The sequence below is a fragment of the Amblyomma americanum genome, chromosome 10 (assembly GCF_052857255.1).
Source record: "Amblyomma americanum isolate KBUSLIRL-KWMA chromosome 10, ASM5285725v1, whole genome shotgun sequence".
NCBI lineage: Eukaryota > Metazoa > Arthropoda > Arachnida > Ixodida > Ixodidae > Amblyomma > Amblyomma americanum.
This window is the reverse complement of record NC_135506.1, coordinates 8,563,969-8,704,255: the sequence shown is the minus strand read 5'-3', so window position 1 is coordinate 8,704,255 and position 140,287 is coordinate 8,563,969. Positions and strand designations below refer to the sequence as shown.

Sequence of the window (140,287 nt, the reverse complement as noted above, 5' to 3'; positions counted from 1 at the left end):
TCTGTAACCCGTCATTATGTGTCGTCAGTGACGTGTCCCCTTCGTGTGCCCCTTTGTCAGGATGACCGGATGCAGCAGTGAATGTGCCGGAGAGACAGAAGGTCTCATTCCTAGAGAGAAATATGCAAAAAGAGAGCCGACATTTCAAATGAAAAAGGAAAGCATGACGTCTTGTTCGTGACAACAGAAAAACTTCTGCTATTAGAGCAGTAAATTAAAAAAAATTGATCAGCTCTATTATATTGAGGACTTCATTTCGGCAGGTTTCGCCAGTGGCCCAGATTTCTAGAAAGATTGGTGCCACGGACAGTTTTCTCGGTCACAAAACTGAAATAGATCGGTCCAGGCGATAACGTCTTTCTTTAGTATACGCCAAAACTAAGAAGAAATAGTCCAGTGTATCGGTCAATAAATCAATCAGTCAATTGTTCACTCAATCAACCTATCGTTAAAACTACCCTGCAGAGGCGTCCCGCGGCATACTGATACGTGTGGGTATTTCCAGTGCCTTTTTTCTCACCTCTGTGTTATAACATGGCCCCACGTGGCTGCCAGCCAATCGGGGTCGTCCGAACAGAGTTCAGTAGCAGTCTTCCCTGACGGTCGGTCGTCTCGCATTCTTTGTGTGTGTGTGCGTGTGTGTGTGTGTGTGTGTGTGTGTGTGTGTGTGTGTGTGTGTGTGTGTGTGTGTGTGTGTGTGTGTGTGTGTGTGTGTGTGTGTGTGTGTGTGCGTGCGTGCGTGCGTGCGTGCGTGCGTGCGTGTGTGTGTGTGTGTGTGTGTGTGTGTGTGTGTGTGTGTGTGTGTGTGTGTGTGTGTGTGTGTGTGTGTGTGTGTGTGTGTGTGTGTGTGTGTGTGTGTGTGTGTGTGTGTGTGTGTGTGTGTGTGTGTGTGTGTGTGTGTGTGTGTGTGTGTGTGTGTGTGTGTGTGTGTGTGTGTGTGTGTGTGGAAGGGGCGGAAGGTTCTGCCAAAAACCAGACTAGCAAGCAGGCGTTCAGACGACTACAACGACAACACCATTTGCAGACTCAGTCGTCGAGACTGCCAAGCATGTACGTAACAAATAAAAATACCTGAGGCCAAATGTCGATGACAACCACGGCCTTGCAGATGTCGACCACGGGTTCGTCATTATGGCCACATTACCACGCTACGTCGCAGGAAACGTTATTTACAAAAAGCGCATTATTAGCTGAATACTCCGCGAACAGCGCTGCAGACGTGTTTTCTGGGACAGTTCATTTGGAATTGGAATAACCCATTAAGATAAATGACCGCGGGGCTTCGTTGCTCACGTCATGCTTCTTTTAATAATGCCTTTGGAAAACGCGAAAGTCTAGCCTCGTGGTATGCGTGCTGTTTTCCCCACTGACTCGACTACTGAACTCTCTCGAAAAGTAAGCGAGAGTCGCCGAGTCATTGTGACACTTGCATTCGCTCCCCGTGGGAAAAGAAACAATGTGTGTAATTACGGGCATCCTCCCTTGCGCTGTGGTCACGTAGCGTCCGAGCTTGTGTGCTGTCCTGGAATTGTCCGTGATTACAGCCGTCCCAGCGCTCGACTTCCTGTGCTCTTGCCCGCACCGCGGAGCGCGGCCTTCAAAAGTTCGCGCGAGGTGTCGAGCATGCAGCTCCGCTTAGAGTTAAAGCGTTACAGCGGTCACGTTTGCTGTGACTAGCAAGACACGGTGTAGAACATTAGGGCCGAGACTGCGCTGAGCTGTGAAAAGGGGAGGCGGGGGAACGCGTTTTACAGCGTGAAGTGAACCCAGTGAAGGAAGCGAGGCTATGTTCTGCGCGCGGAATAGACAAGCTTTTCTCTTTTTTTTTTCTGCGATAGCGTTAGTGTTGTCGTCAAACCATAACTCCACAGATGTCCGAGACTAAGTTCGCTTATTAGTCGAGAGAGATCACGTGACAACCTGCCCTGATGTGCCACCCTGGTTGGTCGAGGGAGTTCATGTGACCTTATGACGTCATCACTAACAGCCCACCGTGTCAGGTGGCAACCTGGACACCTGATTGAGAACAACCAGACTACGTGGCCGGTGGCCGTTTGATTAAACGTTGGTCGATAAAGGTCACGTGAACTTGTGATGCAATCGCAACCTGCCCATCGGTTTATTTATTTGTTTATTCAAGATGCTCACAAGCTCCAAATGGGAGTATTGTTTGAGGGGGGCATGTACAAAAAGCGAAGAAAACAAAATGAAAGAATAAGCAAATCATGCATCATAATACAACAGGATACAACAAATAAAGGTGACTAAAAGTTGATTAGCAGAGTATAAGGCAGCGTGTAAAGCAACTAAAAAAACCACATCAGTGCTTGCTCTTTGAAGGCTGCAGGGTCATGAATGGTAGCAATGCCATCAGGAAGATATTATTTCAGTAGCTTACGGCACACGTCAGCACTGATGAATTAAAAGCAGTGGTTGTACCCAATATGCGCCTAAAACTGTGGTGATTATAAAGACGACGGGATGTGCGATGTGGTTCGGAAAGGGGGAGGGTACTAGGATGCTGACTATGGATTATTTTAGGAAAAAGACAAAGCAAAGCGACCTTCCTACGTACCTCTAGTGTCGGGAGTGATAGCGATAATTTGAGGTTAGTGACACTAGTTTGTCGGTCACATTTCCCGGTTATAAAACGTGCCGCTCGGTTCTGAATGCGTTCGAGCGATTGTATGAAATATGCTTGATGCGATGACCAGATGGATGAGGCGAATTCAAGTTGGGGACGAACAAATGTTTGATAACCTAGTTTTCGAACTTGGGGCATCTCGAAGGTTGCGTTTCAGATATCCGAGAGCACGCGATGCTTTGGCAGCGATATTATGTGTGTCGGTATATTAACAAAGACTGAAAGCCAAGTGTACGCCAAGGTACTTATATGAGGGTGCATGCGCAACAGGGTTTAAGTTGAGTGAGCATGTGAAAGCTGAAGGCGCCTAGTCGAGCAACCTAGTTTCTAGACAGCAACCTAGATAGAGAATCGAAATCAAAAATGAGAAAAAAATTATGCAAATGTTGGCACCGTCGCAGCATACCGAATAAGGCTGTAGATTGAACGAGAATTGCAAATAAACTGACGCAAACGCACACACACACACAGGTCGAGACAGAAGCTGCGACAAATGCGAAGTCTTGTGCTATCGCGTGCCACTCATAAAGTGACTTAAGCGTACCCATAGAAATCGGCATCATCATCATCAGCCTTACTACACACACTGCAGTGCAAATTCTTCTCCCATGTCTCTCCAATTAACCCTGTCCTTTGCCAGCTGCGCCCACCCTATGCCTGCAAACTTCATAATCTGATCTGCCCACCTAACCTTCTTCCGACCCTGCTACGCTTGCCTTCTCTTCGAATCCACTCCGTTACCCTTAAGGACCAGCGGTTATCTTCCCTTCTCATTACATGCCCTGCCCAAGCCCATTTCCTCCTCTTTATTTCGACTAAGATGTCATTAACCCTTGTTCCAATGGCTTGTTCCATGATATAGACGTTTAAGCCAACCTTCAACGCATTTCAGCGGAATAGGGTGTAAAGGTATGAGTTATAGATACATTAAAACACCAAAACAGCGTTGTTTTTTTCACGGTTCAATTTCAAGCACTTCAAAGGTTTACTTTATGGACCTTATAAATCATATGCACGACACTTGAAAGTCACAGGATCTAAATGCATGACGTTGGTGGTTACGATAACAAATGATAATTAGTATTATCAACTCCAACAGGAATTAAACTGTGCGCCGAGCTCACTCGTTCCACTCTGTCGCACTGTCGGCGACGGAAGGCAAAAAAAAAAAATTAAGAAAATATACGCCGATGACGTTTAGCGGCAGCCAGCAACGCCTGGCGGATCTCATCTAACGAGGCTGGCCGACTTGGCCACCGAACCAAGCAGAGCCCCACGGCTCGGCCCGTTCATATTCCCGCCGACTCACGGGGTCAAGGGCTGTATAGCGGCGTTGGGCAACGCTTGTACGTGCGGGCGCCGGCCGCGACACGCTTTGATATCAACTCCGCTTGTTAAGAACAACAGGCGTAACAGACAACGCAAAAGCAGCACGTAATGTGATGAGATCCGCGCGATCCCGTTTCAGTAATTTCCCTCTGCGCATGCGCGGGAAAACAACTGGCGCGCTCCTGCTCCCATGCACGCGCAACAGAATACTGCCTAATATGGTATGGTACGCGAGGTTTAACATCCCGAAGCTTCACGTGGACTATGATGAAAACCGTAGTGGAGGGCTCCAGATTAACTTCGATCGCTTGGGGTTCCATCATCATCATCATCATCATCTTCTTCTTCTTCTTCTTCTTCTTCTGCTTCTTCATTTCAGCCTGACTACGCCCCCTGCAGGGCAAATGATTCTTCCATGTCTCTCCAATTAACCCTGTCCTTTGCCAGCTGCATCCACGGCATCCCCAAGAACTCAATTTCATCCGCCCACTTAACTTTCTGCCGCACCCTGCTACGCTTGCCTTCTCTTGAAATCCACTCCTTTAACCTTGAGGACCAGCGGTTATCTTGCCTTCGCATTGCATACCCTGCCCAAGCCCATTTCTTCCTCTTGATTTCTACTAGGATTTCGTTAATTTGCGTTTTTTCTCTCACCCACTCTGACCGCTTCCGGTCTCTTAACGTTACACCTAGCATTTTTCTTTGCATGGCTCACTGCGTTGTCCTTAACTTAAGCTGAACCCTTTTCGTTAGCCTCCACGTTTCTGCCCCGTAGGTTACCACTGGTAAAATACATCGGTTGTATACTTTTCTTTTCAGGGATATTGGTAAACTGCTATTCATGATCTGAGAGAACCTGCCATATGCGCTCCACTCCATTCTTATTCTTCCAGTTATTTCCCTCTTACGATGCGGATCATCGCCCACTACCTGCCCTAAGTAGACGTATTCCGTCACAACTTCCAGGCTCTCGCCGCCAATTGTGAACTACTGTTGCCTTGCGAGACTGTTGAACATTACTTTGGTTTTCTGCATGCCAATTCTTCGACCTACCGTTCTGCTCTAGCTGCCTAACTCATTGATATGATTTGCAGTTCATCTCCTGAGTGACTTAGCAGGACAATATCATCAGGGAATCGCAGATTACGAAAGTATTCTTCAATAACTCTTATTCCTGAAAAAAGCGGCTTTTCCCCATCAATGGACCTCCTTTCAGCCAATGGCGTCGCCCGATTCCCACGAACCTGCTAGCGTGAGCAGCGTGACGCCATTGGCTGGAGTATAGGGTCCTTTGAAGGGGAAAAGCCGCTGCTTTCTTCACTTGTGTGCGACTATATAACGCGCACGTCCAGCTCACGGGCATTATTAGTTTGAAAGCACTGCTCCAGACGTACCAACCACGAGCAAGAATCTTGTCTTGTCTTGAGCTTCGAAAGTAGCCCGAGCTTACCCGAGTTACTCCGGTAAGCTTACCCGAGCTACTCGGCTAAGCTCGGGAAAGTTCGGAGGAGCGTCGCGCACTCTGCAGCCAATGGGAGGAAGCTCTGGGCAAGTTCGGAAAACCGATGCTCCAGCTGTAGCCAATGGGAGACAGGTGGCAGTAAAATTTATGATTGGTCTCGAGAGGTTGCTCGGGAAGTGTAACATGGGTCGCACAGTCCCTACCGGTGGCTGTGATAGGAACAGCCTCCTGTCAGTGCAGTGGCGCATTACTTAAGCGCTGCGCCTCTGCGCTGGTAGGGTTAAGAATACTCAATGCGCCCTATGAATGTTAAGCAGAGAATGGCCACTTCTGCATATATGGGCACTAACCGACTAAAGCTATCGCGTCATACTCTTAAGGCGGAGTTTAAGTGTCCCCTCCATTGAATAATGAACACCTGATTTCACACGTCTACGCGGTTTAACTACGCTAAACCCCTACCAATTTTCCATTTCGCCTCCATCGAAATACGGCCTCTGCGGGGTACTAGCATTGTCTTTCGTTCTTTTACGATTTACCAAAGCCACTGAGCTGAGCCACCATCCATGGCGGGCGCCTCAAGGAGTGAAATATAGCGAAGACAGGGCGACCGATTAAGTAGCACACACATGCGCTGGCAACAGACCGATTTTATTGTCCTTCGACGAAAAAAAAAATTCAGGGGGGAACTTTGTTGACCTAAAGTGCGGTGAGGCGAAAACCTTCAGCGCGGTGTCGCTGCTTGTGTCAATGATGTGTGGTTAAGATGTTGATTAAGTAGGCAATTGTTTGTGAATCTTAAATTCTGGAGACACTGGAGGGCGTTTGGGAGGCATCCGTCTGATTCGACGCTTTTCCGCAAACACTCTGCAGCTTCCTAGACAAGGCGAACTATACTATATGCGTTGGCAAGAAGCAGTGTAGTCGTTAGCACGCTCGGCTGCGGAACAAATGGATGGTGGTTCGAATCCCATCGTGCACAAATATTTCGTTTTCTTATCGAATTGCTGAAGAGCGTGACATCGAACGGACAGGGTCGTGGCCGCGAGTATGAGCCATTAAAGACTTTCGCCTTAATATTCAGGGGATAGGATAGCATAGAGGGGTGGTGCGAATAATGAGTGAAATCACTCTTGCGCGAGCTTGAATGTGACGCCGTCTCAACTTGATTTCTCCAGAGTCTTTCATTCCGATAGCCACACCCAAGCGTTTTAGTGTGCGTGAACTAGGTGAGCTGCTGAAGCACGACCGAGTAGGTGATGACCGCCCCCATGACGGTGAGGACGAAAGGGCGGTCGATGTCGAAGCAGTTCCAGCCGGTGAACGCCATCTGACCGTTGGCAATGTCCTCCTGGAGAAGCATCACCTGCACCAAGGGAAAATGAAATTGTAGATTAGTTTGGAGGAAATGAGAGGCGCAGTAACTGTCTCAGATTGCCGCAACACGGAGAAACGTTACGCATCTGTCATTTAGTTCATCATTCTATGAAGCGCGTGAGGCAGAATACTCAGAGCTCCGTTCGCAGTCGACATTACAAAGACTTATCTCAAGAAGGTGAACCCCTCTGCTTTCGTAACCGACAGAGCCGCCGCGGTGGCTTAGTGGTTATGGCGCTCGGCTGCTGACCCAAAAGACGCGGGTTGGACACCGGCCGCGGCGGTGGAATCTCGATGTAGGCGAAATTCTAGAAACCCGTGTACTGTGCCACGTCGGTGCACGTTAAAAAACTCCAGGTGGTCGAAATTTCCGGAGCCCTTCACTACGACATCCCTCATAGCCTGAGCCTCTTTGGGACGTTAAACCTCCATAAACAAAAAACAGTCTAATGGCTCCGTCTACAGCTCGGTTGCCCTGTCAAAGCCGCATGCTATACGGACTGCCTGCCTGCCCAGAAATCCTGGGCATTTGCTCGCTATGCCGAAACATGACGCAGGAACGGCGATAAGGCTATGCAAATGTATACCTCGAATGCAAGAACTCTGTTTCTGTTCCTTCATGTAAGATGGGAACTGTGAGGCATCTTCGAAACATGCACTGGCCGATTAGGACATGCCAAAGTTAAAGCACTGCAGACCGCATTTCATGCGTTGTTCGCTAAAGCGTCGACCTTGTCCACTGCTCTCCCGACGCCGTGCAACTATCTTGCGAACTGCTGCTCGGATTAAATATCACTAAAGAACTCTGTTTTTCCGCGTCGGGGTATCTGATCAGGCTGATTGAGGCATCCGCGCGACGAGAAGGTATACCTGCTGCGTAAAAGTGAATCCTACGGAATTGCATGCTTTAGAGAAGACCGTGCTATAGCACGGACTATAACCTGCAGTCTTTTCCACGAGGTTGGGAGTGGGAAGAGATGAGTGAAGGGTGCGCTGACAGTGGCACCATTCTCACGGCTGCTGAACATCGGAACTAGTTCCTATATAAGAAGTACGGAAAGCTGAGCAAGTTGGTTACTGCTATCCGTAGTAAAACCGCGGAAAAGCACGAGGACGGAACAAACACGACGACACGAGCGCTGACTTTCAACTGGTGAGTTATTACGCACGTGTGTACATATACTATTCACGCCAAACACTAAGCAGAACAAAAATATTCAAGAAACACTGCGTCATCACTAACATCTTAAATCTACCTTTCTGCAAATGCATGCTACAAACAGGTGATTTCGCGGTAAGCCAGTGATAATGAGGGCTTGCTAATGCATGCTGCATTATTTTCGTCTCGCAGAAAATTAATCAACAGTTGCCGAGCTGTGCAGCGGAAGCGAGAGTCCCTACTAGGAAGGATGATCGGTGGTGGTTGTACCACAGCACACGCAGAGAGGAGGGTTGAGTGCGTCGAAGGTGTAGTATACAAGATCCCCCTTTCATGCGGTGGATGTTATGTTGGCCAGACTGGGCGATGTCTTAACAAACGCCTGAGGGAGCCATTGCTTCATCAGACATCCGTCATCATCAAACATAGGGATCAGATAGCAAGGGAATTAGTAGAGGCATATCACATTGACAAGGGGGGTGCAGCATGCATTAGCAAGCCCTCATTATGACTGGCTAACCGCGAAATCACCTGTTTGAACCATGCATTTGCAGAAAGGTAGATTTAAGATGTTCAGTGATGACGCAGTGTTTCTTGAATATTTTTGTTGTGTTTTTTGTTTGGCTGGAATAGTATAAGTACTCACGTGCGTAATAAATCACCAGATGAAAGTCAGCGCTCGTGCCGTCGTGTTTGTTCCGTCCTCGTGTTTTTCCGCGCTGTTTTACCATGGATCCTATATAAGGCCGCTGCACGTGTCTATGCAGCTCCAGACAGAAGACGGCCTGAACGCAGGCCGTCGTAAAGGATGGGAGGTAGGGGGTCCAATGTCCCAAACTGCCGGTGGCTAATGCTGTCGAAGTTGATCTGCGGAAGCGGGTTCCGTGGAACTCGGCGTGGCGGTGACAGCTGGCATCTCTGTATACGCTCCGTACGCGGAGCGTGGAAGGCGTCAGCTGAGGGTGCCGCGACAGTATATCTGCAGGCGCGGCGGGAGCGTCGTGTTTGTCAGAAATTTTCGCAACACCTCGGGTATGTTCGGTTTCTTGACGTCCAACGCTGTGCCTTTGGGTTGTGGTCCCACTCATCTCTTCCCCCGCCCCCACCCCGAACAAAATTTCTGGCTACGCCACTGCCTTCAATGTACGTAACTGGTCTTTAGTGCCCTCCGTAACTTTTTACTGTTCGTATGATTGACAGTTTGCTTGCTTGTTCTTTTCTTTCATTTCCTCCGCCGAAACCAGGGTGTAAGCATATTTTGTTTAGAGTTCGAGGTTACCTGCGACGCGCTCGCGCGTTCCCTTTCATAAAGACGTCGAGCGCAGTGCATGCCTGGTTGCAGAGGTCGTCGTCCTCGGCGTCGACGGCGCACACGAGCCGGCAGAGGTCGCGCAGCAGGTGCCTCCGCTGCGCCACCAGGCTGGCCGCCGACAGCGACACCAGAAGGAAGGCCAGCACCAGGTAGGCGGCGTGCACGTAGGCGCCAGAGGCCGCGTACGGGTTGAAGTGCGCCAGAGTGTGCTGCACGGCGCGAACGCTGACCACGATGTTCAGCACAGTGTCCACGTACCTGCACCGGTCGGTTGACGGTGCTCTTTCCATATGGTCCGGTCCGGACACCGGAAAGCCGGTGGATTTCCGTGCGTAGTGAGCTGGTTAACTAATTTCTGATTAACTTTTTAACTATCACAGAGTTGCAATTAGAGATTTGTAGCCGGTTGTTAGTAATCGCCATATCAGTTTTTATAATTTCAAAGACGCGATTTTCCTCGCCGCTACATCGTGCCAAAATACATGCGCTTTCGAAAAGCATGCAGGCAAAGCAAGTTTTCCAGTGCACGTATAAAGCCTCCACACCACCTCTCAAGTAGGAGCGATCTCAGCTGTAAAATTAAAGAAATTAAATGTCGTATAAATTACATGAAATTCTCTTTCTTTCCAAAAACAATATCTGAATGGAACACTTTACCAGCGCAGGTGGTCACAGCTGACGGTGTCCACGTCGCTCAACTGATTAATAACTTGTAATTCATGATGTTATCATTGCAATCTGTTCTTGTGGCTTGTAAACATGTTCTGAAATTGCAAATGCCTCGTTTTATATTAATCTCTCCAATTGTTCCTTTCTTTGCTTATTTGTACCGTTTTTTTAAATATTTGTACCCACTCTCCTGCCGTAATGCTTCGACGCTGCAAGATATTTTGTAAATAATAAATAAAAATTCTCTAGATCCGCGCTATATCGATTGGCGGTGGTGACATCTGTATTTAGTTTTTTTTAAGGTAATTTCTATGGCTTACAAAAGCTTCGTTTTCGATAAGAATGGTCTCGCGATTACAGTGCGGTACCCTATAGATACAGGCCAACTTCCATTTGTCTTCAGCTTCCCTTCAGCTGTCTTTGCAGTCTGGACATGAGGATAACATGGTCGACACCTGCCTCTTTCTTTTTAGTCGACAATCAGATGTGTTGCATCATTTCAACTGACTTATTATTGGCTATCTCTGCAGCTTGCAGTGTCGCAAAGGGGACATCGAGTCACGCACCAGAAGAAAATCGCCGAGCGGAGCCGCTTGTCCACATACTGCACGGCGTCCCACAGGGCGACGTAGGACGCGTGCAGTTTGCGCACGTTGCTTGGCTTGAGTCCATCGGAACCGACGGCGCAGGACGCCTGGAGCATGCTGCGGAAACGGTCGCCCTGCCCACGGGGGAACGTCATCGGAAAGCCACATCATTAGACAGTCATTGCGGACAAGCGCGCCCCCTGATTGTGGCCAATACATCTACCTGCGCGCTATCAGGAATTCGGGTCAGCGCCCAGCCAGCACCTCTAAGCCTAGCGGCCTATCACGTTCTGTTCCGCACCCACTTGATCACTCGCTTTCTTCTTTACGCCACGGATGATGCCAACGTGCTATTTTTTTAGCCTTTATAGCCATGCGGCACGTGGTGGCAGCCAAGGGAACTAGAAGCGCTTGTCCCGAGCTGCTGACAATGCAGAGCGTCAACCCCTAAGCGACATTCGTTCACCTCGGTATAGGTGCTCTGAAGTTATTCTCTCGTCATGTTGCGACACAAGACACTTCTTCAACCATGCAGAACTGTCGCTTTGAGGTCGCTGGCGTGTTTTGACTCGTGGTCTTTCTGTTCCAGCGTGTGTTTCGCTTTTATTAAAGCCGGGTCTTCAGAAGGTTCTTTCTTCCTCGGTGGTTCCATGGTGAAAAGCACGCTGCAAGGCAGCTTACAGAATGCCACGACGCTATGTCATAAAACTACCAGCCCTTAAAGGGGCTTTGAAAGGGCAGTTCAATGAAGTAGTGGTAGGCCTGTGACGTTAAAGGACGCTGCTTCACGACTATCTTCCAGCAAGAATTTTTTTACTGCGTTCGGTAGAAGCTGAGTTATCTGTAATCAGCGTCTTTGCGTGTTTCCCTGCCCTCTCGTCACTTTTTGCACGCCCAAAAGTCGATGCGCCTTCGGCGGTCCCACCCACTCAGCCCCATCGCGACCGCCGACGCGCGCCGGAATTCCCCGGGGGCGGAGCTTCCCGACTCGCCGGAGCGACACGGCTGATTGGCTGCGGCCGTGGTAGTCGCGTGACGTCTGATAAAATGTAACCAGCAGCCATCTCCTAACCGACATACGCAAACGCGTGAGAAGGAGGAGGGGGCGAGAATGAAAAAATCGCCGGAAAGGGCTAACCAACTTTCGCGCACAACTGTGGGTTCTCTCCTTTGTGTAGAAGTGTATTATTTGACTCGGGTGTTCATAACAATACAGTGTAGTGATTGAGCGAGTTTATGTACTCGCCTCAGAAGGTGTTTCAGAGCACCTTTAAGCTTAGGAAGGTCGGCTTCATCCTGACCGGTTTCCTTCAGGCCCTTTTGTACTGATCCGCCTATCGGTGCTCTACCATCAGCCTGGTGAATGTACTGCCCCGTGACGCATCATTGGCGTTACGTGGAAAGAAATCTTAAATTTTTAATGGGCACTTATCCTATACGTGCTCTATGCAACTCCTGCGTGTGTGTGTGTGTCCGCGAGCTTTGCGCGCATGCGCCATGCTTCGCATTTTTCACTCCTTGTGGAGTATCTCTCCAGTAATCATTAAAGATGTCCTCCCTCTTCCTCTCAAACATAACAGTGCTCGCAGCGTACCTTGAGGACGATTAGGTCGCAGACGCTGACGAAGTGCACTATACAGACTGCCGGAACAAGCACTGTCACGTTGAACGCCGTGAAGTCCAAGATGGCGGCGAAGGCGATCATGTTCGGGGGTACGCGCAGCCTGATCGGGTCCAGGCCGTACAGCTGGCTGCTGAAGTAGACCAGAGGCCCGTACCGGTACAGCCAGACGACCTCGTGAACAGTCATGGCCGCACCGTAGGCGGCCACTAGTCCAAGGCCCAGCCAGCGCTTGCACTGCATGGCGCGACTGTTCCTCCGCGCCTGGTACAACTCTGTCGCAAGACCAGGAGTCAAAGGGCAGATACATTCGTGTGCGTTTTGGTTTGCGACTGGAGCACTGACCAAGCACCTTCAAGAGCGAGCTGACAGCTAGACCGCCGGCCAGCCAAGAAATTCTTACCTACAAAGACTTAAGATCACCTCCAGAGGCTGCTGTGAGATTTTGTTGGCATTGGTCCATCGGAAGCGTTTAGGGCTGGCGTCTGCAAATCGGGTCTCATGCACTGAAAGGTGCTACTGTGGTAGGACGGTGCGCGATTAATCAGCATGTCTGCTATCACACGACGCGCTATCAAGATCTGCCAGTCGTCAACGGCTCTTATCTGCAATGGGCTTTAGTGATTGACCCCTGATTAGATAATGTGCACTGTAGATTCTACTCCAGTACGCACATATCGCAAGATGAAGTACAGGCGCAGGGTGATTAATAATGTACTGTCTTATGGGTTCTGAATCATTTAATAAGCTCGTCTCTTTTTGGTGATGATGGTGTTAATTATTATGATTTCATTTAAATGACGCAAGGGCGAATTGGCCAAACAGCTCCATGGCTAATGTAACTGGTGCGCATTCTTGCCTGCCTCCTTTTCGGAATCGTTATTTTTGTTCCGCGCTGATTAACAACATCAATAAAGCGCATATGTATGAATTCCTACCACGCATTTCTCTGTAGTCCCCAATACGCCCTGGTGCAAGTCTGCCGCCGTAAATGACGCCACAGAAAGCATAGAGGTGGCGTTCTTCAGCAGCTCGTAATACGTGTTTATAATTACTTTACCGAACACCGTCACAGTAGCGGCCACCGCCACTGGGGTCCCAAACTAGGGGCCTCCACCTGGTGCTTGTAAGGATCGGTCCCTTACGGGCTGATCCAAACATACCTCCTGTCCTTTCCTAATAAATGTTTTCACCGCCGCCACCACCCACAGCAGAATGCAGAAGCTCATGTTGTAAGACTTTGAGTGCCGGCAACATCTCTTTTGGAAGTGACGTCTCTCGCTCGTATACCACTCTCTCAACTTTGCTCTTTCCTTTAACGGCGCAGGCTAGTGTCTGGCACAGAGGTGAACTTCCCTTTCTACTCCAGTACAGACGTATTCGTGTCTAGAGTGTAATAGATGATGGACGAATCAAACCTGGATCCAGCTTCCGGTCTCGATGTAGGAAGCGAGCGATGTCCGGGTAGCTCCTGTAGTACAGGTGTGACGTCAGCGCTGCAAAGAAGACCCGGCAGGCCACGGACACGGCGTCCAGGATGTACATAGGCGACACGGTGGAAGCGCACTTGAAGACGGTGGACACCACGTTGTGCACGGCGACCGCGTACAAGCCGGCGATCCCTGCCTTGAGGAGGAAGCTTTTCTCGCCATACGAGGGGCGCTCCTCGCTATGGCGCGTCTTTCGAAGGCGCATCACCCGGCCGCTGTGGGACGAAGTCGGTGAGGGGCTCTGCGCATGTGCGAGGTATGCCAAGATTTGTTGTTTTAAACGCAACTCCCAGACAGTGCTTAACAATATGAATCAATGTTTACATCTAATATAAATGTGATGCACATGGTTCATGAGGAATGCAAGAAGACTCTCGTACAGCGGAAATATTTCACGAGGAAAAAAATGGTGTTGAGAAAAGGAAAGGCGCAATACCTGCCAAATAACCAGAAGGACGCCTCAACCATGCCACGAGGAAAGAGAGGAAGCAGAGAGGGAGCGAAAGAAGGTTTATGGTCTACGGGGGGGGGGGGGGGGGGGGGGGCTTAACGTCACAAAGCAACTCGGGATACGAGGGATGCCGTAGTGAAGGGCTCCGGAAATTTCGACCACCTGGGGTTCTTTAACGTGCACTGACATCGCACAGTACACGGGCCTCTAAAATTTCACCGAAGACAGGAAGAGGCTCTGTAGTGGAGGGCTTCGTATCAATTTCAACAACCTGAGGCTTTCTTTAAAGGGACTATGCAGTAAATGATTATGGCAGTATGATTATGGCGTTATTTAAGTTTTGTACATAAGTGCCTGTTGTCTGCTACCCATGCCAAGACAGGGGCAGGAACCCTGTCAAGATACTAGGATAGTAGCTTTTTGTTTCTGTCCCAGTGTTTTTTCCTAGCTTATTATGGAAAAAATGCTGAATAAAAGGGTTTCATTTGATAAATTAATTGAGGTTACGTAAAGCAGACGAGAGATAGGCATTCCATCATTCGTCACCCCAGAGCAAGAATTATTGAGCTAGCATCAATAGCAACGAAGATATAGACGATTGAAAATTACGCTCCTCCCCCCCCCCTCCCCCCCCCCCCCCTTCCAACTCGTACAAGTGGGACGAGAGAAGAAAATAACTCTGAGACTAGGCCCTGCCCATGAATTCGTCATCCGCTGACGTTCGGTTTGCGACTTCCGGACCGGTTGTCGCACCCAGCGCCCCAGCAAGGTGCATCAAGTTCCAGCCTGTATTATATATTCCTTGCTTCATTTTTTTTTTTTCAGATTTCTCAGGGACAGAGAAAAAAGTGGCCATTATTTTTTGCTGGTGCCGTACTGGTACGCATTGTGTATTAAATGGTGCATGCATATGCATTTGCTGTTTGTATTCATTTAAATGCAAACAGCACATCTTGTAAACTGAAATATGACATCTGTATTGCGCAGCTATTTCCTGGAGTAAAGTATGGTTACCCGCAGAGCTGCTGGCTGAGGGCTACAGCCTCTTGCGACTAAATATGCCATCCCGGATCTGATTCCTTACCACGGACGTCGAGTTTTATGACGTAACAAATCGAAACTTCTAGTGTGCTGAAATACCAAAGAACGCTGAATGTTGCCGACTGCATGAAACGATTCCGGAGTCGTCTACGTCGCCCTTTGTGCATAGCTCTTGGTGCAGTAATCGTGAGGTGTAACAGCCTTTAAAAAAAAAAACTGAGCCAGAATCAGGTCATTGCTGTTTTGCGATTTATAGGCTGCCCGTCTGATTGCAAGGCAAAATTATCGCATTAACGTGCTGCTATTAATGGCACGCGTGCGTCTCACGAGCCAAAGACTGTGAAAAATACGTAGTCCATGGCGCTGTACGATGAGTTCGATATTTATTATAAATGGCCGAGGGCGCTGTATTATGGCTCCTTGATTTCTTTAGGCGTTGACACCATGTTTTTCGCATAGCATTTCTGAGACGGTAGAGCGATTGGTGTTCCTGCATCACAAGGGAACTCCTGAACAGCTGCTTGCGTGAACAGTGTCACAAAAAAACGAATTGTAAGTCGGTGAATTGGTTAGGCGTGATTTTGGTAGATGTACCTCGGGTTCTGTATACCTCAGAATGTGAGTTCTTAATTTTTACTCCAAAGCGGACAGGAATTTGTACAGTTTTGATAACAACGGAGGTGATTGAGAGAACTGAGAGATTTTCGTCAGAGGTCTCTGCAGCCTTTTGCAAAAAATTCTGCACTTTCTACAACGCTGGCAAACTATGTCTTAACGATCGCCGCATTCTTTTAAAGGATCACTGAAGACAACTATATTCAAATATTGTTCTCAGTAAAAATTAATCATACGTCTTTCTCTGCCTATATATGCTGATGTTTTTCTGGTCGCAAAAGACGCATACACTGTTTAGAAAATCGCACTTAAAAATTTCCCTTTTACTCAGCTCAAACTCGTGGCGCCTACCCCAAAACGGACTCCGTGATCACTGTTGGTACCTTGTAGTAGCAGTAGCAGAAAGCATGCGCAGACAAAAGAAAAACACAACGTTGACAGATAAAGAAGAAGGTACCCGCAAAATTGAAGTAATACCTTATATTCACAGGATTTCCCACGGCTTCAAAAAGATTGGAGAGAAAATTGGTGTAAAAATTTGCATGTCAGCCCCAGAAAAACTGTCCCGCATGTGTAAGAACACATGTCCAGACAAGCAGGATAAGAAGGCCTGCTCTGTAAGGCATCAGAACCCATTTGTAACTTGTGCCGATAACGTTATATACAGGTTGCCACTTTCATGTGACAAGTTGTATATCGGGCAGACAGGCCGGTGCCTGAACAAGCGACTCAGCGAGCACCACAGAAGTGTTAGAGATCAGGGACCAGGTAATCTGGCTCGTCACTGCCGTAGTCACAAGTGCACGCCTAACTTCAAGAAGTGTTCAGTATTAGGAAAAAATAGCAATCAAAAAACGAGGGAAATACTGATTGAAGCGGCAGAGATGGAAAAAGAGGGACTGCGAAATTGTATCAGTGATCCTTCGGTGTTTTTATCAATGAAAGACTTCGCTTTCTTAGGTGCAAGGCAGAGGGCGAAAGTGTGAAACTTGTGCACTGTTTGGTAGGTTTTTATTGTTTCTTCTTTCCTTGACACATCATGACCTTGACAAGATAATCATTTTTAGTTGTTTGTACGTGCGCAATACCTGACCTTTATAAGGCTGTCAGCGCCAAATAAAGACCATTCAGTGGAAGTAAGCGCTTGTGTTGTGTCCTGTGTATTCTGTGCGTTATGAATCCTCATGCTGAATAGTGGAGTAGCCTGGCCTCTGTGATCCGTAAAGACAGGGCAACTTCAATCTTTCCTCGGTGTCCTTATAAGAGGAACCAGGTTATGTGCACAGTTTAAAAGATACTGTATTTGCCAATGAAGCGTCCTTAAGATTCAATCAAGATTTGATCATCACTTTCAAAGCTCATTCCCTTGTACCGTGTTAGGTAAGAAGCCAACAATAAAATTGCGGATACATACTAACGTTGAGGTATAATGGTTTACCGGGCGCCAGCTGGCTTTTAGCATAGCGGTGGTGTAGACGCATACCGGTTTTTCGGACACTGGCTACGCGCATGCAGTGGCCCCGTTCCTGCCACTGCGCGTGCACAGGGGGCGTCCGTCAAACCGGAATACGTCGACGTTAGTTCTTCTGTGCTATGCTAAAAGCCTCTATCACTTTACATTTCGGTAACAGAGAAGAATAGCATCTGGACACGAGATAAAGAAGATTTCGAATGAATTGGAAAGGTGTTTGCCCTGCTGGGAGCGTTGCTGGGTTGATGACATGACCTTGCATCATCATGATATAATAGTATGTGTAGTGCGAATCCGTGCGCATTCGGAGTGCTGTATACTTACAATAACGGAAATGGACGGACTCCACTGCGCATCGTCTCCCACCTTGATGCGTCTCAGCATGGCTTCGCTACAACAGGTCGACCCAAACGCTGCAGACGATCCACACAGAGCAATCCAGAGACTCTCTTCTGAGGTGCTCTGTCTTCTTAATTCCAGGGCACGCATATCAAAACAGCGTGTCAAGTTCACTAAAATTAATCTTTGTCATTTTCTTTTAAAGCACGAAGCGAAGCATTAGATCCAATGGGAAATAGGCGATGCTGAATTTTTAATTAATACCGGCGTTGATTGTGAAAAAAAATACAAAAATGGTTCGATCGTGAAAAGTGTGAATGATCGAGGTAGACTAACTAGACAGCGTGCCAACGATGCGTGACCTTCTTCGTGGCACACGTGCAAGTAGTCGATACATATAATTTATTTAGATGCTGACAGAGAGCCTTCGACATATTCTGACGGCTAATAATCTTGAAATTATTACCTGGCAAATTCGTGCCGCCTGCCGATCCACACGGTCGCTACAGTCCTGTCTCTTTACAAAAATATTCAACGAAGACAGAATTTGATTCGTATGACCATGCGTATATCCCTTACAAAACTTTCTTTAGACAGGCTATAGACTGTCCATGAACATCTGTCTATAAAATCTGTAGACTCTCTATAGACGAACCCTAGAGAACAGTCTATAGGCAATACAAATCCTATAGGCAATCTATAGATTTATGGCCATGCACTTTTACTAGACTTTTGTCTATAGACTATATGAAGAGACAAAAAGAAATATCTATAGGAAGGCACTAGAGTCTATAAGAAGTCTATATACTGTCTTTAGACCATTTTTGTAAGGATGGAGTCATTTGTGACGTCTGTGAGCGTTGTTGTCACTGGGCAAGAGCACTCTGTTTTAACAACTTTTCTGCTATAACTGACGCCGTAGTATGCGCGCCGACCTGTACCAATTCCGTCAAGTGTACGCGCTGCATAGTTCATGCTGTCACGCCCCCAGCGGTACTCAGGTAAGCGTACTCGATAGAAGGTTGTTAGCTGCTTTCACAAAACCTCAGCGAGTGAAACGTGAGCATACCCTCACAGACGGTCAGCTTCATATTTTTATTTCTCAAAACAGGAAAGGTCACATCGGAAAAGGACTATGCCAACTATGATCCAGTCGGGTCGTAGAATTTCTGCGGAATTATTTGCTAATGAATTCAGGTTTGAGCACTGAGGTGTTCTAATATCTGACGACGTGGCTTTACAACCTGTGCTCAGTAACAGCAAACACTTGGTGTTGAACCGAGAAAAATATTGTGCAGTAATCGAATTCCTTTTGCTCCGGTATCTCTTGGCTTCCTGCCAATTCACTGAAAATGACGCCACAATTCTTCCCTCTCTGTTTACCGATGTTGTAACAGTGACAATGACAACGAACATTGACAGCAAGTTGGTACAGAATGTCTCAAACGACTAAGCTGAAGATATATGGTAAAATGCAAAAATGCTGTGAAGGCTAGGTGACTAAGTCAAAAAAGATGAAAAGATCATTGTCAAAGAAGCCTGCAATAAAACACTTAACCAAATTTCAGACTCCTGCACTACCACGACTTGTGGTGGCGTCAAACTTAACCATCTCAATAAACACTGTGTTCAAGTTCCTGCCGGCGTCAGCTGCACAAGCAGGATGGTGTACGTGGCGATGGCCCCGACAGCTCCCAGGATGAACGGTCTGTCGATGAAGCAAAAGTAGCCGCTGGTGAGGACCAGCCTAGATGACTGCAGACCGGTCTCCAGGAGGAGGACCTGGCCGCTTGCCTGCCAGTCGTTTACGCCAACTGTCGTAGGTAGCTGCTTGGCCTCTTGGACGAGTTCCTTGGCCTCGATGTCCACGCTGGAGGCGGTCAGGGACAAGACCAGGAAGATGACTGCGTAGTACGTCGAGTCGAGAGCAGACTGCCGCGAGCTGACGCCTTTGGCAAGGCTCCTCACAGACAGGACAAGATTCATGATGATGTCGAGAAACCAGAGAAAGACGAGCGTGCTGTAGATATGGTCTGTGCGCTTCATGTCTTTCCAGACGTCGTAGGACATGTCCTGGTAGCGCTTCACATCTTGACTCTGCGTGACCCCTTTCTTCAAGTTGTTTTCCACGACCATTTTGAACTGCCTTATGCGTGCTTTGATTTTAAGGCTTGCCGTGACGTAATCTGCCATGAGGAGCCCGGGTACGATGCTGAGGATGTCGAAAAAGGTCAGGTTGAAGAAGGCGGCCGCCGCTACGCTGTTCATAGTCAGATTCGTCGTCGTGATGTTCAAACCGTACAGGAAATCGCTGCAGTACTCGGAGATATCGCCGTTCATCACAAAGTCAGAAGAAAGAGCGACCTCGAGGACAACATAGCCGACCACGAAGAACTTGAGAAATCCTCCCAACGTAAAGAACCGGAATCTACCTCCGCCACTGTCTTCGATGGAGAGACGCTGCAGGAGCCTCTTGGAAGGCGTACTGATGGCAAAGGCCAGGTGAAGATTAAGAGTGGCAAAGAAGGACCTGGTAACGTAACTGGCGATGTCGAGGACCTTCATCATGTTGTGGACGCGCATGAAAGTCAGGCCAACGTTGACGGTCGTGTGAAAGGTGTAGGCGTAGGCGAGGAGCAGCAGAGGCCATTTTAAACAGGATACTTTGCTCAGGAATCCTGTGGGGCCCGATTCCAGTATCCGCATATAAAGGTTCGAAGCGAACACGTGTTGGGAGCCTTCGCCATTCGCGATGCGTGCTTTTGCCTCCATCGTCTTTGTCGTGCCGGCTAGCCAGACCTCCGAAGGTATTACTTCAAGCAAGCGTACTGCAACGCTGTCAAAGACGGTCTGCGCCAGGTCGCCACTCGAAAGGCGGGACGCTTCGAAGCGCGCACTCGCCCAATCGCGAGTCTCCCCTGTAAGCCACGCGATGGGATTGGCGATGGGATCTTTACTGTGACTCCATGTTCATTTACATGTCACTGCTCGGTGTCTTCCTCGATTGACCTTGACTTTGAGACTCTGTCTTCGAATGGGTGTGGCGGGACATAAGCCTTGATTGCCGAGAGCGTATGATCGGTGATGAAATCGTTCAAACATCATTCTGGCTCATTCCTCCGACAGCGGGACTATCGACCCATTCCTACGAACACGGTCTTCTGAGAGATCATCTGCGCAAACGTTAGCGTGTGACCACGCCTTGAGCACGTAGTCACTCAAACCTTAAGGCAAGTGCAAGAGAACTTGACTGCGTCTTGTCCAGTATCTGTCATAGCAATCGCGAATACATTATGTCAAATGGGATGCATGTTACAGTCGGCGTGGTGTATCGACCTGTTTTCCAGTCTGAGGCGTTATGCATACAATGGATATAGGTTAATGGCGGAAAAAGGTTCTGCCACCAAGAGAAAGACCTTTTCCCAGATCTTCCTGCGATCAGCATTTTGACTGTTCCGAACCGGTGTTCACTCCATGCTGAAGACGTTGTCTACGCTTCAACCAGCAGCGACCAGTGCAGGCGAGTAAGAGCCGTAACATCTGAGCAGAATATATCTCATGAAGTTATGATTAATTAGCAATCTTTGGATTGCGTTACTTTGTGTTGCTCCGTCAACATATTTCCTGTAGTAAGATGGAATGTTTGGTTAGTTGGGTTACGTTCATTTTACAGGAAAAATGCAGCGTAACCCAACTAGCCCAACTTTCCATCCTATACTACAGCAAAATTTCTAGTACTTCAGGCTCTTTTCTGTAGTCTAATGCCTTTCTTTAAACATCACTTGCGTTGTGCACCTCTTCTTCGTCCGTCGTCTCTGTTCGCGCTGTATTTTTCCTGTAAAATTTCGTCAACATAAACTGTCATGTCTGAGACACATATTTCTTCAAAAAGGGTGAAAAGGGAGAATTGGTGGACTCTATTGCGCAGATTATGGTTAAAACCTGTTATTGAAGGGACGCCACCTGCTCGAGTACTTCACCGGACGTGCAAAATATTCCTTCTGAGAAAAGTTGTGAACTGGAGAGCGGTACCGTTTGAAGTAACGCTTGAGCTCACCACCATGCAATCGTACTATAAGCCGATTCATTAAGCGCCAATTGCTTTATCCGACAGCTCGCCACAATGCCCAAATTACGCACAGCATATCAAGTGTAACGATAAAAGGCAGTATAACATATGACCGGCATTACACGTTGAACTTCCGCATGCTATTCATGCGTTCTGGCTTCGTTTTATGTGCGATGAAGTGAGCTTGATCGTTATTTTAAACATGACGGACGGCTTGTGAAGTACTGTTTATTCGCCACTTGTTCAACAGTTCGGTGTTGCTTGTTGCAGTCTTGGTGTGCCGGTGTACTATATAAAATATTATGCGTTCCAGGATGTACAGAAGGGACATCTTCCCCGCCGAGACCACCGTTATGCCATTCCAAAGAAAGGCAGCAGTAATCAAGCCCGAACGTGAATGGAACGGCAAAGCAGAGAAGAAACCAAGCCTCTCAAAGTGGGTCATCGTGAAACTCACTTTCATGTACGTGTACACCGTGCACATTGTGTCAAACGCCATAGCCGGTAGCATACGCACCAGCTCCTTGGCGTACATCATCGAAACCTTGACCTACACGGTTCGATCTCTCGTCTCAACCATCTCGACGACTTACTGCGTCGTCAAAGCCAGTGAGATAAGTGGTATCTCCGATGAACTAGCCCAATTCGAGGGACTAGAGCCGACCCGGTTCCTGCAGAAGGCCGCTACTAAGAGGCGATACCTTCGATTCTCCATAGCCTGCTACAGCTGTCTCCTGATCGCCATGACAGCCCTCTTCTTCGTTTTGGTTCCGGCGCAGAAGTACTTCGACAAATGCTTCTACGGCATAGACCTCGACAGCGCCGGAATCCCAAACGGGCCGTCCATTCTAATCGGGTTGATCGAGTGGAACTCCTACAACATCATCGTCACTGGCTCTCCGTGGCTGATGACTAATTACATGTATCTATGCGACTACCTTCGAGGCCAGATGCTCAGTTTCAGGGCCACTGAGAGAGCTGTCCTGGACAGTGGACCGATGGACATGGCCAAGTTCCAGAAGGTCCAGACGATGTGCAACAGGCTGATCGACGTCGAGAGGCGGCTGGACACCCTTTTCTCCCCTGTAGTGCTTCTCTGGTTCACGGACCTGCTCGTGAACATAGTCCTTCCCATCCGCACTCTTATCAACGGCATCGCTTCTTTTACCATAGCCAACGTGATGTCGTTCTTCATAGAAGTCGTCTACTCGGTGTCCTTCTTCATGATCCTCTCTTTCTCGCTGGCCCAAGTGGACAAGGAGTACAAGGATATCGAAGAGGAGACTTTTCGTCTGCGCAACGCGGTGCCCGCAGAAGACTGGCAGTTGTGCCAACAGGTGGCGCTCCTCGAGACAGGCATCAACTCGTCCAAGTTCACGCTGACCGGCTGGGGCCTGTTCGAAGTGGACCGGTCCTTCATACTGACCATCGTGGGAGCCGTGGCCACGTATACAGTTGTGTTGATTCAGCTGACGCCGGGACAGGAGACGTACTGAAAGGTCGCGTTTGCGTCCGCTGATTGGTCTTAGCCCGCGCGAGGCCTCGGCTATCACTAGACCCCTAAGCACATGTACCGAGTTTCAGAAAAATGTATAGAGGCTTATTAAGACTAATCCATTACTGTCGTGAGCTCTAAGCATTCCTTTCTAAGACTGTACTACGGATCTCAGGTTAGCGTTAAATCACTTCAGCCTTTCTACAACTCTGCTAGAATACCGTAGTCGTAGTCATGCAGCCTGTCTGCTGGGGCGAAAGGAAGATGGGCCACTTTAACATCGTCTACTTTGACCCATGCACGTTTACAACAACCCCGTTGCTGAACCTCCTGTCATTATTATGCACTTAAGTACGCAAAGAACGTGAATATAGGATATTGGATCGAACACCTAAACAGCCACTATTTGAGGCAATGGTCGTGTAGGTCCCACGAGAAGTGGTATATATACTTTCACGTATATTTCTAACGGTCAAGTAACTGTTTCTTGTTTTTCATATGCATGTAAAATAAAATCCGTATTCGATTGATGAACCTGGTGTGCTAGTGATTTCCCATTGAGTGCTCTCTGCCTGTTTTAAAGCTCGTGGACGGAAACATTAGTGTTAACGCCTGGCCGCTTCAAGAAGTAGTTTCAAAAGACGAAAAGTTCGTACGCCTTCTTTTCACTTCATGAAAATTACTATAGTACCATATCAAGTGCTTTCCTAAACAGGCTGCGCTGCTTTCGTAATATGTGATCATCTCTCACGAGTATATGCTACACTTAGGCTACTTGTAACCACGTTTTGGAAATAGTCACAAGGGGAAAGACTGCATCGTTTAATGAAAGAAAAAAAGAGAAGCGGCAATTTAAGCAAAAAGAACTCTTTGCATCCCGTGACGCTTGCCAGGTTTAACAATTGATGTTGGAATACAATCTTCTGAGATTTTTTCCTGCACTTCACCTAAATGAAAAGTGGATCTGGTTGATAAGCTTCAGTCGCCGGCCACTGGAAAAAGTAATTGCGCTTGGGCGTACTGTAAACTGATGCGAATCGAGGGACTAAAGCGTTCGAAAAACATGGAGCGATATTTCCTTTCGGGCCGTGTGAGGATACCAGAACTGCGGAACATATTCTGATCCAGACCGACGGCCTACAGCCCAAAGCTTCGATAGAATCACGGAGGTCCGGAAGCCTTTTTGCGGTCTGAGAACAGCCACATAATATAGGCATTTCCAGAACCTTGAGGTAAGTAAGAGGAGGTTAGAGTACCGGCGGGAGAAATTCTCTCCCGCCGGTAGATTATTCTCTGTTTTCTGGAACGAAGAAGTGTTGGTCATAGCTGTAAATGGTGCGGTAGCAGTCCAGAGGGTAGGCACCTGGACCATACTATACAGTCGGATACAACTTAAGACTGCAGTGAAGCTCCGCCCACATTCAGGACCGCCGCATGGAATTCCTCCACGACAAAAGAGTAGTCCCATTGTTGAAACTTTTCTTGCTACCTAAACAAGAAGCTTATCACAAGAAAAAAACTTAAAAGCTATAGAATTTTGATACTTGGCGATGGATGCTAAGGCGGAGTCTTCGTAGTAAAACAAGACTTGTCTACATGCCCAGCTTTCCTAGAAATTCAGCAACTAGCGCCATCTGTAGGGCGCCAGCAGCGAACACCGCGTAACTCAAAGGGGACAGTCTTAAAACTGTAATTCTGAGAAAACTAGTGAGTTCCGAGAGATTCTGCGAGAGCACACCGATTATCATGACTGACTGTTCTTCCTCAATGAAAATTTGCCCTATAAAATGTTTCCTGCTCTCACACCAGCTATTTCCGACTGCCATAGAAAGTCAACGGGATGTACAGAAAATTCAAAATTCCCGCGGTGATTTTCAGTGTTAAGCGCCATGCGGCACGTGGTGGCAGCCATGCAAACTAGAAGCGTTTGATCGTGGCCTCCGCAATCAGCTCCGGCACGGCGCGCTCGATCGCGGAGGCCATGGTTTGAAATTTTCTGGTCTTTGGAGTGCAGCTCTGCATAGCTTTGCTCAGTCACGGGGTGAAATAACATGCGGCATGACGAGGAACGTATGACGCTTATTTGAGTACAGACAAATTTTTGGATGTCTCCATTTTTTCCTTTTAAAATAATCATGAGTGTGAGCTCAGAACACTAGTGCACAGCGTTAATAGTGGGTTACAAACTGTATTGTATACCGGAAGTTCCTCTCGGTTGGCGTCAGTGCTCCAGTTTACCTTGACGCATCGGTCGACTGGCCAACCTGGACTGCCACATCCCTGATGACTTCGGCGTTGCCGACAAGCACTGGTTCTTCCTACGAACAACCACTGGGTTCGGTGACGCCACAATAGTCGGGGCAAGCACACCATGACGTCACTCGATGCGCGTGGAAATGTCATGCGGCTCCTCAAACAACATTCAAAAGTCATATGATATTATGTTCCTCTCAACGACTGCGACTATAACTTGCTAGAAGGCATCTCCTTACGCCCATTAAACAAATCACATCGTTTATTTGCGTTCGAAATTTTATGACTGTACCCGTTTAATATCAGCCATGCGGGCAGCAATGTTCGAAAGTATGATTTCAGTAAAGAATGTTGTGTGGGAAGCTTGCAACTGCGACTGCGGCCGTTTAACATTTTCATCAACCGATTAACTCAATTATGCACAGTTAACTTGTCAGATATCTTATTCGCTTGAGGTCGCACAAGCCGTGTGCTCTAAAAACTAGTGCATCCTCGTTTGGGGGTTGTTCAGCGATCAAATTACCCGATTCCGATGCAAAGCGATGTATATCATATTTTTGTACGTTGGCTGCACAGTCAGAAAATACAGTGATGCAAACCGCGAACCTGTAGCCTCATTAACAAAGAATATGTTTTTAAGCATTCAGGCACCGCTAGACTTTTTAGCACCTAAGGAATTTCGAAAGCTGTGTTCAACACTAAGTACAAACATATAGGACGCAGATCCGCATAGACCTTTCCATTGGGCGAGGGGGACGTCAAAACGCACCCTCTCTGGGCTGTTGCAAACCGGTTCTGCTTGCAACGTGGCAAGCAGTGAGGCGACGTGCACCCAGGAAGCTGTCATAGGAAAGGTATTCGTTTTGTTGCCTACGCGTAAACGAAGTCTCTTACGTCATCTATTCTTATGGCCTTGCAATTCTATGTTCGAATAGGGCGTCCCTACAAATGATAACCGGAATTTATCGGTCTCCATATCTCGCATCCGCTATTATGTCACAATTATCGCTTGTGAGTTGGTTCTATTCCAGCGAATTAAAGGTGAAAGCACAGCTTTTTCTCCACCATTGTTAGGCCCTGTTGCCGCATCCCCCCCCCCCCCCCCCCCCCCCCCGAGTATGTCTATCCTTCACTACAAGGTCGTATTTCCAGCGCAAGTAAACGTGTGGCCTGTGTGCCTGTTTAGATATTAGCGAAAACTCATTAATTTCTCAGGTAAGCGATTACACAGAGCGAATGATTCAAGTTGAATTAAAAATTGTTTAAGGAGCCTCTTTCGCGCATGCGTGGCTATGCCCGGTAGCCCGGATGGATGAATGAATGAACTCTATTCCCGTCATCATGGGGCCTCGCGGTCGGCGCGCAGCCGGGGGTGCCTCCCAGCCGGCTCTCAGCACCGGAGACCGCAGAGAGAGTCTTGTAGTAAGCTGTCACCGACTGATCGAGGCTAAACTATCGTACCTGGCCACTCTGGAGACCTTCGGCCGAGGCGTATTTTATAGCATCCCCGTCAGCATATCGGATGAAGTCGCCGCGGTGGCTCAGTGGTTATGGCGCTCGGCTGCTGACCCGAAATACGCGGGTTCGATCCCGGCCGCGGCGGTAGAATTTCGCTGGAGGCGAAATTCTAGAGGACCGTGTACTGTGCGATGTCAGTGCACGTTAAAGAACCACCGGTGGTCGAAGTTCCCGGAGCTCTTCACTACGGCGTCCCTCATAGCCTGAGTCGCTTTGGGACGTTAAACCCCCGTAAACGCAATATCGGATTCTGAAGTCCGCAGAATGCTAAATTGCTCAGATAACCCGCCTATTGCATAAGCCAGGAGGCTTGGCGAAGAATCTGGAACAATTCTTCTGAATTTTGTGGACGAGGAAGTGCCGTGGTTTGTAAACTTCAAGTCAACTCGGCTCAAGTGTCGCCTCTCTAAGAAAAAACATCAAGTGTGCATAACCTGCGGACGCCTCCCAAGCGGGCGATTTCGAGGTTTAAAAGAGCCCGCGCTCACGCACAAATATCTCGGCGCTGCGGTCGCGCAGATCGTTTGGTCACATGATCCAACATGTCCGCCTTTGATTTGCCCTGATCCGATTGCCAGCCGCCCTGCGAATATTTTTGAAGTGAGCAGCGCGGATCAGCTGGTTGTCGCGGACTCTGCTTGGGTGCGTCCGCCGTGAGGAACCATGAGCGACGACGACCACTTCGACTTTCTCTTCAAGATCGTCCTAATAGGCGACTGCGGCGTTGGCAAAACTTGCGTCGTCCACCGCTTCAAGAGTGGAATGTATGTTGAGCGACACGGCAACACCATCGGCGTCGACTTCGCTATGAAAACGCTCACAGTCGAAGGCAAGAAAGTCAAGGTAAGTGCTGCAGTAGTTCATTTGGGATGCCACTTGACGGATGACACCGCCCTCGACGATTTCGTTGCGGCTCCCGCGTTCGAAGCCGCACAACCGATCGGCGTCTCGAAGCTGTCATTTGGGACCGAAAAAGCGACACAGCTGTTCTTGGGGGCGTGTGATTACTCGCCTATTTATAAACTGACTCGCGCTACCGTCGTTGATTGGACAGCAACTGTGCATGAGGTGACTCGGATCGCAACGGTAGCGCCGTCACAGACTGGACACGCTTCAGCGACTTTCCGGGGCAGAGTTACGAGGAAAACCGAATTCCTTCTCTATCTTTCATCCTTGAATCGCCCTCTGCCAATGGGTGAAAGGTAGACGTTGAATTCCCCGGCCGCGTCTGCCGCGCAGCTGAGGAACTGCATGTTGTCATCTCGTCACTTGCCGATGCCGGCGAAACTGAGGGACACTTCAAGACAACGGAATACTGTTGGCCGATAAAGCGGGAATTGAAAACTTAGCTTTCAAGTAAAGCACCAGCACCTTCGCAAAGAGCTGCCGTGAGCAGGTGCTGAAAATGTCTAATCGCGCTCGAATTGCGCGCGCTTTAATTTTAACGGAGCAATTGCTTCGAGGCGTTTAATTTTCTTCGAACGTGAAGCCGCACCGTACTGTTTCCTTTTTCGGAACTGAACGTAGAAGGGAGAGTTGATGGGCGTTATCTAGTATTCCGGCACCTTATCTCGGTCGTGGCTTACAGTATTGTTTCGCTTTGCAGCTCCAGATATGGGACACGGCGGGACAGGAGCGCTTTCGGACTATCACCCAGAGCTACTATCGCAGCGCCAACGGTGTCATCATAGTTTATGACATCACAAAGAGGTCGTCATTCCTGAGCCTTCCGCGCTGGGTTGAAGAAGTGCGGAGGTACACAGGTTGCAACGTGCCTCTGCTGCTTGTAGGTGAGTTAGCAGTGTCCGTGTAATGTGTCTCACACATGAATAACTACAGATGATTTTCAGAATTAGCTGGGTAACCTATACTGTTTAATTAGATATTTCGGAGTCTGTTCGTCAAGGTAAAGCAGCATGTTTGGGTGGAATTTAACTGTAGATTTGTTCTTTGAAGAGGATTTGCTGGCGGTCTTCGAAAGCCTAGTTGCCTGTGCTTTTGAAGAAGTCCACTTGACACTATTCACGCAAGACCTTTAAACAAAGCCGACTTTTTTCTTCTTTACCTTGCATGATGCAGGGAACAAATGTGACTGTGAGAGCTTGCGAGAAGTCACACAGGAGGAGGCACAAGGACTGGCTGACCAGTACCCCGAGTTCATGGCTACTATCGAAACTAGCGCTAAGGAGAATACCAACATTGAGTCAGTGTTTGTCATGCTCGCCACCGAACTCAAGAACACCCACGACCCTGTTGGACACCTGACCGATGAGGACCTGCGCCGAATCTCTCTCAACACCAGCAAGGTCGGGCACAAGGCGGCATGCTGCACAAAACTGTGATGGAGATCAGAGACTCCTCATTCAAAAGGGCAGGCTTTGTATTTTTCTTTTTTTCCTTGCATGCTTTAATACCTGCAAACTTTTTTTTTTTCATTTTTTCTTTGACTACAAGAACAACACAGTTCGGAGCCTCGCTATAGTCATGCCAGTGATGTCGGCATTCGTAATGGCATCATGTCTCGCAGCTCGCAGTAAAAATTTTGCAAATTGTTCTATTGTCTTTGTGCACAGTGGGCAGCACTGTTATTATTTCTGCCAATTACTGCATAGTGGCTGTTAAAGTGATCAAACATATCACGTTTCTGAAAGCCTTCTGGTTGTGATGTCAAAATAGCCACAGCTCAGAACTGCCTTTTCATGCACGGTCACACGCATACAGTTGTCCAACTGTGGTTTCCACTACATTTTAATGGCTGTGTTTTTGTTTTTTTTTACCTCTGAGACTCAGAACAGCACACTTGGAACGAACAGTAAACAAACACCATGTGCCTTATCAGCCCTCGGGCAACACAAGTGCACTGTGAAAACAACTTTTCGTCCTGGCTTCATGGGAAAGAGGGTGAACTTGTCAAGAGTCTCATGTCGCCCTCGTTTGCAATAAAGGCACCACTTTTCAAGTGTGACACATTTGTTCAAAAGCCCACGCGAGCTGATATTACTGTGTCCAACTTTTAAAGTGAAGACTACTGCTGCTAACCCAGCACTCAGGATACGTTTTCGTGAGCAAGTTTTACTCAGTGTTTGCTTTTCTTTATTTGCCCACTAGTCACACTACCTTTGCGTTGCTTTGTGGCCTTTGCATCTTATGAAGCTTCGTTTTGCAAGTTCTCTTTTGTGTATGTGGAGATCAACTCGTTTTTAAGAATTCCATAATTGCGTACCAAAGCAGGTGTGCAAGCTGTGTCTGTAGCTGTTCCATGCTCTTGTGTGAATGGGGTTTGAGCACGCAGTGAACCATATTAGTAGTGTTTTTGGCACTTTGCCAAATGGCTGACTATGTTTAATCTAGCCTGCGACAGTTGTTGGCATGTTCAGAGTTGTCACTAAGTAAAGTTAACAAATGTGTTTTGCTTATAAATGATATTAGCATTATTGCAAAATGCTGAGGGCAAATTCACATAATGAGCTAAGTTTTCAGAAACTCAAAATGTTCTGTGGAATGTAGTTGTTTTCGCATATCAGCACCAGTGTGGGTGGTGATGGTTTTTACTAGCATAGTTCGAAGGGTGTACAAGGGAAGGAAGATCAGCATTGTGTGTACTTGAATTTCTACTTTGTGGTTTTGGTCAAAGGAGGATTTCGCAGGCTCAGTAGCTGCCTTGTGACAGTGGTGCATAACTCACTACAGCTGAAATGTACAAGGCTACTCTTTAACGAGTCAGTATTTACTTTCAAAGTTGTTGCAGATATTGCTGTATCATATAAGCCTTCCATGTATATGCAGTAAACGGCCGTAGCACAGCTGATACTGAACGTTTCAAAGCAGAAACATGGCTTGATGCATCCAGGTTCTCGGTGATTACACAGTAAAAAGAACTTCTTGGTTTTTCCAACTTCAAACATTGTTTTTTAGCTGGCTTGTGTGCATTTTAAAGAAAGTTTTATTGAATTCATTTGTTTTGATTCTTTTGTCTTGATCCATCTTTTCTTGGGGTTGCATACGTAGATGTGAATATGCATGGATAGACATGCTTTTACTTGCTTTTTTGTTGTTAGGCTGGACACACACACACACCACTTCAGGAGTTCTCTAGGAGGACCTGTGATTTGCTCTGTGCAGCCTTTATGCAGCTAGCAAAAGTAACCCACAGCAGTCTTTCTGCCAGTACATTTTACTAATTTCCATATTTTGATGTGGACTTAAACATGTATTCTAAGCAGTTCGTCAGTCGCTGTGTATTTGGCACCTGCGTGCAATTGTATGCTGAACTGGGTATATTATGTGGCAGTGGTCTCGGACAGATCAGCAGCCTTAAAAGTACCTGGATGTTGTTTTCTATTTCTGTCTATGCAATATATTGGTTGCAGAAGTTGCATGCAGTTCTTTCGGTTCTTTTTGCCAGTGCCGAAGATGGGCTGCATTGTCTTGGAACATGCTTTGCTGCAACTGGATGCAGAACCCGTCGTTTCTGCAGTCTTTCGAAAGTTGCCCTAATTTGTGTCCACGGTTGTCATTACTCTGTAGGTTAGTGCGTTCCAAGTACAGTGTATGTAGAAACTATGAGGGCTGGTTTGGAATTGGCCCATGGCCACTCTTATCCATGTATCTCATGCGGGAGATAATTTGCGCATTTCCAAGTTTTGTAGTCACTCTGTTGTGCTCGTCACTGTCACATACCTGTCTGAGCAGCTGTAGCATGTGATAGCTGTGTCAAGTGATGCAGTTCTTTTTTCTTTTTGCTATTGATTGGTGTGCAACAGATTCTGCTGCTACCCATTCAATGTATGTCAAGGCTGTTCAAATATATCTTGAGAGTACAAGTAACCTATTACACAAGTCATTTAGTTGAAAACACAAGTCAGGATAAAAGTTTCGTGAGTAGCACAGTTCACCATGCTTGGTGCAGAAAATTTTACTGTTACTTGCAGTTTGTTGATCTGCCAGGAAAATTTTTTTCAGAAGGTGGCAAGGAGGCAGATGTTTCTGTTCAGTGCACTTGCCCAGTTTTTACGCCATATATTTTGTATGTTTTGTAGCAATTCACTGGCAGCTGGTGAAGAGCAGCAACATTTCGGAGGGAAAAAAATCTCATACTGGTGCCATTATGCTTGTATTCTGTTCAGTGTACAAGTTCACTGTTGTGAAGGAATGTGTGAAGAAGGTTGGAATCTGTCCGTCTTGTGGTGGTGCTCCAGTAGTCTTGCTTGCTAGTATTGCAAGGGCGCTTGAAGTGCCCTTAAACATTACTTTTGAGCACAATTAAGGCAGCTACGCAGCTGTTCATTGCTATTCTCGTAAACATTACCTTATTGCGAAATATTTCTATGTTGATACACTTCTGGAAGTAAACGGAAGTTGTTGCAGTTTTGTTTTGCACTTTTCTTTGACCACCACAGAGGCATTTCTTTGGTTGATGCCCAATACACCACAAAACTATAAAGATTCTGCAATGAATGTAAGGTCTCTAAGGCCCTTGGTTTCATTTTTTTTCACAAGATAGGCTACTTTTCTATGGAAGCTCTCTACAGCTACAAGCAGGAGCTTGGCCAATAAAATATCCAAAATGTAATAAAAGTTTTTATTTCATATAGAGGTACTTGCACCAAAAAATTACACAATTGTAACATATATCATTGATTGGGGTGCATAAACACTGGGAGGCACAATTATTAGCGGAATGGCATTAGCCCACCGACCTCTATCGTCGGCTTTGGTATCAAAATATATAATTTACTCAAACACCCAACACACATCAGTCAAACTTGTAGCCCCGTTTCTTGAGGTCCTCACGAGCTTCCACAATTTGCTGCAACAGAAAGAAAATGGGAGAGGTAAAATTTTAAATTGTGGGGTTTAACATCCTGAAATGACATACAGGCTATGAGGGATGCTTTTGTGGAGGGCTCTGAATTAATTTAGACCACCTGGAGACCTTCACTGTGCATTGACAATGCACAGCACATGGGCGTTTTTGTATTTTGCCTTCATTGAAATATGGCTGCCGTGGCCAGGGTCAAACCTGCAGCTGTGGGATTAGCAGCCAAACGCCAAAGCCACTGAGCCATCATGGCAGGTCAAATGAGTGAGGTATGGCGCAAGATCGGCTATCGCTACTTTTTTTTTTCCCAATGGAGGGTAAAAAAATGTGGGAGAATTTCTGTTAATGTAGACAAGCATACTTAGTATGCAGATGGACTGTGAATGCCGTATGACACAATTTTCCCAGTTAAGCTTAGCCAAGTTCAAAGCTTCCATCATATTTCTCGTCTTTGTCACTTGTGTCGAGCTGCATTCAGCATGCCAATGGTGGCAAGGTAACCTACTTAGACACCTTTGAGCAGCATCTTTGCACAGGAAGCTTTTCAACCCTACACTAACGGCTCTTTCATATCTACCGATATGTACTGTCAGCACCGAATGAAATACAAGACAGTGGAAATGGGAGCAGCAAAACAAGATTTTGCACCAGGGAGACAGGCTATTAGTGCATTTAATTTTCATTTTAAAGGCGCAAAAACCGCTGCGTGGAAGTGTTTAAGGGGGATGCGGATTTCAATTTTTTTATTTCCTGATGGATTTACATGAGGTTATTGGAGCATATCATAAATTATTTTATGACTGCTCTCATAAAATTTCACTGTAATATCTAGAAAACTGTTTCCTGGTATATATTTTTTCACTGAATCTTGTAAAAAGACTGCAGGGTTAAGTGCTGGTTTAACATTCATTGTGTTGATTGTGGCATCCTACAGTTCAAGACGTTCTTACAATTTTTTTTTTATCAAAGTACAAGTTTTTGTTCAGAATTTTTGTGATGCACCATCCATCGACATAACTAAAGTGAGAAAAAGACTTCATACAAGAAGGTTAAAAATTCACAAATTTGAAAAACAAAGAATGTCTGACCTGCAGTACGACCCTAGGAAGGCAACAAAACAAACGGGGACAAAATAGAGAAAATAGACATGAAGAAATTCGCTTCACAAGGTAAGCACATAGTGAGAAAACCAAAACGGAGAAAAACAGCTGATTGAGCGCTTCCCCACGATGCACAACTGCCATGGTTCACATGAAACTTTAGGACAGCATAAGAAACGAAGTATACAAAGGGATACAAGAATTATCAAAAAATAAATGTTCTGTCCACTTTTTGGGATTTTAGAGCAATGCCCCCCCTCCCTTTAAGGGACACTGAGGGCAACTCCACCCAACCTTCGTTGCTAGTAAAAACCAGTTGTATGGTTCTTTCAGATTATGTTCATGTTTGTGCAGCAGCAAAAAATGCATTTATCGACAAGGAAATGAAATTTAAAATTTTTTAATTTTCCCGCCACTGAGTTCAAACTTGTGATGTCTACACCGAAAAAGACTCCATGATAACTGTTATGAGGTGAATGGAGCTGGGACTCATGCCAAAGAGACTATGAATTGCAGTTTACTTGCCATATCGGCCGGTGGTGGCAACACCTGTATTTGACTTTTTGGCCTTTTCTTGCTTATAAAAAACGCTGTTTTCAGTGTAAGTAGCATCTTTGCTGTTGCAGTGCAGTAATCTATCAATAAGGCCAACTTCAACTTGTCCTCAGTGTACCTTTAATAGGTGCTGTACATGTTTCTTCAGCCAATAATACATGTACAGCACTTATTAAAGGTGCAGTACATGTATTATTGTATCGGAGTCGCCGCGGTGGGTCAGTGGTTACGATGCTCGGCTACTGACCCAAAAGACGCCGGTTCGATACTGGCCACAGTGGTCAAATTTTGATGGAGGCAAAATTCTAGAGGCCCGTTTACTGTGCGATATCAGTGCATGTTAAAGAACCCCAGGTGGTTGAAATTTCCGGAGCCCTTCACTACGGCATCCCTCATAGCCTTAGTCGCTTTGGGACGTTAAACCCCCATAAACCAAACCATGTTTTGGTGGCAACGTTTTCCTTTTCGTGTTTTAGATTGACGCAGGTGACGCTACAGTCGTCGGCATGATTGCATAGAGAGCCTGAGCAGTGTGCTTGTGAACCAAATAAAGCGAATATTTAATGCAGGCACTGGGTTTCACGGGCAGTGCTGGCATTTGAATGCAGTCACATAGACGTACAAACAACAGCAGTTGTACTAAGCTTTTATTTGATTTGTCCCAAAGCACACCGTTCAAGCACTCAGGCAAATCTGCTCACATCTGTACATCACTGTGCAGTCATCCCTTGAAGCAAGCTCTGACAGGTTAATGTGTCTATACTATAGCTCAGATGCCAATGAATGCCAACAAGCACACAAGAGTTAATGAACATGACTGGGAAGAAAGCACTCGAGCATGGTTGATGCAAGTAATCTTGAGCATCACAGTCACAATAAGCAAGCATGCATCTTGAACAGGAATTCATCACTACAGGCTGATGGGAGTTGGTTCAGCAGCATTCTGCAGGTACAGTGCTGAACAGTGAGATGCACATTAAAGGAATAAGCACACAAAAAGCACAGTGCATATGTGTGCACCTTTCTTATCGCTGTTTACCATGCTTCCATGTTGTTTACTCAAAACAGAAGTTTCTGTACGATGGCGAAGCACATGCAAACATAATATGCGCAATTGACACTCAATGTCACAGATGTCACGCTGGTTCATGAACACAGCTTCGACTGCTTAGTTTAGGTTACACGTATTGAAGTTGCTTGAAGCCTTGACTGTGCTCGTTGATAACATGCCACAATAATGATACTGGCATGACGCATTCATTATAGAAAACAGAATATGCTGCTCTTTGTGATTTCTTATAAGAGACAATGAAGTGGGGCATGAAAGAATGGTGCTAGCCAAAATGCACACGCAACTGCTTAGAATGTACCTTTTTGAGTTCAGCTGCCGCTTCTTCACAGTTGTTGAAGGTGAGTACTCGGTAGATAACAACTGAGGCGGCATACACCTGAAAAGCGATGTTTTCATTAGCAATAATCACAAAAAAGCTCCCCAGCATTGAACTAGTGACTACTGAGTGCCACCCTGAAGGCTTTCAATCAGAGGCACAACATGGTTTAATGATTAAAGGTCTGAAGGTTCTACCACTGAGTACACGTAATAACAAGAGTACAGCTTCAGCCCACGTTCTACCAGTCGGGTGCATGCTTAGTTTAATTACATTTTCAACAATAAATCAAGCGCAATACTGTGATCAGTGGTTTCAAACTTACTCCAAACACGATGCAGGCGTACACCGGGAGCTGGAAACATTATAAAGAAAGAAGTGAACATCATTCATAATTCCAGAGCGCAAAGATGATATGAGAAGAGCCTCTTCGGCTTACCAGCCAAACGTGCGTCTCCGCAGCGCCCAGCCTTTGTGAAAGAAGGGTGCCCCATATTGCCACAAATATAGACAGTCCTAGTAACCACTGCATCAGCTTAGTCATCGTGAGCTCCTGTAAAAAACGAAGAGGAGACGAAAATCAGTTTTGCTTTCAGCGTAATGCCGCGCCGACGTGTCGCTCGCGCTTTGTGATGACAAAAACATACTTCACAGTTCTGGGGAGTTCACTGAGGAGAACAACATAGCGAAGAGAATATCATACCAAGAACTCACCTGCTAACGTAGCTTGACAAAATCGCTCAGGGGAGCTGCGAATCCGGGCTCTCACTCCCTCCGAAAACACCGCACACGCCGCACAAATGACGTGCAGTGCTTTGAAATCACGTCAGTTCAGAAACTGAAATTCAAATTGTGGTTTTGGTTTCGCGAAAATTTGACAATGCTTGTCGACACCTAGCCGATGACTGCGTCACCTATGAAATTTTCTATCATCTTTTAACGGCACTTGTTTTTTAAGCTTAACAATTTTCAGTACTTTTCTTTGCTACTAGAGGACGCGACAAGTTGAATAACGCCGTAAGTTTTGAAAAGCAGTGTGCTAGAAAAGTTTTCAGATACCTATATATAAAGAATGTTGACATGAAATGAAGAAAGCGAACTATAAAATTGTCAAGCAAATATCTAGACATCAGTAGGGGGCAAATAAGCAATTATCGGTTAAGTAAAAGTAGATTGAACTAGAAGATAGAGTGTGCCAAACGAAAGCCGAAAAGTGAGGCAAAAGAAGAGTAATTTCCGCTAGGATCGCTGCGAACGTTATGTTTCTTTAGGTGCCTTTTTAGAGGCGGCAGAACCCGCGCGCTGTATGGCGTAGTGGTTAGTGAACTCGCTACATACGCGGAAGACTAGAGTTGAACGAAAATTTTCTTTTTATTTTATTTTAAATGACAGTGTTATTGTGCAAACAAGCCGTGGTAGCAAAAAAAAAAGAACGAAACCAAAACTGACGATTGCGCGGTGTCGCCTCGCTGCTCCCATGGACTGCACCTTGTCACGGCCGGAATCTCCGTGCCACGCAGCGCCAATTTGGAATGCGCGTTTAGAGCACACCCGACGTTACTCTGCAAGCTCCGATCTGGGCTTTTAGGAGATGAGTAAGACAAACACGCCCGTCAAACAGTGCTGTTTGAAGGGCGTTTCGTTCAGCTTGACGTCTGCGAGCTGCACAGAGTGCGTCACGCAGACGTGCGCTGTCACAAATTTAGAATGACGGCCTGTGGGGAGAATTGGTGCATGACTGAAAAAACTGCGTCGCAATGAAGACAACACAAGGAAGAAAAAGATAACACGTGCTCACACTACCAACTGTTTATTGGAAGGGCACCGCTGGCTTCTGCTGTCCTTCGAACTCGCTGTATTAGACCCTTCTGGATCTCATAGCGGTCGCTGGATAACATTCCAATGCTCCAAACTTAATTGCGTTCCTAACTCTGGGTATTACATCTATTTGCTGACATTCTCATGCGATGTGGTATAGTATGGGTCTAGCTTTGCCCCCCTGACATGCGTCCTCGTATATTATTGGGTACATTTTGTTTAGTATGTGCAAGTTTGCGTATGAACCTCTTTGTAGTTGTCACAACCTCTTCCCTATTTAGAGATTTGTGAGGTGGGGTACCTGCTGCCTGCAATGCACCCGCTTCTCATGGACGAGAACCTCTTAGAACATAGACGTTGCGTATGTACGACGAGACGACCGTTTCAACAATATACTGGCAATTCACCGAGCAGGCTTTTAAGTCATGCAGTCCAAATAGACTGGTTGCGTCCTGATAGAGGATGCCCCACGAGTGAACAAGAGCGTAGTGGTGTGTAACAGGAGTTTCCTGAAATTTAAAAAAAAGCTATTCCACTTATGAGGGAGACTGAGGGGGGGGGGGGGTGAATCTCTGCCTCACCCCCTTCCTCCCTTCAGCGTGGCGAGTTGTCTAACGTGGAGCAGTCTGAACATCTCAGCCAAGTTGTGTAGCATTTAGCACAAGTAAAAATCAGGCCTTGCTCCATCCTTATGCCTCACCTGGTGCGTAATCATGACGCACACTGCAACCAGTGTTGGGACGAGTCAGCGCCACCATTTTTACCAGTGGCGTCATTCAAGGTAGCTGTAAGAACCCAGTCGTCATGGGCACAGGCACCGATCGCAGCTCTGGTAAGCGGGGCCATGTGATAATAGCCCCGCGTAGGGAGCTGTCCATGACAGCTTGGAGCAAGTTCTAGCTAAGGGAGAAGGCAAAAGCTAAATGTTGAGAGTAATTCAATATGTCTGCTTCTGTGGTATGTTTAGAAAATATTGTTTAGAAACATCGCTCTGAAGACGCCCCGTAGTCTGTCCAAGGCGTTCCTCGATATCGGCAAAAGGTAGGGGACACTATAGACAACGGCATCTAATGATATTTGTTCTCAGTAAAAATAAGTTCTATGACTCTTTTTGAGTATTTTGGTGTTTGTTTGTCCGGCAGTAAAATACGTTTTATTACTGCGAAAAATTGATTTTTTTTTCCCCGCCACACGATTCAAAATTGCTACTTCAAGACAAAAAGGCCTCCTTGACCAACGATCGAAGTGAATGGCTATGTAGCCTAGCCTCAGAGAACCCCGGTTAAAAGGTCGATTATCAGAACTTGCGAAAAGGTAGATGATGGTGGCATATGTGTATTTAATTTTTTTTATTTTTGCTACCTTATAAAACTCAATTTTTCAGTGGGAGCAGCCTTTTTATCTTTCAAAAGCGGCAATCGGCCGATATATACAGGCCAGGTCCAATTTTTCCTCAGGCAGACTGAAAGCGAAATTACTGCACGCATGTGACGGTCCTCCGTCGACCGCGAAGGTCCAAGAAAGCCGCAGTGTCCTATCGTATCGCACTTCCGTGCAGCAGGTCTTGCAACTTAGAACAAGCTTTGGTACTCCGCGAAATAATTCGTAAGCTTGGTAATAACCTTTAAGGAAACGGCCATGCCATGGACCCCAGTGTTTCTTCTGGTGCGATCTGCAGAAACGACGTCAACAAACCACGATAAATAATTTAAGCCTCGCTACTGAGCACTTGAAGGTGGGCAAACGTTTCTTCATCGCGACCACTGTTCTTATAACCAGTGACCAATATGTCACACGCTATAGGGTATCTGTACTGGTTATTGGTCCAGTTGCTTCTTCCCTTGAAAACTGTCGATTTCTTGCTATGCGTAACTTGCAGTCAGTTTTGTTCCCCTACACGAACCTGACTGTGTACGTTCTAATGCGCATATCATACCATCTCAAACGGGAAGACGTAACTCTGTAAAAGCGCAGCTTTGTAAAAATATGTATTGTGGAACTACTGGAACTAATTAGTGCACACGACGCATTGCGCAGACAAACCATGGACCTCCAAGATACAAGAAATTTCTAAACCACCTTAAATCGAAGAGCTTTCTCGTAAAACGCCGTCATCAAAGACGAAGTGTGACGTCACTCAATGGAAGAAGAAAGCGCTAGTCTGCATTCCTTGTTCTTCAGCAAGGAACAGAGGCACCTTACGAGTCAAATCCGTAACAACCGTCGTCACAAGAACGGGAGCGCGCTTTGCCGCTGCCGCCTGCATCTGGCCTGACGGCTGACCGAAGTCGACCGCGGCCTGTTCGTGTGTTCCCGCTGTCGCCGAGGCCGCCACCTACAGCGGCAGGTGGCGCCTCCCATTGGCTCCAGTAGTACCAATAGGCCAGGAAGCCGACGAACCAGGCCAGCATAACCGTCATGACAAGCACCAGGAACACGGAGAGGCGGTTGACGAGCCTTACGAAGAACTCCGGCGAAAAGTAGCCCCGCGGGGCCAGCTTGACGGTGGCGTCGGCTCCGACCACCGAGAGGTAGACGTTCATCTTGCGGAACAGGTAGCCGGAGTAAGCCTTACGCTTCTCCACGTTCTCCACATACGACACCTCCACCTGCAGCCGCGCAGTCCAGGCCCACGATTGAGGTATGTACAGGCGTGCGCGAAAAGGAAGGACAGCGCCCAGGAAACCAAATTCGTCTGCAAGACGTCTTGTTACCTTGACCGCGGCTGTTGCTACTCTGATGTCTTGAATACGTCTCATAGTTGATCTTCTAGACATATGTTCTCCTCAAGCCAATTTTTCGATTTGCTTACTGGCTTAGGAAGCATATATATGTATCTCGACATTTAGGCCAACTCTGTGTTAACATGATCCAGCGATCTGTGTGCAGGAATTAGAGCATATGCATTTCAGCAGTCATATGAATGGGTTCATTACAATAATTTAATTACAACAAAATATGATAAAAAATCTTCAATACTAAGTACGTTTCACCCTTGCCTACTAAAGAGGACCCCGTTTATGGCTGAGCAAACAATGGCGGTTAGCATTAGCGTTTTTCTTATGTGGCTGTCGATAGTTGGCCCCACACATGTAATCAGCGCTTCCAGGTTGAAATATAGCAGGACGGTTTCGAATATAAGAGCACAGTGACCAGTCCGCTCAGGTGTAACAGAGAGGAGTGGATTAATTTCGGCTGAGGAAGGTTCTGGTGAGAATTTCAACATATGTTGAAATATTTCATATGCCGTGGCGTCCATGCCTTGACACCATGTGACTACACAGCAAATCGCGCACCGCGATTGTCACAGTCATGCACACGACACCGCGTGTGTCACAGTATGTCGCATTATGAGCGAGCGGCTTCGTCCCGTCTAAAACGGTTTGCATGGCGAAGGAGAGAAGAAAGATCGATATCAGCTGCGTAACTAGCATTTACCGAGAAAAAGTAAGCAGAAATAAATTTGATTTTTTTTTCTGCGTGTGTGTTGGTTCGTCCCTGATAATACGAAATCTCGAGTGATACAAATATTTGTTTGTCGTGTATATCGTACGATCACATAGAGGAAGGAAATCCTTGGGGAGGCCCTTGCTATCCGAGCTGCATGATGAAAAATGACAGCAGATTTGCATAGTTAATCAAATGCGAAGTATACGTGCGCTAGCACTGCATGAGGGAACGCGAGCGAGAAACGTCCGCTCTGTCCGCAACCCCAGCGGGAATTCCACACCATCTGGAGGTGGTAGTAACTTTGGGATATCTTGGGGAGGGCGATTTCGGGCGCGGGTTATGTTGCCCATAGTAGTGGGATCACTCTTGGCATCCAGGGGGAGGGGACAAGGGATGTGAGGGGGAGGCCATCTGCGGTGGAACGCGCGCTGACGTGCGCTACATCACCGCAGCTGCGAAACAGCCACTCTCACATTGGCTGCAGCTGTGAAACCGCGCCACCTCCTCATCTGCTAAGCCGCGTGACGCGCGCGCGTCGCCACCTTCTTATCTCTCGCGCTTCAAGGTCACGGCGCGGCTTCTGTCAGACCTCGGCGAAAATCGTGATTGCGGGCAATAGTGCTAGCGCACCAAAAGTGTGCCAGAAGTCACGCGTTTTTGCAAGTGCAACCGAGATGCAATTCACGACTCAGCGTCGTCGTCTGCATCACCAGCGCGAAGCGAGATCGTTTGCTCGCCTGTGATCTTGGCGCAAGCGACGCATGCGCAAGCGCGGTGAGGCAACGTGCGTGACGAGCCAACTGGCATCGCTGAGCCCTCACTTCAAACGAACGTGACGCTCTCCTAAATTCTTTCCTCCCTCCATGTACGATCAGGACTTTACATACGTGGTCCATACAAGATGTACGAACGCTTTCATCGTTCTTCCGAAGCGTGTGCACCTGGAGATTCGCGAAGTACTCGAGGATCGTCCATGGCAGGACTGGGTCATCCACGGCATAAGTGACGTTGTCGAAGTCTATTTCCAGCGGCGGTGGGGGTTCCGGCGCGGGCAGCGACCAGTTGGCACCGGGAGTTGCGCCGGGTCGTGCTTTGGTCCTGTCTGAAAACGGCGCGCGTGCGTGCGTCTGTCAATCAGGCAGCCCTGCAAGCCCGTCGAAGACGGAACAAGACATTGCCTCGCTAAGTCACTCAGGGGATGAACTGCAAAGGATTGTCAGTGACTTAGGCAGGTAGAACGGAACGTTGAGTCAAAAATTAATACGCAGAAAACTAATGTTGAATTGTCTCGGCAAGGAACAACGGTTACGATTGGCAGCGAGGCGCTTGAAGCAGTAAGGGAAGAGCCATCGATACTAGTGTTCTGTTTCTTTATTAGTTTCGTGGCAAAGCGTTCTGGCGCGGTTCAGGTGTCCAACGATATATGAGACAGATACTGCGCCATTTCCTTTCCCCAAAAACCAATTAAATTAAATTAAAAAAAAGTCCGGCATCGCCTAGAGTCACTAAATAGCATCGCCGAAGCCAGCCACGTGACCCTCCTCTGCATCGCGCCTCGGCGAAGCGACGGCTGAAAACGGCTCCGTGCCATCGAAGAAAGGAGCACTCAAGAGGAAGCTCACGTTGTCATGCGGAAGCTGTGCGGACCCGCAAGCCAATCCCAGTTGAAGCCGTTCTCTTTCCATTATCTCTCTGGCCACATCAATGTCGGCCCCATGTGATTGATGTCCGAGACCATGCCCTGCTCAATAAAACGGGCTAAAGGCTGTAACGCGGGGGCCGCCTTTTATGTTTCTTTATCATTAGGCTTCACAACTGTCACGTGACGCTCCCTGCCAAGTTTTTTGCTCGGTGCTCCATGCAAACTTTTCCGATCCATACAGCCACCCCACAGAAACACGCGATCGCTCCGATAGCAAAGCAGAGGAGGAGGAGGAGCGTTGCGCTGGCATCAACGCGCCCATACAGCAACGTAGGACCCGCCCTCTACTGAAGCCCAGTGGAAAACGGCAAACGGTTTCAAGCCATCAAATAAACGTTTATGCGCACATTTGTGTAGCACTTGCGATGGAAACGCGCAGACCGTTTAGAATTTGTCGCGATCGCGCGAGAAAGAAGGCGTTGCGCATACCCTTGAAGACGACCCTTCCAGGCTTCCAGGGAATGTCGCGGCCGGCCGCGGGGTCCCGCCGGGACGACGTGCCGACGATCTCCTGGAAGGGCCCCCATGTGGTGGTCGCTTCCCAGTCATGCCGCCTGACCCTGCCACCGTCCCGACACAGCTCCGGGTCTCCCAGGATCGCGCACAGGCTGTCCAAGAGATCCGCCCTCACAGGCCGCACTGCCGCCACCACCGCGAAGAGTACCGTGGCAAGCAGCAGGGGCAAGCCCGCGGGCCCCCATGGTGGTGGTGGCGATGTTGAGCTTGGTGCAGGTGGGAGTAGCCTTACATTGATCATGTCGGCAATTGCCCCGCCCTGCCTCTCATAGTCTAAACGAAGTGGAAGGTCAGTGTCCTGTTATGGTGGTGCTGCGATGGCAGTACTTTTTTCCGCGTGGTGTGAAACATACCGGACATCTCGTGCGCCCAGATTTCGAAGACTAGCACACCAAGGCACCGTCAGCGTACTGGCATTTGGTATATATTGTTACGGGAATAAACGCCCAGCAGGGCACGGCGTACGCCGACCATGTGCCATGCGCGTTTATACCCGTAACAATATACCGCTGCAATTTCAGCTCCAATTGCGCGCACCGATAAACAAAATCGGCAAGAGCTTTCTTTTGTACACAAGGACAGTTGGAGTATTTTTTGTAACGACAAAAAAGAAAGAAAATGAGAGAAGCTTGAAAAAGCAGTGCCAAAGGTGACTTTAGTGGTTGCAACCCTATGTACAGACGATGCACGTACCAGATTTCTTTCGAGCCAAATTGAATATATCCTTTGTTGAAATACATCAACGATGGCACCTTTTTTGAAGTTGTGATTATTGTTGTTGTTATCCTATCAAAAGATGGCACATACCCACACTGGGGGATCCTTCTTCTTCTTCAGTTCCTTTCTTTCCCGATGCTCACTGGCCTGTCTCAGTGCTCGCCTATTTCAGAAACATCAATTTTCGTTTGAATATATGCAATTTATTGTATTGCGTTCTTTTTGCGCGATCCGATTGTCGCCAATCTCACAAAGGTTGATATGAGCTCTCGCTTATACACGGGAGTGAGCCAACAACCTGAGAAGGCAACAATTAAAGACGACAGCCAGCCGGGCGCGGCCATGAATCAGGTCCCGGGGGCCGCGTTTCTCTGCGGCTGCCTCTGTCTCGGGGTTCGGCTGTCGCTCGGTGCCGCTGCCCAGGGTCGCAGGTACGACGACGCCCGCATCGCCGACGAGCTGGGGCGCCTGCTCAAAGTGACGTCACAGCCGTCGCGCTTGTCGTACGCCGGGCCGGACTTCCAGCTCGACTACCCGGTGCTCTCCAAGAACGGCGTCACCATCGCGGTGAGACCGCGCACGGACCCGCCACATTTATTTTTATTTACAGACACTGCTATCTCTGAGTGCAGCAGCGGTTACAAAATACCCTCACCCTAACTGATCGAATCGGCATAATGCCGTCAAGGGAGGGCCTCCCACCAATGGCATCGCCCTATTGTCATGACGTCACGGTCAACAGCTGTCTAGCAGGTGCAAGTACTTGAGACCACGACTTCAATTAGATAGGTCGATGCCACGCAGACTACATGTGATCTTTGACAACATAGGCTGTACAAGACCTCCAGGTCGGTGCCATTGGTTGGAGGACTTCCTTTGAAAAGCCGCTTTGTTCATGATTTGTATCCTAATGCAAGATGAAGTCTGGCTTGAATCTTTTTTTTAAAGCCGACGTTAAGATGGTTTGCCGCCACCTGAACTTGGGTTGGGTCGTATGCCGTAGAGGTCATGCTTAAAGGCACATGAAATGGTATACTAAGATCAAGAAACGCGCACAAGCGATTGGTATTCCATCACTCGTCAATAGACCGCAAATTTTTTAAAGCTAGCTTCCTTAAGACGGAAGTTGCGCGCCCCATCCCGCCCACGTCACATGGACACGCCCAATGAGATCTAGGCTCGCCCAGATTCCCACTCTCGTTACCAGGGAAGGGGGCGGCTAAGTACATACGATGAGATGTCGCCCTAATCGTTGCGAGCAGTAATTTAAAAAAGTTTATAAAAATTTGGCTCAAGTACTCACAAAATTTCTTGGAAGACAATCACGATTATAGTAAACAGATGGCCTGAGGAGATCGGGGGCGGATTCAAGTACCCGCTCCACATCTTGGCCCCTAGCGATTTATTTCCTGTGGTTTATTTATTTCCTCCCTGACCCCTCTTTGTTCTGCGAATAAATTCGCATATGCATCGGGACCACACCCCTATGAGTTGACCATAAAACCGCCCCTGAACAAGATGAGGGAATTAACAGATCAAAAGATGACACAAGGATTAGTGATCACACGCCCGAAGGTGGGAGTAGCATGCCAGACCGACAACCAGGCAGACCTCTCCTGTTCCATTAAAGTCCCTCCTCCCGCAAGGGGTCACCACCCCGATCCAAGATCCCCAGCCTCACCAGGGGCGAGGCTGACTGCCTCTCAATTTCTGCCGAGTGAATCAACCGCAGGAGCTTAAGTTTGATCATGAGGGTGAGCGACAGCTTTCCAACTCAGTCATCTTTTATCACCATCATCGCCCGCCTCGTCACTGACGGCTGTGGTTGGTTCCGGCGGCCCTCACCGGGCAGCGCCAGTGGCGATCGATAGTTTGACCTAAAGTCCATGTTCCGCTCTAACCCGCAGCAGCACAATACGGCAATAACCAGACCTGACACATCTGAGGTGCGTTTTCAAATGAATATACAACAGGAGCTCTGAACCCTACTACGTGGCACACACGCAGGGCGCGACGTACAGCCTGGACGACTTCTCGCTGCCCTGGCGCCTGGTGCGCCACTACGCCCAGATGCAGCTGAGCACGTACAAGATGGCGGCCGGCAACCCAGTCATGCGCGCCGCCATAGCGCGACACAATGCCGAACGCATGACCGACTTCCTGGCACGCGTCGAAGGGGCCGGCGCGCGAAGGTCGCAGTTTGGACACGCCAACGTCCACGTGGTCCAGGTAACAAGATTTCGGAAATGGCGAAGTATACGTAACTACTGCCTTTCTCGGTGCCGTGAGGCAAGAGAGGTACGATTTCGACCACCAGGGGATCTTTAACGTGCACCACCATGTGGTCCAGGTACGTGACCGAGCACCGCGCACAGGGGAAGTTGCAGTGAATGCGCAGTAACCCTCCCCCTTGTTGGTGGACACCTCAACCGCGACGTTAGGGAAGGGATGAGGAGGCAGTGAACAGATAGGAGAGATAAACTAATGCGTCACCTCAGTATGGGATGCCTCAAATTTTCCCCGACTCTAAGGTGCTTTAGCGTCACTGAGTGGGTGCCTCGGTGCCCCGCGCCACGCGGGCTCATAGACGCACCTTATCCGTCTCCGGCCAACACCACCTAGAAGAGGCCTCCGCACTGCGAGATCGTACTCATTTAGTGTAGAATGAGGATGATCCAGCCGGCACGAGCCAACGCGTGCGCAGCCGTGGAAGGCTGCCGCACAGGCCCATTTCAATTCTCACTCGCGCGGCATCACGCCACTGCAAGTCTAGATGCTGTTCGACCTCGCCGCGGCTTGTGTGACATAACTTATCAGAGGCGAGGGGAGGCGTTTCACAGCTGGGGCCCTTACACTATTTGTCCCACATCTCGTTGGACATTTGAACCGTGCCGTACGGGAAGGGATAGAGGAGGGACTGAGAGAATGAAGAGGGGCAGTAGTGGAGGTCTCCGAAATAATTTCGACCACCTGGGGATCCTTAACGTGCACTGACATCGCACAGCACACGGGCGCCTTTTGCGTTTCGCCTCCATTGAAACGCGGCCACCGCGGTTTAATGCACCCCCCTCCTCCCCATTCTGTTTGGGCTTCTGCGCCTTGAAGGGCCCCTGTAACGGTTTTCCTGTGGCTTCCGCAGGCCACAAGAAAACCACACAATGTGTGACAAATAAAAGTCTATTATAAAGGGCTTGCATTATGTAAAGGCTGTGGAGCGTTCGTGCCGCGTAAGTCCTAAAAAGCGAGCCGATATTTCACAAATAATTGTAAAAGACTTTTCCGCGTCTTACGGCGACGTCCTGTGCCGGTCTCGTTGTGAAAGCCTACCAGGTGACGTTATGAGGCTCGCGTGACATCAGCAGCGATGGGATCTCATCGACTCGCCAAAATCCGCAGCCACACTCATAGACGAAGCAGGAGGAGGAGGCCGAGCCAGGTGATGCATTTGTGGGCAGAGCGTAGGTGTCCGTGCGCTGGCTTCACCAACCACGGGACAATGAAGACGCAAGTGAATGATCACTGGAGCTAATTTTTTTTTTTCACTCGTTACTGTATGAGCACGAAGAGGCAGCTTATGAGCCAACCAGAGGTATGGAAGCAGTTTCCTCGTGGTCGTCATACCTCCCAGTTAAACTACGAGGTAGTGCACATATAGATCATAACTGTGTGTGATGTCCAAATGCCGCTGGCGCCGACACCACCAATACTGCTCCACACAAACAGCAACCAACCGTCAATAGCGTTACATAAAAGCGTAGTCGCTGTCCGGGTGGCATAGGAAAAAAAACCTTGCTTCAGTAGTACATGCCCGACTAGTGCTGAGGTAGCGACCAGGCTTGCACGTGGTCACGGGCGCCACATAACGCTAAACTACGCATAGCTTCCATGGTGCAGGCTGCAGGAGGTGCTGCGCAGATTCCCTGTGCTCCCGGTTCGCCAACATGGCGGTTGCTGTGACCACGCGATGCTAGCCATCTAAGCCACTTGCAACAGGCGGCGCAGCAATGTGTAGGATTCTATGGTGCAGGATATGCTTTGCACACGTTTAAATTGGTAGCTCTGCCCTGTGGCCACCACCTTCGGATGCAGGCATCGGGGCTGGTGTCCGAGGTGAATGTGTACGTCATCGTGTCCCTGCTGGCTGTGCTAGTGGTCCTCTTCACCACGTACTGTACCTACATAGTCGCCAGCCATGCGGGCCGCCTTCTGACGGCCCCTGCGCCGCCACAGCCTGCGGCACAAGAGCAAGCGCACCTGTTGCAGGCGGCGGGACAGTGACACCACCATTCCAGTAGATGACCCAAGTGGGCCTCAGCAGCAGCCTCCGGACAGACTGCATGGGCTAACACAGCTCATACTAGTAGGTATGGCGACGGCTGGACGAGATCTCGTCTGTCCTGCTAGTAATATGCGTGAAAAATCAGAGAAGGAAGACAACTAGCAAAAAGCAATGTTGATCATAAGAAACAGTCGAGCGATGTTGTAGCGGAACAATATTTGCTATATGCACGACTGGTGCAGAGAAACTGTGTGCGCCACATTTTGGCTAATTACTGGTTCCCTAACTTGCAATTCTCTACTCCGTTTAATTCCTCTCAACTTAATGCGCTTACAAGAGTATCACCACACATGACAAAGCTGTGGTCAACGCCTTTGGAGCGGGCGCAGGATCTCCTAAGGCTGGCAACGATTTTAAGTCATGATGACGTGATGAACAGCTGCAGCAAAGCCCTCCTACTTTTGCGTGCCGCATGGGACAGTATGTGCACAACACAGCCGAGATGTTCACGGCACTGCAGTTCACTGATCCCATATGACAATCCCCAAAAAGGTTCAAGAATCTTCAGCACATAAGTCTTGCTCGCTCATTACTATTCCTTTACGGTCAATGACCATGGCTACAAGGATGCCAAAGCCTTTTGTTTCCTGCATTGTTCTAATAACAGCGGATGTCCAAAACAGTTTCGTCCACATTTGTAGATGGTGTGTTTGCTGCCTGCATTAAGAAAATACTGGCGTGCCTGTTACCCTGTCCTCTCCTCACATCCTAGGAGCTGGCTCTCAAATTCACAGTTTAAAGTATATGCCAAAGTCAGCAAACATATGGATCCGTGCAAACTACGCTGCACATACTTTTGCATGGAGCCTTGCCTAGCCAGCTTAATTCACCATAAAAGTGGAAACCACTTATCAGTGCGAGTGCGACATACAGGTATCGGCGTGCGATAAAAAAATCTGCATGTGCCCTTTGCTGAAGGAGCACATGCAGAGGTGGCACCTGCTGCCAAGTAATGTCAACCTCCCACACTGCACTTGTGTTCAGGTAGGCATAGCAAAACAGAGCACCAAGCACATGAGTGCCTCTGCATGACTTCAGAAAGAGTCAGTAGACAGAAGTATATGAGGAAGGTTGACTTTCATGCTGAAGGCGAGAGCACGCAAGCAACTACAAGCCACCTGTGATGCTATTGCACTATCCTAGAATGCAGTACTACTTCATAGTACTTACACCACCCGCTTTCTACAAGTCTTCTAAGCTTGTCAGTTGCTTACCCAATCAAGACAGCTTCTGTCCATTTTCTGAGTTGCTACAAATTGCAGCACTTAACAATGCCATTGCACTCAGAGACTAGTTATGCCACATGTAGAAAAACACGTTCAAAAAGATGACAACCTCTTGCTTTACTTCTTTCAGGCAGTACAGTTCTCTTCAGAAAAAAAAAAAAAAAAAAACATCGTCCCTGCAGTGAGACTGATGATCGAGCCTTTCCTATCACTTACATCGACCTATATACAATGTCTTTTTTTGGCCACAAAAAGCACTGCAGCCCATTTCCTCACTGATTTAAACAATGCTGAAGAAAAACAGGCTTTCTTGTAAAACAAACAATGCAGAGCAAGGGTCAGTCATCAGGATTGTTCAAAAGTCTTAAAATATACTAAACTGGCAGCAGGATTCAACTCTGCTGCAATCCATGCAAATTACAAACAAATCAAAAAGTCACAGGCGGCTCTGGCATCAAATTATACAAGTGGAGGGAGGTTAAATGCCAGGCCCATTAATTCGCAGCTCACAGCTTCTCTTACATCGCACCCAGTGTAACATGGCAAACAAACAACTTGAGTTGTCCATGGCTTCATGGCTATGCACTTGTCTGCTATGACCATGCAAAACCGACATGACGCATGGCATCGCAAAGACATGCCTCCTGAAAAGAAACAGGTGTGCTAACATTTTCTCCGCAAATGACTCTTTGTAAATGCTCAAAAGGAAGACCAGAAATGTAAAGAGAATCACTGGGGAACATCTCTCGCAGACCTTACGTACAACATAGAGGAAAGCACATATAGCCCCGGAATGTCAAACAATGTCCATAAGGAGGCCAAACCGAGAATCCAGGCTATGCAACTATGGCCTTCGCAGAGCTGATGAACCAGCGTTTAGCTCAGAGCAGTGAGGAAGCAGCAGCTGCAATGATGTGAAATCCTTCAAATACACAACAGAAAAAAAAGGAGGGGAAAATGAGAATAATCTAGCAGTACGTTTTTCTCATCCTCGACCAATCCAACACTGCAGAGACAAAAATATGAGAGATTAACACGAGCTTAGCAGTACCCTTTTCTCTTCCATTGCTATCAAGCTGTAGAGATGATGACCACGCAGACACAGAAGGTGCAGTGATGATGTGGGATCCTTTGAAAGCGCCATGGAGAGAGAAAGACAAAAAAGAAACAGTCTAGCAGTCCCGCTTATTTCCCCCTTATATGATAGCCTATCCCACAGCCGAGATGATGACCTGGCAGACATCCGGGTCCTTGCTGCGCACGGCGAGGTTCATGGTGACACCCTGGGCGACGCCTGTGGTGGCGAGTCGCGCCCTCACCAGAACGTCGTGGCCACCCCGGTACACGCCTGCCAGCAGCAACGTGTGGGAGCTCTTGCCGTCTGGCACCTTGTCCGAACGCTCGCACACTTGCATGCCCAGGAACTGGATGATCTGCTGTACCGCATCTGCAGAGGGTAGACATCGAAGACACACCGGCTCTTTATGACAGTGGGGCTCCATGAACGATGAAAATGTGCTACTTACTCGCCAAGGTCACTCATTCAGGAGTTCTGCAAAATGCCACTGCTAACCCTTCCTTAACAAGAAGTGACATGCTGTCATGTGGAAGTAACAGCAAGCAGACAGCGGAACGAAGGTTTCTGTGAATCTCAACTCGATCACAGTTCATATGAATTTACAACATTCCCTGGCGAGAATAAACCGTGTACAATGTGCGAGCCCTGACTGCAGCCTAAAGTGCTCACACAGCAAAGCCTGCACATCACCAATGCCACTGCCACCGTTCGTGCAGTATGCACCGCGAGCAGTGAGCAGCAGCGTGCAGCCTGCACATCAGCAAAGTAGCGATCACCAGTAGCGTGGTATGGGCCGCGAGCTGTGGCATGCCTGTCAAGAAATCCAGTCAGCCACATAAACAGGTCTACATGAATGCATTTTAGAGTTTCTGCATATGGATTTTGTTCATTTTGGACTATAAGAATTTCGGTTGACACTGACTTTTCACAAACCCATCAGGTTTGTATCGTGATTCTGCTACGACACTAGGTGATTGCCGCAGGTATTGGGAACGGAATACCCTATGCTCTTGACTGTAAATTTGAGTTGCAGGTGTAGTTTCAAGATGCGGCCTACAAAGCAAGACCAACAGCAATCTCGAGTACTGTAGAAGCTCTCACACGACTGGCATTCACTGTCCATTCCACAGTGGTCTGGACACAACTTGCGCAGAAAACAGAGCAAATAAAGCCACATGAAATGGTGACAAACAAAAACACGGCAATGTGTTATGCTTTATTAATAGAGCAAGGGCAACTTTCATGATGCTCTAGTGAATGTACAATCCATAGAAAGAGGGGCCACGTAATTGGCAGATGTGCGTGAATATTAAGAAGCCAAGCTGGCAAAACCTTAGTTGCTGCCTTTGAGAGTCCCAGGAGAAGGCTGCACCAGTTGTGAGCCACTGCTAACCTTGAGAACACTCGGTTGACAAACTCCAGGCTTGGCCAAACTAGCCTTCCTCGCCTCCTGCACTGCACTCACAGTGCAAACATCTGTGATAGCAGCTTTTTAACACAACAGCGTTAAGGAGCTTGTGTCGCAGAAAATCTGGTATCGTTGACCGTGAGTGAAAAATCCATGAAAAATCCCCAGAGAAGCAACCTAGGAGGCAGATGGGCCACCTGGGTCATGCGACAGTGTGGCGTCATCACAAACTACCCACTGGATTGTGAGAAAACTGCCCACCAAAGGCAGCACCTGCCATGGCAAAGCAGTGCCGCATAGCTTAACCGCTATACTACTGCGCCAGGAGTGGTATGAAGACTTCCAGGGATCTATGAATGCAAACTAGAGGATGGCCAATTCAGTATATATGGGCACAAACCCATTAAGTTATCAGTCATACCTTTAAAGCGGAGCTTAAATGTCCCCTCCAATTTTTTTTTCTCTTTCTCATTGAACGCTTCAACTACACAGCAGAAGCACATTGCAAGTGGTGATACAGCCCCTGCTACTTTCCGCAGCACCCTACTCCGCACATGTTACTGCAGCTGCCCAGTAAACCCACCTTGCAAAGTCTTCATGGTGCTGAGGGCGTAGGTGTCCTCCACTTGGTTCTCGTTGCCCAGTTCCTCCCAGGAGGCGGCAAAGTTGGCCTTCAGTACCTTCTGCACATGGTCTGCCACCGTCACCTCAAGGTCTTCCAGCTGCAGTGGCCAAGGGTCATTGTCATACCCCTATCCCATCTCCCCAACCAAAGTTTCGAGAGTTCCTTTTTTTCAATAACAAATAATTTCACTAGTGTGTGCCAATTGCGGTGGAGGTTGAAACGAGAGTTTTCACACATCTGGTGCACCTAATCTGCACTTTATGTTTCTAGCTACACAAGTGCTAACCTTGTAAAAACATTATTACTGTGAGCCTGCTTCTCCCCCAGTACTGGGCCTCAAAGGACAAGAAATAGTGGGGAATAACTCTCAGCACAAAATTAAACACAAAACAGACTGCAACGCAGCACTTAATGTTGCCATGGCAATAACTGCAGAAAGCGTGCAGTAGCACGGACAGTGCAGAAAAAACAATACATTTATGCTTGCAACGATTTTGGAAGACGTACTTACCACATACTCGTCCTCGTAGCCCTCATCATCGTCAGGTTCACCAGTGTTGGGGTCACAGTCCTTGACCAAGTATTTCAAAGTGTTGCTAAACGTCCCTGCGACTGAACACAGTACTCACATGTAACCCAATGCAGTAGACGCAGGCAAACGGTCAGATGCAACTACAGTGGATAGAGGTAAATGCTAGCTCATGGCAACTGAAAGAGTCAAAACTTTCAAGAGGACAACTCCACAATGGTTTTAATAAAGACATTGGAGAATCTACCAACTTCAAAGATATCTGCGTCGTTTAAAGAATAACTGTTGAGCTACAGTGACTGACCAACACAAGACTGTCACTTGAGGATGCAATTTATAAGAAATCAAACTTATTCCAATTGCACAAATACAGTCAAACCCGCAGATATCGAACTCACAAAAAAAACGGGAATTAGTTCGATATATTGTGTAATTCGAAATACAGCTTTAACGAATTTGACAATGTACAAACCGTACCTCATTAAAAAGCATTCATTATTTGCTAAAGACATGTACGGCGGGACTATTAGCGCGAGAAATAGCCGCTGATCTTCTGCTTTTGACTTTGAAAGCATTATTGAGCATACACTTTTCAACGCTGTCAAGCACCTGAGAACAGCTGAGCCCTCAGCCTTCTATGGACACACAGTAGCGGCGAACAACGCGGGTTGGAACTCGTTGGATCCTCAAAGTTACTGTCACTGGCGACACCCCTAGTCAATCGGCAATGACGTCTTCCACAACGAGCTCTCCGGCAGTCGGAACATCGTCGTCGACAGAGACGAAGTCTGTTGCTGCAGTCCCATCACAAATGGCAACAGGGAACTCTGAAAGCTGGCTGAACAAATCATCAAGTTCCTCAAGTGGTTCACCGCTATCAAGCGGTTCATTGCAAGTGTTAGATGAGCTCACGCGAGACTTGCAGGGAACGACTTTTTTTCTCCGCATTTAACCCTTCTGATGATCTCCAGCTTTGAAGATACTGACAGGTTCTGTCACTTCACAGCAGCCATCCTTTACGGAGCGACGGGCTCAGCGCTCCCAGAACGCAACAAAGCACACCAAGCACATTGAATGAAGCAGTTGAGTGAGTGAGAGATAACCGCATGCAGGCACATGTGGCTGTGTGTGGGAGTGTGCAGTTGAACCACTTTTGCTAGGGGTGACCGGGTGGCTGCATGAGGGAGCGAGAGCAGCGCCGTGCGAGCGCTGTTGGGCTAAACCACTTTATCGAAAGGGGGGTTTGACGCAGCTCGACCGGCCACTGCGCAGGAAAGCCAACTTCTGGGGTGGTTCTGCACGGCTTGAAGTTCGATATATCGAGTGTGGCTGCTATTTTTATTCGAGGTGTTCGTATTTTTTGCTATACTCATTTTAACAATACAATGTTCATAAACTGTTCAATATACGGGGTAATTCGATGTAAACGGGTTCGATATAATCGGGTTTGACTATCTGCGCAATCGACATGCTATGTTCCGCAACAATACTGAATCTCAGTGCTAAGCTGAACAGCAGTAGGTGTAATAGTGTGGTGCAAATAAGGCACACAAAAATGCCCGCTCTCGTTGTTACGCTAAAAGAGTAGTACGCATATGATGATTAAAAAACAGCACAGACATCAAAGCTGTGCCTTCACAGCAGTCTTTATAGTATTCTTCCTTAGAAGTTCAACAAATCAGATTAAGCTGGTACAGCAGGAACCTGATCCTCACTAAACAATGAAGCAATCTCAGAAGAGCCTTCCTGTGCCCAGTCTCCCAAAGTTAAGCCACGCACCCAGGAGGGGATCCTCGAGCTCCATTTCGAGGCAGACGTATGCCGTGCCCGGGACATTGTATGCCAGCTTGGCACAGGACACCTCTGCAATGACACGGAAGCCTTCCGCAGGCTCCACAGCCACGCGCACGTGCTCCAGAATCTGGTCGTTGAGTGTGTTGGTGCAGTCAAACTGCAGAGAGGCAAAAGCACACAGGAGAGCAGCAGGGGTCAGCACTGAAGGGCATTAAGTATTTTAATACCACTCAAACAAGTCAGGGACACGAGGAAGGCCATGCTGGAGAAGTTCACAGGGGATATGACAAGCAAAAGGGCAGAGATCATCAAAAAATACCTTGTGATCAAGATGCCATGGGCCAATTTTAGTTTATCTAAACTGCCTAAATTACTTATGCGCAGTACACACTTTAAGCAAAACTCGTTACTGGGGAGAGAGAATACCTTTACATTATATTTTTATTTTTTTTTGCATTTCATTTTCCGACTTCTGTCACTACATTTCTCTGCGTAAACCACTTAAAATAACCTTTTATGTCAACATAGCACAAATAACCTTTTTATCTGTTGACATGTAAAGGTTATTTTTGCTAATGTTGCTCATGTAGCATGTAGAAATATTTTACTGCAGAAATTAACAGCATGTCATCATTCGGAGTTTAGAATCTCTTTTTATACAGTTGGCAAAGTAATTAACAGCTCTTTTTCAACGACCATTGTGAACATTTAGACGGTAAAAACCCTGCAATTGCAGCCTAGTTCAATGTGCCCTGGAATAGCTTTTCTGCTCTGTATGCCAAAGCATGACTGCTTGACACTCTTGTCTCCCCAAGCCTTATATATGTAACGTCCCTAACGGAACCCTTAAGGGGAAAATAAATGACGATGATGATGATGAGCTGGGACAGGATTTATACATCCATGTAAGAATTACTGTTCAATCCTGAACATAAACAGCCAAAACAGTTGTTGCACACTTTCATAGAGATTCACTCAACCTCTCATGCCTCACTGAATGCACATTTGCAATGAGAGTTACCTGCAACACAATGTGCCTGCTGTAGACATGCTTGATACATTTCACGACATACTCCGTCTCGGACTCTGTGAGGCTCACGGCAGGAGAGGACTTGAACAGCGGACCCAGACCGAGGGCCACCAACTCTGGGATGTTGGCCAGTTGTTCTGCAGAAAACGCAACAGCACTCTCTTCATCTCTTGGTAGCCACAGGGCAACTTGTGGCGCATCTTGCAGCGCAACTTGTAGTCAGACAACAAGTTGCGCCAGCCAGTATAAGAAAGCCAACGTACAGAACCACAGCAATCACCTGTGGCACATAAATCTATGCCTACGCCATCCGCTGCGTCATCAGTCATATCACTGAACATGCATTTGTTGTGGTGTCAGTGTTGACAAAAAGACGATTGTAACAATGTCTTTAAATAAATGCACTTGCTCCAGAGGGTTCAGCTGAAGAAACTGCTCGTGCACCAGTTGGTTGTTTTCCCTTCCAATCCCTCACACCACCACATTAAGATTTAACAGAGCATTAGAATGCTCCCTACAACAGTCAAATGAGCATTTCCACTGCCTCCGCAATGTGAGCCAAACTGAAACATAGCATGGCACACTTTCTAGGTATGTCAGCATACGTCCCATTGTTTCCAGAGCCACTGAAAGTACTAACGGTGCAAAAATGCATGCAAGACCTACCGGCATATAGATCTTGTCTTGACGCGGCCACCTTGTCCGTCTTGCCCTTGGGCACAGCTTCTGCATCGTTCAGGCACAGATTCGCCTCAGCTCAGACACTTGTTCCCATCGCCTCTCAACAAACACTCCACACAACAACTCAATAGGTCTCTCTCTGGTGTAAATAGTGTGACGTCAAAAAGGTGTGGCCCGATGGGCAATGTCGTCCACTTTTGGCTCTGAACAGGTTTTAATGGTGTTGACTGCTCCCCCACCGCCTTTACTCCCCGATTTGAGATGCCTAGCAGCCCTTCTTCTCCTAGTGAGAGCCTCCTTGGTACGGTGCATGTTTTGCCCATCGGACCAGAAACATGTGCGCTGATGACATAGGCCGGGAGAGGTCTATTGCGAGTCTCTCGATGGTCACCAAACACTTCATCTGCTGAACTCGTAAAAGCCCTGCTAGTGCTAGTTCTGAGAAATGAGAGTCAATCTGCTGACGCTCAGCAAATGCTACAGCTTTTCGTAAGTTCAGACGTATAGCACCTGTCCTGTCCTGTTCCGAAGAATGCCACCATGTTCGAAATGCTGTTTGTGTATGCAAGACTTGAGCACGCTAAACTCTGGAAATAGCATATGTTATGCGTGCTAACATAACATAACATGTTAGCGTTAAGGCTAGATCTGAAATAGTGCTAGGCTCAAGCACACTTTAAATCACACTGTCCTTCTCAAGTTCAGCGTCCACTGAGACTACTGGAAGAAAAAACATCTTGTTGCAGTGGCCATACTTCTCCGAGAGGCTTTTCCTCTCATCTTAAAGCACCTGGGCACTGCTAGAATGCCGTAAAGCATGGGTCCGAAAAAGAGGTAAACAGAGCACTCTTTGGCATCCTAACCACATTCCCACCTGTCCCACTTGAAGTTGAGAGATGCGGTGTGTTTGAATGCATTAGAGACAAAGTTGCACAGACACAGACAAACCTTGCACTTTATTGGCACAAGGTTATATCAGCTCATTAGCTTAAGTTAACGAGCCTTTGAAACAGCTGCATCTTTTTCTTCAGAGGTCAAGCATCTCAAGAAACTAAGTTACAGAGACACTAACTAAGTCCTGTTCTAACAAGTTTCATACCGCAGGGCAGATTATAGATCAGGCCGCCAGGAGAAATGCAAATGCACTGCACTACATGCTTGCATGCCAGCAAAGCAAAACAGCATGAAAAGAAAGAAAGAAAAAACAAAGGAGAGAAAGAGAGGAACCAGACCGAACAGGCTGGTGCCAGTGACAGGTGCAAGCACAGTAGTCTTGTTGGGCAGTTCTAGGAGGCAGGAGCAACATGCAGAGAGACAAGGCAGATAAGAAGTTCAAGAAATGTCAAGAAAAGCTCAAGGCATGCTAGTGAGAGAGAGAGATCTGCAAAAGAACCACTCATCTCTGCACTCAGCAAGCACTCCCAAAGTAAAGACTCCCCAAGGCACAATGACGACATCCAACATGCAACCAGTACATGCAGAAGCATTGGGTAGATATTGTTTGCGCACACACAAACTGAAAATTATGCACTCACCTTCAACTGTGCCAAAAAGACCAAAATAAAAATGAAATTCTACTTTGCACAGCAATTAACTAAGTCAGTACATTGTCATTGTCACTAAATATCAAAATGCGATCCCCATCTCGTCACAAGGCAATGACAGCTAAGGCAGTCTCCACATTAGTTCAGTGTCACTTGGGGGAATCCCTCACGGTAGAGTCAATTTCGATTAACAGACTAATTGCCCATCGGCATCCACCTCAGCACAGACCACACCGCTGCAAAGGAAAGCTAAACTCATCAACTGGAGAAAAATCTGGCCCAGTCCAGGGCTTCAAAAGATACAAATATAGCTTTCCTTGGCAGCCATATGGCAACACTCAGGTGGGTTCCAATGAGTAATTACACCCTAATCTGAAAAAAAAAAACCCAAAATACTCTAATAAAATTTAATTGAAAATAGCTGTCTTCTCACACAACACAGTGCATGCCAGCCGTAATTTCAAGCAATGTGGCCCCTCTTCGCGCATAAAGCTGTTCCATGCAGAAAAGGCTGATGCGTACAAAAAAACAAGAACAAAACAAGAGCATGCATATGCATCAAGATGACGTGCAGTGTTCAACTCATCCCCGTGGGAAGACCGTTCACTCCAACCACCACAAGTAACGTGTGGAACAATTTGTAAAGTGCTTACGTCCAAGGGTACCAGCTGCCTCAACAGATGCTGTGAATGACAAGACATACAATTTTTCAGTGCTTTTCACTTTCCTCTCGCGACAGGTCGCAACACAAACCTCCTTCCAGAACGCAAAAGCTACTCAACGCCATCAGCTGCGCTGAAATGAAGCCTGCTGCCATGCAGGGCACATGAGCAAGCTTCCCTTGAAGTACAAAACCATTCTCCACACTTCGTGGACAATAAATAGCAAGCACAAGCACCAACCTGAGCTAAGGACACAGCGAATTCCCTACTGCCCTAAGCACCCTACTGCCCCAAGCATCCAGTCTTCCTAGACGTCCCGTCTCCCTAGACATCCTGTCCTCCAAGACAGCCTTTCAGAATGAACATCCTACCAGCTGCCTATGCACTGTTAAGAATTCAGGCAAGTTGCCAGGCAAAAGGAATACAAATTTATGGAAAACAGTGCAGTAAGTACAAAGCCAAAGGAAGAACTGGCGTGATTAAATGCTGATTTCAGCATATGCTTTGCTGAAAACAAAGAGTTAAAAAACAAAAACAAATATGCCGTCCACATTAATGCCAAGAAGAGTTTTCAGTTTCACCTCTTACTGGAGCAGAATTTGTTGCAGAAAATCAATTCAGAATAGAGCTAAATGTTTACTTCACTTGCAGCAACAGGCAGAGACAATGTACCAGTCAGAAATGGTAGCCCGAGATAACAGGTAGACCAAGGTTTTTCTCAGGAAACTGCCACCATTCCCTCATTGCACATTGTCAGTCGTGACTCTACTTACAGTGCCTACACCCCATCTCTTAATTTCCTTGCAGCACTATGGAAGCTAGAGACTTCCTCGGCCAATCAGGAGAATGTGTTAAACATGTTCGTCCGCACCTCATCATCTGCTTGTCTGCTCACTGCGTATGCAGATACGGTTGGAAAAGAGTATAAACAGAAGCCTTCTACGTATTGAACAATGAAAGAACATTAGGCAGATTTCGAATAGTGTACACACACTTGCGACCACTGCACACCAGCATTCTATGGGAATCGCGCTGTTTGTCAAATATGGAAACGGAGATGCAATAATATTGTCAGTATAGTGGCCCATCTGGTTATTAGATTGAAAACCACTTTTGTCAACAAACCAAGATTCTCCTTTAGGCCTACGAGAGGCTGAATTGCCACTCAAAATAAAAATAAAGCAGATTTATCACTCATGCATTTTGCTCTAGGCGAGATTAGACAAAATTAAAGCCCAATGCACCATTTAAGACCAGTGAATGTACTGAAAAACACCGTAACAAGGACAAATTCCCTTCGAAGCAAGGGGTCGTGTTCTGAAGAACGCCACCAAGTTCGAAATGCTGTTTCAGCGTACGCAAGACTCACGCAGGCTAAACTCAGGAAATAGCATATGTTATGTGTGCATACATTAAGGCTAGATCTGAAATAGTGCTCGGCACAAGCACACTTTAAATCACACTGCCCCGTATGCCCATTTTATGCTGGCACTGCACATTGCGCCTCCGCACTACTTCGCAGCTTCGACAGTGTTGCAAGGAACTAATGAGATGGAGCATAGCGTAGTGTTCTGCAGTGACAGTTATGCTTATTATTATTATTAATGGTTTATCAGATTTGGTTTCTACCTTTGTCGAGGCGTTCTGGAGCAGACCTTAAGACCAGGAACTAAAAGCACTAAATTCACTAAAAGCAGAGTTTTACATCCTGCAGACATATTACAGCAGGGTCTTAGAGTATCCATAATACCCTGGTTAAAGCTAGTGCCTGCCCTCCCCTTAGTTCTCTGTGTTTCCTACAGTCTCTACTAAACCATACCTTACACGGGAGCTAATGCAATCAAGTGGCAAGCCTATACAGAAGTCATGTCCTGAGCCAGGGGTTCTATATCTTTGACATTAGCGCTCGGCTGGTCTGGCACAAGGAACAACTGATCGGCGCGAAACTTGGTGAGAGCTCCAGCGTGTGCATGGGCACATGGTTCACACAGGTGCAATTACAGAGGTGCGCCCATCAAAGCACTATGCACAGGCAACCACAGCCAAGCCAGAGATGAAAGCAAACAGCCTCACCTTGTCCATTTTGAAACAGCGCAACAAAGACGGGACGTGGAAACTGAGAGTGTAAAGGTGTCTTTACACCTCAGTTTCCACGTCCCGTCTTTGTTGCGCTGTTTCAAAATGGATACGTACCAACTTGCCCAAATTTCTGCTTTACTCAAAGCCTCACCTTGTGTTTTCTTCTCCACAGGCTGCGTGGCAATGGGAACACAGCTGATATCGAAGGGGGTGTCAGTCGGCTCAGCAATGTAGTGCTGCAGTGCCTTCTCCAGGCCCACTATAGAAACCTGCAGGCCTGTCGATACCACAAAGCCTTCAGCGAGGCCTCTGAACCAGCCGTTACACAAGCCCTCTTGCCTGAGCTCATCCCAATTTTGCACTCTGTGCAATCCTGCTGTAGTGGTCTGTGGTGCTTGCCGACATTTCTAAGATCTATAAAACTTTCATCCTAAACTAGCAACTTGTCTCCTTTTCATTTTGCAAGTGATGACAATACCACACAGAGACGCATACACGTAGCAGATTCTCCTTAACTGAGCCTTCAAGGGACCAGACATAATTGTTTGAATTACAAGAAGTGCACCTTCGTATCACCATCTTGTAATACTAGGTGGTATATGATCGTAGACTATAATCCAAAACTAAATGAGGCCTGCTTTGTAGATACTATGCATACAAATAGTATTTCCTATCTTTCTTTATACAGATGCTGCTAAAATCTTTAGAATGACATTAAATATGGTTGAAAGGCAGTGATATGTTTATTCAAACAAACTCCACCTGGTTGTGTGGTTGGAAAAAAGTAATCAATAATGCACAGGCTTCTCAACAGAATAAAACCCATGTTAGTTGGAGACTAAAATGACAATATAAAAAAAAAAACGAGTCATCTCATCGAAAGGCTACACAAAAATTAAAGAAAAAATTTTGCGCATCAGCAAATTCATTTGGTGAAAAAGTTAAATAACTGACAAAAATAATTGAAAAAATTTGTAAATTATCAGCTAGCTTTTGACGACTTGCATGTGGCATGGACTTTCAATGGCATTTACTCTTCATAATGTACACATTTGATACCCACTTTCAAAACCATTTCATAGGCCCCTTAAGTCAAAGTAGATGACCTTCAAACAATCTTGGCACATCTGATGCTATCACCTCATCCAACGGAAATCCTCATCATTCGTGGTCTAGTCATATATCAGATGTCTGCAGTCCTTCACTAAGGAAATTGTGGTTTATAACGCGGAAACTTCAAACGACTCCGATTGCAACAAGGTTGCTAGCCTATAATACTTTTATTAGGTCCAAACTAGAATACGTGGTGGTAATTTGAGACCCCCATAATAAAAAAGACATCAGTTGGAACGCGTACAAAGGAAAGCTATTCGGTTTATATTCAGCAAATATAGATGGCTAGGTTCCCCCTCACTTCTGATGGAACAACATGGTATCCGTTCATTAGCAGTTTGTAGAAAACTTAACAGGTTAAATTTTTTGCACAAATTACTTACAGGTAAGCTAAACATAGGCTCATGTAATTGTATAAAGAAATATACAGCTCGAAGAACCATACACACAATAACTCCCTATTCCCAATTTTTGCACAACGGAAGCATTTGAACACAGTTTTTTTTCCAAGAACTATTGTAGACGAACTGCTTACCAGCTACAGTAACTGATTCGAATAATTTTGCAAAGCAGCTTGAAGATTATCTCATATAAGTTTTAGTTCTGTACTGACTGGGAGTATCCACCATGGCTTTCTCCAAGTTTTTGTTTATTTTTGTGTGCTTTTGGTTTTGGGCACAATGTCTGATGTATCAAGCTGGCAGCTTGCTCTTGTGTATTGTGCCACTCCTGCTTGGGCCGAAATGGCTTGCAGTACTTGTAAATAAATAAAAATAAAATAATCATGTGCCAAGCGCAGATTAATGACCACTCTAAAAAACATCGGGACCCACCGTCGAGGATGTAGCGTGTGCCAAGGGCTTTCTGCTTCTGTCGCAGCACATGCAGGAAGTAGGCAGCCCGGTCGCGCACCTCGTCGTCCGTGTCGAGGAGCGAGCGCTCCAGAAGCACCAGGATGTTGGGCAGTAAGTCCTCGCAGTGTGCCCCAAACTTGGCCAGAGCACTCACCGCAGCTGCACGCAACCACAGGGGGAAAAAAAAAATGACGCACTTTGTGTGAATAGGTTGACCTCCTGTATTCACAGTGCTGTAAACTAGCATCCTTCTAAAACTTTCTTACTCCAACAATTCTTCAGGTACAGCATCTGAAGCACTAGGTCCAACCACACAATAATAAAGGTGTGAGGAAATACGACCAGACACTTGAGTTCACAGCAAAGAATGCAGTTCAAACATCACAATGTCAAATTTCCCTGATCAGTCCTAGAGTGTGGTATATTTCACTTACCATTCCTTCTCTATGACCCCATAAGGCAAGGAGATTGTGACGCTCAGGTGCAGCAGTCACTCACCAGCACGCACGGGGGCGTTCTCCAGGATGAGCCGGTTGTACATGAAGCGGATGTAGCGGGACGGCATGGAGCCCTGGGGCCCCTCGCGGCCCAGCAGGCAGAGGATGCGCACCGCCAAGCTTGTGTGCTCGCAGTCCTCGATGAACTCACACAGGTGGGACAGCCCTACAGTTGACAAGAAGGGGAGGGGACAAGCAAGATTGTGAATAAGAAAAAGACAAACTCACTCGTAGGAGCGTTGGCAAGGCCTTGGAAAACCTGGTGCAAGACGAGAGTCCATAAAAGAAGATGTGTCTTCTTCAACGTGCTGGTCTTTATTTGTGCCAGACTTTACAAATTTGAAAAAGACGATGAAAGGGCATTCATGTAATGTGACATGAATTTCACTGCTAGCTGTTACGGGGGCAAAGCTGTGTAAGAAGGTTGTGGTCATGTGTAAAAGGTCAATTGGGTATGGTACCATTTAATGCGGACAACCATGAGATCTTCAGGGATGCGGGTTGTCTAGCTATAAGAGCAATGCCATAAAATGAACCAACTTGCCCAAATTAAGTTCTACTGATGGCAGCATTTGTAACAGTGAGTGCGCCCAGGCCAAAGCAGTGAGGTCCATGCACAACACTCAACGCAGCCAACACTGTTAGCACATATAACAGGTTCAAGTCAGCACCACAAGTCAGATTCCACGTATCTATTTGCGGATTTTAGGTAAGAGACGATGCAATCCAGCAGTCCTGATCCGATAAGACCACTTTATTTCTCAATCATGCCGCATGCATTTCTATAACAGCCACACCTCGACCAACATAGCCTCATTTGTCCTTGGAGGTTTGTAGGGACCAGGAAGTATGTGAAGCTAAGGGGCCTACATCACATGTGCTTGTGTTGTATAATGCTTTTATTGTGCTCTAGCACTCTTCTTATGCGGATTCCAGATGATCTCAAGCAAACCATACCTATCAGGTGAGCAGAAACACTTAGGATATATTGTGCGTGCAACAGCCACAGATAATGCATGTGACCCCCCCCCCCATTTGTTCTCTGAACCGAATTTCTTCCCTATAGTAACAAAACTGTTGCCAAACTTTGTCATTAAGGCTGTTGTATGCACAACAGATTTTTCAGATGAGCTGCTAGTGAAATTCAAAGCAAGTGGGGGGGGGGCTCTCACACTTCTGCCCATGGATGCACACACAGCAGGCAGAAGGAAGGAAAAAGGTGTCTCATAGATAGCCAGTGCCTCACCAACATCCTTGGCCTCTGGGTTGTCCTCGATTATGTGGATGACTGTGTCCACAATGGCCTTCTTGTACTCGAAGCCACCCTCGTCGCGGAGCATTGACGCCAGGAACGTCATCAGCACCAGTAGCTTACGAGGGAACTTTTGGCACAATGACCTGAGAGGACAGGAACAGCAATGTGGCCACAGGGCATACTTCTGTGGCAGCTCTCACCTTCAACTACACCAGTCCAAGTATGCACAGTCATACTATGCACAGCTTGCGAGATCTCAGAAATTTGCAGACTCATTCGGAACTACTTAAGCTCACGCCTTTACTTGCTCTAACTCTCACAAACTCCCTCACAAACACTTTTTGCTCACACATGAAAGCTTGCTCAGGCATCAGCTTGGGTGAGAGTGTGAGTTCTCTACATACACGTGCTCTGATACAGCAGGAGGCCGAACTTACCGGATGGCATGGACGACGACAATCTTGAATTCGTCCGAGATGTCGGACATGAACGAAGTGATCTGCTTCATGAGCCTCTCAATGCTGCTCTCACTGCCAGTCTTGAGCAGCGTCGTGATGGCCAGCGTCGCGATGGACCGGTTCACGTCTGTTATCAGGTTCTCCAGGTCCAGGTTGCATGCCGTCACCGCTGCTGGGTGTGCCATTGCCACCTGGTTTCAAAACGCATCTCTAAGACATAGCTAAAGGCCGGAACTCAGTGCAATGCACGCCAAGAATGCAACAGAACAGGCACACTTTAAAAAAATCTTCCTAGTTGAAATAAAGCCCTCATTCGAGCCCTCAACCGAGGATAATTGCAATATGCAAGTCACTGCATCAAACAAATTACTGAACTACCATGATGGCTAGTAGATAACAGGACGAAACCATATTTACCAAAAACTAGAAGCAGGAATGTACTTACCCGTGCAAGATTAAAAACTGATTAAGGAAATGAATTCTGCATCTGGACTTCATGGCGCGAATTATTTATGATAGAAGCTCGCTGATTATAATGAAATAATAATGAACCAGCTGATCTGAAGACACTGACTAATGCGAGTGCTCTCGTGACAGAGGCATAAATAAAGTTAGCAGATAGAAGATGCTGAATTTCGGAGCCACACCAAACCCTAACTGAAGTTCTACCCAAAGCAGAGCTCAAAGCAGCCTGCACCACAAAGCCACTCCAATCCAGCACATCCAGGAGCTGTAGAAACATTGGTAAAGTGCTGGACCAGGCGCAAGGAAATAAAATCCCGTTTTTCTGCCCAAAGTACGCAGGCACCGTAGAGATGGGAGTGGGAAAGGCTTGCCTTGTTCAGCGTGCGGACAGCCGCAAAGCGCAGTGTGGGCTTGGGCGAGCTGCAGAAGAGCTGCAGCACGGAGACGGCCGGCGTGAGCTCGCGGGCCGTGGTCGACCGGAGGTTGACGATGGCGTGCGCCGCCTCGTAGATCACCATCTCGCTCTTGTGCCGCAGGCAGCTCTCGACAAAGGCAAACATGGGGCTCTCGGGCCTGCCGCAGTTGGAGGACAAAGAAGGATTGCTCACGACAAGGACACGGCAACAAGGATTGCTCACTTTCTTCAATTCATGGGTTACAAGCCAGGACAATCCCCAAGCCACAGACAGCGTGCGAAGCCTCTCAACTATGTTACAACGGCTGCGTGCTATGCTTACACACTAGGGGCCAGCCAATGTCAGCTAGCACACTGTGCCATGTCCAGGCTGAAGTCATGAGCAAATTAAGCTTTGTTTGGTATCACTTTAGCAAACCTTAAGAAATGGCCTCCTTTAAAAGGTAAAAAAACTGCACTAAGAATACACAGCAAGCACACAACAACACACACAAAACATGGTGCTCACTGCGCCTACCAAAGCATATTTCTTCAATGTGTTAAAATGCCGCTATTACACCACTTAGCCCAAACAACAGCCTCACTTATTTGTTTGCAATGCGCACTATGGTTAAAGTGAGCAAGCAAATATTCAAGAACATTACTGAACATGTTATACAAAGTAGGCCTACTAAACACTACAATTTGTATTTGGGAATTGGAAATTGCGAGAGCCAGCAAGTTTTTTTCGTGAATAGCAAGGATACTTTCATTCAAGACTTATAAAGCAGAGCAAGGTCAAGAGACTGCTGAACACTCACCCAACACCATCTTCCTCTATCAGCTTGCTGGCAATACGTATCTGCGCAAATAATAGAAATGAAGCAGTCATGACTGCTGTTGCAATAGCTGCACACCAAATGAAGCTTGTGCAATAAATGCTCCTCAGAGCAGCGAACCTTCAACAACAGACATGCTGAAATCAGAAGCGCCTTTTTTTTCTTTCTTTCTTGCAATAGAAATTCCACTGCCAAAACGTCAAACAACGTAAAATTTCCTAACGCCCTGTCAGGTTTTGTGCTGGAAGGTGTTGTACTAGGAAGCTTTTCCTGTGGTTTGGTTTTTCACTGCAGTAGCTATAAGTCTATAAGTGTGGCATTCAATCTGACATGTCACCACAGATGTGAAACAGCACTACGAATAAAGAACCTATACTTAAATGCCAGCAGAAACTGCAAACCCAGCATGCAACGATTGCAAGATGGCTGTGCACAAGGTGCAAAACTGCGAAAATGTAACATTTATGCACCTATCATTGAACATCTTCAATTTTGGGAGTAGTTCAAAGAAATCGAGACCACATACAAAAAAAAAAAACAACTCACACAACGCCAGTTATCATCCACTGCTTCATTCTCTATATAACAGTATGCACTGTCACAAAGTAAAAAAGAAAATGAACCAAGCTTCTGGGTGTCTCCAGTTGTCATCACCAAAAAAGTTAGGAAAGGACTTCTCAGACTTGTAAATGGATACTAAACATTGACTGTTCATTTTTGCCACAAATGCTGCAATCCACGTGTTTATTTTGTAGCGTGAGCTACACTGGCGAGGTTGAGCAGTTTCGCGTGGCTCCTGGAGAGCCGTGCTGCGCATGCGCGAGGAGCAGTGACGTCAACCGGCGCACAGCTGGCGTGTTGGAGCCACCGTCACCGCGCGCACCTCGCCAGTCTACGCATTCCAGAGGAGTGACTTCATAGCCGTGGCAGACGCACTGGCGCCAGCACGTGCCCAGCTGGGCGCCTCCGTGCGCAGTAGCCATGTCTGACACTGCGCCGGAGCCGCTTGATAGCGCCTCTCATTTTGTGCGCATGCGCAGAGGTATCAGTGGGGGTATACATATAGCGGGGAGTTTGCCAGTGTGGTATAGCCATGGATAAGGAGAGCGAAATTGCTGCTCAGTGGCTCAGCGTAGCTCACGCTACGTATATCCTGGCATAGCCGAGCTAAGCCACTGCTAATTTTTTTTTTTCACTGTGCTGCTGTTTTCTCTGTAACCTCAAAATTATGGCTTCTGGATTCAGTTAAGTGGCTAACCAAGTTTTAGCTTTGGAGACAATTATTTAGTATTCTATAGAATAAAGAACTGAATTGAACTGAATTTTTATGTCCACTTCTTTAAAAAGCATATCCATAACATTACAGTTAGGTTACTCCACTTACAACCCCCATCTCCCCCCTCCCCAACCCGCCTCCACTTACCAGCATGCATACGGCATAGGGTGACTTGAGGGCTGACCGTGCGTACTTGGTGACCAGTTTGGAGACAGCCAGCCGGTCACTCTTACGGATGTGGTACAGCAGGCCCAGGGCATGGAACTGCACACAGTGACCAGTCAACAATAAAGCCAAAAGAAATGAAATTACACTATAAACTCGGTTATAGTAAAAAATCTGATATAGTAAAGAAGTTACAGTCCCATTTCACCTTCCACAGATGGCTGTACATTTTGTACAAGCTGGCTATGAATGCACAAAGAAGGCGGCGCGAGTCGCTAAGAAAGGAAAGCCAGTAAAGGTGCAGTGAGGACTAGAATGGGCAATAAAAGGGCGTGCGTTTGTAGCGCGGTAGCACCAAGCACGGGGAAGCGGCGACAAGAAGCGGAGGTGCAGTGGCACTGTGCAGGTGGTTTTGCCGCTTCACAGTGCCCCGCGTGTTTCTTGACTGCTACATCTTAAATGACGATGAGGCCAAGGAAGACGACGCCTTGATCATGCAAAGCTTTGGTTTTCACATGGAATCAAACTGGCGTTACATTCGTAGCCGTCTTGTATTCGTACAAATTCAGTACTTCCAAACCAAGTCGAAAATGTGATAACATGTGATAATGAAAATAAATAATTATCACATAAAGGGGCAATAAGAGCAAAGATGTAAGGTATTTCTAAGTGTTTCTTTTATAAACCAACACTTCGTGCTTAGTAAGCAGCCAGAGTAAGTATAGTCAGAGCCATGCCATGACCAACAACTGATATAGTAAAGACCCTGAAATAGTAAAAATTTTTGCTGGTCCAAGCTACTTCACAACAGAGGGGTTCTACCGTACGAGAAAATTTTCAACCTAGCTAGGACAACTGCCCTATGCATCTGGGAACACCAGCCTGAATGTTAATGCGAAATACTTGGGACTTCATGCCTTACCTGGACCATAATGTTGTCAGAGTTGACGGCCTCTTGCGCTTCGTTCACCCATCGCTTCACGACGTCTGGGCTGACAAACATCAGGTGCTGCATGAAAGGCGCACAGGTTTAGGCCAGGTGGCCATTTACCCATTCCCTTTTGTTGATAGCATTTCAAGGCAGCCAGTGATAGCAGAAAGATCACGCAATTACACTTTTTAATTTTACCTGCTGACTTACACAAATGCACCAAATAGTCAAAAAACGCTCAAGAATGAAGCGGTAAATGCCCCCTTTAACGAGGCCCTTCAATCAAGAAAGCCGACCTAATGCCCTGATGGTGCCGCCACAGTGGCTCAGTGGTTATGGCGCTCGGCTGCCGACCCGAAAGACGCGGGTTCGATCCGGGCCGCGGCGGTCGAATTTCGATGGAGGCGAAATTTTAGTGGCCCGTGTACTGTGCGATGTCAGTGCATGTTAAAGAACCCCAGGTGGCTGAAATTTCCGGAGCACTTCACTACGGCATCCCTCGCAGCCAGAGTCGCTTTGGGACGTTAAACCCCATATACTATAAACTAATGCCCTGATGTCACCTGCCTCCCACCAGCCAGTGTAGCATAGCAGGTGTGCAAGGTGACTGATCGCGACGTCACGAAAAACTGTCGGTGCCAATAGCTGGAGAGCCTTCTCTGAAGGGCATTTGCTGCTCTATTCCTGAGCTGCATTCAACTAGATGGGCTAATTAGTTTTGCCCACAACAGCACAAAATGCGCTTGACAAGCCACCATCCCAGCTTTAAGGTTTCTTCAAGCAATTCACCAAGACATAGTGAGCCCGCCAGAGCTTTTTGTCAGGGCCACCACGATAGAACCATTCAGCGAATGCAGAAAGAAGCCAGAATGGTGCTCACCAGAGAAGACACCAAGGCAGCGCTGGACACACCGCAGTTTTTGTCCACAATGGCTTGCTTCATGTAACGCTCAATGGCCTGTAGCATGCTGCTCTGTAACAGACACGTAAAAACACCAGAAAAAAAAGAATGGCGCACTGCCCAGCAGCCACAGGAAGAAGACTGCAATAATCGGAACATGTCAGCTTACATCGGTAATCTTGCAGAGTGCCCGTATTGCTGCGGGACGATACAAGTCCTCCTGTTCAAAGAAATGCCACAGATAAGCGGCCTGCACCAAAAAGACACACAGTGGTTGACCTCACCTTGCCTGTCATGTCCTTGGTCAAACTGGAAAATGAGAAGGAAGGACGATACAATCAAGGTGAAGATGATCCTCTGTGCATAACACTGGTGCAGATACTATACAATTGTACACCAAGGAAGCAACAGACGGAACACCGAGCTCACGCTACTGGCTCAACAACCCGACTGAATATGTTTGCAAGACAACCAAAATGTTGTACAGTAAAACCTCAATTTACCGAAGCGAGTAAAATTGGCAGTTTACTCTGTAATACTGAAATTTCGCTACGTCAAAATTTGTCTCTTAGCATGCAAAGAATCCGCCAAAAATGCGCCGCGGAAAACTCAAGAGAAAAACATTTAGTGGCGATTAAAATGATCATTTATTTCTGTCTTTTCTTCCCCAGCAATAACAGTGTTACGCACATCTTGCTTATGTTGCGAACTCGCGAGCTGCCTCAGCACATCTATCTCTCTCGCCAACAACTGTGCCAAGAAGGGGGAGACGCACCCGTCTTGAGTTTTGGTTCGCCGACACGACAAAGCCACTGCCACCACTGTGACCTCGCCGTTGGCAGCGGCCTCGTGGCGGGCCACGCCGTCAGCCCCCCCCCCCCCTTTACTCTCCTTTCTTTTGCCATATCAGCGAGAGCGAGAACAGTGTTCTCGAATCAACCAGCTATTGAAATGAAATCAGGCCACCCTGCTTCTCGTGTTTTCCTCTGCAAGCCTGAGTGTATGTATTCTTGCACATATGCACATCGCCTGAGTGAGAAGCGAGGTGCGAAGCGCATGACTGGCTTTACAGCTGATGAGTGTGCCAACGGCACTAATCCTTCCAGTCCTTTTACCAGAATATGGGCATCTGTAAATGCCGTAAACAGGGTTTGCCGCCTTTGTGCGCAGGCAGCGCTTCGCATTTGGTGCCGATTTTGGGCGAGACAGTGAGAGCCGTGGGCTGACCTGGCAGGCTGCCAAGGCTGAGCAGATGCTCATGACAGCCTCACTCATACTACCACATATGGCACGGCCGGAGGTGCACTCACCACAATGATCGTCATAGCTGTGTCTGCCTACGCACTCTGTATGTGAAAGCTGGGCAGCTCTCATATTACATGTGCGCTCCGGTGCACGTTTCGGCATGGGCTCTGCTCAAACACTTTCCTGGCGTTCATTGACTGGTGTTTCAATAAAGTTGCTTCTTTCTCTCTATCGGGTTTGTTTCCAGCCAGCAACGAAATCTCGTTAAATTGAAAGAGCGGCAAAATCTATTTCGTTATACTGAAGCTGAAAATACAAGGCGAAGTTACAAAAACTCGAATACTTCGTTACATCGAAGATTTCGTTAGAGAAGTTCGTTACATCGAGGTTTAACTGCAGAACAGCCTCATTTCACCTTTGGAATTGTGAGCTTCTTAACTTAAAAAGAAAAAGGTACATGGCACTAAAACAATGAAGGGCGGTTACCTAAATCAAGGCAGAAACAAAGTAAACATGCAGTATCAAAGCCTGATAAAAGGAATATTTTGCCAACTGCTGTTGGCAAAATTGCACAAAAACATGCCACATTAAATTTATTTTTCGAACAACCACAATAACCAATCCAAAACTCAAATGGCGGCTGGCGTATGCAATGCCTACAGCAGTGTAGACGAAACATTATTAATTGAATTTCGTCCCTTTTTTAGAACCCGTATTCTTACCATGCCCGTTTTTGTATCCACGTCAAGGAATGAAAACCAAGACTCAGGTTTCCACAGCAGCTTTTGAAAGTCATTGGGGTTAATAAAAAAAAATTGAGAACCCGCTCTCGACCCCGTGACAGCTAAACATGTTAAGACAAAACATGACAGCTAAACATGTACCTGCTGGTCACGATGATCACGTCCTCTGCGACCTTGGAGAGCTCCTTGATGCCCAGATAAACGAGACGTCGCAGAACTGGATCTCGACACTGGAACAGCTTGGTCATGGCAAAGAAGGCCTCTGTTGCCTCCCGTGTCCCAAGGCTCTCCCCCTGTTCGCACGTCAAGACAAACACACGGGCACATTAATGAAGGCAGCTTTGAATACTTGTCCTCAAGTGGATTTTTATGATTGGTGCTCACGTGACAAAGAACAGCTCAATTTGGTTTTGCATGATGCCCTATTCGCTTGTGTTACTTGCATGCTTTGAGTGCAAAAAAACGTGTTTCATCATTTATGGTAACACCAGACGAAAAATGTCTTCTAGAGCTGAGAAAGTATTGTGCCACCTGTTGCTAAAATGGCAAAATTCCCACATATACATATGCCTTAGTTCAACATGTGTAGAGAACGCCACAGTTTCTTTACTTGCAAAATAGTTACATTGCCAGCTAAACCACACTGCAATTCTATTTATTTTGGTTGGTTTAAGGAGTTTAGCATCCCAAAGGGGCTCTGGCTATGAAGGACGCCATATTGAAGGGCGCCAGATATTTCGACTACTTGGGATTCTTTAACATGCACTGACACCGCACAGTACACTGGCCTCTAGAACTTCGCCTCCATCGAAATGCGACCGCCGCGGCCGGGATCGAACCCGCGTCTTAAGGGTCAGCAGACGAACGCCGTAAGCACTCAGGCACCGCAATGGCTGTATTTATTTTGGATGTGTGAGGCAAGTAGTGTTGCCAAACTTGCTGCTAGCAAGGGCTTATAACCAAAATGCTACCTCTCTACAAAGCACGAGTGAAAATTAAAAAAGCAACTTCACATTAACTGCACAGAACCTGTTGAGCTGCCATGTACAAAAAAAGCTGGACAATGGGAGCCATCCAACAACAGCTTCCTTTCAGCCTAAATGTAGAGAGGTGAGAGGTAGAGACCGACTTGATAGAGTATTGTTCATGCAGTTTATATCCATTTTCAGCTTTGTGCCAAACTCTCAACGATACCATTTTTTCATTTTCACTACACATGCAATACAGAAACTTGCGCCATAGGGTGCATTCCCCCCCTCAAGAACTTGCAAGGGACTGCAGTGTCAAGATATAATTTGTATACCCAGAAAATGTCTTTACAGTAAAGAGAACAAAATGCCATAAAAAGAGAAAGGAAATACCCTTTCTAAATGAAGCAGATGTTGAAACACATTTTGCTCACCTGATTCAGCAGGTAGAGGATCTTGGTTAAGATCTCCGCACATTTCCGCGGGTGGACAGGGGACTCGTTGAAGGTGCGGGCCTAGAAGAAAAGAGCAGTCACGTGGCATAAGTCAGGCTACACTAGAGCTAGACTAGGGTGATACTGACAATTATAATCATGCCCTAGAAATCATACAACAGTAAAAACTATAGTAAAACACACACTGGTCACAAGATGAACAGTTTAAAATAACAGACAAGCCCTAAGGGGACTGCATGCAGTTAGTAAACAGCAAACTAAAGGATACAGTAGTCTACCTAGGACATTTAAATGAACACCAAACTGCACCTCTTAAATGCCCATCTTAGGGAGAGTACAGTCATGAAAAAACCGAGAATGTTATTCACACTGTCTTTGCATTGAACACACGCGCACACATCTTTAACAAGTATGTTATCATGAAACAAGGAAAACAAGGCAAGCAAGGAAAATTTATCTGCATTCTGTTGTTCTCAAAAGCAGCAAATGTTTGAAACAAACTATACCATTTTAAAACAATTACTTCCTTCAGCACAAGAACCGACATGCTTAACCTTACAACTGCAGCATGATATCCTTAGTCGCTCATGGGCCATACAACCGGACACAATAAAACGCATGCATATTAGCTCGACAAAATTTAATTTGCCTAGATAGGCAATATGCATGTTTTGTTGCAAATAATGCAGGCCTCAGTGCAAGCACTCCGTCCATAAAATTTCATACACCTGTCTACCTAAACATCAGTTATCTAGCTTTGCCAAATGTCAGCTTTGTTGCAAACAAGCTGTCGAGCTCCCACAGCATTGTGCGTGCATGTGTTTGCCTTATAAGTAAAGCAAGCTTTCAAATTTCAAGCAACAAGCTAAAAAAGGGTCTTTGCATATAAGATGAAACAACGAAAGTCGTTACTCCAAAATGTACATAAAGTTACATGAAAGCAAACAGGCCTGGCCATCGTATCATCAACCTCAAGCGGGAGCCACCGTTGACGCCAGATGACGTAAGCGGAGTGCTGATGCCACCGTATTATAATATATTTAGTGAGAAAAAAGTGCAAACAAAACAGAGTCATGAGGTTTGCTCGATTGACGTGTGGGACTATGCGCGTCGCTGACATAATGGAAGAGATACTAGCACTCTTGGTGACGAAAGCCGAAAGTGACGACTCACCTCTTGAAGTACGGCAGTCTTTTCGAGGTTACTAAATGGATTGCTGCCCCCTGTTAAAAGGACAAACATTTGCCTTTAACAAAAGTCTGTAAACTTCTATACTGGTGCTCGCAGCAACAAGAAGCTATACTGGTGCTCGCAGCAACAAGAAGCGCTACACACATTCAGAAGAGACGTTCACATGGCTTCCATACGACGAGCAGCAGCTACCACAAAACGCTTCGCGATAACGACCATACAAGTTGTAAACAGCGCCTTATGAGAGTCTACAGGTTCGCTAGGTTAGTAAATTCGAAGACTACTAACGACAAGGTTACACGCATTGACACTTTCTTGCGAATGCACTTGCCAATGACTGTCATACGACTGATGCATTCAACCAAGCAGCACAGACAGACATCTCTTTCAATGATTTACGAGCACCGAGCCGGACAAATGCGCGGTTACTCTTTCCCAGGTGATGCAGCGATGTCACCACGGAATTTAGGCACGTTTCTACCGCGGTGACTGCAAATCTAAGATCGCGAACAGGAACACGTCGGCGGAGAGAAACGATCATGCTCTTCAAGTCGCTGTCACAGACGCTCGCGTAGCGGACAGCGTCGATTAGTTATCGAATGAAACGTCCTTACCGGTATCACCGCCTGCCGAGTTCATGGCTGCAATATAGAGACGTTTAGGAATTGGCAAACGCGGTTAAAGACGGCAGGCAGGTTCTAGCTGTACGCCGGTAAACATTGCCGTGTTAGGGTTAAAAAAGCGGCGGACAGCACTGCAATCGTTGGTCTCGAGGTCGCGCACGAGGTTGAAGCGATAAGAGACACTCCCAGATATGCATCCAATAGAGGCTCACCGTCTTCTTCGTCCTTTTTTTCGCGCTTTAATACATACATCTTGAGAGTAGCCACTAACTTTCGGTCTCAACTCAGATGCCACACACCTCAGAGCCACGTATGTGACATACTCTCAAAACCGTTATCGTCTGCTGAAAAAGAAGCGCGTTTTAAATAGAGGTCGCTGCCAGTCTAAAAGTTCGTCTGCTAGCAAATGACCGGCCGCCATTTTGAAAAAGCACGTTTTCGCTTTCGTTTTCTTCGTTGACGCGGCTGCGGAAATGGCGAGCGACTGTATTACGGTCATACAGGATACGACTGAGAGGGTGCGAAAGCTACTGGTATCGATCAGAGACCGTGACCATGCTGTCGACAGCGACCTTGTGTTCAAGGAAATCAAGTCGGACCTCAAAGATAGCATCACAGCTTACCTCTCTGGCGCGGAACTCGACATGGGACGCTTGCTTGCCGCTTTGGACGAATGCGTGCGAACCATCACTACGGAGTTTTTCCAAACTTACACAAACGATGACCATAGCTTAGTGCTGAACAAATGCTTGAGCATGTACTTCGGCTTCACCTCCCACATGATCGACAAGACAAAGACCCCGAAGCTTTACGTTACCGCGCTTTGTTCTCGAATTCAGGCCCTCGAACTGGTCGCGCTGCATTTCTTAAAGCGATCGCAGTACGGCCATCTGGAAGGCTATACCAAGCAGCTAGCCGAACAGATTCGCTGCTTCAAAAGCGTTGCGGACGACGCGAAAACAAGCAGGGATAGACTACGCGCGTGGCACGCCGAATCGGTGCTGCAAGTGTGCCACCTCGCAGCGATGACGGCGACAGCGCCCCACTCAGATGAAGCACTCGAGAGTCTGTACGTCGCTAAGAACGCGTGCAGCGACGACCTCCCGAAGCTGCAAAAGTACTTATCAACGCGGGCCTTCGCTATCGGCGTGCAATGTTTCAAGGCTGGCCACTACCGATATTCGGTTTCCTATTTGAAAGAAGCCTTCTGCCTCGGAAAGAAGTTTACCGACGTCAACAGGCAGGCGCACACTCTATACCTACTGGGCTGTGCCTATCTCCTCTGGGACGAGAAGGAGCACTGGGAGAAAGCGGTCAACGCTCTCGACATGGCCATCTGGCACCGCCCAGGGGTCTTGAAGTACATGTCCAAGAAGCTAGAAGCATTGTTCCAAAGTGGCAGTGACAAGCAGCTCTCGAATGTACTAGACTGCATCCTCAAGCACAACGAGATTACGATAAAGGTGGTGCTGGACATACACCAGTCCCTCAAGAAACACGGCTTTGTTCAGCAAGCCATTGAGTTCTTGCAGAGGGCTTACATACGCTTCAGCCAGGATGGGGAAGCCCTGTATCTACTGGTTGAGCTCCTCAAAGCCGAACTTGACAGCGACGAGCTGGACCGTGCCTCCCTGGCCTTCCAGAGGATCCTGGTTCAGGACAGTGCAAAGACAGCACAGCTTGCTGGTGACTGTCTCAAGCACTTGTTCCGTCACCTGTTTTGCTTCGGTTGCAGCAAAGCCGAGTCTGGAAGCATCTCTGAGGCAGCAGAATGGCTCGGCAATGTTGAGACCCTCATAGTGACCTTTGGAGGTGTCTTCAGTGATGATGACGTGAGAGATGAAGTGGACAGCCTGCGGCTGTGCTTAGTCTACTGGAGAGTGAAGCTTGGGATGACGAACAAAGCTAAGGAGACACTGGAGCAGTACAAAGGGCCAGACCATACCACCATGACTTACCTGAGACTCAAGATTGCTTTGGAAGAAGACAATAATGCTGACGCACTTGCAGCTGTCTGCAGATTGCGTATGATATGCTACATACTTAGTCTTGTGCATGCATGACGTCAGATGGAGGAGCATGTTGCAATTTTGTTCATGCAAAAATTGTATATTACCACAGTGCAATAGACAAAAGCAAGGATAAAGTTTGTAGCTGTTCTCAAAAATGCAGACATTAATTATTAAAGCATTACCAACTCATGAGGTAAATAAATATTGTGGCAATGGTCAGAAGCATATGATATGGACAAAACTGAAATGACATATAGTAAATGAAACAGCACTTTATTAGTGTATATAAAAGGGTGCAAAGATAAACAAATAAAAAATTGTCACAGACTTAAAAATTGTTACGTTTAGGCAACTGATTTTCAGATATAAATGTAATGCTAAGAATATTAGGTACTGCGTCTCAATATAAGAAAACAGGGTGTTAAGCATAATGAATCTAAGTAGTTGAAGTTGTAAACTCATTGACATCACATTACAGCAGATGCAAGTTTGCATTATGCTGCAGTGTTCTGTACCCAAAGTAGTAACATCAAACCTTGCAATTTCAGTCCAGCTCGTGAAAGAGGCCAACCTTCTTGAACGTCACAGCATTGCCAAGAAAGTCTCTGGTGCACTTATTCACGCAGCAAGCTACACACTACAGGTTTGTCAAAATGGCATAACTTGTTTATTTCTCCTAGGTGTTTCATTACTGCGAACAAAAAATGTAATTGGTAACGCCTTGTGGCATTTTCATGCGCAACCAGTATACACATGCCTAAAGCCTGCTTGCACTTGCGCATGACCAGGTGCTGCAGCATTTCCATTACTCTGCCTACCGAAGAAGAGTGTATACAAGTATGCACTTGTGTACAGTATATGCACATTTATGTACATGATTACATTTCTACAGCATGTAGTATACTGCATTACTAAGAAATGCTGATAATAATAATATGTTTAAGCAGTATATTAATTGTCAATTAAGAAATAAGGTGCTCCTTGTATAACTGCACGTAAAATTATTAAGAGTAATTATATGCAATTAAGTACATAATTATATATAATCTCAAACAAGCTTCTTTTAATTTTTCTCATTGGCAGTGTGCATACAAGCACGGTGTTTTCTTCTCTTGCCTCACCTATTCAATTGTGACAGTCTCTATGTGTAGAGCCAAAACAGAAGCAATTGATGGTACAAATTTGTAGCTATTTTCAATAACACAGAGATTATTATTATTATTATTATTATTATTATTATTATTATTATTATTATTATTATTATTATTATTATTATGCAGTTATTCAGTCAGTAATTTTGTTACAAACTCCATTTTGATGAAATAGATTATGCGGTTAAGTGGGTGATAATTGCAGTACCTAGATGAAAAACAGCAGCTGTTTTATGTTAGGAATAATATGCAGATCATGACTGATGCATACAGGGGTGAAATTAACTGATAAGCACAGGGTAATATATATTCAAATGACATATGCATAAGTTCAGCTTTAGAAAGACATGGTAACACAAACATTATTCATACCAACCAGTTTTCATGTGCCTATTTTTAAACTGCTTGCATCCATTCAGTTAAACCGGGATCACAAAAGTGAAATTGCATTTCATTTCAACGTACTGGAACCATACGCAGCTATTATTTCTATAAAGTAGCAATATATTATAACACCTAGCTTGAAAGCAAAAGTGGCAGGTGCGGAGTTATGAAGGGGCTAGGATGTTAAGGGTGCATCCAGAAAGCCCATGACTGGCTTGACAGAGGAGTGCACACCCCTACGTACTGAAAAAGCAGTATAGTAACAAAGCACGGACAGCACCACAACAACATAGGGCCATCGTCATAAGTGAACATTCCTTTGAAAGAACTAAATGCGTAATGATGGCAAAGAAAATATGAAAAAATGCACAAAAAACATGCAGAACCTCATTATTTGGCTAAAAAAGGTCGAAGAAATACATGGCTCAAATGGGATCACCCTTCCAACTGCCCTTTCCAAAAGTGACCCATAAATCTGCCCCTGGCAAAGTGTTAAGTATTTAATATTGTCAATTCATTTAGGGTGTACAATGAGAAAAGAATGAAAGATGTATTGCAAAAAAAAAATTAACTAATAATGAAAGGTAAAATAAAACCTTTGTTATTTCATGCCTAATTTACCCACAACCCCGCAATTATGCTTTCTTTGACTTTATGTGAGTGATGACTCCTGTTTATTTGCCTGACAGTGGAACATATATATTTGAGGTTACCTAGCATGTTTAAGTCCATGTTTTTAACATGCAATGATTCAAGTGGGCCACTATAAATCTGCTTAATAAATTTCTACCCAACAAAAATTTGATGGAGTTTAGGAGATGACGACAGAGGAAAGCACAGACACGTCAAGACTCTCCTGTCATGTCTCTCTTCTACTCTGGTGTACTCATTTATGTGCAATTTTTTTTAGTCACGTCTACAACAGTGTATATTTTGGCAAAAAATGTTGCAGGCAGGCAAGATGGATGTTGCAAAGGATGTGCTGAAGCAGGTGGCCTCACCACCAGCGACAGACCCAGCCATGGCAGAGATGCAGCTGACAAGTTTGCAGTGTGTGGTTGCACTGTGCCTCACAGATTTTGGTACTGCATTTGCCTGCAGATCATGGACACTTCATTAGGCTGCTAATTAATATGGGGAGTGCGGGGGAGATTATGAGGTGTTCTCCACAAACCCTGTAGTCCTACTTAGGCACATAAAATTATTTTACATATAAACCTTTACTACTTCACACATAAAACAACTTCTTTTGCGTAAAACCAGTTGGCTCAATGAGAGGTTACACTAGCATGCATGCGCATGTGTGAGTGTAAAATTAAAGTACAGCAAAAGTGTACACTATTTGTGATAATTCAGCCGAGCTGTGCCTTTTCCTTTCTCTGCATGCCTAGTTAAGGCACACAAACGTATACAGGGCATTTCATTTTATTCAATACAGGATAAGCAGAAAAATGCTTTATCATCTGTGCAGACAGACTCGCTTTAGGGCTTGGGTTGTCTGACCATATGGATAGTTTATTAATTACATAATACGTTCCAGTTATGTTCAACTTCAGAAGCAATGTGATCTAATATTAAGTGTGCACCGAATAAAATGAAACGCCCTGTATATGTCTACTAAGCACCGTGTTGCTGGAGCTATAGAAGGTGTGCCGATGCATTTTTCACCATCCTTGTGCTAATCATGAGTTGAAGGTGACACAATGACTTTTTGTTTATTGCAGACAAGAACCCTGGTGTGTACAAAGAAGTGGCTGACTGCATTGAAAAGGCAGCTGCTATCCTGTTTGTCTGTGATGATGTAAGCTGGAATAATTTTAATTGCAGATGAGATATTCAATTAGTTTGTTTTCATTTCTTAATTCCATGGAACGAATGCCAGCTCACCAGCAATGAATTGACATTCTCATGGTGTCTGCACATAAACAGGTAGTGGCTATTGAACATTAAAAGGTTAATTGGGAGAACATTGCATCGTTGTTTGCTTTGTCTCACTATAAGCACAGGAACTCTCCTACCTACCTATCTACAGCCATCTTTAATTTTCCAATCATCAGTGATTTAGTATTGTTATACCTTTTATTATTGTCTATGTATGTTTGCACTCATGTGTGAATAGTTCCATTATCGAACTACATGCATCAGCCGCATCAATTTTTTAAAACTTTCCTGCCACTTTCATCCGAGAGCCTTTCTCTCCCTAACCCCTTTCCTCAATATAGAGTAGCATAGTGATCGTTTTTAGATTGCTGACAGAAATTTCTGTTCTTCATTAAAGAATTTTCTCCTCCATCCATGATCTGGAGCCCCTTCTGTGTGAACAAGATCTAAACTTTGAGCTTTGAGTGCTCCCTTTGTCTCTCCTGTCCGACTTCAACCAGTCTGTTTAGTGCTGTTAAATTAATAATGTGTATTGCCTGCCCTTGGTCTTTTTTTAATTTTCCGTCATATTGTTATATGGTATGTAGAGCAGTAGGCCAGATATGAGTGTTCTTGTAGCAACAAATTCACTTTTGCTTTGCTTGAGTCCCAGGGCTCATAACTGTGCCATATGTCATGCAAGTGAGAAATTAATCTTATGAAAGCAAGTAGTTATATTTTAATAAAAAAAAATTTTTTTCTACCCAAAATAGTTTCTCCAGGCCTCAAAGAAGCTAATTAAACTTCGCAACACAAAACATGTGCGTGAAATTGTGTGCAAACTCTCACAATGGTTTGGAACTGTAACATCGAAATAACAGTATCTGTCAAATAATCTCTCGAGAAATCATGGAAGCACATTGTGTCTCGAAAATGCACATGATGCTAGAAGCGCAGCAAATAAAGTGTTACTGACGGCAAAATCTCTCTGCATGAGGACGGCTCAGTGTGCTGTCAAGGTCAATGTTTTCAGTAATATTATTTATTGCATTTTTTACTCGACTTATGAAAGAACCCTATATTATGATATGAAGGGTATGGAATTTGCATGAAACGAAAATTCGCGCTAGGTGCAGCACACTTCCAGAACAAGCTGCTGGTTCGTAGTGCCTTAACCTCATCATGCCCAGGAACTGAACATGTTGGATAAAAGTTATTAACTTGCAGGACTTTCTCACTCAAGGTGCTTTCATTGCAAAAACGCAAAAAAGTGGGAGATTCATTAAGAAAAGATCATTAGAGCATAACTAAATTCTGCTGGTTTTGACAATTTCTAAATGTCTAAGGACGGCAAGACTGTGGACGTCATGCAGGCAGGCAAATAGAGTAGGTCAAGAGCAAAATTAAAACTGCTCCATTACCTGCCAATGCAGCATCATGACCACAGAAATTTCAGGCTGTTTCAGAAATCTCAGAGTTTGCATGGATTTATCTTTCAGTAGGCCTCTTGCATCTCTGGTGGTTAACACTTTGACCTGTGATAAAATCGAAGAGGTTGTTTCCGCAATTATGTCAGCAGTTCATATACATCTGCAAAGAGAAATAAGTTATTTGCGTTTTTACAACATATATGTTACAGGTGACATGCCTGACCTTAGAGGGTTAATCCTGTATTCCCAAGCATGTGTATCAGACGTGCGGATCTAAGGGTCAAACATGCGGATTTCTTCTGAATGATGTTTGCAGAGCCACTGGCACACCGAGCAGAGCAAGTGGTTCGCCACCGTCTGCTGGAACCTGGCACTGCAGCCAGAGGTAGAGGCCGAGTGGCAGTTCCGCCTTTTCGGGCGCAGCTTCAGGCTGCTGACTGGCATGAAGAGTTGCCAGGAGGCCACCAAGCGGATCACCACCTATGCACTCATGGCACTCCTGTCAGGAGTGAGCGCGTCGAGGAAACTCGCAGCTGACGATGACCACCGGCACAGCATTCTCAGGTGATGGGAAATACCGGGCTGGCAAATGTGGTGCCCCATACTGCTAGACTTCTCCCAGATGAAGTTTAGGGCATCTACCTGCCATTTACTTTTCTAAATACTTGCAGGAAACACTGGCCTAATGTTGGCTGACAAGTAATGCTGGAGCTATGTTAAAGCTGATGGTTAACCACAGTGAGGTATATCAATAAACTGAGACAAAATCTGGGCAGTCTTTTAGGCGATCCTGCTGCAAATATATCCACGTCACTTTTTTCACAGCAGATTTACGCTTAAATTTTTGGCTATGGTATCAATGCTGCTCATTGATGTAGCACTGCTAGAACAAAATCATTTGCTGCCTTGCACAATGCAGCTGAATTGATTTCCATGTATTCCACCGACTGAACACTGTTCGCCAGTGCTTTGATGAGTCTTCCCACTCTTGCCAGAACATAACCTTCGCTTGTTTGCTCTCTCTCTCTCACCCACTAATAATATTAATTCATTAATTCAGCTCATCAGCTGACTTAATATCCATCAGTGAAGTGAACGGACAAATAAATAAAAAAATCAATCTACTTTCCTGTAGCGTTAACAGCCGGACAGAATCTGCAGCAGTGAAGGTACAGGCCCAACTTAATTAGCATGCAGTAATAGATTTAGGCTTGAACCTGTCATCACATACGTTTCCTAGGAGCTAGTGTTGAGGGTGACAAACAAGTGGCTAGCTGTGCGCTCTCAATTTCCTAATAGGGATGTGCACAGCATCGTGGAGAAGCTCAGAGAGGTGTACCCAGCCTGGCGAGAGAACAGTCAGCTGGCCGGATTGGTGCTGGCGGCCGATTTTGAAGCAGTGGTGCACGGAGGTGTAGCTGACGGTTGTTCCGTGGTGGACGACATCCTCTCTTTGCCGGCAGCTAACGCCGAGTTTCTCGAGGGCTTCGTCTCCATCTGCCAGGTGAGAATGTCAGTTACTCAGACAGGACTTACAGACACAAAGTAATTATAATAATAAAGTGAAAATTCTGTTTCTCAGCAAAGCAGTAGTTTTTATCATCCTATAGTTTCTATGTTACATTGTGCACTTTCTGCATATTCCACGTCACGAGGGAAAAAGGATCTGAAAATTTTGAGATTCAGACTGTGTTTCTCTCCTTAGAAGGCAATGGTCCTAATATTGGAAGATCACTTGTAAAAGTGAGTGATGGTACTATGTACCACCAACTTGCACAATCATGTGCCAGGCTAAGCTTGCTCACACTTGCAAACAACACCAACAAGTCCATTTTCAGTAGACGCGTACACGTATCCAGCCCATTTTAGTGTCAACAGGAGGGCAAAAGGTTACAACGACAATTACTTGGCAGTGCCAGTGTATGGGGAGGTTTTTTACAGCGGTCACTAGATATAGTTTTTGACTAAGACAACTAATTGCATTTTAAAAGAATGCTAGCATGAAACAACACTGACAGCAAAAGGAACCATAAAGTTGCATGAAGCATCTTTTCCAACCAGTGTTCATTTTGAAAAAGACTTTTAAATCAGCAGCAGTCATGCTGAGCCAAGCGACGATGTTTTGTACAACATTTTTCTAAGAGATCGTTCCTTTACATGAAAAACTAACATTTATTTTCAGTGCTTTTGGATGCCATTGAACCCAAAGCATCGCTATCCTGAATGTGAAACACAAAAAAATCATGATGACAATGATGATTTGCTGTTTTGTATAGAACAAAAGGGCTAGTTGGAGCTGGCAGTTTATTTGTTCCTCTTTCCGCTCACGTTGTTTCGGTTTATGGTTTATGGGGTATGATGTCCCAAAGCGACTTGGGCTATGAGAGAGGCCGTAGTGAGGGGCTTCGGAAATTTCGACCACTTGGGGTTCTTTAACGTGCACCGACATCGTACAGTACATGGGCCTCTAGAATTTCACCCCGTTCGAAATTCGACCACTGCGGCTGGGATCGAACCCGTGTCTTTCGTGTCAGCAGACAAGCGCCACAACCACTGAGCCACTTCAGCGGCATTCATGTTGTTTCATGCCAGTGTTCTATCAAAAGGCATGTCTAAGTGACTCTGACCACAGGAAGCTGCTGCCAAAATTTCTTCCAGGAAGCTGGTGGCAAGAAAGCTGCTGCGCTGTCAGTGGGCCTCTTGCGTCGCTGCATCAGTCTTGTGACTCAAAACTCACCGGGCAAGATAACCAAGTTCTACCACCTACTGCTTCAAGTAAGTTTGAGAAACAGTCAAGAGGGAACAGTAGAGCTGATGGCAAGTTTAGCAACACGCTCCATTTTCTACTTTACTGATTCTTCTCGATCTGATGTTGCAGCTTTTTGTTAGCGTTCCTCAACAGTCTCAACATTTTCCAGCAAATGATGATAAGATGCTTCTCTTGAAAGCGGCTTGCAAGGTAGTTTTATGTTGCTCAGAGATTTCTGTATTTTCATCTTGTGGTGTTTCATAGTGCATTTTGATATGTGGCATGAAGCGTCCAGCTTTCGTCTTGCGTGTCTGCTATGTGCAAACATAAATAATAGTGTCTTAGCAGAGGACAGACTGCCGTAAACACTATTACATGAAAACACTTTGCAGTTTGTGCCTGACATTTCAAAGAACTTCACTGGTTTACTAGTTCTTATACATACTTTGAAGACTACACGGGAGACATTACATAATTTTTATAGTGATAACAGCACAATTAATTATATCTGTGAAGCAAATCTGATCAAGTCCTGTATACTAGTAGTTGGAACCACTTAGATGGCCATGTGATTTCATCTTGTAGACCCAGGCGGTACAAGGCAGCTCTACCTTTCAGATGTGCTCAAGGTATTTTCATTCAATGTGAATACAGAACAGAGAGAAACTTTAGAATTCTCATCAACTTATACTGACGTTATAATAACGACCATTCGAGCATCCTGGCCTAACTAGAACTTCATGCTATTAGTTAAACATGACCAATCTCATTCAAAATAACCTCAATAATAAAGTCAGCAATAAAAAAATTGCGATAAATAAGGGTGTCAGGCACGGAGACACGATCTCACCAATGCTATTTTCCGCCTGTTTACAAGAGGTATTCCGAGGCCTGAATTGGGAACAGCTAGGGATAAGAGTTAATGGAGAATACGTAAATAACCAGCGATTCGCTGATGACATTGCCTTGCTGAGTCACTCAGGAGATGAACTGCGAAGAATGTTCAGTGAATTAGACAGGCAGAGCAGAATGGTGAATCTAAAAATTAACATCCAGAAAACCAAAGTAATGTTCAACAGTCTAGAAAGGGAACAGGAGCTCACAGTTGGCAACAAGGTGCTGGAAGTGGTAAAGGAATATGTCTACTTAGGGGAGGTAGTGGCAGCTGATCTGGATCATGAGAGGGGAATAACTAAAAAAATAAAAATAGGGTGGAGAGCATATGGCAGGTTATCTCAGATCATGAATAACAGGTTACCAATATCCCTCAAGAGAAAAGTGTACAGCTGTATCTTACCAGAACTCACTTACCGGGCAGAAATGTGGAGGCTAACGCAAAGGGCTCAGCTTAAGTTAAGGACAATGCAGCGAGCCATGGAAAGAAAAATGATAAGTGTAACGTTAAGAGACCGGAAGCGGGCAGAGTGGGTGAGGGAACAAACGCATGTTAATGACATTCTAGTCAAAATCAAGAGGAAGAAATGGGCTTGGGCAGGGCACATAATGCGAAAGCAAGATATCTGCTGGTTCTTAAGGGTAACGGAGTGGATTCCAAGAGAAGGCAAGTGTAGCAGGGGACGGCAGAATTTTAGGTGGGCAGATGAGATTAGGAAGTTTGGGGGTATACGGTGGGCGCAGCTGGCAAAGGACAGTGTTAATTGGAGAGACATGGGAGAGGCCTTTGCCCTGCAGTGGGCGCAATCAGGCTGACGATGATGATGATGAATCTTATTTAACAAATGGCTCCGATTGCAAACCCATGACTGGAAATTTGCAAGTTAGTACATGTTGTTACTACTTGTGCCAAGGGCATAAGAATGCAGTACAACTTGCTGTGAACAAGATGTACTTGGAATTTCGCTCATGAGGGAACGAAAGCCTAGTGGTAGTAAAAATTTGTACATCCAGCTTTCAATCGAAAGAGTTCAGCTTTCTTCAGTGCATATCACAGCGCACTGAAGCTCATATATGAAGCTCAAATCGGACAGCCATGTTCTCCGGGTCATTGCAGGTCATACTGAGCGTGACTGTACATTCACCCTCATCGAAGGCACTTTTTTCATGAATAGAAAATACATCAAACACAAGCAAAACACAGTCCAACAACTCTACTCAACTGTCTAGAAGAAAATTTATATGGTGTGAAACTGCTCAACCTACAGTATGTGCTGCGACTTTCCATAGGCTTTGCTGGACTGCCGGGATGTGGACGGGCTCTTGGCTTGCATCGATGAAGTACTCAAGCTTCATAAATCAACCACTTTTCCTGAGATAGAGGCAAGTTTCCTGATGAATATTGTGAAGAGGAGTTACCCAGGCAAAGTATTAAGTTCACTGAGAGTTTAAAAAGTACCTGTTCTAAACAAGCCATCTTGCGTGAGCTTGAGAGAACCACCCACTAACATGTAATAATACTGAATTTCAGTGCAACCCAATTACTATCAGACAGCTCTAGAGCGGAACGCGTGCTCCATGCATGGTTTACCAGGAGGTCACTCCCATCCCAAATTCTTTTATGAAACAATCTTCAGCCAGTGGAATGCCCAAAATTGGAGATTTCAAGAGCTAATATAACTTCAATTAACCAGGCAAATGTAACTATATATGGCTGCCAAGGAAGGCTATACAGCTTTACAAAATGTTCGCAGTAAGAAACAAAAAGATCGTCTTGTTAAGGATTCAAACTAGAGACCGTGGCTGAGCTAACTATTAAGATGATGGCAAAGTGAGACTGATGGAGCAGTAACAAAAAACAGGAATGCTGTTAGTCTGAAGGGTTTAGGTGTAGCGCCTGTGTCTTGTCTTCGTGCTTGTGGTCTGTATGGTTTAGCGCCATTTTTTCACCAATTTAAGTATCCCCAGGAGATGTGCAGTAGTGTGACTGTCCCAGTTCGCACCAGTGGCATCGGCCAAGAGCTGCAGCCTATGTTTTTTTTTTTTACTAAAAACAACTTGAAAAACAATGCATATTAATTGCGATTATTCTTTTGAGAAGGCCACTACTTGAGCTTTTAGTGTTCGAAACAGAACAAAAAAGCTTGCAGACCAAGAGCTCGAGTACGGTACAATGGAGTCTCCTTTCTCAATTTGCAGCTCGTTTGGATGATGACAAGTGTGTGGAATGAAGGCCTCCTGTGGTACATCGAAGGGGTGCTGGCGTCTGCCAAGCGCTGCCTGACCTGTGCTATTCGTATTGTTGGCATACTACCAGAGCTGCGCACTGCTTATGAGCAAAGTCTCCTCTCCCGTTACCAAAGGCTGTTCGGCAATGACGCTTCAGAGCGAGCAGTGTCTGGCGAAGACGATCGCTAGCTTCTCCTTTACTTTATTTTACTGCTTTTACTTTATTCTAAACAGACATACTTGCCTTTGCGGTATCTTTTGTTCTTGATGCTTTTTAAGCTATGTCTGGTCAATACCAGCGCTAGCTTCTGCGAGAAGAATTGACTTTTTTTCCAAAAGTTCAAACTTGCCTTATCACTATATCTTTTATTGGTTTGTGTTCACTGTATTCTCGATGACTGAAAAATAAAGCTCCTTTCTAGGTGTTGCGGTAAATACGAAGTCTGCTGCTAGTCCCGCGAACCTGAGCAGGGGTTCTCAATTTTCTTTTAGCCTAGGGGAACACCAATGGCTTTCAGAAAGTGCCGAGACACTCTTGGAGTGTTGGCATTCAACACGTGTGCAAAATAGGGCATGCAGGTGCACACTGCTAAAAAAATGTGCACCAAGAGAGTCCACCAATCGCCTCTTTCACACGGCTGCTATATACATGTGCACCTCTCTTCCCCTGTCCTCTCCAAGCTCCACTGGTTGAAAACAAACCACAAGGCTCTCAAGCATATGCACAGTTCATGCTGGCGACAGGTTCAAACGACATATAGCAACACCTGCCTAGCATGAACCTGTAGCTGGCACCATGTGCAAGCGGAGTGCCCCTGAGTAGTCCACATGTGTTCATTTTCAAGCAGTTTTCTGGGTGGCAGACAAATTTCCGCATACTCCCCAGAGGGCACCACATCTGCAAAAGAAGACTGTTGACATTACGATTACTATAAATAAAGAATGAGTAAAGGAAAGGTGCAGTTAAAGCATACATAGATTTAAGTGTTCAGAGAACCGGAAAAGCACTCCAAGGTAACAAGGGTTCTGCCAAACCTACTTTTGAGAACCCCTCCCCTGACACGGGGGAGCCTCTCATGGCAAAGCGGAGTTCTTAGATAAGGATTGGCTGCATTCAGTACTATTTATTTCCATTTTAACAATCACAGAAAAAGTCTGAACAAGGAGTTCTCTCTTTCTCCGTGCCCAAGTAGGTGCATTTTCAGCAAACTTGTCAATAATACCTATACAGCAGTCATTTTTACCAAAGCTCTCCAAACAATGCGGCGATTTCGGTATGTTTCACGGGAATTAATTTGGCAGTTCAAGTGTTAGGTGCTGCATTTTATCTACCATTTCTCACTCACTATAATTATGCAGCCTTTTTTTTTTTTACAGGCTTTCCGACTGCACTTTTTTTACCAGCTCAGGTCAAAAATGTAAATTATGACAACACACACTAACAGCATTACCTTTGTTGCGAAGCAATGAACAGAACACTCCCACTTCGCCAATAACTGTACTTTTATTTTGCCAATAGTAAAATGTGTGGGTGACAAAACACCGTTTTCTTGCTTTCCAATACATTGTTTTTCCAAGAGCCCAGATTATAGCACCAATATACATATCCTTTTCACACATTTAGAAAAGCATAAAAACTTAAAACTTCAACACCGGAAAAGTATGCGTAAACAACCATGGAAAATAATAGTTGAAACACTGAACACACTGATAAGAAGGTCGTACCTTGAATATCTCTAAATCTGAATTGGCACCACAAGCACAAGTGAATTTATAATTGGTAAAAAGTAATTCGCGACTTGAGAACTACAACCAGGCATATTCATCAACTAAAGAAATAAATTTTTTTTTAGGTTTTCTTCTTTTATCATATCACGTGTGCACAGATCTGTGTACACACACATACGCACATGCACACAATATTTTGCAGGGGGTTAGTCCAAGCACCACATAATTTAAGTACCATGACATTCTGTTGCCAATTTAGTTTTTGCATCAAAATGTTGCCTTATCATTTTCTTACACTGTTGTGCCTTCAGGTGTATTGAGAAGCTGCTCCGAGAATGGAGTGCAAATTCTCAAGTGGAGCAATTGCACTGCTGGCAATCACTACAAGACTAATGCAGATCCAAGCAAATCTGCTGGTCTATTTCTTCTTTGCTTAGCTACGCTACTTTTAATTAGAGCTCAGAAATAGTCACCGTTTCCAGAACAGCTTGCAGTTAATGCCTGGCCAATTCGACTTTGGTTGCTACCTTGACTAGCCAGTTTATTCTGTCTGTACTATCTTGTTTAAATGTAGAAGTGTACAGGACAGCTTAGGTGAACACAGCATTGTTTTAAGCGTTCTTTGCCATTACTGAAGCCAATGTTTGCAAGCATACTGATAAAAACTTGCCTGAAGCAGTGAAAACATGACAACGCTCATTCTCTGAACAGCTTCACCAACAACCATCCAGTAATGGTCACAAGGCAATCGTTAGTGTTCAGACAGAACATGGTCAGTGATTAAGACATTTTGTTCGGAAACCACATCCTACATGTAAAGGCTGCAAAGTGTTTTGTCTTCGCAAGCATACACAATCACACAAACACACACATTCAAAGATTTGTACTTGTTGATCCGGAAGCTCAAGAACTGCTACCCAACCAGACAAACAGTTTGCCCAATGGATCCATTCCACTCTAAGTGAGCTCTCAGCAGGACAAAAAAGTGGGAGCAGGAAAAAATGAAGCAGAAAAAAGAAAAGGCCTGCTGGCTTTCAGGAGTGCAGGACCCGGGGCAGGCATAAGCCAGAAGCTTTTTTCAACGGACCAGGCTTGGTCCAACTTGTCCAATATTTTTTTGTGTGTTAAAAGATCTGATGCAAACCCTTCCATGAATCAGGACAAAAACAGTTTAAAGCCAAATAAAAGCTGCTGGCGCCTGCAGCACAACACACAAACACCATTCCAACACTCATAATGAAAGAAGAGTGACCAGAGGTCACTTCAAACAACACCCCTGGTGGTGACACCCCAGCGAGTGTGTCCCTGATGGCGACACCTCTGATGGCGACGCATCATAAACCTTGAGTGGTCACACTTTCAGTTATATTTAGCAGTTGCATTTTCAAGCATTTATTCATTTTTTTAAATTCTGTATTTGAAGCCAGCATCGCGTATGACCAAGCAGCTACAATGCGCAGTCTTTGTGAGGCGCAGCAACGACAATCTGACGAACAATAAAAGAATGCCAGTCAATCGGCAAAAAATTGCAAAAGCAAAAATACTGATTTGCATTCCTGGAGCATTTGACCACAAGCTGGTGATAAAAAGAGTGCTTCAGGCAGGAAAAAAAAAGTGTTGCAGAGAAGTTAGCCACTAGAATTAAAAGAAAACCACTTGAACAACACAAAGTCGACAAATGATAGGAAAAATGTTTCAAGACAAAGCCAAAATGTGAACAGGTCAATGATTGAAAGAAAGGCAGTGTGCCAATATCCAGAATCTAGTTCCAGCACCTGAAAGATTGAACACACACTATGTTAACTACGGATCCACAGGAACCTTGTATCTCTCTGATCCATAAGACCCAAGTCCATCATGTTGAAATTTGAGCACAAACTTCCTCTCACTGATAATCGTTAGGTGAACAAGCATTGTTGCAAGAGACTATGGGAACCATTAGGTGTACCAGTGCTCAAGGACAAGCATGCTATGCCTCCAGAAAGAACAATGCCATGCTCAGCTAAAATGTTTTTAGTAACAAGCAGTCTCAAGTGCATGCCACATAACATTGACAGTGCCAAGTGTTAAGTAGCTTGTTGCAATGTGATGTGCAAAAAAGCCATGACTTTCAGACAAAATGAAACCTCGCTGAATGAAACAGTGACCTTTGCCCCAAGGTTTAACAATAAAATTGCCGATGAGGGACGGACTGGCAGGACTGTTAGACCACCAAGGAACTTTGGTATCGAAGCTAGCAGTGGCATCCTTGTACCTGGGTACCATATGCCAACTGGTAGTCTAGTGGTTGGTTTGGCGCAGCACTTGAGTGGTCTGGATTCACTGGTGCATTTGGACACATCTGGTTCAAATCCACCAGCAAAGCACTCACCTTCCACCTAACTGAGCAGACAAAAGGCTGTTCTCAGCCACAGAGCAAGGAAGTGCTGCCCTGAATCAACAATCAGAGCTCACAGTAAGCCGTATTAGTACTCAGCTACCTGTGCCCTACCATTAACGGGCAAGGCTGCAGCACCCACTGCAAACCCTTTACTGGACTCAAATATGAAGCAGGGCCCTTGTCAAGCTTGTTGCATGGACTTGCCAGCACTGTACACATTTGCCTGGCAACATAAATCCCGCATGCCATGCGTGCCCGCGCAGAAAGTTGCTGCAAGGACTATCGCAAGCCTAAGAGACATGGGAATTCATTAGGGTGATAGCATCAATGTTACAAGCAGAACAAAGACACTGAAAGTACACTGTTGCAAATGTCGCATTAGCAACACTGTGCAATCAGTGAATAGTAACTCCAGATGTGATGACATTGCAATTCGACGATTAAAACATCAAAGCACTGGTTCACAGCCAAATGCTCACGACTAATGGGACTTTCTGCCAGAAGCCTAGTAGAGCGAACTGTGTCGTGAAACTGAACAGTCACTGCACTTTCCCCACTCCACTTGTGATCAAGTAGCAGTTTTGTACTGACCAAAGTTGAGACCAATGGGGTGTCAGGAACTTGACTGCTATAACATGGTCATGCCATTATTGGTTTAAGACATCCCTACTCTTATCCAAATGATATATGTCATCACCCTTCTTGGTGCTCTGTGCAAGTTGCACCTCAGTGTGGCGCACACCATGTCCCTGTTTGCCACTGGAAACAAGGCACAGGTTCCACAAAATATGCTACATCACATGAGAAATGACGAAACACATCTGCACAATAACTGTATCCAAATGTTCAGGATACTAAAAAATAAAATTAAACCCTCCCCTCAACTTTTCACGGTAAATACTGAAGATGCAACCTGTCCAGGCTATGACAATGAATCAGGCCCACCTCATAAGACTATTTTTGCCGCAATCACCAGGGCCTGTGACATTTGTGGAATCTCAACGTAGCAAACCCCTCCCCACTTCTTGACAGGCTAAAGAATGCCGCACTACCACGGCTCTACGAACTCACTGATCATGCACTTTGAAGCACACCAGCTCTGCGCCAGTTGAAAAGGAGCCGAAGAAGTGAGCACTGGGTTTGCGTCTTTCAGCCCCCTCGTCATCACAGTGCGCAGCTGCCACACCAGACTGCAGAGGCACGAGAAATGGTGTCCTCTGGTCAGGCAACACAGGTAGTCACACTCCTCCACAGGCATGAGCAGATAACAGATGCAGTGATGTCGTGCCATTGTGACCAGACTACCTGATCACGTTCAAGCTGTTGGCGAGATGGTGTCAGGCGACGAGTACTCATAGTTGCTGGCAGCACAAAGAAGTACCTTGCCCGAAGACACACTTCCACTGGTCTTTCCACCGGTCTGCACTGGGCTGCCGCATTGACCGACTTTGTCAACGCGCCACCATGCATCGCCAACAACCATTGAATCACCTCCTCTTGATGCCACCTTAGTACTGCATCACACCACTGCTGGTGTCTTGCCTCCTTGTCGAGGGCACTACATCGTAGACATCACATTAAGGACTTTGCACAATGGCTTTTCCACCGGATGAGTTCAGAAGATGCCTTTGGGGTGGCCACACAGCACAAAACCCTCTGGCACGTATGTACATATTGACAACAGGATGAGATGCAGGCATGTTAACCCCTACGCAGGAGGCCAAAAGGTTCAGTTCCTTCGATGAATGAATTTAAACATGCCTGCTACCACACATGCGCACACACATACACACGCACGCACACACAGTACAAGACAACTATCAACCCAGCTTGCACGAAAGCAAATCCTTAACACGCACATTGCACTTGATGGCGTAACACGATGTTCAATGCTAGAGAACCTAGTGCCACGCAAACATGCAAAAAAATACACAACCTTGTGAAAGACGAAACGATGAAGGAAAAAAGGGGGAGAATGGCATGGTTGAAAACAGCTAGGAGTGCATATGCGGATTAAAAACTGCCATGGTCATGAACGCAAATGTGCAATGAGAGGCCTCACTGGGAACGCTGACCCCCGCCAAGAGCCAATGATGATGATGATACATAAAGGCAGCAGCTCGAAACAAGCCAGAAAAAAAAAAAAAGAAATTAAAGGTGCTGTGTCAAAGTCCAAGACGCACTAGTATATGTGCAACGTGTCCGTGACACTCAAACAACCTTGACAGGCAACCTCAGAATGCGTCACTGGTACCCCAATATCTCGGAGCCACTTTAAAAAAAAACAGCACATACTTTTTCCTCCATGAGCAGCTAACTGAGGACTATGCAAGGCGTTCAGAGAAGTGCAAATGCTTAAGACTGCTTCTATGTGGTGATGGAGACCGATGAGCTGTGCATGACAAGTTTAAAAAGAGTGCAAACACCATATGGCATTGAAAGAGTTTCCATAATCAGCTGTCGGTGTTAACTGCTTGGAGTCTCACAGTTTCTTCAGGCAGCTCAGAGTCCTGTCTTCTCTTTATCCCTCACTCTTGGTGTTCAGTCACGACTTACAGGCCGGCAAACTAATATGCAACGCTGCGTGAAGACTAGATGCCAAAATAACGAAACTATTTCAAGGTGAAGCTAAACCAGGTGAAGAAAGTTAACCATGACAATTGCGAGCATGGCTGAAGGGGCTAGTCTGTAATTCATGACAGCTTGGAATACATCACAGTGCAACTTTTAGACAAGGACGAAGAACACCATTGCGCGGCGGTGACCAGTCTGTCTAAAAGTTGCGCTGTGTTGTATTCCTAGCAACCATGAAAAACTGCTGAGCTAGTGGTTGCATGATAAGTGAAGCCCATAATGGATAGGATGTTCGCAGAACAACAACCAGTTTAGCCCTCCTGCTTTTTCAGCAGCACTGGTAATGGCACATGCACAAAAAGATGTTGCAAGGCTATGTGCTCCAAATTTCCAAATATCACCCCAAACTGCGGATGAAATGAAAAGGAAAAACTGGCAGAGAGAAAATCCAAGTGCAAGGCTTCCCTTTTTTTTTTTAGAAAACTTCATCTATCCATCAATTTCAGTTATCACTGCAATCGCTGTCCATGCCAGTCACACTACCTGAATGCTCATTGATATTTAAATACCGATCAGTTCCAACACGAAACTGAACACAAGGCAATGATGGGCTGCAAAAGCTATGGAGCGAAACATGAGGTTTTTTTTTTCATTTGTAAACCAAACAGTCACCACGGCTATTGATGGAGAAAGAAGCGATTTTTTTTTTTTAACGCCGTATGCTGGTCTAACCTGCTTTAGTTGGTAAGTGAATGAGTTGGGGTTTCACAACACTGATACAAGCTGAGTATCCCACGAATGTAAGCTAGTAGTGAAAAGTTAAAATTAAGTAAAGAAAGGTACAGTACACATCACAAAAATTCTACACACGACACTCCACACAGTTCTTGGCTAGACAGCACACTAGTCAGACAACCCGAGCAGGCAGTTTCTCCCCTTCCAGAATCTGATTCCAAGACCCAATCTATCCCAATGCGTTACTGAACTAACATTCTGACTCCCCAAAACTGGTTCAGAATTTTCTACAGTGCTACAGTGCTTATTCCATGCTCGACCTGCCAGGAAAGAGATGCCCATCTTTTCAGTACCATAAGTACTTAACAGGATAGCACCATGAGTAATGAGAGAAGCCTAAGAGCAGTTTCAAAGCTAACCACGACAGCAAATGTCTGTACACGAATGTGTTGGTGCTGGAGAGAAAACCGCCTACATAAGCTCTTTAGTCAGTTGCTCATGGGGGCAGCTTTTCAAGGCCGGAACATGTGTCATCAATGTCTCTGTACACGTAGACTGCATATACACATTACACGCAATAAGTTGCACTGCTGTACATGTTTGTGGTCCAACAAAGCAGTTTTATACACAGGGAAGGGCACAAACACTCGCCTGCACCGCATATAAAAACTTCTGAAGTGTGATGAACATAAGAGCACATCAGAGAAGCAAGTCATCTTGACATCTGGGCTGCTCTAACACATCCCACACTCCTCAGTGCATCTGCTATTTACAAGAACGATGAAGATGGCGAGAATCTGAAAGCTAAAAACTTCAATGTAAAAGGAAAAAGAAACTGAAGGTGAGATGGTCGCAGGTGCAGTCACGCATGCCAATAGAACCTCTTCCTCTGTCAAGTTTTTCAGCTGCACTGACCATCTTGCAAATGCGACAGAAAAAAAAAGGCTTCCAAGGCTTAACAACACTTGCCTCGACTAGCTTCGGGAAGCCCGCAAACACAAGCCTCGATTTCGGGAGTCTGATGCAAGATACTGACCAACTCCTTAAAAACTTCTCAGTTTCTCAGAGCTGCTAAAAACTCAATAAAATCAATGAAAAACCAAGTAAACGCAAATATTGCAGGATGTTTCAGCCTAAGTACAGGCAGCACAGCAAGGTGCATCTGCAAGTTCCAGACAGTGCACCAAGCCCCAAACACACACACACACACACACACACATTGAAGAACAGATATGACTCACTCACAAACACACACCCTGTTTGGATCCCATAGTGTTGACTTGCACAAGTGTTGGAAAAAAAAAAGAATAGAAGAATAGCAAGTCTTGTAAGCCTATCAGTGACTCCCCCACACACACTGTTGTACCTATCGCACATTTCTTTGACCACAAGTGAACAAGTTCAGGGGCGTCGAACAAAGCAAGACGTTCCCCACCATGCAGTCTGGCTGCCAAAAACTTCAAAAACGAAATGCTGGCCAAGTCTTAGTTGACGAACCAGCACACAGCAACGACATGTCACAACCACTACCAGACCACACATTTACCACATTAGCCCGAAGTAAAGCACTGTCGGCAAGCGCACAAGGAACCTTGCAAGAATAATGCAACTGAAAAGGTGGCAGCTCTTCCAGTGGCGTTGTGCCCTCTCATGGCACAGGTTAGCAGCTTCACTCATTAATGTACAACTGCATGTGCTTGTGAAGGAAAAAAAAGGGGCATACCTAAAAACAGGTCGATGCATTTTTCACCTGCCAGGCAGCCAAAATACAGCGACACAACACCATGACCTGTTTGGCGCCCAGCCTCACAGGCAATACGCCTCTCAGGTGCAGGAGCTAATGTGCAAACTCAAATAGCACTACTGTAGAGCCACCTCCTTTTCCACCATAGAAACCTTTCACAAATCCTTCCATTTCCTTGAAAGAGAACCACACATGCACACTGCCGAAATTTGGCAGACAAGAGACCCAATAATTTTGACACATCACGTTTCTACAGAGAGCACACACTCTGCAGTGACAAAGAAAAACCTCTTCCAATCCTGTGGGAATCAGACTTCTGAGTGAACATATTGATAACAGGAGTGCAGCACTGTCTCTCAACACATCACCTGTCATTCGGAGCATCGCCACATTCAATCTTTCACATCATACAAGTGATCATTTTTGTGGGAACAATGACATGGGGCACCATGTTTAAAAGGATTAAAAGAAATTTACACATCCACTTCTCAATGCACCTGAAGAAAAGTGGTTAAAAAACCATGCCGGCATTTTCAACACATGCCTGAAGTTCAGCCAAATGCCAGCTGCAGTGCAGAGCAATGCGCTGCACACCAATCTGCGGTCACTGCTGCAGCTGCCATTTTCCTGAACTGCCTTTTTTTTTTTTTTTTCTAGCCAAGCAGCCCATGCCTCTGGTCTTCAACCAGTTGCTTCGTCACACTTTAGCATGCCACCTGTCCATGCGATTTTCAAAAAGGCTGGAGTAAATTCAAAACGTACAAGATCTGGGCAAGCTGGTGGAAGTTAACGGCCGAGACGGAAATTCCATTCCTCTCTCACTCCATCCTCTCACAAGTTACTCATGCTGTTGTTCTCTTGCCTGAAGCACCCCGACAGCTCACTCAGACAATAAAACGCACCCCGATTGTGCTGTTCTAAGGAATGCCACTTCGCATAACATTACGCAAGATCAAGAAGACAAAATGTTAGCCGCTTTTCTGCTGTGGCAACAATGAGACCTCGAGTCAGCAGCCCACGGCTGCATCATGTCCACTGCATGCAAGTGAAATCTTGTGCAGTGCCTGATCCTCGTTAACTTACTGCTCGCTTAAATTACGCCGCCGCAAAGTGGTGCTTGTAAAGAATTGCCTCAAAGCGAGATGACAAAGAAACTGGCTTAAAACCCTTGTTTCGCAACGTCAGCTCCCATTACCCTGGACAACCACGGGGTTAACAACCAATGAGCAGCAATCTCCGTGCAATGGTGAACCAAGTTAACAGGAGCATGTGGCATGCCAAATAGCGGCGACAGCAACGGGCTAAAAGAGGCATGCCTAAACTGCCTTGCTTTAAGACACAGTTTGGGTTAAGGTGCCAAATGCCACTGTATGTACATGACCTCAAACGGTGCCCTTCCGATGCAAAGAAAAAAAAAAATGACAATGAGACATACTTTGATTTACAACTCTGCTGGAGTTGCTTGCTGGCGCAACCTTACGACTCACCCTAACGAACTCGACAGTTTGGGAGTATGTACATTTTTTTTGGCATTGGGGCAGAGGAAAACCTTCTGCTTGCACAAAAACAAATGTCAAGAAAAATTAAAAGCGCTACATATCCATCACACAAAGCTGCAGCTTGTATTGAGGTAAGAGAACAGTCAATTAACTTGGTCAGCATGATCGGCACATTACATTATTTTGCCTAATGCTGTTCTCTTGCAGCACGAGTCCTTGAACACGTTATAAAGTGGCCGTTCAGTGGATGCTCCGTCCCACTTTTTCTTGCGAGTCGCTTTTGCATCTGCTTGCTACAATACAGTAAACCCTCATTATCTTGAACCCACGTTATCTTCAAATATCGCTAATATTGCTAAAACAGAAAATTTTTGTCATGCAATAGGCACTGTATTCCTTATTGCTTATTTTGAAATGCTTTCATGACAAACTCCAGATAGTACCTCAAAATCTGACCAGTGAAAACTCAATTGCCATCCCCCCAATCTCCTCAAGTTTCCCCTCTATGGATAGTGGCATAATCAGAGCAGCACCAAAGATGGCAGAGTATGCTGCCACTGCGTGTTATCAGCTCGATTGCCCTCTTATCTTTGTTGGCCATGTTTGTAACAGTACCATGTAGCCTCAAAGGGCTCTTTTTACAAAATGGTGTCTCACTGCAAAATATAGCTCTGTACAAGACTTCAATTTTTACAATACATGATTAGCACACTGAAAATTTTGGTACTTTGCTTACCTAAATATTTTCCGTTGTATTTATGACTTCTGAGTTAATGGCGATATACTGTATTGGAAAAGCTGACCGACGAGCCTCTGACAGAGACAAACCGCGTGACTTTGCCACACGGTTGTCACATGGTGACTTTGCACCCGCCCCTCCTCGTCCCAGCAGACGGGCTGAAAGACAACAAAAACGTCTCCCCACCAAAATAAGTGGTTTCCATGGCCGTCACTAGGTGCACCAGAAACAAGAAGCTCCACCAGAGTTGCAAAGAAAGAAAGAGACATGAGAACATGATGATTAAAACTTTCAACCGAAGTCGATAGCAACGCTAAACTAGCCTCACAGCTCAGGGCTGTAGTTGTTAACATTGGAAGCAGCCTTGCTGCACCACCACTTATAACAACCAGCCAGCACAGACCTTCATCATCATCACCACACAGAGGCTACGTCACAAGCGTTTGTTGCCTTCACGAGCATGTCAGATAGCAAGCAGGTGGCACAAGTTCAATGCCTCTGCAACAGTTGCTCCGCAAAGATATCTCTCGAAACACTGCTTACGATGAAGCTGCGCAGATTTGGTAGACAGCAGCTGGTGGAGGGGCAGCCGTGGGCTACACATGGACTACACAAGGGTCACACAATGTGAGTCGCTTGACAAGAGTCCAAGACCCTCACGAGCGACTCGTGGAGGATAAGCTGCTATTCCGTGCCTCAAGGTTGAATCGGGACTTGAGACTTCCGACGTACGCCTCGTGCAGCTTCACCAGAAAGCTGTCATCCGTCTGTGTAACAAGACGGGACGACAAAAAAGAAAGAGAAGGCGTATAAGTTATTGAACCACTCAAATAACACTCACTAAGCTCAAAGCCCAAGAAGAGGCCCCCTGCTTCCTCCTTTTATGTGGGTCAGTAACTGAGAAGTTGCTATTTTAGAAACATATATAGCGCAACAAGGACACCCCGAGAAAGGGATGGAAACCGATAAAATGTACAGGACAGTTACGAGTCTGCAATGAAAATGTTCAGAGTGTTAGTTGTGGTGCAAAACCGAAAAATTTCTCTGAAACATGCTCACTTCTGACGGTTTCTGTTCAGGTTAATATCCGTCATGGTACGCTCAATTCTCCTACAAGAAACATAGAATACGACCTGTATGATGAAAGAGGATTGGAGCTGTGCGCCATGACACAGTTTCGTTGTGTCCTTTACGAGAAGAAAGGCAAACTAGCGCTGGCTCCGTATGCTGCGACAATGCTTTGCGATGCCCTCTGCATGCAGCAACACAAACTAACACTGGCACTGTGCGCTGCGGCATGGTTTCATGTGCCCTCCTTGTGCAGAGATGCGAACCAATTCTAAAAATGAAAAAGATCTTCTTCAATGGGAAAAGTACCGAAAGACATCCTTACTTTGAAACAAATGCGACTCGAGATGTTGCACTATGGTGACAGTATTTAATTTCATTTAAATGCTGCTTGTATGTACACCCGGCAAATTTTTTAACAATATCGCGCACCAATCGGCCCACGTGTTTGTTTCTGGCACAGGCAAGTACGGCGCCGTAGAGCAAAGCCCTCCTTTTCATGAATCGCCGCAACCAGGATGGCGAGCCTTTGAATTGCGCCCTCGTGAGTCTAGAGGCACGCGCGATCTCTGCCGCTTTCACGCGGATGCATTCGGCAGTCACAGGCAGCGATCTTGCTGGCAGCGCAACGTTTCCTTCCTATTCTCGACACACTACGGTCTGCCCACGAAATGATGTTTTCTTCTGGTTGCTGCAAGTTGTAATACACAGCTTCTGCCTCCGCCAGTACTGAATGCTCTTTTCGGATACTCCAAATTCGCGCTGTGCCGCCAGGTTCCCGTGAGCTTCCTCGTACTCAATCGTGTATTTCTTGGAGGCGACGGTAAATTGCCGTTAGCTTCCGCTTTGCATCTACTGAAACGCAAAATGGCGGCACTGCTGCTGATGGCGATGGTGATGGAGGCTGCTGACTTCATCCACCCATTGTTGCAAGACTTCCGTATTTTTTCCGCCAATGACCGGTATATAAGACGGGGGTCGACTTTTCACCATGGTTTTTTGAAAAAAAGTTCGACCTATATTCCGGTTTTTACGGTACCTAATGCTCTAAAAGAAGAGACTAGATCAACAGCAAGATTTGCCAAACTACATCTCTAAAACAGTAGGCTTTTCTATGTGTGTTTGTGCTACATCTGCTCCCGAGAGCCAAAAAGAGCAAACTACAGTAGAATTTTTGCGACATAAATACCGTATTTACACGATTGTAAGTAGACCCTTTTTTTTTTGAAATTTAAAATTCCGAAGTGGGGGGGTCGACTTACAATCAAAACGAAACCTTGAACTGCCAATAAAAGTAAGAAAAACAATCTATCAGGGACGCTACTGCGATGTTAGAAGTTTTTGTTTGACGAAACGCCTGTGTGGTTCAACATGCCCTCAAGACGGACAGTTTCCGAGAAAGGAGCCAAGCGAATCAAGCTTCTAACGGGCAACGAGCGCTCGCGTGCACAGCCGATGGGAAGAAGCTGCCCCCTTTCATCATTTTTAAAAGAAAAAAAATTGCCGAAAGAGGAGTTTCCATGTGACGTCACCGTCCGGGCTAACGAAAAGGGTTTCATGAATGAGTCATTAATGCTGGAGTGGATCCGGCTCGTCTAGAAGCGGCGACCTGGTGCTCTCTTTGAGCAAGCGAACATGCTCGTTCTTGACTCGTTTCGAGGCCACCTCACAGCCAACGTAAAGCGGGCCCTGTGTGATGGCAAGACGGACCTCGTGGTCATCCCTGGTGGACTGACACCTGTGCTGCAGCCGCTAGATGCTGTGCTAAATAAGCCGTTTAAGACATAGTGCGCGAACTCTATAATGAACGGATGCTGGGTGACAACCCGACCACACCCACAGGCCGCCTGCGACGTCCACCACTTACGACTGTTTGTGGCTGGGTGTCGTTGGCGTGGAAATCTCTCCCCGAAGAAATGGTGCGCAAGTCCTTTAGAAAATGCAGCATAAGCAACGCGCTGGACAGCACAGAGAATGACGCCCTATGGGACGTGGGCAGCGAGAAGCACTCGTCATCCGACTCGAGTTCGGACGAATGATGACTCGGATTAACGCTTGCGCACTTCATGCCTTTCTGTGTACTGTACACCCGGCTAATTTCTTTGACGGTTTTTAACGCGTTTGTCAGGACCTAATCGTCATGCCACGAAGTGGCGAAAACAAATGAGATATGCATATGTGCATGCCGTGATGATGTGACACGTGCCGTGATGATAAGGTCCCGACAAACACGCGGGTCAGCGGGCATGCTATACTGTTAGAAAATTGGCCCGGTGTACATACGAGCAGCATTTAAATGAAAATAAATACTGTCACCATTGTGCAACCTGTTGAGTCGCATTTTTTTCAAGGTAAGGGTGTCTTTCGGTACTTTTCCCATTGAAAAAGATTTTTTTCATTTTTAGAATGGCTTAGTTGGGGGGTCGACCTATATTCCGGTCCGACCTATAGTCCGGTTTTTACGGTAAGTCGTTCTAACGTCATCGTCCAGCAAAATCTCCCACTCCACAAACAACTGCACCACGACATTGTGTGGAATAGCTTAAAATTTTGCCTTGCTGCAGCTGTCACACCGGCATCACCCATTCTGAAACAATGAACTTGTAGCCCGGCAAGAAGTTGTTTGTTTCTTCGGCGTAAGGAATGACAGACGTCTTGAATGTAGCCATGAACAAGCGCCGGACGTTACTGCCCTCAGAGCACGAACGATTGACGAAGCACAACATCAAAAACGGGAAAAACATGGCCGGAAGTCAAGCCAAATGCATCAAACAGAGCCAAAGAGAAACTGTGTGAGCAGCGTCGGCTCTTCCATCAGCTACCGAAACTCCCTGGAAGCGCTGCTGTTCCAAGTGGCATTGCCACTGCAAATGAAACAGCAGCCCTTCCATTAACTGCAGACACTCTCTTGAGTGCAGCGTGTGCAGTAAGAAAGGAAAGAAAAAAAATCATTCCGAACAAGCTCTAAGAATAGTCTAATGCTACTCTGTAAAGCTGTAGAGCAAACATAAAATTGCAACTACGCTGTGCCACCCCTCATAACTCGTTTGTCTTGGCTTTATTTATGGTGTCATGCTTTAATTTGGAATGTAAGTCGACCCCAACCACTTCGGATTTTAAATTTAAAAAGAAACCAGTCGACTTACAATCCTGCAGATACAGTACACACACACACACATGCTGCCAGCTTTTCTTGTAATGAGACAAATGATGCTTTTGCATTAAAAAAAAAAAAACAGGTATCGCTGCCATGCCACACTGGCCATTATCACTACCAAACGATAATGATGTCAATTTTTTTTTTTTTTCATGCGAACCTCTGAAGCTAGACCACTGCCGTCCATTTTCAACAAGCGACCGCAAAGCCCATAATATGCAGCCTCGATGTCATCATCAACATCACGAGCTTCGATCGAGTAGCAGCAAAGCCTTTTCAACTCACAAATTCTCCACTATCAATATGCCCTTCATTGCAGAAGAAATGCCAAGAAAGGCACAAAAAATTGAGCCATAAATTTTACCAGGGACAAAAAGTTAGATGGCATTGTCCTCAGCGTCCCTTCAACAATGGCTGTTCTGCCATTTCTTGCCAGTGGCAAGTACAACCACTCACCTGCAGCATGTGGATGAGCGCGTCCTTCAGCTGGTCCTTAGTGAGGGCACCCGCTGGGTCCCCCTGACTGCAGGGCACCGCCTCTCCATTCATGCAAGGGCCTGCAGGGCACAGAGCAGCTCAGGTACAGGTACCAAATTGGTGGTGTCTGTACAGTGCCAGTAAGTATTGCCCAAACTGGATTACACATCAAGCGAGAAAAACTGCAATTTTCATTCACCTAACATTACAATGCTATAACCGACATGTTAATGCAACGCTTAACCGGCAATGAATAACTGACAATTTTCCTTGAATGAACATGACCCTCAAAAGCACTCCACAGGCTGCCTGCCAAATAAAACGGGGATTAGTATCCAATAGCTTCATCTAAAGACTTGCCTCCCTCCACATAAATAACAAACCCTCCACCCTTTGAGTGCCATCCCCTAGTGTGCTCTGGCAAGCACTTGTGCGCATTCTTAGCGACGCCCGAGTAGCACCTTACACTCATTCCTTACAACTTCAGAGTTTACTCGGGTAAAAAAAAACGAAAAAAAAAACGGACTGCTGGTCCGGCTACCTATTGAGCATTTGTTAAAATTCAAGTTTATGCGAACTTTCGTTCCAACGTCATGCTACATTTGTCCGACTTGCAATGTATTAATATGCTGACACAGCTGCGACTACCATGCTCTTGAACGTCTATCTAGCCCATCTATAAATGCGTCAACATATCCTTTAAAAACTGAATATTATATTTTGCATCTAGTATCAGTGTATGTTTGTATGAGTAGGCAGAAACGTGTTAATGTTCAACACTGCCCCACATTTCCCTTAGACAGTGGTATTGCGCTCCTAGCATAAAATGAACATTGAAACAGAAAAAAAAACAGCACGCAAGGGGCGGGCCCTCCTGAATTACATGGTACTCAAAGTGTTGATGACATCCTGTATAAAAAGATAACGTTAACACAGCTTCTTTTAAATTAACCAACATATGCTAATGCAAATTTGAAATACCAAGGTTTCCTTTCTTTAGAAATGAGAGGACACCAGTTGTAACTTCCTACTGCAATTGAATAAGGTAAAAACAAATGCCAGCATGAAACAGACAAAGCTGAAGAGTCACATGCCCGACAACACACAAGAATTATTACAATACTCAGAAACTGCAGTTCTCAGCAGTCCTAAATTTTGATCATCCACGTTCGAAGTATGGCCAGGCATTTGAAAATAAAGTAACAAATAAATATATAAGAATAAAAATTTTGAAAACTTGAAAAGCCCCCTTGTTCGAGCTACCAACGTGATGCATTCACCGAGACTATCCACCACTGACGTATACCTCTTGTCACATTCCCCTTCAAGCACCCACTCTAATGCAAGCCCTAGTAATTTTACAGCGAAAATATATGTTTACCAAAAACAAGACGCACATACCGAGAGTTGAAGATGATGATGGTTGAGGGTTGATGGAGCTGGATGCCACTGGGGGTGTTGCACTGGCAAAGCCAGTCCAATTAGTGAAAGCCATCGGAGTCAGCAGCGGCAGATCTGAAGCAGCAGGTGCCTGGATATGTGGCACGAAAAGATTCCTCTAAAAGAGAGAGAGGGAGAGAGGAAAAGGAAATCCTGTAAACCACTAGCCATATCCATGGCAGTTTTTAAATGCAATCAGGAAATCAACCGTCCTAGCATGGTCCCACAGTGGATGCATGTTTATGCAAGTTTTGCAGTTCTGTGAATTTTTTAACATCCAACACACGAATACTGCAGATTTTGCAAGACTTGCGAACCCCAAACCTTACTTGTGACGACACAGTCGCCGTTCAGCAGCTCAAACCGAGCCCAAAACTACATGGGAGAAATTTGATAAATACCACACATTGCCGCACGTGTGTTCAGATACAAGTTGGACCCTCAATTCACAGCCGCATTAAAAAAAAAATCCTTTTCATTAACCTGCACGGTAACTTTAGGCAGAAACTTCCGTGGTCGGCATTGTTTTCCTTGAACAGAGGAAAAGGTGGTAGCTTGTGCCCATCTGCAGTGCAGCACAACAATGGCCGTGAAACGGCTGCGTGTGTTGCCAGTGGTCAGCAGGCGAACCTGGCACTCCTCTTTACTGAACATGGTACTCTTACTGGGCATGTCAAATCAGACCAGAGTCTAGTTGGCGTCGCCGATTTGACCTAGCAAGAATAAATATTTTGTCCTCGGGCCACTCACACAGCGCAGAAATGCGTGCCGTTTCTCTTTGTATGCTTCGAGCAACCTTAGGCATACGGTCATGCATCACCTTAGGCTCGGGCTGTTCTGTTTCATGAAATTCGTCCCTCATTTCATGGACACCTTGAACTCAGTGCGTCGGATGCACATATCCTCCCCAACAGTGCATGCTTTCGCTTCAATGTCGTCGTAGCAAACACTAAGGCTCCTACTTCTTTGGTCGCGAACCCAATTTCGACCCACCTCCACAACAGCATGGTATCGTCCGAATTTCAGCCCACAAAAGGAACGGCATGCACAAGCGCATTAAAAGATCCTGCTTCTTTGTTTTCTCCATTCCCTCATGCACATTACTGACACAACAAACTTCCATCTTGCGGTGACGTGTTCCGGTTCGGCCTAGAAGATTGCTTGTCGTGGCATTTTGGCGTCCATCGGGCAGACACAAACCACACATACCACTGCTAGTGACTTATCTCGGTGAAGTGAAAAGCAGTAATGGCAAAAAGGCATGCAAAAACGCATGAAAACGCTCCTGCGTGCATGCGACTTGTCGCGTGGTTTATTGTATTTACACGAGTGATTAGCGCACCTCTTATTTATTTCCCCTGTTTATATAAAAAAAATTTTACTCATATTTTAAGCTCCCTGTTGCGCCAGACCAACAAGATCCCTGCTGCGCCAGACCACCAACACGCAAGTGGGTAGGTACGCACAAGGCAGGATTATGAATATTGGCATGGCCGCGTCGCCGTGTACTTCTGGTAACCACCAGCGCAGGAATCCGAAACTGATGATGGATTTTTATGGTGCAACGGCATCTATGGCCAAAGAGCACCATGGCACAAGGTATGTTAGACTACTCATGGTGGGGTCAGAGACCCATTTTCCAAGCATTTCACCCTAAAGAAGCCGAGCACCAGGCAGGGAATTGTATCACCGGTGGGTACCCGACGGTACTGGGGATCGAACCCCGCACCTCCTGCATGAGGAATCTGAAACTACTGAACCGTTGGCTGTTCTGTTTGCCACTAGTTAGTCTGCCTGCACACGATAGTGCCATTTTATCACCTGTTATTTCTATCTGTCTCCAACTGCTGGTTTTGCACGTTTATTGCTTTAAGCTGCGCATTCAAATTTCTGTTTATTAAGCAGACTCGCTTCTGTATCATGTCTGACAACTACTACGTAATTATGTGTGCACGGGGCATGATATTCTCCGTGGCTCGGTCTAAACTACTTCTGACCCCGCACATAGGTTGATTTACGACTGCGTGTATAGGTAGACTCCAATTATAAGTCAACCCCCTCCACCTTTAGAAGGTAAGTTTTTGAAGAAAAAGAAAATGACTTATAATCGGCAATATAAGGTATACAAGGCAATATATGGCATTTACTAAGCATAGGCAAACCCTACGTGGTTATACATGGTTACATATGTCTAACGCTTCACTAAAAATAAAGAAAATGGAAAATCAGGTACCATTAGACCTTTACAGACACCTAAACCAAAAGAGGGTCGCGCTCACCTTGCATGGTTCCCTGGCAAGAGGCAGCTGGTCACTTATAGTGACCGCCGTCGGTGGGGAGTGGCGCTCGCCGTTGCTCGGGCCAAGCTCCAACATGGCGGGTGTCACCACAGAGGGCGGGCCATCCTCAGCATCAGACGGAGGGCCCAGGTTCAGTCTCTGCAGCAGGCCGTCAGCCACAACCCAGGATGACATACTGGCCTGGCAGGAGGCTGCACGGAGCCGTGGCTGCTGGCACGCCCCTTCGCTGGCCCTCACGTCTGCTAAGAGAAATGACACACCACCCAGCACCATAAGAATTCAAACTGGCTTGTTCTCCTCACATTCACATACAAACACACTGTTTTCCTTGCTACCGGCTGTTTGATGAAGACACCACTTTCAGCGAAAACCTTTTTTTAAGCCAGAAAAGGTCAGAAAAATAAAATACAGGTGCTGCTACCACTGGTCATTTTCGCAACTAAACTGAATTGCGACAAAAAGAGTTTCCTAGGCGCAGATCCCTGGGGCTATGCTATGCCGCGGTCCACTACCAAACAGCGATGACGAAGTCCTTCTCCGTACTGATGTCACAAGCTTGAATTGAATGGCAGGAAAATTTTTAAATTCTGTTTTCTCATCAAACGAGTCTTTTGCTTACAGGTAAAGATCAACAATGTCAGCAAGAGCCACAGGATAGATTTTCACCAAGAAAAAAAGCCTGGATGCAGTTTTTCTCAGTGTCCCTATAAAAGCTTTAACTATCTGCACTGGTTTACTGAAGCCACCCACCTTGGCTGCGCTGAATCCGCTCCACATGCTCCACACGGTTGTCTGGGTTGGCCAGCAGTGCCCGCAGCAGGGCCTGCTTTGCATCCTCCTCCCCTCTCACCACCTCGGGTTCCTTCTGATGGCCGGCTGCAGCAAAGAGCGACTCCACACTGAGTGGCGTCAACGGCAGCACCTCGGTGCTCGCCACAGCGGGGACGACACCATTGGTTGTCCTCAGAGGCGTCGGCTTGTGCAAGACGCTCGGAGGAGATGGTGCAATGGTGTGGCCATTGCTCATGCCCTCGGGGCGCGCGACACTTGCCATTGCCGCCGCCGTTGATGAGACAAAGGTGCGACTGCCGCGAGCCCTTGCTGGGTTTCGGTGCTGCTTGTGCCCGTTGGACGAGGCCTCGGCCTTCTTCTGCAAGGATTCAAGATACACCACAGTAACACATCAGTTGGTTTGATTATTATGAGGAAAGGTAAGGTGCACTGATGAATCATTCAGGTTGGAGACATGAGTACAGTTGCAGACAGATTTTACGGATTCAACGCGGCCCGGAAAATGGTTGGAATAATCGAACAATCCGAAATAGCAGTGAACTTAAGATGGGTATGTTAACATTTGCCCGGCAGCAAAGAAGCATTTACGGCTGTGAAAATTGAATTTAAAAACTTTTCCGGTCACTCAATTCAAATTCATGACACACACCAACAAGGACTGGTTGCCGCTGTTTTGAAGTGAATGGCGGTGTAGCATAGCCTATAGGATCTGCGCTGAGAATTCGGTGTCAATGCAAGCAATCTACTAGAAGCAAGTCACATTCTGTCGACACAGACCAACCTCAATATGTAGACAGTGTCGCTTTAAATGCTAAAAACGTTTTCACAGATCACGGAGGCTCTGCAGAGTCACATTTCCAAACCAACAGTTGAAAGAAATCTGAAGTGCAGCCACTGTCTGCCACACGTGCACACACCATGTTGTACTGGTCCTTTGCCTTGGACAAGAGGGCCACAATGTCCTTGGTGGCACCATTCTGCGGGGCACTGGGAGTGGCCAGTGAGGCCTTGTACAGACTGTCACTCTCGGAGGCGCAGCGCTGGCGGTACTTGGACCTGGAGGACATTCTGCCGGTGTTCGCTAGGCTGCACACGTGTCACCAGGTAAGCAGGGCGTGGGTCAGAGTTCAGCGCAGGGCTCTCGCCGGTCCGTCTTTACTCACCTCTGGCAAAGTCTTCCAACCCTTTCGCACTCCTCTGTGTCGTAGAACCAGATGCAATTGATGCCCACTGCACACAGTGCGAGGGTGCAGAGTGAGGGGGCATGAAAACCATGAAAAGCAGCTCAGGACACTGGTACTGCCTGCCATTTAACCCTTTCTGACACTATATACCCAACGGCACATAGTGAATCCTAGCTTCTGTTTCGAATGCAAGCTGCTGCTAGCCTTGATCTCTTTCATACAAATTCGGCGCCCTTCACATCGAAACATTTCTTCTTTATGTTAGCTAGTGAACACAGTAGGGCCACAATTAGATTTTCATGGTCCAAGATGGAGCCCGTAAATGATGTGACACTCACAGTCTGTCTTGTAGAGGAGGAATGGCGACTGTGTTTGGAACTCAACGTCTTGCGTAATCACCTCCAGAAGATTGGTCGTGCTCAGGCGGTTGATAACAAAAAGGCCATAGCTGGGAGTCTTTGACCTTCGTGCAAATAGGGAATAGCAACAGGTGCACGCACCATTAGAAAACAGAACAATGATTTTTTAGAAAAACCTTAATACTCCTTTGAGGCAATTATGAATCAACAACAGAAAGACTGCTAATATATGCAACCTAATGCACCCATGTTGAAAAAACCCAAGCTGAATGAATCCGTCAGTGCCGCTATTGTTCTGGGCAACTGTTATGAGTAAATTTGTTAAACTAGGCATTTGAGTCCACTTTCTGTAACTAGTGAGGGTTACAAAGCCCAAAGCAGAGAGCTGACTAAATCTTAATGAGAATTGTGAAAACATTTGTGTTCGTTTGGACAGAAGTACAGACTGCACTTGCAGCAACAGAAACCTCATCAAGCAGTGCAATGCAATGCAGTAGCAGTGCAAAGTTCTCATAAACGTCTCATCCACTGCATGCACGCTTTTCTGCTATTAAATAAACTCCAGCTGCTGTTCACTTTTCTCACTACCCTTGCCCCTTACAACACTGCTGTAGCTGCCCACATTCATAAACTGACCTCCTTCGTAAAGTGCACATGAAATCTAGGCTTTCACAGATGCTGTTGCATTGTGGTTGTCCCCCAGACAGTAGCTGTCGCCCTATTTTCCTATGGCACATGTGCTTTCAGCCAGTTAGGCCCACAAAAAGGCTTCTGGTGTGCATCAGCTGCCAGCAACAACAACAAAAAAATCACAAGTTTCAATATCCCCTTGAACAAGAAGAGTGAAACAAATGCCAATGGCTATGATTTTGTAGGTTGGGTGGCTGTTCTTGTCATTTTATAGTACACAGGCTAATGACAAACCAGAAACCTAGATGGGTGATAAACAAGAAAGAAAAAATGAACTCAGTTTATAAGCACACGGCAACAAAACAGGCAATATCCAAGAGTGCAGCTATTGCAAAGTTCATTTTTCTGGCAACCTTTTCAACAAAATCAGAACCGAGAAGCTGCTGAAGACTGGCCAGTGGTCTTATGCGCATTCAACCCACCCCTGCTTCCTCACAGCCACCCCCCAGTGGTGTCGTACATTTTAGACAAAAATGCCGGCCTCCTCAAGCTCTGAACGTTAATGACAATGCATGTACGTGAGAATTTTGTGAACCCATCACTCAAATGCATGTCTTACTTACCTTTACCTAGATAAGAAAATAAACATAAGCCAACAATGCTGCTGTAATTAAAACTGGACTAACAATAAGAACACAGATATGAGGGAAGCCAACAGTCACCGAAACTAAAGAAAACACAAATGAACTGTTAAGTTACTGTTCTTTTATCTGTGGCATTGATCTATGGGAAATTAGTAGTGGCTGAAAAATAACTGATTAGAAAGTCAAAGAAAACAACTGCACGCTGCCAGTGGGATCCGAACCTACGACCTTTGTATGCCACATAGGATGCTCTACTAATTGAGCTATGGCAACGGCTGACCCCTCTTCTACTTTCGGGAGTCTCAATGTTGCATGCATCCTAAACTCAAGAGTGCTCATCAGCACCTCCGAACATTACATGCTTAAAGAATGTGTTGCACAAATCATCAATCTCATAAACCTCACCATGCCACTACTGGCAGGAATGAACAAGCTCCTGACTGCCTTATGCACTTGCATCTGCATGTCTTTTTAATGAGCTCTTTCATGAACATTTGGTTTACATTGCATCAGGAATCTTAAGATGATGTTACATGATACCGGCTAATTACAAAGCTGAACATTGATGAGAAAAATACACGGCAGCTGATGAAAGACGTGCCAGTGTTTGAATTGCGCAGGTTTTCCAAGCATTACACTTTACTCACAATGGCAGTTATGATTTGCAAGTCTCCAGCCCCCCTTACGGCGACAATGCCAGAGTGGGTGGTATTCTATGTATTCAGCTGCGGAATAAATAAAAGAGGAAGGAAGAAAACGGTGCTCACCATTCAAAAACAAACAACGCCCCTTCAATTTCTGTTTTTTCCTGCATACAAAGAATGCAAGAAAAAAACTTTGAAGATGACTTGACAAAACAGGGCATCAACACTACGACAAAATCTGCAGGAAGATACATCAAAGTTTACTGTTCACTGGAAGGTCTCCTTTTCTTAGATCATATGCCAGATCCCTAAACAATTGTTTTACTCCTCAAAACACTTCCGGTACGCATAACCATGCCACGTTCTTGTTGAGTTAGATTCTGGTTTGGTTTGGTTTGGTTTATTGGGGTTTAACATCCCAAAGCGACTCAGGCTATGAGAGACGCCGTTGTAAAGGGCTCCGGGAATGTAGACCACCTGGGGTTCTTTAACATGCACTGACATCACACAGCACACGGGCCTCTAGAATTTCGCCTCCATCGAAATTCGACCACCACAGCCGGGATCGAACCCGCGTCTTTCGAGCCAACAGCCGAGCGCCATAACCACTGAGCCACCGTGGTGGTTGAGTTAGATTCTGTACACAGTAAACATGCAGGACACAAACCTATGCAAAAATTTCAAGTCTTGCCTGTGCACCATAAAAACTTCTGCACAATTATTTTCCCAGCGAAGTACCTGCCACAACAAATTCCTGCGATAATGCCAGTCCGTTACTGCTATCAGCCAGTGTAGTTAGTGATGGTTACCATTAATGTGCGATCAACATGTAATATTATTATGACAATGAATACTTAATCTCAATACCACAGCTGGAATGTTCTGACCATAAATAACTTTGATTGTGAAGTAGTCAAGAAATTATTAACGCAAACAATGAAAGTAGCAATGTTTCTAGCAAACCACAAGGTGAGAAATTTCTTTCGATATGGTCAGGAAATGTTATCAATGGGAACCACAATTTAAGCGCAATTACAAATATACTAGGGCCCCCATTGGGTATGAGCCATAAGAAATCCAGATGAAAATATTAACAATACCGAATATTTTTGCTACTTTAAAGCCGAGAAAAACAAAGGCAAATTCATTATGACAGGGAACTGTGGAAACTACAAAGCGTCCCATCAGTACTCCTATCATGCGGCGCAGCACCCTACATTCATTTCATACTCTGTATTTGTACATAGTGTATATGACCCCCTACCCCTAATCCTTTCTTACTATCACTCCCCCTTTCTTTCTCTCTCCCTGCCCTTTTACTCCCGCTAGTCCGAGCTCAGGTGCTTCAGGTTTCAATGGCAGATGCCGCGGCTAGCAACATCTTTTACTTCCATTGTTATTTTATTAATAAATATAGCCACTAACAACAACAACAGCAACAACATCGATGGATAAAAGATTTAAAAACTCCTCTGTGCAAAATACTGGCTAACACGCACTCATGTATCACACACAAAATGCCATATAATATTGACAATTGCTCAGAACAGGCAGCACCGTCTGCTGGGTGAATGGGTGAAAGAAACCACACAACTCATCCATCCAATGAGTTCAAGAGCTCTTTTGGTCGCTTGATTCTTTATGTTTAATTGGCACGGTTTATATATCAACAACCCAGGTGTAGCCAACTTGTTTACATGCACCAGAAATAGGTTAGGACTAGGCGCCTTTAACGTCCCAAAGTGACTCAGGCTACGAGGGATGCCGTAGTGAAGGGCTCCGGAAATTTCGACCACCCGGGGTTCTTTAACGTGCACTGACATCGTACAGTACACGGGCCTCTAGAATTTCACCTCCATCGAAATTCGACCGTCGCTGGCGGGATCGAACCCGCATCTTCCGGGTCAGCAGCCGAGCGCCATAACCATTGAGCCACCGCAGCGGCTAACCACCAGAAATGAAGTTATCTAAAATAAAAATTCTACAGTTCTATGTATCTGTGTCAGTGCAGCAATAATTTTGTTGAAGGTTTTCAAGCATTAGCATGCGGGGACAAGCACAAGATACGCCAACAAAGTTCCGAGAAAAATTCCCCAATGCTATTAGGTTGAGCAAATTGGCTTTGAGAAAACAGCGCCTACTGGTAGAGTTGGTAGGTTTGCATGGTGGAAGCTAGTGCACATACGGCCAGCATGTCCTGCCCGGCTTCTTTTTATGTTCGCCATCCGTTCGGCTGGCTGCTGCCAAGGCTTTGAAAGCTTCAACAAAACAACATAATCCCGTGCTAAAACTATACTCAGCACCTTAACTTAGCAACCTTACTCCTTACTCAGCAACTTAAGGCCCAAACAAGATGAAGACATGTATGACTACAACTAACACACACCCAGTAGTGAACACAACCATCTAAGCAACGATGAATTGTTGAGAGAGGGGGTGGGTGGGGTGGGGACTGTTGGCATAGCAAAAGCCGTGCACCGATACACCTTATCGGCTTAACACCTTTTGATCCCTTTGCGAAATGACAATTCACTGCCTTGCGATTGCTCATTCTGTGGCCACGGTCAACTTCAGCTAACAGTGAAACATGAGACAAATCAGCCATAAGGATTGATTCCTACGTGGTAACAATAATTACATTAAAACACAGCACCATGAACATGATGGTACAGGTCGATGGCTTCAAGATGACAGTACTTTTCGTGATTCCAGCTACTGAACCTATCGCAAAAGTCAGTCAGATGTGGTTATGATTTCCCTAGCAAATAATCTTAATGACCATAACCTTGTACCGTTATAGCATATCAAGAACCATGCATGTGAGAGCGGGCATGGAAGCCCATCCCCTCTAGGGGCTGCTCACTTTGCCTTTTTCCTCCGGCAGATGCGATATATACCTCATATCCTGTCAGCCAACATCTGCGCAGCGGTGCAAAGTTTCGACTAAGCAAACACCTATGAACTGCCACGCATCCACACCGACGAACACTTTATGTCACACGCAACGACCCAAGAATCCCGATGCAACAAGAACAAAAACTAGCAACAGTGACAACACGGGCACGCAAACGCACGCTCCACTTCTCGCCAAAACTTGACAAACTGCAACCGCTGAACAAACAGAGCGTCAAGAAAACAGCGCCATTTTCTGTCTAACACTGTCAACCGTCTACAGTGCAGCGCAAGCCAAAACAAACTCCAAGCACGCTCTCAAGGCAATGTGTCACGACAGTTGACCGATAGCCAGACTCGATCGTTTCGGAAAACAATGCCTATTTCGAGACAGCCGCATTTCTACCGCCAGTGTGCTCGAGTTAGGCATCGCCGACACGGTTTCTGAGGTGCGAATGCTCAAAAGCGAGACAATTTCGTTTTTGTCGACGGCGATATGCTGCACAATCGCGCTAGCCGAATGTTAATTTCCTTGTCTCCGAGGTACCGTTCTAGCTTTTTCTAGTTTCACGCTTTCGACAGCTGCCTAACGGCAAACACAACGTCCAACATTCTAAAATCTGCTGGATCGCTGCTATAATCGGCGTTCTAGGTTCTTGACATATACCAAACACGACAGGCCTTCGCAGGCCCGAGGTCGCGTTATGCCTACTCACCAAATGCCTTCAAATAACGAAACATTGGAACCATGCTGATCGGGAAAAATACCTCCAGCGAGAGGTTTAGCTTTACGAGAGCACAATTTAAGCACGAAACAAAGCCATCATGGAAATGTGCTTCGTGGCCACTGCACACGGACAACGACCGACCTGCAACAGCAGCGGTCGTCGGGCGAGCTATTGTTTGAGGAAAGAGCGGCCAGCCTTGGTTAGGTGGGGAAGGGAGGATAAAAGCTCGACAAGGGTGGCTCACCCAGCCGTTAGTCGCCGGGGTGAACTTGTACAGGGCTACTTGGCTCGCGCTGTCAATAATTTCGGTGACCGCAGAGTCCACTCTTTGCAGGGCAGCCAAGTTCATCCGGTTCGCAGCTGCAGTACCGGAGGACATTACTTCTCTCGCATAACTCCCTACTACACCACACGCGCCACCGCCACACTCACTCTCTCGCGCTACTGCGCTTCTGAAGCAGAAGCAGGTCGGCTGTGAGCAGTGGGACAGGCGAGGAGGATAACAGAGCTCTAAACAAGCGGTTCTCTTTCGCTCTTCGCTTCTCTCTTCTTTTTTGTTTTGTTTTTTCACAACCTAATACGCAGGTGCTACGTCACGCCCAAAACAAACAAGAGATCAAAAGCTGACAGTGTTGCCTGACACTTCAAAGTTCGCTGAAGAACGTAAACAAGTGTCCATAATCGATGTGGGCACATTTTTGCCATTTGCTATTACTTTAGTTTTCTTTGACCTTCTCGTAGCAGTTTTCTGTAGAAGTCCGAGCTGTTTGAAATACGATAACATTTAAGGTGAGCGTGCGCGTTTTGTGATTGCATTTTTATTAAACGAGGCTATTATTACTAAATTTTTTATGTTTTATTACAAAAAGCGAACAAAAAGTTTTGTTTAAACTCGTATTTGCTAAACTAAGACAATGATTGCAATGACTCAGTCTGCGCGAAAGTACAAGCTGTCAGGTAACGGCGGTAACGGGATCGCGGCAGGCATCAACACTTCAGACATGGCGGAGCTGCTGTTAGATCCTGACATCAGAATATGGGTTTTTTTGCCCATAGTAGTTATCACCTTCCTAATTGGTATAGTGAGGCACTATGTGTCCATCCTAATTTCGTCAACCAAGAAAGTCGAACTGCAGCAAGTCCAGGATAGGTGAGGAACGAGCTGAAAAGTGTTTCTAAGCAGGCATGCGGCGTTTAGTGGCATGCTGGTGAAACAATTTCCGTTGAGACCATTATTATACATTATTATATGGGCTTAGTTAAATGCAGCAGCTTTCTCAGTTACATTTTGAGGAAGAGTTGGACTACCGTAAAGCGACTAATTGAGAATGAAACTTCGCCTTCTCAACTTCGATGCTACTTCTCTTGGTTTCGATAATAATTTGTTTCCGACCAGTGTCGCCGATATTCATTCTTTTTTTTTTTTTCCAGATGCGCCATTACAGGGAAAATTTAATGATTTAATGAACATCTGCTTGCGTACCTGTTGCACCTATCAAAAAAGAAACATAACAGCTAGCCGGACACATTTGCACTTTTTAAGGACTGCCCTTATTATGGTGCCTTACTTAACACCTACGTGTCTCTATTAAGTTCATTGTGCGTTCAGAACGCAGCCGGCTATATGCTGTCTTTTATCTTATTGACTTGAAGCAAGCGCAGCGGGGTCAAAATGTACTGTGGGCTCATTTTCTGAATCTAATTTTGCGCTACATTACTAATTCAGTGTTACTCGCTTGTCTCTTGTTTTTGTTTTCTCAGCCAAGCCCTTATTCGCAGCAGGTTTCTAAGAGAAAATGGGAAGTACATACCCAAGCAGGTACGGCTACCCTCTTGAACTTTGCTTTTGAGATTGCAGTTTGTTGTGGCACATCAGAGGTGTTGCTCAGCCTTTTTAGTTTCCTCTTATTGAGCTGGCAATGTAGCAGTTGAAAAAGTATGTTCTTTACGCCTCGCAGTGTAAGTAGAAGAGAAATCTGATGCATGCATGTTAATGACTGTTCCTCAAACGTGCCACCAGTCCACTGAGCCATTGCATTTTGCTAGTGTCTACACATTTGTTTGCACGTAATCTGCATCATTATGAGCTAAGTGTCAGATTTAAATTGGGAAAGGTAAAAAATGTGAATGGCATGTGAAGTTTGGTCTGTTTTATAAAGGAAGTAACTGATAAAGCAGAGCAGTTTCTATGCTTGGAGATATAAGAACATTGACGTCAGGCTGGATCCGGGCTCTTCTCTAATTTGCGGATAACTGTTGTTAGTATTATATTTACTGTCACAGATGTCATGAAAGAGGTAAAAGCATAGAAGTCTGCGATATCCTGGTTGCCTTATCGTAATTCTGCTCTAGTTTGATCCTTTCAGCTAGCCTTATTAAAGGTATTGCTTTAATTTGTCGATTGCTCTTGTCCCTTTCCAGAGTTTTTTAATGCGCAAGAACTTCTTCAACAACGAAGAGACTGGCTACTTCAAGACGCAGAAGCGAACGCCCGTCATGCAGAACCCGATGACTGACCCCTCGGTGATGACTGACATGCTCAAGGGGAACCTGACCAATGTCCTGCCAATGATTGTCATTGGTGGCTGGATCAACTGGACCTTTTCAGGATTTGTCACTAGTGAGCCTTTGTCCTCAAAAGTCGCTATCACACATCTGCTGTGGTGAGAAAGAGAATGAGCATTTTTATGAATTGATGCCCTCTTAGGTTGTACATAAGTGGGCGTCATAGGTGTTCCCATAGGGAGCTATGGGCACATCTTTGACATGTGCAGCCAGGAGTGGTCATGAGGTGTTTTTGGTGGAAGCCCCCAGGGTGACGTAACCACCTCCCATCGTCCTTGTTTTGGTAGCAGTCTTTATTGCTTCTTTATGATAAATATATGAGCTGAAACTCAAATTCGAAGTTTTTGTCATTTTCTGGATTTTTTCTGTAGTGGGTGCAATTGGGGAGTGCCTGGAAACTATTTAATGTGTTGTAAAGATTGTATTTCCAAGCACCTGCTGATAGTGGCGTACCTTATTCAGTTAGTAATCTTTTAGCAAAGAATACTGAGAGTGCCTGATTGAAGTTTGAATATAGAGTGCCTGGTAAATAATTCTGGTGGAAAGAGTGCAGAGAAGACTGCAGAGAAGGTGACATTATGCTGGCACTGACTTGCAACTAATTAACAGAAAACACTCATAAATACCAGGTGCTTCTGCACATTGCACACTTAACACATCGCTGCACCAGTATTCATGTGCTCAATAAAATGCACTCTGTATTGTGCAACGAGATAGATGCCTGACTAATGCATCTAAATGCTCAGCAATGTGATAAGTCTCTGATACCTCTCTTGTAAATTGTTCTTTATGGCGAAACAAACTGAGTTTTTCTTCAAGATTTGTATGCCACAGCACTTGGCATTGCTAAATGTAAGAAAGGCTGTTTAAGTGTTGTACTTTTCTGTAATGTAGTAGCTGTGAGTCAGCACCTGTGCCGTGTCACCTGCTCTTTTTCTTCTGTCTGTCTTGTATCCTTTTTGCACTGTTTCCACTAGAGTGTCCACTAAGTATAAGCCTGCCACACTCACTATTGCAGCATAGAATTAGAGCTTCATGAACAAGAAATGGAGCGAATAAACAGAACAGAAAAGCTGGAGCACCGACTTAAGGGTATGAGGCGATATCGTTAAAGGGGTAATGCCGCTGTTAGTGGAACTGGTCATGCTTACATTCATAGACCCCTGGGAGTCCTCATACCACTCCTGCCGCAATGATGCAGCGTTTAAGCGATGCTCCACTGCCCTGCGATGGCAGGTGCTGCCATTGGTGGGGCTTGTACGACCCAGGTTGATCTTCCCGAGCAACCCCTTGCGACCAATCATTAATTTAACTGCCACCTCTCACGGTGGGCAGTTTGCTCACAATCCAATGGGCAGGTTGTGATGACGTCACAAGGTCACGTGACCTAGGTGGCCCACCTGCCACTTAAGTTGCTCCTCTGAGGATTTTTCGCTTTCGCCACTGCCGCCGGATTTTCTGCTGAACAGGGCCTTTAATGCTGTCGCGTTAAAAAACAGATTGCACCATTTCTTGCTTGTGCAACCATGTACTAGCCAACCCAAGTTACCCCACTTTGTAATTAGAGCTCCTTTGTTCTGCTTCTTTGACATGTGTAGCGTAACAAGCATAACAGCCACTTTTAGTGAAGACTACGGCTGATATTTAAGTGTTTTTAAGCAGATATGTATATAGGGTGTTTTACACAATTTTAAAAAATAGGCTTTTCGAGTTAGAAGAGTGCTTTTTTTGGAATAGCATTGCCAGCAGTATAGTACATCAGAATACAGCTAAGGCGTGCTAACTAGCAGGCTTCTTCACTAATATTGAATAGTTAACTTTTTAACTATTACTGTCAGGCTCCTTACATACTGAGCTTTTAGAATTTCGAAAACATGGTTACCCTCGGGCCTCGGCACTGTGGCCCAGCGAATTTTCGCCATTTCGACGAGTTATGTGTACTGGAGAGATTGCTTTGCCTACAAGCTTCTCAAAAGCACATGTATTTTCGGAGTAAATAAAAGATCAGAAAAGTGAAAACATTGCAATATCTTTTTTATTTTCATTGCAGCAAAGGTTCCATTCCCACTGACTCTGCGCTTCAAGCCCATGTTGCAGCGCGGAATTGAGCTCATGTCTCTGGATGCCTCCTGGTGAGGGCTTTATCCTTCCTTTTAACTCTGCCCTTCTCTCCATGCTACTTGGAGGCTTCATAGTGTACCCAACATGAGTGCTACAGCTCGTCAGACAAAGTTTTGAGTTTTTACTGTAGGTCGTCTGTGTTAGCTCTGTGGTTTGCTGCATGCTGAATGGTTGCATTGTTGCGCTATGCAGGGTCAGCTCAGCATCGTGGTACTTTCTGAATGTCTTTGGGTTGCGCAGCATCTACGCCTTGGTGCTGGGAGAGAACAACGGTGAGTTGTCCTGGGAAGTGTGGAACACAATTACAATTACGTCAGCAGCATTTCAAACTAGGCTAGTTGGTTTTTGCATGACCTTGCGTAATTGCATTATTTAAGAGGCTTCAACAGGACCGTAGGTAAAACAACACGTGATTTGCACATCAGAGTCGTGTGTAGCTTTACCCTTTGTTGTGTTGAAATTTCTTGAATAACAAAAAGCTGCAAGACAGCTATATTGCACCTTTCCTGTTAGCTTCTCATTAACTCACCTGCGCAGTGGTTCATTGTAATTTGTTGTGCAAAACAGTGTTGTTCCTTCCTGTCTCCGAATTGCGACACCACACACATTCAAGTTTTGGGCGATGAGAAGAAACCAAGATGGAGCTCTCAGCAAAACTGAATATCTTGCCAAATCCCGGACTGTCTAAGCTTTGCTAAAAAAAAAGAAATTTGGAGTGGTGGATTGCACCAGCAACGCGCCGAGTACAGACTTGGTGCCTTAGACGTTAGGCCATTGAGCGGCAGGTAGATGCGAATGAATATAGGTGGCCTGCTCAGCAATGAAAGGTAAAGTGATATACTAATGAGATTGACATGCTGTCTTGATGTGCATGGTGGAGTAGGCCCTGCGGTGACAGTAGTAGGCATGATGCCCATGACAAATTCCTTTCTGCACCTTCAATTTAATGATACTCTGAGAACAACTCCTTCCAACTTTCGTACTGAGTAAAATCAATTCTGTGGCTCTTCCTCGCCACATCAGTGTTTGTTCGGTGGCAAAAGACGCATTTATTGCCAGGAAAATTTTGGGTCTAATAATTTTCTCGCCACTTGATTAAAACTTGTGCCCGAAAAGGACTCCGTGATCACTGTTTGGAAGTATATAGTGGTGTTGCTCAGCCTTGGGGATCAACGCACAAAAAGTAGTCTTGATGCACTGCAGCTTGCATGCAAAAATGGCTTACACCTATATTTTATGTCTTGACCTTTTCTTGCTTATAAAGTTCTGGTTGCTGTGAAAGTAGAGTCTTTGTGAATAGAAAATAGTACTGTATTTATACGATTATAAGTCGACCTATTTTTTAAAATTTCCAAATCAGAAGTGGGGGGGGGGGGGGGGGTCGACTTACAATCGAAACGAAAACATCGCACTGTAAGTAAAGGCGAGACAAACGAGATATCGGGCATGCTACAGCGTGGTTGCATTTTTGCTGCATGGCTCTGTCGCATTACTCTTGATGCTGGCCTTGAGCAGCTGCTATGTCAACGCGCAGAACTGGCATGCCCTACCCGCGCACGCAGGCGGCGGCTGATGGGGGCTATCAATAAGCAGCAAACTGGCACTTCACATGTGGCTGCTGACTCAGGTTGCTGATTAGCGGCAGCGGCCCGATAACGCAGTCGCATTCTACAGGAAGCTCAAGCGTCCAACAAGTTTTATTTTTACTTTCAAATGCGCGCTCGGTGCTCAAGGGAGCGTTGATAGTTGATGGAAGGGCCGCTGTTCCAAACGAGGCTGCACCCCCACTCGGAACGGCAGCGGTGCCGGGGAGTGTCGGTAGCCCACGGAAGAGCCGACGCCATTCACACATAGTTTCTCTTTGGCTCTGACGCATTTGACTACTGCCGACCGCTTTTCACAAGTTTTTAATGTAGTGCTTCGTCAGTCATCATTAGTGCTCCAGGTCCGGCAAGAGACCGGCGCTCGTTCACGGCTACATTCAAGATGGCCGCCATTTTTTTACGCCGAAGAAACGAACAGCCGCGCGCAGGGCTGCAAGTTCGACGTTCGCAAGGGTGATACAGGTCTGGCAGCTGCAGCGAGGAAAATTTTCAGCTGTTCCATGCGATGTCGTGATGTGGCTGTTCGTGAAGTGCGGGATTTTGCTGGACGACGACGTTAGAATGACGTGCTGTGGGACCGCAGCAGCGATCACGACGGCAGCGCTAGTGAGGATAATGGCGCAAGTGTGGACGGGTAGTACAGTAACTGATACATTTTCGTTTTGGAATGTGCCCACGGGCATGCCCGCGCGCGGCTGGCGATAAACGGCAGCCGCTAGATAATGCTATGGTGTTCAACTATTCAAGGCCAAGCTTAAACAAGCTCGGACGTTTTTCTTAATTTTCGGAAATGTGATTTGGGGGGGGGGGGGGGGGTCGACTTACAATCGTGTAAATACGGTAATTTGTCAGTACAGGCCAACCTCAGTTTATCCTCAGTGTCCATGTAATTTCATTTTTAGTGTTGCAGCAGTCACTGTGGCACGATTACGTTCTAGCTATCACTTTCATGATGCAGGTGGGCTGCCATGCTCTGTTTTCGTCTAGTTGGGTTGAATTGTGGTTACGGTTCATGTTAGCCAAAACCTCAGGGGCTGAGTTGAGAGTTCATTCAATTTTGTTTCTTTGAATCATCTGAGCATCCAAGAACACCCATAACTTTTGTTTCATGTGTTGTTCTCTGCTGTGCACAAGTGAATCAGTTGACTGGTACTGGTGATGGTGTGATTTTGATAAAGCCAATGGCCACATGTTATCTCCTCACCTGCCATGCAGCTGCGGACCAGACGAGGGTGATGCAGGACCAGATGTCGGGTGCAGCATTGGCGATGCCCCCAGACCCCAAGCAGGCCTTCAAGGTTAGTAAAAGTGGACAGTCCACTTATGACAGCAATTGCAGTGTTTTCTAGTGCACTCTCGATTTTGAGTGAAGTTTGAAGAGAGATGCGATTCCGAATGGTTCCCAATCTGTGGCGCTGCAGTTGAGTTGTGAATTATTAGCAAAAAATTCGTCTTGTATTTGGTTTTAGTGGGAAATAAATGACAACCATTTCTTAGATAAAAGGTAATTGAACCCAAAATAGACAGTAAGGCAGCCAGCACAGCAGTGACACGCATTGAGTGAGAAAAGCGTCAGCAATTACAGTTTGGTTCTGTTGTGTTGCATGAATTATGAGCTTAGTGACTTTGCATGGTGGAATTTTGTTAGCTATTTTGTCATCAATGGTGGTGCGATTTGCAACCTGTGTTGTCTTATTCTGTGTGCAGGCTGAGTGGGAAGCCCTGGAGATTTGTGAGCACCAGTGGGCCATGAAGAACGTTGAGGAAGAGCTTCTGGGAAATGTTGTCCCCTCTGATAAGCCAGGCCCTAGCAAGAAGTACGACTAAGACGTGCAGTGGCGCTATTTGTTTTTTGTTTTTCTAGAAGTGCCGCGTCGAGCAAAGCTTTCGTGCTGCCAGGTGTAGTGCACTGTCACGAGATCTTGTTTATATACATATATATATGTTACATATACTGTGCCCTTCTTTTCTTCCTGTTTTGTGTTGTGATGACATTGTGGGAACCTGTGCTGCGCACAAATAAAAGAAATAAATTGATTACTGACATGTCTTCAATTTCACGCATGCATGAAAAATGTTCTGGTTCTGTTAGAACTAGGCTTTTCTATTCAGTGAGGAGCTTTATGGACTGACTGCTTCCATTAAAAGCATGTCTTGCATTTCTGTATTTGTATAAGATTCACCACGCGTTTGTCCTGAATTTTAGCTTTTAATGTTCAAATAACCAACTAGTGTACTTTCGATGCCCAATGGATGATGGAGAAAGTAGTTAACATGTAGAGTACTTGAAATGCTCCACGAATACAGCAAGAAATGCCATAAGTAATTAAACATGGTTCCTCAACAGCACACCTCTGCTGTAGCACTTGTTATTAGAGCCAAACGAGTCAGTGAAGCCAGATGGGGTGTTGCGTTATCTAGCAGATTCTCCAATCATGGCAAAAGTTGCTTTCCTTTGTTTCACACATAATTTAGGTATCCGATTGCCTTCCCGATTGGCTGCAGGTGTTTACGAATGGACTGCAGCTGCTTATTGTATTGTAGAGGCTTTGACAATGCACTACTTTTAGTAGAAGATATGGAGGCACTATTAGCATGACACACATATTATGATCGGAACTTGGCTTTCACAGTACTGTATGCACTTGTTAAGGGGACAGTGACGTCAACTTTATTCAATAATTCTCGGTAAAAATTGATTCTCTGCCTCCTCCTGGTTACGTTAACTTTTGTTTGGCAGTAAAAGTTGCATTTACGGCTGAGAAAATTGAATTCAAGAAATTCGTGCCACTAGATACTCGTGTCTAAATTGGAAAGGACTTGTTGCCACCATTTTGAAGTGAACGGTAATGTAGCTTAGCCTTTAGGATCCGCTCCCAACAATCTGTGTCGATGCCTGCATTTTACTTGCGAAATTCGCCGGTGGTGGTGGCACCAGTATTTAGTTTTTTTTTTATAGCTTTAGTCTGTGATTAGGCAGCACTTTATCAATAGATGCACTTCAGTTTGTCTTTCACTCAATCATTAATTGGTTTCAGCATGAACTGTAGTACCATAAAAAGCAGCATTGTTTAGTTGAGATCAGTGTATACCATTATCGTTGTTGACCTTTGTGGAAATAGCATTTAACTGTGGTGGGGCAATGGCTGAGGTGCGCGAAAGCGAGGCGCGTCACAGCGAGGTGCAAAAACGTGAATTTTTAAAAACGGATTGTAAATTTCCCTCTCGCTTTTGAGGTCTCGTACGAGGCATGGACGCTCGATGCCCTGTACTGTATATAGTGCAAGCATTTTAAAGCCAAGGTCAAACACCCACCACCCCTGGTTACTCGTGGCAGCATTGGCAAACAGATAGGTGCTTGTGGGCAGCGACTTATCAGAAACACTAAGTATTCGCAGAATAGAACAGCGATATTTCTTTTAACTGAACACAGAAGCAAATACAAAAGAAAATGCACTGAAATAAGTAGGCTATAATATACAATGGAAACAGCGAAACACCTGTATAGAAAAAAAGAAGCCAGACAGCCATCCTTCGGAAAAGAAGCATGCTCATTGACACAAATCCGTGCACCAGATACAAACACGAAATTATTTCCTGGAAATGATTCTTCTAAATTGCTTTAAATTGACACTGAGGACAACACTATCAAACTCTTTGTTAGTAAAATCCGACAGCTCAGCATTTTGTGGCTTTGTTGCTGCTGGTCTGGCAGTGAAAGGTGCATTTATTGCTGAAATATTTATTTGGATTCGAAATCGAAAACGCTTTTCCCGCCGCTACGATTCAAACAAGAGAGACTGATGACGGAATACGAAAAGAGTGACGTAAAGCGGCGGAAACGGAAAAAGGGACTCCGTTTCCGCCGCTTTCCGTTTCTTTCCGCCCGGACACCCGCCGCGGTGGCTCAGTGGTTAGCGCGCCCGGCTACTGATTCGGAGTTCCCGGGTTCGAACCCGAACGCGGCGGCGGCGTTTTATGGAGACAAAACGCTTAAGGCGCCCGTGTGCTGTTCGATGTCAGTGCACGTTAAAGATCCCCAGGTTGTCGAAATTATTCCAGAGCCCTCCACTACGGCACCTCTTCCTTTCTTCTTTCAGTCTCTCCTTTATCCCTTCCCTAACGGCGCGGTTCAGGTGTCTGTCGATATATGAGACAGATACCGCGCCTTTTCCTTTCCCCCAAAACCAATTATTATTATTATTATTATTATTATTATTATTATTATTATTATTATTATTATTATTATTATTATTATTATTATTATGCCGGCCGGACGTTGAAGGCCTGTACGTAGCAGCCGTCGTGGCCTCGTTTACATTTCCACCAACGTTACGAAGGATCCTGTTCCCGATTCCGACGACAAAGTTGTCGCAAAGAAGTGCGGCCTGCATTCAGTGACCTCAACCCCCCACAGCGTGCGATGCTTTTGAGGGTTGAGGCTGCGGGTCTGGCAAGAAAGTCCCAGCTCCGAGCAGTCGACAGCGTCGCTGTCACCGCTGAGCCACCGTCACGACTGATGTGTACCGACTGGTACGTGCGGGCATATTTAAACTCTGTAATAATAGTCCTCGTACGGCTGGATTTGCAGCCCTGCTTCTTGGGACGTTGACGAAGCGAACACGCGGAGCAATGCGTCTGCTAACGCGCAGACGAGTTGAACATTGGCTGTACACAGCTCTTTCCTAGACGCAGTTGCGTACTGCCATTGCAGGAACTTCGTTCGAGGAGCATTTCTTCGTTCTGCTGCTACTCCCTTGTAAGTCGAGGTGCGTAACGACACCATACGGGCACGCAGAACGCATAGCCGCGAAGCACCCCAAAACATACCGTAACTCAGCTGGCCGTTCTTTGACTTCCAACATTCAGGTTGTCTTTGTTCCGTCTTCCTCGTGAGGTGGTTTCAACACAAAACATATACCTCAAAATCGATCAAGCACGTAACCTTCATGCACCTTTGTCAGCCTCAGAGATCTGTGGTTACTTTTCTCTGGCATATTTCATCCTCACGCTTGTGTACTTGCTAGATTGGCCTGTGGCGGCGATACCTGTACATTAGTTCTTGCTCTTTTCCACCTTGAAAATGGCTTTGTTTTCAGAAAGAGTGGTGTTTTGAAACGAAGCCTTCACAACGCCAGATAAAGCCGATCTTCGAGTGTCCCTAAATTTGACCTTTGACCTTGAACCGAGGAGAAACCACGTAACAGCTATGACGTCACTCAGCCGGCCCCGCCGCCGAAACCGAGCGCTCGCCTCTGTTTCTATAGACCGTCGGCGTTAATTGTGTTCATTGGCGTTGGCGTTGACAACGTTCTAGACTCCGATAATTTTGAGGAAAAGAAGGGAGCATAGCTTGCTTCCTGGGTCAGTGGACGCCCTGAAACTCTGTAAAAGAAGAAAGAGCGAAAGAGTTGCCGTAGTGGAGGGCTCCGAAACAATTTCGACCACCTTGGAATCTTTGTAACAGCGGTGGTGAGAGAGAGACGTGGGCTGCATGCATTATCGCCGACAACGTTGTGGCAGACACGCGGCACTGTAGCAATATATGCCGCAGCGTTCATTGGGTGACCAACCACTAATTTAACCGCCACCATCCAGGGTGGCAGAGTGGGCTCACTGCCTATCCAGTGTGCGGAATGCACTCAACGTTACAGAAGCCAAGCCAACAGCTTTCACTGTCTAACCAGGTTCAGCAGTAGTAAAGCATAGCTAATATTTTGTCTTTAGGAGCTGGTATGATTATGAAGATGCTTCTATCGATACAAGCCAACTTCAATTTCTCTTCACTGTTCTATTAATGATAATCGCGGAACCTCAACTTGGGCGTCAAGTTTGTTCTGAAGGAGCGGTGATGTATTTGGTATGCTCTGTAGGCCAAAGTTTTAGGTTCTGGACTTCAGTAGATCAATTGGCACAATGCATGTGAGATTAGCAATCCTGCGTAAGCTATCAAGATTTTTTAATGGCGTCGTTTGCTTACCTCTCCATTAGTTTCACATCATATAATTGAAAAATTCTGACCATGCCGTATTTTTTCAAACAAATGGGCAGTGTGAGCCCTAAAATCTAGATTATAAACGGATCGTAATGCACGCTTCTGCACAGAAAAAAAATATACGCTGTTTATTAACTGCAGTGGTTGTTCGCCGAACCAACTGGGCATAATTTAAATATGACATCAATAATGATGTACTGAACAGTGATTTTACTTTAGTCGGCACCGAGTAACGATGCAGATTCACAACGCCTACAGTTGTTGATAGCCGAGTTTTTTTACAGCATTTACGTGGTTGTCCCAAATGAGGTGACAGTTAAAGTGAATTCCCACTAGCTTTATAGTTGCGACAATCTGACCTTCCGCCTCCAAGCCGGACATAGGGTGCAAACACTGTCTTTATTTCGTGCTCTAAACGAAATTGCTCTTTATTTGTACTTATTTGTAAATAGTTATCGACACCAGGAGTGAAGTGCCCTCAATGCAGCATCTGCTTGATGGTCTATTTATTCTTTATGTTAATACAGAAGAGGACAGTGGTGTACACCACGTCATCAGCATATAGCACAAAGTGAGTATCTATAGATGGTTACAGAATGTCATTAACATACAAATTAAAAAAAGAAGAGGTTCTAAGATGTTGCCTTGCAGGACACCCGCTATTATCTGTCTCACTGAAGATTGCTGGTTTTTTACACTAACATACAGTCTGCGGTATGAAAGGTAAGGAGGTAAGTAATAAGGGAACGGGCCCCCGGAAACCATATCTGTCTAGTTTAATCAAAAGCCGGCTATATGATTAATGCAGTAAAAATCCTGCGTAAAATCTATAAATATTCCCAGTGAGCACTTGTTCCGTCTTTCTACGTCTCCGTTCTCGTTCTTTTGGTGCCTCAGTAACACGATTCCCAGTACGACCTCCCTATTCTCAAAACTAAAATATGTTCTTTGAAATGTAGCAATACCAACTCTGTGGGTTTGTTATTTGTGGAACCGAATTGAGCGTCAGAGATTAGATGGAGCTTCGCAGAAAGAAGACATTCGTTTATGAATTACATTATAAAGTCCTTTCGAGAACACTGGCAAAACAGACGCTGGTCTAATTGGATAAACATTTCTTATCGCCTTTCTTGAAGTAACTTTAGCTGTTTCCATGCGCTGAGGAGAAACAGATCTAGAAGGCACACGTTATATATATATATATATATATATATATATATATATATATATATATATATATATACGTGTCATAACAGGAGCTAAATATCTATTACTAACTTCACAGGTCTTATATGAACGCTATGAGCGTCATATTATCGGCTGTTTTTCATAGCCATGAAAATTGAGAAAACTTCATTGCAAGTAGTTGGATTTATGTACATGGACTGGATTATGAGAAATTTCTTTGCATTCCGGAATACATGAATTGCATTGCAAGTTTCCCTTGACAAAAATGCATTGAAAGCCTCACCCATGTCCTTTCCCACTAGAGTTTTTTTTTATCTTTGTCTATCTCAGCCGGAGAAGAATCATGGCTCTTGCGCATTATCAGTGTTTACTTTACCCACGCCTTACTCGAATCTCGGAGCACGAGTAGAACGCGGCATAATAGTAGCGATTCCTGGCCTCTGGTAATTCCTTATTCAGTTTGTTTCTGTAAGTTTTGTACTTTGCAAAAAGGTCTGGCACACGTATTTCGATAAAGGCTTTAACCATGTTATTCTTTGTTTCACTCTCCCGCAGTAGTTTTGGAGTGATCCATTGTTTTCGTGCTTTCTTTGCTATATCATGCTTCCTACTTGGAAAGTTTCGTAAATGTGAACAAATGTTCAAAAATGTATTTATTGTGTGCCGTTTTTGCATCGTCGAAATTGACATCATGCCAGTTCACATCAGCAATGGCTTCTTTGAAATCTGAAAGGCTTCTCTCTATATGCTTTGAAACACGAGGATATTGCCGGGCGCTGTCCACGCTTGCTTTAACCGCGAACAGAACTGGAAGATTGTCACATGATCTCGTAGCAAAATACTATAGAAAGGAACTCGTCACTATCAAAATTTGTTATAAAGAGGTCAATTAAAGATTGGGTAGTGGAAGTAACTTTGACCGCATTCCTTTGCGGAAATGACGCATTCATTTGCGGAAATGAGACAAAGAAAATTTTTAGCTGCCGCGTCATCCGGCAGCAAATTTATGTTAGTCACCTATCAAAATCACATCATACTTATTCCTGTTTATGATGTTCGGAAGGCAGTCGAAAAAAGCAAAATTTGCTCAAGACAGCAGTCAGGAGGACGATAACAGGCAGCAAACACCGTACTACCATATATCAAACAAACGATTTGAAAACTTTGGCATCGGATCACACTCCACATTTTTGCTCACTAAAATACAGACACCACCACCACGCTTGTCTGCGCGGTTTACAAAATACGTGCTTTAATTTTGTATCTTAATCACATCTTGTTCATTTGCATACCACGTTTCTGTAAACAAACTATCATATTTAGCTGCACGAACATAGGCTCCAGAGCAGCAGCCTTATTCGCAGAAGATCTAGCATTCAGGTGAAAACAAGGAAAAAAAGGTTCCAGGTAAAACGGTCATTTTCTAACTCACTTAAAGTTTTGTACCTTTTGTAGCCGTAGCATCAAAAAAAAAAAAAACCAATGAAACATTGCCATCGGCCAAGCATCATTGTATAAGGGCTTGCAAGTCCTCCCCACTTTTGATAACGTGCTTCGGTTCCAGATCTTTGCGCCTGATACACGTGGCCACCTCTGTGCCAGGCGTACCGATAATCATGCTCCGTTGCCCCTACTTGGGCCACTGATAGCAGGTCCCTGTTGTGCCGCGCCACGCTCTTGACAGCAAAGAGTTTTGATTACGGTTTTTTCAGATTATTCTTATTCTTCAGCCAGTTATCTAGAGTTTCTGGGCTGGCGAACCTAATGACTGTTGCACGCTGCTTTCGCTGTTTCTCTGGAAACCTGTGTAGCGTAACAACTTCGCTGGCCTGGAGTTCGACAACACCCAATTTCGACGCAACTTCATTAACTTTCACAAGAAGATTCTCGTTTTCCGTTTCCTGAATTCCATAAATTTCAAGATTTTGCTTGCGGCTGTGCCATTCAAGTTCGTTAAGTTCGGCTTTATGCTGTTTTACAGGAGCAGACAATTCAGCTTTTTCAACAACCTCGAAACATTTCTTTGCGAATTGTAGTTCTGTGTTGTGTCTAGAGATCTGCCTCAGCACATTGTCGTATTTGTAGATAATAGCTCAGTGGATTGTTCAGTGCTGCAAACCGTCTCCACCAGTGGCATAAGCATCTCTAGCTTTGCTTTAGTCTCAGCCAGTATTGTGAGAACGTCGCCGTTCACTCGAGACTTTTGTAGCGATAGCTACACTACACCTCTTCGAGCCTTCAGCGTGGACACCGTGACCATACCTGGTCACGTGGCGCAGAGCAGCTGCTGCTGCCGGCGGCGCGGCGGGCCGGCGAAATCGAGCTGCAACAGTTGTGCGCATGCACCGTGCCAAGTGGGACGAAGATGAAGAAGGAACGCCCAGCGAAACGGAGAGGCGAAAGACTGACTTTGCAATGTGACTGAGCAAGTTCTGTTTCCTCGGCCAGGGTGCCCGATATGTAAACACGTGGACATTGAAGCCGACATTCATCACTTACTGTGGGACTGCCCAGCTCTCAAGCCTATAAGGATCCGGCACTTGAAGGTGGCGGTCTTTCACCAAGCAACCCTGCTTCATACATTGCCTGGATGCAGGGACTGTACCATCGTTCTCTACTAGACTTCATCAAATCAGCTTGCCTTTTTCCATTCATTTAATCACTGCTACATATTTCATCACACCTTCACCCATTATTGATGCCCTGCGGCAATAAATTTCGCTTAAAGAAAGTTCCACTTGGCCAGATGTGGAGCTATCGCGTCACTCCAGGAGAGCTAAACCACAGCCATTTTTTTTTGGTTGGCCAGGGTCTGGTGTAGTTTCCTCACAAGAGGGAGATTTACAAACTTCCCGCCAAATTTCTACACCCAGGCCTGCGACGGGGGGTACGCGGAGCACCTGGGCCTATACAGGGGCATGAGATATAGGTACCCACTGCCACACAGGGCGCTAACAAAGGAGGAGGCAACCGGGTGGCACAGGCTGCAGACGGGTGTTTTTCCCAACCTACACCTACTGAACAAGATGTTTCCAGCACAGTACAGAGCCACATGCCCTTGGTGCGGGGCGGTGTCGACACTCTGCCACATCACGTGGGAGTGTGAGCGAAACATAAAATTCCACCAACCCGAACACCCGAGTGCGGAGCAATGGGAGAGCCGGCTCGTCAGCAGCGAGCTCACAGACCAAAGGACCCTGGTGCAGCACGCTTGTGAGGCAGCGCGGCTCAGCGGAGCCCTGGAATGGGGGCCCGACCTTGCGAGGACAGGACCCGGGACCGCCTCAGACGAGGACGACGCGGGTCCTGCAGCCGCGAATTCCTTAAAAGATCCAATAAAGTTTGCTTACCTTACCTTCCAACCGAAGCTGTGCTGCCGTTTTTCCACAGCACTTCAAGTGGCAGCCCTTGCTACATTTTATACAAACTACCGGCATATCCTCATCGGCAAGATGATTGCAACAAGCAGGACAAATTGATTCATTTTGACCACTCATAGCGGTGAAAACAATATATTTAGAATAAAAGTACACATAAAAAAATGAGCCGACACTGAGGCAGCGATCGAATGTCGAGCATTAGCACACCTAACATTGTTCGCCAGTTCGAAGCCCGACCTCGAGCTAGGCTCTAATTTAACTAGTAAGTACTTTAAAGGCGCCAAAACGACACACAGACACGCACGAGAGAAGAGAACGGGACAGAGCGCTCTGTCCCATTCGCTTCTCTCGTGCGTGTGTTTGGTTTTGGCGCCTTTAAAGTACAATGATCTATTACCAACTATCCCAAAAAGAAGTTCTCTGAACTAGTAGCTAGTAGGTTTATGCAGCACGAAACGCTGAATCGTATTACACCACCCGGAACATTTTGCGGCAAACGGTTGGCCTGAAAATTTTACACGGATACCGTGGTTAGACTTTGACGCCTGCCAGACAGGTATACATGTATACCGGATCGACATAGTTTAGCGCCAAGTTGTGGTGCTCGGGCGTCATGCTGCCGCCTCTTATTACTTTATTCCATTATGTAACCACTGGGTTACGATTTGGGTTATAACGCTGAGACCCGAAACGCGAGATGAAGAGCTTAACGCTCTAAATTCAGTGCGGGTTACGGAGGCTGGAATGAGAACTGAGCACAAAATCAAGTCCGATATTCACCAACCTGCAAGACGTGAAGCGCAAAAAACGTGAGGCCAAGGCCAGTCAGATGCCGCTGCCACCAAATGCTTGGCCACTCCAACACACACCCTTCTTCAAGCCGTCGCAGAATGCTTGTCAGCCTCCCGGCGTCGGTCGTATAGTTGAATGAATCTTGATTCCGTTCTTATCGCAGTCTTGTTGCGGCGCAAAGCCACGTGCGATGCTCTCAAGGGTGAAGCGGCTGTCCTGCAAGGCGTGAAAAGCAAAAAACGTGCATGGCCAAGGCCAGTCATTTGCCGCTGCCTCCAACACATGCGGCAGCACAAAATGGCACACGCAACGAGTGCATCGATTGTATAGCGCTCGCCCCGTTACCTTTTTGTACAGTCGCAAGTAAAAAAAGGTTAGCACAATGACGTCACTGGAAGGACGAAAATCGCACCGCGCGGCTGGCGCGGCGCCGTGCTTCGCGAACACACCTGACACATAAATTTGTTATCGGCGTGTTCGTAACTGCAGCGCCCAGCGTTGCTATCTGCTGCTGTGGTGGCATCTCACTAGTGCTAATCTTTTTTACTCGCCACTGTACTGTCCCATATGTGCTACACTAGGAGGCAACCCGCGTGATGTGGAAGCATGTTCCTTCCGGAGATTATTGCTGTTGTTGTTAAAAGCAAGGAAAACAGTATTTTGCTTTCTTTCTAGTTTTCTATTATTACGTGGTAATAGTTAATTCTGCCTGCTAAAATGCCGCACATAAAGCAGCTGATTTATGCGCGGTATTTTAGCAGGCAGAATTCAATATCATCACGAAATGATGGAAGACAAGAAAGAAAGCAAAACTATACCTTTGCTGCTTCGTGCGCGGCAAGACGATGGTGGTGCGCTGTCGCGCTGCTGCAAGATGGCCCGAAGAAACGCATAAATGTCATTTTATGCCAACTGATTCCGTGTTCCGAATCATGGTTCATGGCAGTTTAACATCCCAAAGCGACTCAGGCTATTACAAGGGACGCCGTAGTGAAGGGCTACGGAAACTTCGATAACTGGGGTTCTTTAACGTACACTGACATCGCATAGTACACGGGCCTCTACAATTTCGCCTCCATCGAAATTCGGCCGCCGCGGCCGGGATCGATCGAGCTGCACCAAAAGCCGCAACAAAACTCATGTCGCCGCGCCGCGGTGGCTCAGTGGTTAGGGCGCTCGACTACTGATCCGGAGTTCCCGGGTTCGAACCCGACCGCGGCGGCTGCACTTTTATGGAGGAAAAACGCTAAGGCGCCCGTGTGCTGTGCGATGTCAGTGCACGTTAAAGATCCCCAGGTGGTCGAAATTAATCCGGAGCCCTCCACTACGGCACCTCTCTCTCCCTTTCCTCTTTCACTCCCTCCTTTATCCCTTCCCTTACGGCGCGGTTCAGGTGTCCAACGATATATGAAACAGATACTGCGCCATTTCCTTTCCCCCCAAAAACCAATTATTATTAAACTCATGTCGCCCGTTTCCCGGCGTAGGCGCAGCGCGCTGGAAGCTGCCAATTACGTGGGCAGCCCTTATGTAATGCCTACGGGCCATTAAGGCTGCAATAAATGAAATGAAACATCTATTTAGGTCTTTTTTTCCTGCTTTCGTAAAAACCAGTGCAGACCTGTATACATACGCTTCACCATTGGGCGGACGTCGACGTTACTCTTGTTATATGGTCGTCGGCGTTCGTCTCCGTGTCGTCGGTCTCGTCCTCGAGGAACTCGTGGTGCGTGCTCTTTATGAGGCGAGGACGGCCTCAGGAGATTCATTGTAATGTTGCGCGCAGAAAGCAGGAGGGGGAGGGGGGGGTAAAATGCTTGGTTGCATGGTTTATAGGAGTGTAACGTATCAAAGCGACTCAAGCTACGAGAGGAGCCGTGGTGAAGGGCTCCACAAATTTCGACCAGCTGGGGCTTTTTAACGTGCACTGACATCGCACATCACACGGGCCTCTAGCATTTCGCCTCCATCGAAATGCGACCGCCACGGCAGGGATCGAACCAGCGGGCGGATACAATGTTGGGTAGGCATGTTGCCTCTGTGCCATTGGTTTTCATAGAAATAAAATGCAATCGGCGCGCAGCGAGAAGGTTCAATACTGGCTGCGCTCTCATGAAACGTATTCCTCGTCAGGTCAGGAAAAAAGTGCTCGGCGAATTTTTCTGTGCCTGCAAAATTTTGGTCGTCACTGTTTTGAAGGATCGCTTTGGCCGTCACATCTGCGGTGAGCACGAATTCCGTGCGGGATTTATGCATCAGGACTTGTGCGCCGCGTGGAATTGAGAAAAAGAGAAATATTAGTTTCACCAGGGTCCTTCAATGCTCTAGAGAAACAATCGACCCTCTCGACAACAAAACTTTAGGGGACACTGAATTATCATTACGTGTGACAGTGGGGCTGCACTGCGCCTCCATGCGATTGTTTTTCTACTGCAATATATCACAAGATACATAAAGGCAATTCACAGAGGTGGGCGGCCGCCCTCTCCCTTCTCCACTTGCGGGCATTTTCCACAGGCCACAACGGCCCTGCTTTTGGCACCATGCCAACTTTGCGAATGGCACGTCCGGCCCTCGCCGGCCGCTATCCTTCGCTGATCACGTGGTGTGTGACGTCACTCCCCTCGGAGCCAATGACTTCTAATATCATTGCAGCAAGACGTAACCCTGTCTCCTTAAAGAAATCCACGATTTTAATTGACTGATGTGGTCGCCAAGATTGAGCCTGTAATATACGTTGCAGAAACGTGGTGTAGCCACTCTGCGTCCGATATTATTCTTGTCTCCTGGTAAATTGTTTTGAGGTAGGCCGTTCGCTTTGACGAGGCGCTGGAGTAGCAATTCTTGTTAGCAACGACATAGAATCCCCTTTCCTTGCTGGGCTTCCTGATACGGACACAATTGGGTGCAAAGTTAAGCTCTAAGTATTAGTTGTAGCTATAGCAATCATTTACTGTCTGCCAAACTCCCCCCATATTAGTGAATACGTTGTTGAACATAGGTTAAATCTTTGCATGATACTGGCTGGCGATTTTAATGCTTCCTGGATTGACTGGCAGGTGAAACGAAGGTATAAAAGGAGGGTAGTGCCTAAATGCGCATCATGTCACTGCAATGGCCATCAAATAAGCACCGCAACATTTGCTTGTTTCTCAGATCGCATTACTGACACACAAGTTAACAAAATCGGACAGTATGATCAGCCGTAGAAAGAACGCTCGTTCAGAGGAGATGGCCATAGCGCGATGCTTAAGAGCAACTTATATACACGGGTGCATGCACACGCAGAAGCTGCATGGACACACTGTTCCAGGTATATTAAATAAACTAATTTTCTGACCCCGATTTCTCTGCAGATGCACTACGTTAGTGAAAACAAAATCGACGTAAAAGTGCGCAAAAATGATGCGCAAATAACGCACGCAATGTACAAGATGGGACAGTCCAGTGGTCAGTGACTTCTTGGCAGGCGCAGCTGTGAGGGAGGGGACAGTGTTCAACGTCTTCACTTTGATACAGTCGTAAAAACCTGCATAGCAAGCAAGCACGCCCTACGCCGTGTCTTGAGCCATCTGGTGGACAATGAAGTAACAGAAGCCGTCTTTGCATCGGCCCTGCCATCCGTGGGGATCTCGGAGGCTTTGTACCGGACAGAATGTACGGCCTGCACCCGCCGCGTTTTCAGAGCAGGTGCCTGGCGCAGGCGACGGTGGCGATCTTCTGGGCGAGTATCTCGCTGCTCAGCGGCGTCACGTGCACGTTGGACGAGACGAAGGAGGCCCGGAATGGAACGTGCACTTCCAGCCGGATCAGGTTCATGTCTGGTTTGTCCATTATGGGCTTGAGGATGTTCCGCATCATCTCTCGGTAAGCTAAGCCTGCAACCACGGAGAAAATTAATGAGCGCACAGCCGTGATGATTTCATCTCTTACAGACCAGTTTTGCTTTTAGGTTATCTGAACGGCGCTCACGAGAAAGGGCCTTTATTTCTATTTTATCATTTATACTACACAAGTATTTGTTTGGACAGAGTGGAGTTGCTATATTGTGTGTAGATGTTAGCACTCTCGTTGATTAGGCGTACCGGCGCCGTGGCACTGCGTTTACCTAGAGGCGTGGTGTCCTTGGTAATGTGCCTGGCGAGCTTGATGTGCGCTGAGTGCAGCGGCACAATGTAGTCGTCTGAAGAGCCGAGGAGCACGATGTTCTTGAAATGTGTCAGACCTGCGTGCCGGCGTATGCGAATATTAATGCGGTAGCATCAGAGTTGTCGTCACGCCGAAACCCCGCCGATGTTCCGTACTGAATTCCCTGATTGGTCGAGACAGTAGTGACGTCACAGGCGTCACGTTACCACCAAGGACCAATCACAGCGTTCCGTCAAATTTGAAAAACCATCAACCACGGAGGAGCTGGGAGGCTGCGAGAGTATCGACTTTGCTACTGGACTGTCTGTAGACTATGAATAGACAAAAAGAAATATCTATAGCAAGGTAAAGGAGCCTATGAGAGCTCTACATACTGTCTATAGACCATTCTTATAAGGGAGCGCACCTGTGTGCTTGCTGAGACGGTAGAGGTACGTCTTGCGGATGTCCGAGCTGTCAGAGAGCATCATTTGCCTCAGCGAATCGGTGTACTCGTATCGCTGGAGGTACCAGGTGCCTGGGTCATATGCAGAACGAGACACGATAAAAGCGTTTTCCATGAGGCAATTTCGCACAAGTACCATTTCACTAAGCGTCACACCAACTGAACACACCTGTCAACTTTTCTTTTTCACTGAAGAAAATCACTGCCACACTTTTTGGCCATCAGTTGATTTGATTTTGTTGAGTTGATTCAGTTGATTGTTAGTCAGTTTCGTTGATAAGCCACTTTACATTACTCACCCGAACCACACATCTCACCGCACTGCCCTTCCGTTTCGGATTGCCCGCCCTGTGTTCCCTACTGCAACTTTTTCAGACTCCTTCTTTCTCCGAACTGTTGTGGACTGGAATGTCCTCCCCACCGATATCGCTGCTATCACGCACCCGTCTGTATTTTCAGATGCTGCATGCACTTATATTTCAAGGCAATGACACTTGTACTTGTTGATGAATATATAGCCCACCCTTATGTAATACCCCCTGAAGGGGACTTTAAGGTGAATGAAGTGGAAGTGAAGTAACAGTGGTTATTAACACTTTCCTCTCCATTGTCGGCTCTCGTGGACAATCGTCATCGGCCATTTAGCGAGCGTAAGCGTCCTCGGTTTCCACCTACAAGGACGCCGACACCGACGCTATTTCTCAATGAAATAGAGTGCGCTCTACACAGCTACGAGCGAAAAAGATAACACGGTGCTGCAGGCGAAGGAGACAGCTTAGATGCTCGCCGATGTTGATCACGAGGGAGGTGTTGAAGACTGCGCCCAAATGTGGTCCGCTCAGCGACAGGAAGGTATGCATGAAGCGGAGCAGGGGCTGCATCGGGGCCTTCGTCAGCGCCGCCCGGATGATGACGTTGCCCATCGAGAAGCCGATGAAGCTGGACGGCAGCAGAGAAAATGAAGCATGAACATTGCAGGAACGATTACCGATAAACTTTTTCGGGTAAACCATGCTGTAGAAAGGGTAAAAACATGGTACTGAAATTTCAGGAAATGTCTTGGTTATTAGATCTAGTTTCTCAACTGGCATCATTAAACAGATATGACAACAGGCAGTGAATCCGGCCCACAATCAAAGATTTTGCGCAATTTTGGAGTACGTCTCTGTACGTCTTCGGAGTACGTAAGTGTTTTCCGAAAACTTATACTTTCCAAGACCCAAATTGCAATGTAGGTGATAAAACAGTGGTAACAAAAATTAGGCGGTTATCTGCCAGTTCGGCAACTATATGGAAAGTTTAACATCTGGTAGTGCATGTTTCGAGGATTTCAATACCAAGTGCCGTGACCCAGCGATTCGAGGCTCACCTGATCTTGACAGGTTTCTTTGAGTGGTTCTTGATGTGGTCCACGACCTCGGTTGCCAGTCGTGTTCCGAGGGTGTCGAAGTTTCGGAAAGTTATCTCTCGCTGTTGCGGTGAGGAAGATCAGCGGAAAGCAGCGTTGTGACATTCTTGCGAAAAGCGAAACAAGGAATAACGACAATAGCAACAACGATACCATTGCTAATACCACTAATACTGCGAAGTAATTATACCAACAATTCACTAAATAAATTAGGCACTGTCATCAGCGGAGTTGATTTCAGCGCATGACAAACGCCTTTATCAGTGAATTCCTCTTAACCCTGGATACGCCGTCCAAGGCAACCGTATCCCAAGAAAATTTCTAACCCAGATTAATTTATCTAAGCCTCTGTCGTCCGCCCTCGTGTTTAAGAGTCCTCCAGGGATTGAAAAATAATAAAATGAAAAGAGGACGAGCACACCCAAAGGGGTTATCTGCCCGTCCCGTCTTGGCTATGTTTCCAGTCACATTGCATGCACTCCGCCACTGTAAAGCACGCCTCATTATCTCTTTGGTACATTACGTGTACTGCCCATGCCCGTTTACTCCTTTTACTTTTAGGCAGAGCCACATTATCATCATTATCATAATCATCATCATCAGCCTTACTACGCCCACTGCAGGGCAAAAGCCTTTCCCAATTAACCCTGTCCTTTGCCAGCTGCGCTCACCCTATGTCTGCGAACTTCTTAATCTCATCCGCCCACCTAACCTTCTGCCGCCCCCTGCTTTGCTTGCCTTCTCTTGGAATCCACTCCTTTACCCTTAAGGGGCAACGGTTATCTTGCCTTCGCATTACATGCCCTGCCCAAGCCCATTTCTTTCTCTTGATTTCGACTAGGATGTCATTAACCCGCGTTTGTTCCCTCACCCACTCTGC

The 140,287-nt window shown here is 46.1% G+C and overlaps 11 protein-coding genes across 16 annotated transcripts; 5 read left to right on the top strand and 6 right to left on the bottom strand.

Moving 5' to 3' along the window:
* Nucleotides 1–6,660: 6,660 nt before the first annotated feature.
* On the bottom strand, nt 6,661–10,819 carry LOC144107377 (uncharacterized). Its single transcript, XM_077640369.1, has 3 exons — nt 10,519–10,819; nt 9,304–9,541; nt 6,661–6,801 (listed from the first exon to the last, which is right to left on the bottom strand). Exons 1-3 carry the CDS (start codon nt 10,692–10,694, stop codon nt 6,661–6,663), a joined length of 555 nt encoding a protein of 184 aa, XP_077496495.1. The 5' UTR covers nt 10,695–10,819.
* An 11,131-nt stretch (nt 10,820–21,950) lies between these two features.
* LOC144106623 (uncharacterized) lies at nt 21,951–23,132 on the top strand. The gene has a single exon (XM_077639469.1). The coding sequence runs from the start codon at nt 21,951–21,953 to the stop codon at nt 23,130–23,132; it is 1,182 nt and encodes a 393-aa protein (XP_077495595.1).
* Nucleotides 23,133–27,435: 4,303 nt separating this feature from the next.
* On the top strand, nt 27,436–32,273 carry LOC144107714 (ras-related protein Rab-43-like). The gene is made up of 3 exons (XM_077640845.1): nt 27,436–27,745; nt 28,509–28,692; nt 28,982–32,273. Exons 1-3 carry the CDS (start codon nt 27,566–27,568, stop codon nt 29,242–29,244), a joined length of 627 nt encoding a protein of 208 aa, XP_077496971.1. The 5' UTR covers nt 27,436–27,565; the 3' UTR covers nt 29,245–32,273.
* Nucleotides 32,274–32,462: 189 nt separating this feature from the next.
* Nucleotides 32,463–36,620, bottom strand: Dpm3 (Dolichyl-phosphate mannosyltransferase subunit 3). Its single transcript, XM_077640846.1, has 5 exons — nt 36,481–36,620; nt 36,206–36,319; nt 36,092–36,121; nt 35,749–35,826; nt 32,463–32,711 (listed from the first exon to the last, which is right to left on the bottom strand). The coding sequence occupies exons 2-5, from the start codon at nt 36,308–36,310 to the stop codon at nt 32,658–32,660; spliced, it is 267 nt and encodes an 88-aa protein (XP_077496972.1). The 5' UTR covers nt 36,311–36,319; nt 36,481–36,620; the 3' UTR covers nt 32,463–32,657.
* Nucleotides 36,621–39,561: 2,941 nt separating this feature from the next.
* LOC144106965 (uncharacterized) lies at nt 39,562–43,535 on the bottom strand. The gene is made up of 3 exons (XM_077639931.1): nt 43,166–43,535; nt 41,976–42,136; nt 39,562–40,193 (listed from the first exon to the last, which is right to left on the bottom strand). The coding sequence occupies exons 1-3, from the start codon at nt 43,491–43,493 to the stop codon at nt 39,783–39,785; spliced, it is 900 nt and encodes a 299-aa protein (XP_077496057.1). The 5' UTR covers nt 43,494–43,535; the 3' UTR covers nt 39,562–39,782.
* A 691-nt stretch (nt 43,536–44,226) lies between these two features.
* LOC144107062 (uncharacterized) lies at nt 44,227–48,419 on the top strand. The gene is made up of 3 exons (XM_077640042.1): nt 44,227–44,536; nt 45,977–46,198; nt 48,059–48,419. Exons 1-3 carry the CDS (start codon nt 44,231–44,233, stop codon nt 48,245–48,247), a joined length of 717 nt encoding a protein of 238 aa, XP_077496168.1. The 5' UTR covers nt 44,227–44,230; the 3' UTR covers nt 48,248–48,419.
* A 1,213-nt stretch (nt 48,420–49,632) lies between these two features.
* gammaCOP (coat protein (coatomer) gamma) lies at nt 49,633–75,685 on the bottom strand. Of its 4 annotated transcripts, none has more exons than XM_077640038.1 (23): nt 75,550–75,685; nt 74,697–74,746; nt 73,503–73,583; nt 72,242–72,393; nt 70,397–70,421; nt 70,282–70,332; nt 70,092–70,184; nt 69,203–69,289; nt 68,263–68,379; nt 66,822–66,862; nt 65,978–66,179; nt 65,121–65,332; nt 64,675–64,826; nt 63,430–63,594; nt 62,911–63,090; nt 61,116–61,241; nt 58,877–58,906; nt 56,665–56,724; nt 55,990–56,135; nt 54,954–55,125; nt 53,157–53,257; nt 52,604–52,742; nt 49,633–50,981 (listed from the first exon to the last, which is right to left on the bottom strand). In XM_077640038.1, the coding sequence occupies exons 1-23, from the start codon at nt 75,587–75,589 to the stop codon at nt 50,743–50,745; spliced, it is 2,661 nt and encodes an 886-aa protein (XP_077496164.1). In that variant the 5' UTR covers nt 75,590–75,685; the 3' UTR covers nt 49,633–50,742. The 4 variants fall into 4 exon arrangements, with proteins under 4 accessions (XP_077496164.1, XP_077496165.1, XP_077496166.1 ...); XM_077640039.1 differs by having other exon boundaries at nt 75,329–75,659; XM_077640040.1 differs by lacking the exon at nt 58,877–58,906.
* Nucleotides 75,686–75,746: 61 nt separating this feature from the next.
* On the top strand, nt 75,747–88,469 carry LOC144107060 (testis-expressed protein 11-like). The gene is made up of 9 exons (XM_077640037.1): nt 75,747–77,362; nt 77,898–77,992; nt 79,837–79,966; nt 80,609–80,685; nt 82,491–82,738; nt 83,474–83,678; nt 84,833–84,949; nt 87,108–87,200; nt 88,017–88,469. Exons 1-9 carry the CDS (start codon nt 75,811–75,813, stop codon nt 88,233–88,235), a joined length of 2,736 nt encoding a protein of 911 aa, XP_077496163.1. The 5' UTR covers nt 75,747–75,810; the 3' UTR covers nt 88,236–88,469.
* A 1,062-nt stretch (nt 88,470–89,531) lies between these two features.
* Nucleotides 89,532–116,282, bottom strand: DCP1 (decapping mRNA 1). 3 transcript variants are annotated; one of them, XM_077639808.1, is made up of 10 exons: nt 116,005–116,282; nt 112,264–112,304; nt 110,202–110,326; nt 109,843–109,909; nt 109,597–109,765; nt 108,638–109,037; nt 107,867–108,126; nt 105,549–105,705; nt 104,127–104,227; nt 89,532–100,212 (listed from the first exon to the last, which is right to left on the bottom strand). In XM_077639808.1, exons 1-10 carry the CDS (start codon nt 116,137–116,139, stop codon nt 100,102–100,104), a joined length of 1,566 nt encoding a protein of 521 aa, XP_077495934.1. In that variant the 5' UTR covers nt 116,140–116,282; the 3' UTR covers nt 89,532–100,101. The 3 variants fall into 3 exon arrangements, with proteins under 3 accessions (XP_077495934.1, XP_077495933.1, XP_077495932.1); XM_077639807.1 differs by having other exon boundaries at nt 90,655–100,212; nt 110,202–110,319; nt 116,005–116,079; XM_077639806.1 differs by lacking the exon at nt 116,005–116,282 and adding an exon at nt 115,749–115,884 and having other exon boundaries at nt 90,655–100,212; nt 110,202–110,319.
* A 446-nt stretch (nt 116,283–116,728) lies between these two features.
* Nucleotides 116,729–124,090, top strand: EMC3 (ER membrane protein complex subunit 3). Its single transcript, XM_077642121.1, has 7 exons — nt 116,729–116,910; nt 117,522–117,579; nt 118,182–118,380; nt 120,376–120,457; nt 120,639–120,718; nt 123,266–123,348; nt 123,758–124,090. Exons 1-7 carry the CDS (start codon nt 116,762–116,764, stop codon nt 123,875–123,877), a joined length of 771 nt encoding a protein of 256 aa, XP_077498247.1. The 5' UTR covers nt 116,729–116,761; the 3' UTR covers nt 123,878–124,090.
* A 12,536-nt stretch (nt 124,091–136,626) lies between these two features.
* On the bottom strand, nt 136,627–138,311 carry LOC144107375 (protein FAM135A-like). Its single transcript, XM_077640367.1, has 4 exons — nt 138,299–138,311; nt 137,961–138,071; nt 137,514–137,630; nt 136,627–137,283 (listed from the first exon to the last, which is right to left on the bottom strand). The coding sequence occupies exons 1-4, from the start codon at nt 138,309–138,311 to the stop codon at nt 137,087–137,089; spliced, it is 438 nt and encodes a 145-aa protein (XP_077496493.1). The 3' UTR covers nt 136,627–137,086.
* Nucleotides 138,312–140,287: the final 1,976 nt, after the last annotated feature.

What these genes read in the sequence shown, in the direction of transcription:
- LOC144107377 (XM_077640369.1), bottom strand. Translation starts at nt 10,694, where the DNA reads ATGACGTTCCCCCGTGGGCAGGGCGACCGTTTCCGCAGCATGCTCCAG. An exon ending in CGCTCGGCGATTTTCTTCTG is followed by an intron (nt 9,542 to 10,518) that starts GTGCGTGACTCG and finishes CGACCGGTGCAG; the next exon opens with GTACGTGGACACTGTGCTGA. An exon ending in ACGACGACCTCTGCAACCAG is followed by an intron (nt 6,802 to 9,303) that starts GCATGCACTGCG and finishes CCCTTGGTGCAG; the next exon opens with GTGATGCTTCTCCAGGAGGA.
- LOC144106623 (XM_077639469.1), top strand. Translation starts at nt 21,951, where the DNA reads ATGTACAGAAGGGACATCTTCCCCGCCGAGACCACCGTTATGCCATTC.
- LOC144107714 (XM_077640845.1), top strand. Translation starts at nt 27,566, where the DNA reads ATGAGCGACGACGACCACTTCGACTTTCTCTTCAAGATCGTCCTAATA. An exon ending in TCGAAGGCAAGAAAGTCAAG is followed by an intron (nt 27,746 to 28,508) that starts GTAAGTGCTGCA and finishes TTCGCTTTGCAG; the next exon opens with CTCCAGATATGGGACACGGC. An exon ending in CGTGCCTCTGCTGCTTGTAG is followed by an intron (nt 28,693 to 28,981) that starts GTGAGTTAGCAG and finishes TGCATGATGCAG; the next exon opens with GGAACAAATGTGACTGTGAG.
- Dpm3 (XM_077640846.1), bottom strand. Translation starts at nt 36,310, where the DNA reads ATGACTAAGCTGATGCAGTGGTTACTAGGACTGTCTATATTTGTGGCA. An exon ending in CGGAGACGCACGTTTGGCTG is followed by an intron (nt 36,122 to 36,205) that starts GTAAGCCGAAGA and finishes TAATGTTTCCAG; the next exon opens with CTCCCGGTGTACGCCTGCAT. An exon ending in CGGCAGCTGAACTCAAAAAG is followed by an intron (nt 32,712 to 35,748) that starts GTACATTCTAAG and finishes TTTCTGTTGCAG; the next exon opens with CAAATTGTGGAAGCTCGTGA.
- LOC144106965 (XM_077639931.1), bottom strand. Translation starts at nt 43,493, where the DNA reads ATGATCAATGTAAGGCTACTCCCACCTGCACCAAGCTCAACATCGCCA. An exon ending in TGGAAGGGTCGTCTTCAAGG is followed by an intron (nt 42,137 to 43,165) that starts GTATGCGCAACG and finishes CGCCGTTTTCAG; the next exon opens with ACAGGACCAAAGCACGACCC. An exon ending in AGTACTTCGCGAATCTCCAG is followed by an intron (nt 40,194 to 41,975) that starts GTGCACACGCTT and finishes GCGCGGCTGCAG; the next exon opens with GTGGAGGTGTCGTATGTGGA.
- LOC144107062 (XM_077640042.1), top strand. Translation starts at nt 44,231, where the DNA reads ATGAGCTCTCGCTTATACACGGGAGTGAGCCAACAACCTGAGAAGGCA. An exon ending in AGAACGGCGTCACCATCGCG is followed by an intron (nt 44,537 to 45,976) that starts GTGAGACCGCGC and finishes GCACACACGCAG; the next exon opens with GGCGCGACGTACAGCCTGGA. An exon ending in CCAACGTCCACGTGGTCCAG is followed by an intron (nt 46,199 to 48,058) that starts GTAACAAGATTT and finishes CTTCGGATGCAG; the next exon opens with GCATCGGGGCTGGTGTCCGA.
- gammaCOP (XM_077640038.1), bottom strand. Translation starts at nt 75,589, where the DNA reads ATGTATGTATTAAAGCGCGAAAAAAAGGACGAAGAAGACG. An exon ending in CACACGCTACATCCTCGACG is followed by an intron (nt 61,242 to 62,910) that starts GTGGGTCCCGAT and finishes TGGTATCGACAG; the next exon opens with GCCTGCAGGTTTCTATAGTG. An exon ending in GCTCGAGGATCCCCTCCTGG is followed by an intron (nt 53,258 to 54,953) that starts GTGCGTGGCTTA and finishes TACTGTGTTCAG; the next exon opens with TCGCAGGGACGTTTAGCAAC.
- LOC144107060 (XM_077640037.1), top strand. Translation starts at nt 75,811, where the DNA reads ATGGCGAGCGACTGTATTACGGTCATACAGGATACGACTGAGAGGGTG. An exon ending in CACCGGCACAGCATTCTCAG is followed by an intron (nt 82,739 to 83,473) that starts GTGATGGGAAAT and finishes ATTTCCTAATAG; the next exon opens with GGATGTGCACAGCATCGTGG. An exon ending in CCACTTTTCCTGAGATAGAG is followed by an intron (nt 87,201 to 88,016) that starts GCAAGTTTCCTG and finishes CTCAATTTGCAG; the next exon opens with CTCGTTTGGATGATGACAAG.
- DCP1 (XM_077639808.1), bottom strand. Translation starts at nt 116,139, where the DNA reads ATGTCCTCCGGTACTGCAGCTGCGAACCGGATGAACTTGGCTGCCCTG. An exon ending in GCGTTGTTTGTTTTTGAATG is followed by an intron (nt 110,327 to 112,263) that starts GTGAGCACCGTT and finishes ATTTGCACGAAG; the next exon opens with GTCAAAGACTCCCAGCTATG. An exon ending in GTTGGAAGACTTTGCCAGAG is followed by an intron (nt 109,766 to 109,842) that starts GTGAGTAAAGAC and finishes ACACGTGTGCAG; the next exon opens with CCTAGCGAACACCGGCAGAA.
- EMC3 (XM_077642121.1), top strand. Translation starts at nt 116,762, where the DNA reads ATGGCGGAGCTGCTGTTAGATCCTGACATCAGAATATGGGTTTTTTTG. An exon ending in GGAAGTACATACCCAAGCAG is followed by an intron (nt 117,580 to 118,181) that starts GTACGGCTACCC and finishes GTCCCTTTCCAG; the next exon opens with AGTTTTTTAATGCGCAAGAA. An exon ending in ATGTCTCTGGATGCCTCCTG is followed by an intron (nt 120,458 to 120,638) that starts GTGAGGGCTTTA and finishes TGCGCTATGCAG; the next exon opens with GGTCAGCTCAGCATCGTGGT.
- LOC144107375 (XM_077640367.1), bottom strand. An exon ending in CCGTCTCAGCAAGCACACAG is followed by an intron (nt 137,631 to 137,960) that starts GTGCGCTCCCTT and finishes GCCGGCACGCAG; the next exon opens with GTCTGACACATTTCAAGAAC. An exon ending in CAAGGACACCACGCCTCTAG is followed by an intron (nt 137,284 to 137,513) that starts GTAAACGCAGTG and finishes CCGTGGTTGCAG; the next exon opens with GCTTAGCTTACCGAGAGATG.